This window comes from Scyliorhinus canicula, chromosome 6 (genome assembly GCF_902713615.1).
Source record: "Scyliorhinus canicula chromosome 6, sScyCan1.1, whole genome shotgun sequence".
Classification (NCBI taxonomy): Eukaryota; Metazoa; Chordata; class Chondrichthyes; order Carcharhiniformes; family Scyliorhinidae; genus Scyliorhinus; species Scyliorhinus canicula.
Genome location: NC_052151.1, coordinates 91,967,597 through 92,079,286, shown reverse-complemented (window position 1 = coordinate 92,079,286; position 111,690 = coordinate 91,967,597). Strand labels below are relative to the sequence as shown.

The following is a 111,690-nucleotide window of genomic DNA, read 5'->3' as shown; positions in this document are numbered from 1 at the left end:
GGGAATATAATGTGAGCAAATGTTACATTGTACATTTTGGCAGGAAGAATAAAAAATCTTATTAACTAAATGGTGTGAGATCACAAAAAGGTTAGTGTACAGGTACAGCAAATAATTTGGAAAACTTTTTAAAATATAAATTTTAAGTACCCAATTCTTTCTTTCCAATTAAGGGGCAACTTAGTGTGGTCAATCCGCCTGTCCTGTACATCTTAGGGGTGAGACCCACGTAGACACAGTAAGAATGAGCAAACTCCAGACAGACAGTGATTCGGGGTCAGGATCGAACCCCGGTCCTCAGTGCCGTAGGCAGCAGTGCTAACCACTGCGCCACCATGCCACCCTGCAATCTATTGTGAAGGGAATTGATTCCAAAAGTGGGGAGGTTATGATTCAGTTATACAGCGCATTGGTGTGACCACAACTGGAATATTGTGTGCGGTATTGGTCTCCTTCTTTAAGGAAAGATGTTAATGTATTAGGAAGTAGTTCAGAAAAGGTTTGCTAGATAATGCCAGGAATGGGCAGGTTGTGTTCTGAGAAAGTTAGAGAGGTTCGATGTATCCATTTGAGTTTAGAAGAATAAGAAGCAACTTGATCAAAACCTTTAAGATCCTATGGGGTATTGGCAAGATGGATGTGGAGAGGACGTTTCCTCTTGACAGAGAATCTAGAACTAGATTTCACTGTTTAAAAATAAAGCATTGCTCATTAAAGACAGAGATGGGAATTTTCTTTTCTCTCTCGGAGGGTCGCGAGTCTCTGGAACTCTCTTTCTCAAAAGGCAGTGGATGCAGAATCTTTGAATATTTTTAAGGCTGAACCAAATAGACTCTTGATTTTCAAGGGGGTGAAAGGTTATCAGGAGAAGGGGGGAATTTCAGGTGGAAGTTACAATCGGATCAGCCATGATCTTACTGAGTGGTGAAGGATGAGAGGGGATCTTATTGAAACTGACAAGATACTGCAAGGCCTGGATAGAGTGGACATGGAGAGGATGTTTCCACTTGTAGGAAAACTAGAACCAGAGGACACAATCTCAGACTAAAGGGACAATCCTTTTGAACAGAGATGAGGAGGAATTTCTTCAGCCAGAGGGTGGTGAATCTGTGGAACTCTTTGCCGTAGAAGGCTGTGGAGGCCAGGTCACTGAGTGTCTTTAAGACAGAGATAGATAGGTTTTTGATTAATAAGGGGATCAGGGGTTCTGGGTAGAAGGCAGGAGAATGGGGATGGGAAAATATCAGCCATGATTGAATGGCTGAGCAGAATCGATGGGCCAAGTGGCCTAATTCTGCTCCTATGTCTTATGGTCTTATGGTATGTTCAAATGTAATTTTAATTAGCATCTTCAGAAACAGGTTTCAAAACCAAACAGTTGTAATGGTTTACAACGCTTTGAAATATATACATTGTATGATTGCAATTAAGTTGCAAATACTATATTCAAATATTTATTATTTTGCACATTGATACACAGATTTATTGTTCAGTTCTCTATATTCCCTTTTTGGTAGTCAATATATAAAAGTTGTCAACCTTAGCTCAGTAATAGGTTTAGCTGGGGCTGGTTTAGCACAGTGGGATAAACAGCTGGCTTGTAAGGCAGAACAAGGCAGCAGCATGGAGATTCTGCAGACCTTGAAAAATGGTGGATGGGAACAAGATCTAGAGTGTTGTATTCTAGTCCTGTGACAATGATTGAGTCGGCGCCCCAAAGAACATCTAGTTCTAGGCTAGTCAAATTTAATATTGTATAACAAACAGTGGGTTGGAAACTAATAGTAACAAACTGGAATGATCACAAACACAACTAACCATGCCGACTTCTCCTACAGACTTCCCCTAGGTTAGTGTCCCATGTCCCCTGCCACCTAGTGGTCAGAGGTCAAACATATTTACATGTACAATTGCTTATGCATATCACTACATCCCCTTTCCTTGAGATTTTGATCAAAACATATATACATCATTTCAATATATATGATATGCATAGCACAATAATTTATATCATGTATAGTTATATTGTCCAACTACAGATTCAATCTTTCAGGTTTCTTTCTATGCCTTGTTGATCGTCTTAACTTTGGTAGATCTGATGAATCTGCTTGACAGTCTTGCATTTCTGTAGGTGCAACTGGTATGGCCACATCACTGTTCGGAACCCCAGACTATACAATGATATTAGATTCGTCCTCTGGTTGTGTTGGTTTTGAAGAATGTAAGTTTTCATGCACATCATCCGCTTGCAGTTGAGCAATGGATTGTTTAACTTTCCTTAGTACCTGTCCTTGCTTTGTGATTACAGTGCAGGATTGGAACTATTTTCTGTATAATTGTTGCACATTTTGACCAGCCATCAGGATCATCCACTCTCACTATATCATTCAGATTTAAAGGTTTCAGAGCTCTGGTTGACTTGTCATTGTACCTCTTCTGCTTCTTCTTTTGAGATTGCTGTTTGCTATGGCATGGCCGAGTTGTTTGTAGCTTTCAATTCATCAACAGTTCTGATGGCGGCAAACCACAACTTAAAGGAGATGCGGCACAGGTGCACAGTGGTTAGCAATGTTGCTTTACAGCACCAGGGTCCCAAATTTGATTCCTGCTTGGGTCACTGTCTGTGCCGAGTCTGCACGTACTCCCTGTGTCTGCGTGGGTTTCCTCTCGGTGCTCCGGTTTCCTCCCACAAGTCCTGAAAGATGTGCTTGTTATGTGAATTGGACATTCTGAATTCTCCCTCAGTGTACCTGGACAGGTGCCGGACTGTGGCGACTATGCGATTTTCAGAGTAATTTCATTGCAGTTTTGCATGTAAGCCTACTTGTGACAATAATAAAATTTGTTATTATTATAAAAAAGATGCTCGATAGCTGAGCAATGCGAGATATGGCTCATCTTGACAGTTCATAGATTTCTTTCAGTAGAATTTTGACTAGCTGCATACTTTTTCCGCTTTGCCATTAGAATGAGGATACAATTGACGATGCTACATGTCTGAAGTCATAATGCTGTGCAAATGCTTTCCATTCTTCACAATTGAAACACGGTCCATTAGCGCTCATAACGACGTGAGGGGTGCCATGATGCGCAAACATGGCTTTCATGTGCATAATAACACAATTATGCTGACGAGCTTGACAACTGTGCTACTTCAGGATAGTTTGAATAGTAGTCCACTATTAGCAAATATTCTTTGCCTTCAAGGTAGAAAAAGTCTATCCCAACCTTTTGCCAAGGAACTGACACAATTTTGCCCATCTCCATCGGTTCCTTTATTTGTCGACATTGAAATCGTTGACAAGTGGTACATTTTTCCACCATTGTCTGTATATCTTTATTTATTCCTGGCCAATATACAGTATCTCGCGCTCTTCTCTTGCATATCTCGATTCCAAGGTGGCCCTCTTGAATCTTTTGCAGTATTTCTTTGTGCAGAGACTGTGGAATTACGATTCTCTCTTGTCTTAGTAACAAACCATTTGCTACACTTAGGTCTGATATTATATGATGATACTTGGAACATGAACCTTTCAGCCATCCATTGTTGAGATTGTGTATCACCATTTGGGCAGCACGGTAGCATAGTGGTTAGCATAAATGCTTCACAGCTCCAGGGTCCCAGGTTCAGTTCCCGGCTGGGTCACTGTCTGTGTGGAGTCTGCACGTCCTCCCCGTGTGTGCGTGGGTTTCCTCCGGGTGCTCCGGTTTCCTCCCACAGTCCAAAGATGTGCAGGTTTGGTAGATTGGCCATGCTAAATTGCCCGTAGTGTCCTAAAAAGTAAGGTTAAGTTTGGGTTACGGGTACAGGGTGGATACGTGGGTTTGAGTAGGGTAATCATTGCTCGGCACAACATCGAGGGCCGAAGGGCCTGTTCTGTGCTGTACTGTTCTATGTTCTGTGTTCTATGTTCTATTTGCAATACTTCATCTTTCTCTGCTCCTTCAACAATCAGTTTTGACATTGGTAGTGTTTGTATGGTCATATCCACATGAACTTGCACATCTTTTCCCATGGAATTGTCATCTAGTGTAGCTGTGGACAGCACATCTGCTACTACAATGTGCTTGCCTGGTATACAGATCAATTCAAAGTCATACCTCTGAAGTTTCATCATCATCTGTTGAATGTGAGGTGACATCTCAGTAAGGCTTTTCTTGACTATGACCACCAATGGTCTATGATTTGCCTCTCCAATGAAAGTAGGTAGTCCATATATGTAACTGTGATTTTGCTAATCCTGTTGACTATCCCCAGACATTCTTTTTCTATTTGAGCACAATGACATGCAGATTCTGTCATCGATCTGGAAGCATATGCTACTGGTTTCCAATCACTCCCATTTTCTTGCTGCAGCAAAACTGCACCTAGACCATCTTTCGATGCATCTGTTGAAATCTTAGCATTTTGTTGTTGGACTGAATAATGTTAGAACTGGAGTTGTCGCTAAAGCTGATTTAAATATGATCCACTCTTGTTCACGTTTGTCTGTCCAAGTGAAGTTATTCACTTTTTTAAGGACTTCTCTGAGACATGCTGTCTTGCTGAGAGATTTTGAACACATTCACTAATGAAATTAATCATTACTCGTACTCTTAGTATTCCCTTTTTGTCTGTTGGTCGAGCATATTCATAATGGCTTGTATTTTCATGTCATCAGGCTTTATTCCTTGAGCAGCCAATCAGTCTTCTCGGAACATTATTTCCTTCACACCAAACTGACATTTGGCCTTGTTAAGATGTAGCCCATTTTTCTTGACATTTTGTAATACTTTTATTCGCCTTTCATTGTGTTCCTCTTGGGTGGAACTCCAAATGATGATGTCATCGACATATACCCGAACACCCTGAATGCCTTCAACAATGTGTTCCATTGCTCTGTGAAAAATTTCTGACACTGAGATTATACCAAAGGGCATATGAAGAAAGCAATATCTACCAATTGGAATATTGAACATACAATACTTGGTACTTTCTTCATCTAACTTGAGCTGCCAGAACCCTTATGAAGCACCAAATTTGCTGAAATATGTCGTCCCGACATCTCACTTGTGATCTCCTCGTGCTTACGTATGAGATAGTGTTCCCTTTTTATAATTGTATTTCGATCTTTAGGATCCATGCATATCCTCAGATCATTATAAAATTTCAAGATCAGAAAAAACAAATGGAGAGGGCATTCAGCAGAGTGCATACATACATCTGCCAAGGCGTGTTAACTCTACATCATTAAAATTATGCATTTCTTCCTTGAGGCTTTTCCCTGCCTGGTTGACGTCTTGTAACTACAAAGCTGAAAAAAAATTAATTTGTAGAAAGTTTCCTTCTCGCTGAAGAGGCCTCAGACTAATCCATATCCTCTGCTCGCATGTTGACAGCTATGACAAATTCCACACAGCAGCTGGGAAAATTCACACCAATCTCAAAAAATCACCAACTTTCTAAACCAGTCACGGGTAACCGAGGTTAGTGATTGGTGAGTGAGTGGCCCTCCTTCATCTCAGTGGCCTGCAAGGTCGAAATCGGGCTCCTTGACCAATCATGACCCCATGAATAAGATTAAATTCATTTAATATGCACATAATATTTCATAAGGAGTTATAGAGAATTCATATATTAATAGATCCGTCATCAAACTCTTTTTTTTAAATTTAGAGTACCCAATTATTTTTTCCAATTAAGGGGCAATTTAGAGTGGCCAATCTACCTATCCTGCACATCTTTGGGTTGTGGGGGTGAAACCCACGCAGACACGGGGAGAATGTACAAACTCCACACAGACAGTGACCCAGGGCCGGGATTTGAACCCAGGTCCTCAGCGCCATAGGCAGCAATGCTGACCACTGTACCACCGTGCTGCCCACCGTCATCAAACTCAAATGGCAAAAGCAAAATAAATATTTACACTTTGGACATAGAGGGAGCACATGGCTCTCCAGTCAATCGCGTGTGCAATCAGAATGCACCTCGCTTCACTTGCTCTTGCTTTCCATGCATATCATTTTAGTCATACAGGTAGGAAAAAATACCACGTGGATGGAAATCGGTGGGATATGGCAACCCTGCACATGGGCAACAGTCATCAAAATGTCTTGTGGGCCGCACTCAGAACCCAGATAGGCCGCATGTGGCCACAGGTTTCCGACCACTGTTCTAAATAAAACAATCCATGTTTGGTTTAGAAGTCAATACGCTCTCTTTCACAATGTTAATAGGTCCTTCAAAAGAAAATTAGAATTTGGATCCATGGCGCAATTCTCCGGCTAACGGCCCCAGAGAATCAACGCCCCATATCTTTGCTCAAACAAGTAATCATCTCTTCCTTTTCATTTAAATCTGTGTAGTTTTTGAGATATAATGTTAACAGATTAACAAATGGATGAAAACATTACCTCCATCCATCTTCAGTGGCAGAGGTAATTATCAAGAAGATTATTGATCTCATGTTTCCATTACATGCACCTATTTTCTATTTGTCTCATCTTGTCTTTATTCTTCTCCCTGAGCATGGAAGGTTTAACTGGCCTCGGGTGCAAAAACATATTTCCTAATTCTTTTTCCTACAAAAGTGGATAATTTCAATGTTCTAAACCGGAGCACCAGGATGAACCCCACGCAGACACAGGGAGAATGTAATAATAATAGCTTATTGTCACAAGTAGGTTTCAATGAAGTTACTGTGAAAAGCCCCTAGTCGCCACATTCCGGCGCCTATTCGGGGAGGCCGGTATGGGAATTGAACCTGCACTGCTGACATTGTTCTGCATTACAAGCTGGCTGTTTAGCCCACTGTGCTAAACCAGCCCCTGCGTAAACTCAAATGTGTAAACTCCTCTCAGTCACCCAAGGCCAGAATTGAACCCGGGTCTCTGGTACAGTGCGGCACCACTGCAAGGCAGCAGTGCTAACCACTGTGCCACCCTGATTAATTGTCTCATTCTATTCCCACATTCTCCCTTATCAAATCACTGTCTCTGCCTCTAATGGGCCTGCATTTACTTTTAGTAATCCCTTTCTCTTGACATATGTACAGAAACATTTATTATCTGTTGTAATGTTATTCGATTATGCAGATGTTGAATCTTGATGTGGTAGTGCTAACAAGGAATATTAGACTTTGTTTTACAACAAAATTATTTATTACTAACACTACTCTAAAGGATTCTATAATGTCTAAGATTAGTACAGTTGGACCAAATGGTCTCACATTAACCTACACTAAGATACTACTACAGGGCTACTCTAATATGCGACTGCTATCAACACTTTCCTAACACCTTGTCCTGGAACAAATGGTGCGTCCAGATCATGTGCCTGCATACTGACACCACCTGCTGGTCGGATGCTAGAAATAAAACAGTAAAACATATAATTTATAATACACATACAGATGATGATGAACTACATGTATTATTTACGGATAATAATAATTGCTTATTGTCACAAGTAGGCTTCAATGAAGTTACTGTGAAAAGCCCCTAGTCGCCACATTCCGGCGTCTGTTTAGGGAGGCTGGTATGGGAATTGAACCCATGCTGCTGGCCTTGTTCTGCATTACAAGCCAGCTATTTATAAGTTAAATACCCATTTTGTTAAGGATAAGATCCTGGCATGGATAGAGACTTGGCTGACTGGCAGAAGGCAGAGAGTCGGGACAAAGGAGTCTTTTTCAGGATGGAAGCCGGTGACTAGTGGTGTGCCTCAGGGGTCTGTGCTGGTACCACAACTTTTCACAATATGCATTAATGATCTGGAAGAAGGTACTGAAGGCACTATTGCTAAGTTTGCAGATGATACAAAGATCTGTAGAGGGACAGGTAGTATTGAGGATGCAAGGGGGCTGCAGAAGGACTTGGACAAGCTAGGAGAGTGGGCAATGAAGTGGCAAATTAATTACAATGAGGAAAAGTGTGAGGTTATGCACTGTGAAGGAAGAACTTAGGCATAAACTATTTTCTAAATGGGGAAATGCATCCGAAATCAGAAGCACAAAGACACTGGGGAGTCCTTGTTCAAGATTCTCTTAAGGTTAATGTGCAGGTTCAGTCGGCAGTTAAGAAGGCAAATGCAATGTTAGCATTCATGTCAAGAAGGCTAGAATACAAGACCAGTGATGTACTTCTGAGGCTGTATCAGACCCCATTTGGAGTATGGTAAGCAGTTTTGGGCCCCGTATCTATGGAAGGATGTGCTGGCCTTGGAAAAGGTCCAGAGGAGGTTCACAAGAATGATCCCTAGAATGAAGAACTTGTTGTATGAGGAACATTTGAGGATTCTGGGTCTGTACTCGTTGGAGTTTAGAAGGATGAGAGAGGATCTTATTGAAATTTACAAGATACTGCGAGGCCTGGATAGAGTGGACATGGTGAGGATGTTTCCACTTGTAGGAAAAACTAGAACCAGAGGACACCATCTCAGACTAAAGGGACGATCCTTTAAAACAGAGATGATGAGGAATTTCTTCAGCCAGAGGGTGGTGAATCTGTGGAACTCTTTGCCGCAGAAGGCTGTGGAGGCCAAATCACCGAGTGCCTTTAAGACAGAGATAGATAGGTTCTTGATTAATAAAAGGATCACGGGTTATTGGGGAGAAGGCAAGAGAATGGGGATGAGAAAATATCAGCTATGATTGAATGGCGGAGCAGACGCGATAGGCTTAGTGGCCTAATTCTGCTCCTGTGTCTTATGGTCTTATGGTTTAGCCCACTGTGCTAAACCAGCCCAAATGATAGGCTACCTATCATCACATATGTTTTAAAGCCTCTTGCTAGTCGACTCATATTCTCTTCATCTATTTTTTGGTACTCCTTTTCTGAATTCTAAAATGCTCACAAGTCCTCATCTTATCTCTAATGTTTCTGCCAATCACTTTAAATCTGTACCTTCGTCACTGACCTCTCTGCGAAAGTAAATACATTTTTCCCATCTACTCTATCCAGGCCCCTCACAATGTCACATCTCAACCAAATTTCTCCTCAACCTCCTTTGTTTTCAGGGAGAACAACTCCAACCGATCCAAACTTTTCTTATAGCTGCATTTTTCCCCATTCTGGCAACGTCCTCATGAATCTTCTCTGTACCCTGTCCAATGCAATTACATATTTTCTGTAATTAGGCGACCAGAACTGCACACAGAACTCAAATTGTGGCCTAACTAATGATTTCTACAATTCCAAACTTCAGTTAATAAAGGAAAGGATTTCATATACCTCCTTAACCACCTTATCAATCTATCCTGCCAGCTTCAGTGATCTGTGCACATTCACTCAAAGGTCCCTCACTTCCTCTACATCTCAGTGTCATCCCCAAATGCATCACCTCAGCAGACATCTCTGGGTTGAATTCCATTTGCCACTTCTCTGCCCACCTGACAGTCCATTGATACCTTCCTGCAATCGACAGCTACCCTCTTCACTATCAACCACAGTCAATTTTTGTGTTGTCTTCAAACTTCTTGATCATAAACTACCAGACATCCAAATCGTTAATACTACAAAAAGCAGAGGACCTAGTACAGAGCCTTGTGGAATCCCACTGGAAACAGCCTTCCATTCACAAAAATACCCGTCATGTTGCTCTGTTTACTTGCGATAAATATGGCGGTCAATATGGTCACCATCCTTAATCCTAATTGACTGTGTAGTTGATAGCAAAGAGGGTAGCTGTCGATTATGTTATGTTTGCTTTCAGAATCGCCAGGTATCTCTCAATACCGCCACAATGTTCAAACCGAATACTGATCAAAGAGCTAATACACCAGTTAGTTAGTTCAAAGTCAATACTATTTATTTATTTTTTTTAATAAACAATTTTATTGAGGTAGTTTTTGGCTTTATAAACAGTTACAGACATCATCAGAAAGGAAGCAAAAAAAGGCAAAAATGTGCAAACATCCACGTACTTTCAATACTTCCACCGTAACATATTGCACAAGCCCGCTCCCCTCCCACCGGTACTACCCGCCATATTTTCCCTCCTACTCTACTCTAACCCCCCCCCCCCTGCTGACGCTCACTCTCCCGCAAATAAGTCAATAAATGGTTGCCACCTCCGGGTGAACCCCTGCACAGAACCCCTCAAGGCGAACTTGATTTTTTCCATCCCCAGGAAACTCGACATGTCCGCAAGCCACCACTCCGTCTTCGGGGGCTTTGAGTCCCTCCACGCCAATAATATTCGTCGCCGGGCTATCAGGGAAGCAAAGGCCAGCACATCGGCCTCTTTCTCCCCCTGGACGCCCGGGTCTTCCGAAACCCCAAAAATTGCCACCCCTGGGCTCATCACCACCCTTGTTTTTAGCACCTGGGACATGACCCCCGCAAATCCCTCCCAGTACCCCCTCAGCTCAGGGCATGCCCAAAACATGTGAACATGGTTCGCTGGTCCTCCCGCGCACCTAGCGCATTTGTCCTCTATCCCGAAAAATTTGCTCATCCGAGCCACCGTCATATGGGCCCGGTGAACGACCTTAAATTGGATCAGCCCGAGCCTAGCACATGTCACGGTCGAGTTTACCCTACTCAGGGCCTCTGCCCACAGCCCATCCTCCATTTCCCCGCCTAGCTCCTCCTCCCATTTAAGTTTCAGTTCCTCTGTCTGGGACCCTTCCTCCCTCATGAGCACCTTATAAATACCCGAGACTCTACCCTCCCCTTCATCCCTCCCAGAGACTATTCTGTCTAGGATCCCCATTGGCGGGAGGCGCGGGAAAGATGGGACCTGTCTACGAACAAAGTCCCGCAACTGTAGGTATCTAAAATCATTTCCCCTTACCACACCAAATTTCTCCTCCAAGCTCCTCAAACTCACGAAGCTCCCTTCCAGGAACATATCACCCACCCTTCCCGCCCCTGCTCGCCGCCATACTCGGAACCCCCCATCCATACTGCCGGGGGCAAACCGATGGTTGTCGCAGATTGGCGCCCAGACAGACGCCCCCATCTCCCCCACATGCCTCCTCCACTGGCCCCATATCCGCAGGGTCGCCACCACTACCGGGCTGGTGGTGTACTTGGCCGGCGGCAGCGGTAGAGGAGCCGTGACCAGGGCTTCCAAACTGGAGCCCCTGCACGAAGCCGCCTCCACCCGCTCCCAAATAGACCCCGTACCCACCATCCACTTCCTTATCATAGCGATGTTGGCCGCCCAGTAATAATTGACCAGACTCGGCAAAGCCAGCCCTCCCTCGCTGCGGTTCCTCTCCAACATCGCCTTCTTTACCCGCGGAGACTTTCCCGCCCAGACAAAGCTCATGATCAGCCCGTTAACTCTTTTGAAGAAGGACTGTGGGATAAAGATCGGGAGGCACTGAAAAATAAACAAAAATCGAGGGAGGATTGTCATCTTTACAGTCTGCACCCTCCCTGCCAGCGACAGCGGGAGTGCATCCCATCTCCGAAACTCTCCCTTCATTTGCTCCACCACCCTGGCCAAATTTAACTTATGCAGCCTGCCCCAGTCTCGTGCCACCTGGATTCCCAAATACCGGAAATTTTCCTCAACCAGCCTAAACGGTAGCCCTCTCAATCTGTTCTCCTGGCCCCTTGCCTGGACCACAAACATTTCACTCTTGACCGTATTTAATTTGTATCCTGAGAACTGGCCGAACTCCCTCAGCATTCCCAGTATAGTTCCCATCCCGGCCACTGGGTCCGACACGTACAGGAGCAGGTCGTCTGCATAAAGAGAAACCCTGTGTTCAACCCCGCCCCTCACCATCCCCTTCCAACCCTCTGCGGCTCTCAGCGCCATCGCCAGCGGCTCTATGGCCAGCGCAAACAGCAGCGGGGAGAGCGGGCAGCCCTGCCTGGTCCCTCGGTACAACCTAAAGTACTCCGACACTTCTCTGTTGGTCCTGACGCTGGCCCTCGGGGCCTGATATAATAATTTGATCCAATCCACCAATCCCTCCCCGAACCCAAACCGTCCGAGCACCTCCCATAGATAGTCCCACTCTACCCGATCAAAGGCCTTCTCGGCGTCCATTGCCACCACTACCTCCACCTCTCTACCCGCCGGGGGCATCATTATCACGTTGAGCAATCTCCTCAGATTGGCCGCCAGCTGCCGACCTTTCACGAACCCAGTTTGATCCTCCCCAATCACCTCCGGTACACAGTCTTCCATTCTCCCCGCCAGTACCTTTGCCAGGAGCTTGGCGTCTACATTAATCAGGGAGATTGGCCTGTAGGACCCGCACACCTCCGGGTCTTTACCCCGCTTCAATATCAGAGATATGGTGGCTTGTGACATTGTCGGCGGCAGGGTCCCTCTGTCCCTTGCCTCATTGAAAACCCTCGCCAAGACCGGGCCCACCAGCTCAGAGAACTTCCTATAAAACTCTACTGGGTATCCATCCGGCCCCGGGGACTTCCCCGACTGCATGGCCTTTAGGCCCCCCAATACCTCCTCTACTCTAATCGGGGCGCCCAGCTCTTCCACTTGCCCCCCCCCAACTGTTGGGAATGTTAACCCGTCCAGAAACCTTTTCACCCCCTCCGGTTCTTCCGGCGGCTCCGAAGTATACAGCTTACGATAGAAGTCCCGGAATACCCTATTCAATTCTGCCGGATCCTCCACTTTGCGCCCCCCTCGTCCCTCACTCTACCTATTTCCCTGGCCGCCTCCCTCCTCCTGAGTTGCTACGCTAACAGTCTGCTAGCCTTTTCCCCATACTCGTACACCACTCCCCTCGCCTTCCTAAGCTGTTCCACGGCCCTGCTCGTGGATAGTGCCCCCAGTTCCGCCTGTAGCCTCCGCCTTTCCCTGAGTAAAACCTCCCCCGGGGACTCCGCGTGCTCTTCATCTATCCGGCCCATTTCCCTGACCAATCTATCCATCTCTGCCCGGTCTGCCTTGGCTTTGTGGGCCCCAATTGAAATCAGCTCCCCCCGAACTACTGCCTTTAGCGCCTCCCACACGGTCGCCGCTGAGACCTCCCCAGTGTCATTCACCTGCAGGTAATTTTTTATACATTTCCGAAGCCTCTCGCAGATCCCCTCCTCCGACAGCAGTCCCACATCTAGCCTCCATTGCGGGCGTTGATAACTCGCTCCCCCGAACTGCAGGTCCACCCAATGCGGGGCATGGTCTGAAATGGTAATTGCTGAGTATTCCGTGTTCTTTACCTCCCCCATACAGTCCCTGCTTATTACAAAGAAATCTATCCTGGAATATACTTTATGGACGTGCGAGTAAAACGAGTAGCCCCTTCCTGTTGGCTGTCCCTCTCTCCAGGGGTCCACTGCACCCATTTGCCCCATAAACCCTTTCAGCTCCCTTGCCATTGCTGAGAGTCTACCCGTTCTGGGACACGACCGATCCAAAGTCGGGTCAAGGACCATGTTAAAGTCCCCTCCCATTATTAGCTTGCGAGAATCCAAGTCCGGGATCTTCCCCAGCACTCTTTTAATAAAGTCCACGTCATCCCAGTTCGGGGCATATATATTCACCAGCACCACCCTTCTCCCCTCCAGTCTGCCCCGTACCATCAGGTATCTGCCCCCCCTGTCTGCAGATATGCCCTCTGCCTCAAATTGCACGCGCTTGTTGATCATGATTGCCACCCCTCTGGACTTCGAGTCCAAGTCCGAGTGGAAGACCTGGCTAATCCAGCCCTTCCTTAGCCTGGTCTGGTCTGACACTTTCAGATGTGTCTCCTGCAACATAATTACGTCCGCCCTCAGGGCCCGCAAGTGCGCGAACACCCGCGCCCTCTTAACCGGCCCATTCAGTCCCTTGACGTTCCAGGTGATCAGCCTGGTCGGGGGGCACATCCCACCCCCCCCCACCCCGCCGGTCAGCCATAGCCTTTCTACTGGCTGTTACTTCCCCCCCCATCTGACTTCCTTGACTAGCCAATCTGCTAGCCCGGTGACTCAACACTCCGGCGCCTTCCTGTCCCATTCCCCTTGTTCCCCCGTCCTCCTCCCCCCCCCCACTGGGGCAAGCCGGTTCCAGTGTCTTCCACGAGCTGCACATAAAGCCCAAACAGAAAAAAAAAACATAAAAAGGGAAAAAAACACAGAAAAAAGAGAAAAAGCACATAAATGTCCATGAACAAAGGAAAGAGTCTCAAATGTTCCGCTTGGCCTCTTTGGCCCAGCAAACCGTTGAGCAGCGGTCCAGGCAAATTCGGCGTTCCTTCCCACAAAAATCCTCGGGCCCTAACTCGCGTCCTTGGGGCCTCCTTTCGGGACCAGCCCCAGGTCCCTCACAAAATCCATCGCTTCTTCGGGCTCGGAGAAGTAGTGGTGTTGACCCTGGTGCGTGACCCATAGCGGGCTGGGAACAGCAGACCAAACTTCACGTGCTTCTTGAACAGCACCTCCTTGACATTCTTAAAGGCTGCTCGCCGCCGAGCCACCTCCTGGCTTAGATCCTGATAAATGCGGAGAACACTGTTGTTCCACGTGCTGCTCCTGGCGCTCTTTGCCCACTGCAGCACCCGCTCCTTGTCCATGAACCTGTGGAACCTAATCACCATCGGGTGGGGGGGTCCGCCCGGCCGCCCCTGCCTTGCCTGCACTCTGTGTGCCCCCTCCAGCTCCAACGGTCGTGGAAAGGCTTCGGCTCCCATCAGCTGCTTCAGCAGGTCTGCTACAAACGCTGCAGCATCAGCTCCTTCCGCCCCCTCCGGGAGGCCGACCATCCTCAGATTGTTCCTGCGGATTCTATTCTCCAGCTCCTCCACTCTGTCCAGCAGTCTTCTCTGCCGCTCTTTCAGGCCGTCCACTTCTACCGCTGCAACCGTTTGCGCATCCGCCTGCTCCTCCACCGCCTCTCCCAGCTCCTTAACTTTAACATCCTGGGCGTCCATCCTCTGGTTCAGCTGATCCACCGCTTCCTCTGGTTCAGCTGATCCACCGCTTCCTCTGGTTCAGCTGATCCACGTCAATACTATTTATTTACACACACAGTAAGATCTACTCATGCACAACAACACTACAAAATAAACTATCTCTAATGCTAACGCCTATACTTAACTTCGGGTGCCCTCTTAGTCAGAGGAACAATGGCCATTGTTCGGATCTGAGGCTGTTGGGTTCGAAGAGGTACAGGAGAACAGCTAAGGTCGTCCGTCTGGTAGCGAGCGTTGACCTTGAACTTACTTGCTTCTGGTGATGCTGGTGGATGGGTCTCTCTGCTTGAGAGCCAAATCCAAGAGAGCAAATCTCTCGTGGAGGTTCCTTCTATACTTGGAGGGGCTTTGTGTGCTTTTAGGCGGGCCTTAAACTTGGCCCCAATTAATTGGGCAGCTTCTCGATCATTGTTATCAATCTTAACCAATAAAGGGGTGGGTTCCCTGATGGCTGGGCATGTCTTAGGTGGCCGTTGGCCTTGCTGTGTTTGTGTCTTTCAGTTGGGGTACTGGTGCCGGGATGTCTGTGACAGTATTAACTACCTGAGTGTTAGTCCTTTGTTCCTCGGAGATGGGCCATCAATATGCTAATCGACCCAGAGTTTTGATTCCGTCTGGTAACTGCTTCCCAAATATACATTCAGGCTCTGTGGCTGCTTGTTGTTTAGTATTGTCCACATTTCCCTAGAGTCTCTGTGAACGTCCATTTTGTATTCTGAAAGTGGCCATCCCAGATGGCTACCCTCCCTCCTTGTGATCCTCAACGCAAAGCGGAAAGGATCATATTACTGCATCTTCTTTGTTCTCTGCCTAAGTCGAGCACCCGCAATCAAGAACAGGCTCTACTCTACTCTGTCATATGGATGGTAACTTTACCTAAATTGTTTTATATGCACACATTATTATAAAATTCTACGGGGCGCTTTGACATTCAGGCATGCATTACAATTAAAACAATTGAAACCTCCAACTATTCTTATATAAACTCTCCTTAGTCAATTACAAGAATTTACAACAGTATAAACTATACAGTAGCAGCAATACATGTCTCTTTAGCTTGGCGGTCAAGCAGAGTTTTACATCTTTTTATTAGAACAAACAAACAAAAAAAAGTTGATGCACCTTAATTCACTTAAAGAGAGTGGGGGGTTTGCTGAAGTCTGAAAATAGGGGGTCTGAAGGTATATACCGGAGTGTGGGAGGCTTTCCTTCGCCATTTCCTAAGTCTCAGTGCCTGGATGACATTGCAGAGTATTGCAATGACTAGCAGTGCTTCTACAATGTATGACAGGGAATACCAGGTGATAAACCTGTCACGCCAGGTTGGTGTATCAGTTGCTGTCTCTGGGTGTGGTGTGTGGCGGGGATGGGAAACATTGACGGCCTGTGGGGTAGGAGTTAGGGGGTTGTGTCCGTGCACAACTGTAGGGATCCCGCGAAGATTCAAATGTAGACTATGCTGTCTGTCTTCATGTTCTCTTCTTCCTTCCATGGTCTTCCTGTGGCTTCGGTGGTTCTGCATTTCTGTGGACACAAGCATAATATGTTATTATCTTGCTTAAGATCTCGTATATCTGTCTGTCTGTCTATCCTTTATTATAAATTATCCATTATAATTGGTCACCATCTGTGACTCCCTCATTTTCTTTTTACACCAAATATTTTGGGGACAAGACATCCGAGAAGAAAATACTGTTGCAGCGCAAGCAGTCTCGCAGCCTGTGTGGTCGATGCGGTGAGTGTACCATCCCAGTGTTCGAGGATGTAAATAGCATATGGAGAGCAACCTAAGGGTCGCTGGAAAACAAACAAAAGAGTTTTGAACCAAAAGTTCCGAATGGGGTGCGTATGGGCCGCGGCGGGTAAGAATGGGTGGAATCCCCGGGTAGGACAGTGACCAATGCCGTATGTGCACTACCCGAGCGTAGCTGACCAGATGGGGGTCCTCAGGCAGGGCGGGGACCAGTACCGTTACTCCACTGCCTGAGTGACCAGACAAGAACGGAAAGAATTTGTGTTCGCCATGGATGTTGCCTCTTGAGATTACCTTCGAATCAGAAGAGTAGCTATGAATGGGTGTCTGCCAACAAACCTCTTCCTTTTAACTGCCAGTGGGTGTTAAAAGAGTGGTGGTGTGGGACCATACATAAAATTTAGGTGAACAAACAACATTTAACATTTACAGTAACAAACATTTAAAGTAACAAACTAACACAACAAAATCGTGCAGGTTCCATCAGAAAGGACACCGTAAATCGCCATCGGTTCCTTTTTACCATCATCTGGACACCTCATTGCTCGAGAGTGAACAGAGTCGCAAAGGGATTCGTTTGGTGGGAGTCAGACTCTAAGTCATCATCTTCTCCCGGTTGCCATACTCGTGACTGGAGTAGTTGTGCCAAAGCTGCGTGGGGCGAATTGAGGTCCATCCCATCATTCCGGATGTGTCTGTACGAATTGTCTTGGTGCCAATGTTTCGTGTCGAGGTTGGAGGTAGTGGGGGCAATCAATAATCGTTGGGCGGTGGGTCTGGATCGGGGGCTTTAATATACGTGATTTCAAAGGAGTCGCTGGAATCCTGTTCGGAGATGCTGGGAGTGGGGCCTGGTGCAGGGGTGTAATCGTGTCATGGTGCCATGGGGCTGTCGCTATCGCTGTCACTGTCGCTGCTGGTCGAAGGAAGGGAGAGGCGGAGTCGTGCCTCCTGGGGTGGAGGCGAAGTAGTGTCTGAGGATGGGCTGGACTGGTTGGGGGAGGGTAGGAATAGGTCATCCGTGGGCGGGGCGTGTTCATCTGCTTCTGTAAGTGAGATGTGGTGTGAGTGGTTCTGTGTGCCATAAGCCTTAAGCTGGTTTATGTGAAACTATCCAGACTTGCCATTGAGATAGGTGATCTTATACATGGAGGGGCTGACTTTATCTGAGATGGAGTCGGGTCCTGCAAATTTGGGGGAGAGGAATGAACTAGGGTTGTATAAGGCTAGCATGACCTGCTTCCCTACTATACATTCTGTGGCATGTACTGTCTTGTCAAAGCAAACTTTACTTTGCTTCTTGCATGCCCCAAGCCTAACAGCTGTGGAGAGCTGGGCTGCTTTTACATTCTCCATAATCTGTTGTGCTGCTTTCTCATAGGTGAGGGCAGTGACTGCGGGGCTGGCCAAATCAAGTCCTAACAAGTGTTCTGTCCCCTTCATGGGTCGTCCCGTCATGAGGGTGTGGGGGGGGGGCAGCATGGTGGCACAGTGGGTTAGCCCTGCTGCCTCACGGAACCAAGGTCCCAGGTTCGATCCCGGCTCTGGTTCACTGTCCGTGTGGAGTTTGCACATTCTCCCCGTGTCTGTGTGGGTTTCGCCCTCTCAACCCAAAGATGTGCAGGGTACGTCAATTGGCCACATTAAATTGCCCCTTAATTGGAGAAAATGTATTGGGTATTCTGAATTTATAAAATAAAAATGAGAGTGTGGGGGTTGTATCCTGTTGACGTGGATACCATGTTCCTTATGAACATTAGTGCAAAGGGGAGAACTGTGTCCTTGGTGCTATTGTGCTGTTGCACCATTGTCCTTTGGGTTGCTTTGAGAGTCCTATTCATTCTTTCTACTATTCCGCTTGATTGGGGGTGGTATGCAATGTGGAATTTTTGTCTGATTCCGAAAATTGTGAGGACGTTTTTCATCACTCGTCCTGTAAAATGTGAGCCTTGGTCTGGCTCTGTGCTGCGTGGAAGTCCCCATCTTGTAAAAATGTGCTGGGTGAGGATCTTGGCTGTTGCTTTAGCCATGTTCGTTCTGGACGGAAAAACTTCCACCCATTTTGTGAAGATGTCGATGACCACCAACACATACTTAAAACCATTCTTGCAGTGGGGGTAGGGATCCTATATAATGAATCCGCAAATTCGTCCAGGGGCCATTAACAGGCAGGTGTGACTAAGCTGACCTTTCCTTGCGTATCTGTCCAGATTGTTTTGGACTCAGATTAAACAGTTTTCAATGTAGTGCGTAACATTGGATTTCAAATCGGGCCACCAGCAGAGAGGTCTGAGGTGGGCGAGGGTTGCTTCTATGCCTTGATGTCCATGGTTGGCATGGAATTGACAGATAATTTGGTTTCTGTCCTAGGTGGGCACTACATAAATACCTTCTTTTAAAATTATACCGTCATGTGCAGTCAATGTGTTCTTGTATTTATCGTAGGGGGCTGGGAAGTTGCCTTTTAAAACTTCCCTGAGCTTCTCGTCTTCTTTTTGGACCTGTGCTAAATCCTGAATTTTTGTGAGACCTGAACCGCGTATACTGGGGCACTCTCGGGAGGATTCCAAAAGTGTAAGGCGTCTGCCTTAACTTTAAAAGGGGTGGGGGGGGGGGGGTTGGGAAGAACGATGATGGCTACGAACTTTAATAATGCCATATTTCCCGATCTTTAGCTGTCCTTAGAATATTCTGGAGTAATGGGGCTGAGGGTAGGGGTTTTCCATCTGCAGAAACGAATCCTCTAGCTTCCCACAGGTGTAGAAATTCCATTAAACTATTACAGACATATAGACTGTCGGAATATATGTCGTCTGGGGTCGGGAACGAGTCGGGGTGCTCTACAATATACGCTACGGCTGCTAATTCTGCTGCCTGTGAGCCTAGATGTCCAGGAAATTTCAAGGATATCTCCTCTAACGCGTGTCCCTGCGCGTTCTCAGGGCAGCACGGTAGCATTGTGGATAGCACAAATGCTTCACAGCTCCAGGGTCCCAGGTTCGATTCCGGCTTGGGTCACTGTCTGTGCGGAGTCTACACATCCTCCCCGTGTGGGTGGAGGTGCGTGGGTTTCCTCCGGGTGCTCCGGTTTCCTCCCACAGTCCAAAGATGTGCAGGTTAGGTGGATTGGCCATGATAAATTGCCCATAGTGTCCAAAATTGCCCTTAGTGTTGGGTAGCGTTACTGGGTTAAGGGGATAGGGTGGAGGTGTTGACCTTGGGTAGGGTGCTCTCTCCAAGAGCCGGTGCAGACTCAATGGGCCGAATGGCCTCCTTCTGCACTGTAAATTCTATTAAATATATACCACAACCGGTAATCCGTTTACCGTTCAAAACTGTGGAGGAGCCATCCACATAAATCCTAAGGGACGCACCTGTGTCTGTGGGCTGGGGTCTCTGGGGTGTCGTTCCTGGTTTCGGGGAGCTGACTTTGGTACAAAGTTGTGTTTGGTGGAGATGATTTCACATTCATGTGGGGTGCCTGCATAGTGCAAATTGTCTGCGAGGAAAGTGTGTGTTTTTGTCCTCTTCACTGTTATGTCCCGTTCTTTAGTCTACCATCTACGAGAAGTTGGGTTGGGGTGTGCTCTGTTAAAATGGTGATGGGTTTGAGTCCTGTTATGTCGGCAAAGTATTGAACTGCCCAAAAAACTGCGAGCAGGTGCCTTTTGCAGGCAGAAAATCCTTGCTCGACTCGTGAGTCGAACGCTACAGGGCCTAAACAATCGTGTCTTTCTTGGAGGAGCACGGCCAAAAGGGTTTGGTCAGTGGTTGCAACCTCACTTGCGTATGGGGAGAGTGGATCTGGGACCTGTAATGCGGGGACTGTGCTGAGGGCTCTTTTTAATGCATCCACGGCATCCATGTGCTGTGGAAGCCATTCCCATGGGGCTTGATTCTTTAGGAGTTCGGAGAGGGGCGCTGTCTTTGTGGGAAAACTGTTGATGTGATTCCTACAGTAGCCAACCAGTCCTAGAAATGACCAGAAGGCTGTGACATTATGGGGCAGGAGTAATTTGACAATGGAGTCGATGCGTTTCTGCTCAATCCCGCGTTTGCCATGAGTGATGACTGTTCCTAAATAAACTACTTTTTCTTGTAGAATTTGGTCCTTTTTGGGCTTCACTTTACATCCAATTTGTTGAAGGAGTCCTAATAATTCGTTGAGAAGCAAAATGTGCTCTTTCTTAGTGTCTGTCTGTAGAAGCAAGTCGTCTACATACTGGGCAAGGCAATTGGGTCTGGAAAATTTAGCTAATCCATTCGCCAGCTGTCGGTGGAAAATGGAGGGGAAGTTGTGGAAGCCTTGTGGAAGGCACGTCCACATGTATTGCTGTTCCTGGAAGGTGAAAGCAAATTTATATTGGCAGGCTTTATCCAATGGAATGGACCAAAAGCCATTACTAAAATCCAAAACAAAAAACATTTTTGACTGGAGTCCCTGTTTCGCCTTGTCCCGGGACTCGTGGCTATGATGGGGGCTGCTACTGGGGTTGATGTGTTAGGCAGGTTGGTTCGACGTTGACTGCAACTGGATGCAGGGAAGCTAGAAACAAACATCTAACACCGGAGATGATCCAACACTGTTTTATTTAACTATGAACTGCTGTACATGTTCAGCTGTGGGTTGACACTCTACTAATCCTACTGACGACCTCTTACTGGCTCTACCAGACTTACTAGCTACCACATGGCAATAATGTCCACTGACTTGTGCACTCTGACTATCTCAATGTCTGGGTCCTGAAAAGAGCGGGAGTTTTAATGCCCTGTGGGCTTTATAGTGGTGGTGTCTTGTCTGGTGATTGGTTGTTTTGTGTTGTGTGTTCATTGGTCATCCTTTGTGTCAATCACTGCCTGTCTGCATCTCATTATATACATGAGTGGATATTATGACATCTCCCCTTTTTTAAATAACTTATGGAACGTGAAGTTATATACATGCCTGACTATGTACAAGTGGTGAGTTAACTAACATATGTACATGGGAAGGTGTCTATCATGCAGATACAGAGCAAACTGAACAAAATTTACAAAAGTAAAGTCTATAGATTCATTCTTTGAGGCGGGCAACGAATTCTGGTCGATCGCCGCAGAGGTGGAGCAGGAGACGCTGGCACTTAGACAGGCGGGATTGCTGGCATTGCGGCGGTGTCGTGGAGATGGTGTGGATTCGCTGGACCAGATTCAGGAGCTTGCAGGCGCGAGCACCGAGCAGGGACGCCCTGTCAGGCTGAACGATCTCGAATCGTAAAGTTACCTTTAATTCCTTGTGAGATACCCCTAGTCGACATGATCCATTGGTAGCTATGGCATTGCCATTGTAGTCAAGGAGTTGGCATACTTGTGGAAGAATGCTGGGTCGGTCACGGATGCTGTCGAGATCTGACTGCGACATGAGGTTCGCAGACGCGCCGGTTTCCAGTTTAAATCGGATGCGAGCCTGGTTGACTGTGAAGCTAGCACACCACTCATCATCGGGATCCACACTGAGGATCGAAAGGCGGGTTGCCAGTGCAGTGGAGACCAGCTCGCGTGTGGTTATGATGCCCACCCGATATGGAGACTCGAGGCAATCAGCATTGGGATCCGTTGGGCTGTTGGGATCAGCATCCTGCATGTCTTGTACCGAGCGAATACTTCTACGCCGTATCTGGGACGGCTGGCTGATAATCGGCGGAGCGGACCTGCAGCAGGCTTCCCAGGCTTCCCACACTGTAGGCATCGCCGTCCTTTGGCTGGACATTGCCGCTTTAAATGGGCGGAGCCACAATTCGGACACGTCATAACGCCGATGTCAGCACGTTCCGTGCGCCAATGTGCATGCACAGTGCGGTCGGCTGACGTACGCACCTGCGCATTAGAGTTTTCGGCCTCGTCGTCCACCCAGTCATGGCGAGCATGTGTAGTGACCCAGGAAAAGCACGTGAAATGGCCACTCTCCTCAATACTCAGGCCTTGCATTTTTTCAATGGCCTGCAGTCGTTCTGCCTCGTGGGAGGCCAGTTTTGCAGTTTCCGCCGCCCTGATGTGGGAGTAACGATTCTTGGCATGCTCATGGACTACGCACGTCTCGATAGCGACAGAGAGAGTTAGCTGTTTGATGTTGAGGAGCTGCTGCCACAGGGAATGGAGTGGACCCCGAAAACAATCTGATCCCGGATCATGGAATCAGCCGTCGAGCCGTAATTACATGACTGCGTCAGGATGCGGAGCTGGGTCAGGAAGGACTGAAAAGGTTCATGCTTACCCTGAAGCATCTGTTGGAAGATGTACCGTTCAAAGCTCTCATTCACTTCAATGTCGCAGTGACTGTCGAATTTTAGCAGGACTGTTTTGAAGTTCGTCTTGTCTTCACCGTCGGCAAACGTAAGCGAGTTGTAGATATGGATGGTGTGAACTCCCGCGGTCGAGAGAAATAGCGCGATCTTCCTTGCATCCGATGCTGCCTCGTGGTCGGAGGCCTCGATATACAGGAGGAACTTTTGCTTGAAGATCTTTCAATTGGCGGCGAGGTTGCCGGAGATCCGGAGCTGCGGAGGAGGCTGGATGTTTTCCATGTCGCTGGATGGCCGCTTGCTGCCCATTGCAGATTCACTCGAGGTAGGTTCGGCAGGATTAATAACACTCTGGTACCATGATGTGTTATGCAGGTTGGTTCGACATTGACTGCAACTGGATGCAGGGAAGCTAGTCTGGGTCTCGAAAAGAACGGGAGTCTTAATGCCCTGTAAGTTTTATAGTGGTGGTGTCTTTTCTGGTGATTGGTTGTTCTGTGTTGTGTTTTCATTGGTCATCCTATGTGTCAATCACTGCCTGTCTGCATCTCATTATATACGTGAGTGGATATTATGACAGGAGTTACTTTGTTTCCTGCTCGATAATCAATGGTCAGTTGCCATGATCCATTGGGTTTCCTGACGGGCCCAATTGGTGCATTGTTTGTTGACGCTACTGAACGGAGTACGCCTTGGTCAAGCAAACTCTGGATAACCTTTGAGATTTCTCCCTCTGCTTCTTGGGGAAAACCGCACTGCTTTTGGGGTTTGGGGTCAGGACTGTAATGTTCACTAAGCCAACGATCTTACCACAGTCGTACTTGTGCTGAGCTAAAGCTGCTTTGTGTCGCTGCAAAACGTCCCTAACTTCTCTGTCCTGACTAATGGCTTGAGGGTCGAACAGAAGTCTCCTACTGCGCTAATTCTGTTTTCGTAGTCTCCAACTGTGAGCGTGGCGGGGGCTTGTGCTGCCTATGCCGTTCTCCACACACATTTGTTTGCGGGGTCGAACGATAGATTGTGGGAGTTCATAAAATCTATACCTAAAATGTGTTCGGCTGTCTGGGGTAAATCAACTAGAACTACGGAGTGTTTGGTTTTAATGTTCCCTATCTGAATCGCTACAGGGGCTGTGATGTGTCCCTCCTGCAAGTGCCCTGTAAAACCGCTGAGAGTAATGGTGTCTGTGGTGGGCCATGTGTCTCGTTGAAACATTGTGGAGGAATTTATCATGGTACTGGACCCTCCTGTGTCCCAAAGAAATTCTAAGGGGTGTGTCTGCCACTACCGTCTCCCGGACTTGTCCGAAAGGGTGTCACAGACGCAGACCCAAGTTGGGGAGTCTGAATACCGTCAATCAGTGCCGTTCATGTCTGCATTCTTGGAACGGGCGCTAATACTATGAATTGGCTTGGCCTTTTTCTTATTCAGGGTGTTTAGCTGCTGGTTTCGCTGCTGTTTCTGGGCGCATTGGACTCTCGTGCGTAGTGTCCTACTTGTCCACAATTGTAACATTCGTGGGATTTAGGCCGCTGTGGGCTATTTCTTCCCTCATTTACCCATGCGGGGTTTTGGTGCATTGTAACTGGATGCATGTTAGCATCTGCCTGCTCTTCCTCTGCTTTACCGTAAGCTGATTTTCCCTGCATGGACTGTTCCCAAGCTCGGGACAATCTCTTTAGTCCCCATTTCTCATTGTGGGCCTCGTCTGAGGAGTCGTAATTTGCGCAAGCTCTCTGTCCTGCTTCTGTCGCATGAGAGACTAGGATACAAGTCCATTTGGCCGTATTGTCTGGGGTCAAATGGGCGCGGGCTAACTCTCCAAATACCGCTGTGAAATGAATCCACAAGTGTCCAGCAAACGCTGTGGGGTACTCTGTCTTTTTTTGCCTACATTTGTTTAGGCCTTCTACGGGGTCTCCTTTGTTGTAGCCGATTGCGTCTAGGATCGCTGCATGCATTTCTTGGAGGGTGCCTTCTCCTTCTGTGGGTCGGAAAGGGCTGCTGCGACTGAAGGGTCGAGGCTCAAAACTGTGAGCTTCACTTGCTCCTTTTCATCCAGGCCATACATGGTCGCCTGTTGTTTGACTCTTGCAAAATAATGGTGTGGGTCCGCTGTGAGTAGGAACGGTGTTATCTTATCGCATGCGTCCCTTAATTGAGTGACGGTCAATAGGGTGGTGTACAGAAATCGGTGTACAGAAAATTGGTGTGCCAATCGGGGTCTCTGTCTGTTGTGGCCCTGTGCTGTGTGGTGACAGGATTCATAGGGTTGTGCTCTACCTGTGCAGTCGGGGGTGGGGGTGCTTTCCTTTTCTGTGGTTTGTCCTGCGTACATGTGCCATGTACATACCTATGGGCAGTCTCATTTAACTCCTGCCAATCGGGGCCATTTTCTTGGTTTAATTGGGGTCCAAGCGTGCTCTGGAATCCATTTTGTACAGAAAGCAAAGATTGCAGGTCTGCAATTTGCTTCCGGCATTTAGCATGGTCTACCGAGCTCTGCCTTTGTCCTGTCGTGGAAGTGTGAAGTGCTCGTAGGGCTGCTTTTAAATCGTTACATTGTTTCTTTAATTGCTTGACTTGGTGTTCTGTCTCTTCTCTTACCAACACCGCGTGTCTTGATAGGCCTTATCACATTGCGACTTAAAGCTGCTTAAATGGGCGAGACATGATTGGTGTTCCATTTGACATCCGCCATCTCCTTGTCCTTCGCCGCTAACTGCTCTCTCAGTTCCTTGCTTGCTTTCTCGTACTCACTCACGTCTCCCTCACTATTCTTATCTCTCACTTCAATCTCTCTGCGGAGCGTCCTCACGACCTCCTCTGTGCCTCGCAATTGTGCCAAGCAGGACACGATTGCCATCGGCTTGCGAGCTTTCCCTAAGCTCTTCTTATGGATCTCTGTCAGGTTCTCCCACCAAGTATGCCCTACACTTCCGGGACCTGTTTAATCGTTCGCACAAAATTCACTCCAAAGGGGCCATCCTTTCCCTTTGAGATATTTTCTAATCTCCTCTTCCCATAAGGGACACTGTCCTACTCTACTGGTCGCTGCGACCTCGAATTCCTGGGGGTTCATAAGGCATTCCATTGCCTTCATTGCCATTTCTACTGTTATCTATGGGTTTCTACCGAATCTGGAACAGGGGGAATAAAGTGGTGATGTAAACACGGGTATGGCTTACGCTATTTTCCGGCCTACAAAACTCCCGACAGTTTTACGCAACACAATCTCTCATGTTTAACTTATACCCCTGTTAGTATGCATACAAATAACACACTTACGAATTTTGGAGGTTTGATCGATGTTGGTCTTATGCTTGTGATTTTTCTTTTTCCAATTGGATTCTAATTCAAATTTGGGTTCTCTCAGAGTGACAAAGCCACTTCCAGGTCGAGCCCCGTCAGATGTCGCCAGTCATGTTGCTCTGTTTACTTGCTATAAATATAGCAGTCAATATGGTCGCTTTCCTGAATCCTAATTATGTTTGCTTTCAGAGTCGCCAGGTATCTCTCGATACCGCCATAAGGTTCAAACCGAATACCGATCAAAGAGCCAATACACCAGTTAGTTAGGTCAAAGTCAATACTATTTATTTACACACAAAGTAAGACTACTCATGCACAACAGTACTACAAACTAAACTATCTCTAACGCTAACGCCTATACTTAACTTCGGGTGCCCACTTAGTCAGAGGAAGAATGGCCATTGTTCGGATCTGAGGCTGTTGGGTTTGAAGAGACAACAGGAATACACTAAGGTCGTCCGTCTGGTAGCGAGCATTGACCTTGAACTTACTTGCTTCTGGTGATGCTGGTGGATGGGTCTCTCCGCCTGAGAACCAAATCCAAGAGAGCGATTCTCTCGTGGGGGTTCCTTCTTATACTTGGAGGGGCTTTGCATGATTTTAGGCGGGCCTTAAACTTGGCCCCAATTAATTGGGCAGCTTCTCGATCATTGTTATTGATCTTAACCAATAATGGGGTGGGTGCCTTGATGGCTGGACGTGTCTTAGGTGGCCGTTGGCCTTGCTGTGTTTGTGTCTTTCGGGTGGGGTATTGGCGCCGGCATGTCGGCGACAGTATCAACTATCCGAGTGTTAGTTCTTTGTTCCTCGGAGATGGGCCATCAATATGCTAATCGACCCAGAGTTTCGATTCCGTCTGGTAACTGCTTCCCAAATATACATTCAGGCTCTGTGCCGGCTTGTTGTTTAGTATTGTCCACATTTCCCTCAAGTCTCTGTGAGCGTCCATTTTGTGTTCTGAAAGTGGACATCCCAGATGGCTGCAGTCATCAGTTACCATTTGTTTCCTGTCACTTTTCCATGCATGTTGGAACCTGCAGTTATGAATAATGATGGTAGAGGCTCCAAATACTTTAACATGGTTGACCAGGAATCTCTCGCGCATTTACTGCCTACCGTTGGCATATGTTGGAAGGATTTGCAGATTGATACTGTTTTTGTTATGAATGTACCTTTCTTGACCATCAAGTCTTGGAGTGGCACATAACCAACGCCTCTGGTTCAGAAGCAGGAACACTACCCACTGAACAACAAAACCTTAATGATCCAATATCATGATCATATTAGCTCTTCGGTAGCACAGTTTTCAGCTCTTCGGAAGCACAGTTTAGTAATGTCTAACTTCTTTGAATTTAAAAACTCCAAAAGTGCCCTACAGGTATGCTACTGAGCTCCTGAGGGAGACATATACATTTCTACTCAACATTTAATCTACACTATGCTATTTATTGCAGGACTGGTTGGCTCAAATGATGATCCGACTAACATATGTTGTGCGGCCTAAGACACCTTTCATAGTAGAATTAGCTAAACCCGAAGAAAACATCTATGTCATGGCTAAAGATCGTGAAGGGCTGGATTCAAGTTTTTTTAAAAATCTATTGTTGGGATGTGGGCATCGCTGGCTGGGTCAGCATTTGTTGCCCATCCCTAATTGCCCTTGAACAGAGTGCTTGCTAGGCTATTTCATTAGGGAGCAGTTAAGAGTCAACCACATCGCTATGTGGGTCTGGAGTCACATGGATGCCAGACCAGGTAAGGAAGGCAGATTTCCTTCTCTGAAGGATATTAGTGAACCAGATCAGTTATTACAACAATCTCGGCAATGGTTTCATGGTCATCATTTTAATCCCAGATTTTTATTGAATTCGAATGTCACCATCTGCCATGGTGGGATTCAAACCCGGGACCCAAGACCATTACCCTGGGTCCCTGGGTTACTAGCCCAGTGACAATACCAAAACACCACCGCCTCCTCAGAGGAATATAAAGTGACTTTCAAGATCTGGCAGGGTTGGCAGTTAATTTTTGCCTGCCAGAAATAAGTAACAAGGCCAACAGCGTGATGCAGATACCAAAGAAGCTTAACGACTAAAAAAGATAATGAACAACCTCAGCATTATCTGATCAGAGAACATAAAGTAAATAATAAAGTAACAAATTCAACTAACACCACTGCAAATCATTATAAAGCAGAAAGTTATCAACAAGCATAATCGTTCCCCATAATGAGGTCAAAATATGTCTAAATTCATGACAGCTTTGGTTATACAGGACATTGGTGAGACCACATCTGGAGTACTGTGTACAATATTGGGTCTCCTCATTTAAGGAAAAATGCAAATGCATTAGAAGCAGTTCAAAGGTTTACTAGAATAATATATGGAATGTCAAGGTTGTCTATGAAGAAAGGTTAGGCAAGCTAGCCTTCTATTTGCTGGAGTTTAGAAGGGTAAGAGGTGACGTTTGAAGACCTTGAGACATTCTGACAAGGTTGATGTGGAAAGGATGTTTCCTCTTCAGGGAGAGTCTAGAACTAGGGCTAACTGTTTAAAAACGTAAGACAGATGAGAATTACTTTTCTCTCAAAGGATCGAGAGTTGAAGTAGTCTTTGAAGGCAGATATAGATAGATTCTTGAACAGCAAGGTGGTGAAAGGTTATTGTGGTTAAGGAGAATGTGGAGTCGAGGTTACAATCAGATTAGCCATGATCTTATTAAATGACAGAGCAGAATTAAGGGACCAAATAGCCTGCTCATGATGTTTGTTCATATGCAAAGCCTAGCAAGAAATGCCAACGCTTTGCTTCACTTTTAATTCAGACTGTCAGTAAGAAGCGAGCAGCGATACTCCCCAAAAACATGGCAGCATGGAATCATACAGCATACACCCGTCAGACCACCGTGCATCTTTGAAAGGGCTGTTCAATTAACGCTGTTCTCTATAGACCAGCAAACTTTTCCTTCCTGGGTATTTATCAAATTTCCTTTTAAAAGTTACTATTGACTGTGTATCCATCACATTTTCAAACAGTGTATTTCAGATATGCATATCTGATTTTAAAAAAATGATTTTTCAGCTGCACTGCTTTTCTTTATATGTAGTTATGTAAAGCCTTCCTAATTTTCCTTTTCAAAATACACTTTGATATAACTTAGAAATATTGATGCTCTCATCTGTTTGAATTTCATAATTGCAGTCAAATATAGTAAAAAAAATAAAGAAAAACAGATGAGCTGAAAGCAGTGCATTGTTAATATTTGAAAACAAGTAATAATAATCTTTATTATTGTCACAAGTAGGCTCACATTAATACTACAATGAAGTTACTGTGAAAAGCCAATAGCCGCCACATTCCAGCGCCTGTTCGGGTACACTGGGGGAGAATTCAGAATGTCCAATTTACCTAACATCACGTCTTTTGAGATTTCAGGAGGAAACTGGAGCAGCCGGAGGAAACACACACATTCACAGGGGAGAATGTGCAGACTCCGCACAGACAGTGACCCAAGCCGGGAATCGAACCTGGGACCCTGTAGATCACTGAACAGCTTTCATTTACTTGGGCAAGACTATGCTGTTTAGCATTTTGCTTGCATGTACTTCTTTTGTTTCTATGAATCCCTTAATTGATTTGGCTTAATGACTAATCATATTTACAAAGTCAACTAGTGTGAACTACTTTCTCTCCACTGAAATGACCAAAGGATTAAGTGTCCCGGTTTTTTGCAAATTATTACAAAATCAAGCTCATTCTTCGAACTGAGTTATGGCAGTTTAGTGAGGTTGGGATTAAAATGTGCCAGTTTCAGCTAGGATGAGATGAAATATATGATCTAAATTATGATCGAGCAGGTGTTGATGGACCTGGGAGGTGTGAATAGTGGGATGGGGGATCGATACTGAATAAGGTGTTTGCAAGTGGAAGCGATGGGGATATTCTGGGGAAGGAGGCTGTCGACGGTAACAAAAGTATGGGGTAGGTTTGTGCGGGTGGGCGGGTCCAGGGGCAACGGTGATGGAAAATAAGAGCGGGGGGGGGGGGGGAAGACCCCCTAGTCACAATGGTGACGTGCGTCGCGAGGGGGTTAGGGGGATCAGTGAAGAGAGCAAGAGATTCTATACATTTGAAGGGTTTAAAAGCCAATGTGGTGGTGCTGCAGGAGAGCCATCACAGGGTGAAGGATTAGATGAGACTTAGGAAGGGGTGGGTGCTTCATTCTGGGTTTGATAGTAGGGTTTGGGGGGGTGGCATATCAGGGGGCAAGTACGTGATCGTTGAAGGGGAGACTGGTGGCACTGGTAAGCGTATATTCCCCAATGGGGATGATGCGGGTTCATGAAGAGAATGTTGGGTGCCATTCCGGATCTGGATACCCATGAGTTGATAGTGGGAGGGGGAGCGGGGGGGATTGGAATGCAGTATTGGGACCGAGAGTGGATAGGTCCCAGCCACGCTTGCTGACCCTGCCGGAGGGGTAGGGCGGCATAAGAGAGATGGGGGTGTGTGGTTGTAACCCTGGAGATTTTTACACCCGAGGGACCGGGAGTATGCGCTTTTCTCCCCGGAGCACAATGCGCTCTCAATGACTTTTTTGTGGTGGGAAAGGCGCTTTTGGCCGAAGTTTAGAGGGCAGAGTATGCAGCCGTTGTGGTTTTGTACCACGCTCCACATTGGCTAGATATGGTATTGGAGATGGGGGCAGCCCAGAAGCTGGAATGGAGGATGGGTATGGTTGTTGAGAGACAGGAGCTTCTTTGACAAGATAAGGAAGGTGATTGCACAGGGGACGGCTCGCTGTCAGTCGTTTGGGAGGTTCTGAAGGCAGTGGTAAGGGGGAGGTGATCTTGTTGAAGGCCAAGGTGGACAGGGAGGATGGAGGAATGCCACCGACTGGTAGAAGAGATTTTGGAGGTGGATGGGAGGTACACAGGGAACTCAGGGCTTCTGGCAGAGGGAGCTGCAGTTGAGGTTTGACCTATTGTCCACGAGGCAGGCAGTGCATCAGTTGAGAAGGGTGAAGGGGGCTGTTAACGAGTATGTAGCAAAGGCAGGGCATATGCTGGCTGCAGTGAGGGGATAGTTCAGGTACGAGACAAGACAGGGCTCTGGAACAGATTAATAAGGTACTTGAGGAATTCTATGGGGACTTGTATAAATCGGAGCCACCAGAGGATGAATTGGAGATGAGGGAGTTTCTGGGTGGGTTAGAGGTGGAGAAGGCAAGGCTGGTGGAGCTGATGGGGGTGGAGGAGGTGAAGGTGGCAATCGGGAGGAAACAGGTAGGGAAAGCGGTGGGGCCAGATGGGGTTCCGGCCGAATTTTATAAAAGGTTAAAGGTAGGCTGGCGCCATTGATGGTTGGAATGTTTCAGGGCGTGATGGACAGGGGTGTCTTGTCGCAAATAATGGGGCAGGCCTCCATCTTGTTGCTTAAGAAGGACAAAGATCCGCTGGCGTGGATGTGCAGGCCCATATCTCTGGTGAATGTGGACACCAAGATATTGGCAAAGGTGCCGGCATTAAGGATGGTGGGGTGCCTTCCAAAGGTGATTAAGGAAGATGAGGCAGGGTCTTAAAGGGAAGACAGTTGTCCTTGAATGTGAGGAGGCTGTTAACTGTGGTGCTTTCTCCGGCAGAGGGAAGGGTGACAGAGGTGATGGTGGCGTTCGATGTGGAGAAGGTATTTCTTTGGGTGGAGTGGAGTTATTTGATGGCGGTGTTGGGTCGAAGTTTGTGGCATGGATGCAGCTTCTGCACAACAGATGGCTAGCATACGCTCAAATAATATGAATTCAGGGTACTTTACATTGCACCAGTGTACGAGGCAGAGATACTTCATGTCCCCCCTTCTGTTTGCAATGGCTATCTTGCCCTTGCGATGAGGAGCTGGGGGTTGAGGAAGGGGATAGTGAGGTGGAGGAGGGGTGGGGGTTGGAGTGTAGGGTATCCTTATATGCAGTCGACTTGTATATTTTGGAGCCGAGTTCTTTGGTGGGTATCATAATGGGGTTGCTTCAGAGATTTGGGATTTTTCGGGGTACAAATTACTTTAGGGTGAGTACTTTATGGTCTCCTCTCTGGCAGTGGGAGGGCTGCCATTTCATCTGGCAGCATCTCCCTTTAGATATTTGGGAGTGCAGGTGGCCCAGGAGGGCATGTCTCCGGAAATTCAATTTCACTAGCTTCGTAGGGAGGGCGAAGGCCGACTTGTTGAGATGGGATAACTTTTCACTATCATTGGCGGGCCGGGTACAGGCAATAAAAGATGAATATTTTACCACGATTCTTGATTCTGTTTCAGGCCTGCCAGTCTTTTTGCCCAACGTATTTTTTAAGGGGATGGACAGACTGGTTTAGGAGCTGATATTGCAGAGGGGACGGCGGGCAGGTGTGCTGGACCTCCCAAATTTGATGTATTACTATTGGGCAGTGAATGCAGAGAAGATTCAGGGATGCAATATGGAGATGTGGGCTTTGTGCGCAAGGATGGAGGTGAGCTCTTGTATAGGAAGTCAAGGTTGCGGGTAGTGGCAACGGCGCCGCTCCCAATGGCTCCAGGGACGTATTCAGTGAGTCCTGTGGTGGTGGCTATGCTGAAGATCTGGCAGTTTAGGCAGCATTTTGGGTTGGAAGCTGGGTCGGGGTGCGGGGGGAAATGCCGATTTGGGGGTAGTCATGGGTTTGAGCCAGGGAGGATGGATGCAAGGTTCCGGGGATGGGAAGATACGGGTTCAAAAAAATGAAGGATCTGTTTCTGGGAGGGCGATTTGCAAATTTGGAGGAGCTGGGCAAGAAGTTTAGACTGGCGCAGGATGATGGTTTTAGGTAAATGCAGAACTTTGCAAGGAACCTCTTCCCGAACATCCCCATAGCATCTGCCTCATCGTTGTTGGAGGCGGGTAGGATAGGGGCGTTGTCTGACAGTTTATGGGAGGATTTTGGAGGAGGATAGGGTGTCCATGGAGAGGGTTAAGGCAAAGTTGGGGGCAGGGCTGGAGGAGGTGGGGGGGAGATTGTGGTGTGAGGTGCTGCGGAAGGTATTCGCCTTGGCTTTGTGTGCGAGGCTGGGGCTGATACAGTTGAAGGTAGTGTACAAGGCACACCTTACAAAGTCGAGGATGAGCTGGCTGTTTGAGGGGGTGGAGGAGGTCTGTGAGCAATGTGGTTGAGGCTCTGCGAAACATGGGCATATGATTTTTGCCTGCCAGAAGCTAGGAAGATTTTGGAGGATAGTGTTCAGCATCGCGGGGGAACTACATGTGGAGGTGGAGCTTGTTCCCTACAAGCCATATCCAGGGTGCCAGACCAACTGGAGCTGCAGGCGGGTGCGGGGGGCAGATGTTTTGCCTCGCTGATTGCTCACAGGCAGGTCCTGTGGGGATGGAGATAGCTTCTCCACCCTGTGCCTCGCCATGGCAGGGGGACCTGCTGGAGTTTTTGGCCCTGGAAAGTGACATTTTCTCTAAAGTGGGGGGGGGGGGGGGGGGGGGGGGGGGAGAGGAAGGGAGTGATGGGTTCTACACTAGTTGGGGTTTGTTCATTTTATATTTTGGGGAGTTGGTTACGGTTGACTGCTGAGGGAGGGATGTGAGGATGTTGGTCAGGGAGTTGTAAAAAGTTTGAAAATTTGTGGAATAAAAATACTTAAAAACATGTGATTATGCCTTTTACACAAGAAAACATTATTGCTCGTAGTCCAAGCCATGCCATTGTGTTCAACAGCTCAGTTGTCTTGCAGTTTTTGCGTATAATTATTTTAATCTTCTCCAGCCTTGTTTTAGTGCGCAAAGAGTGGCATCAGTGGGCTGCACTGTACAAAAAATTACTAAGTAGGAAAAGCATATGATACACAGATCAAATAATACTGAAATAGCTGTAGTAAAATTATTTTAATAGTTATCATAAATATGTAGGAAAACATAGAAATTGTATTCTGGTATTCTGATGCGCAAATTTACATTATGCAAAAATGAGTATATATTGTATACCCATCTTGCTAAACATTGATACTCCACTAAACTAAATTTTAGTGAAAGCAATATAATCACCTTTTGTGTTTCATTCACAAAACAAAGTTTGTTGTGCAGATAATTTATTAAAATGTTTCAAATTTGGTTGGTATAAGCAAACAAGGATACAAACTAAATTGATTTCGGATTTTATTTTCTTCTGAATAATTTGATCAGATGTTCCAATTTGAGAAAAAAATTCAACGAGAGGAATCTAATTTATTCAACTTTTAAAGTGCCATTTCAATTCCTTGCAGTGCACTAAAATATCAGATTGTTCACTTGATACTAGGACTATATGCCTGCATACTCTAATCCAGAGGCAGTACATAATTTTCTATTTAATTTTTCTCTGATTCAAAAGGAGATAATCAATACTGGTCTGCAATTCCAAGTATATTATCAGCTCTACGGTATATTATATGATAAGCTAGCCAAGTAGTTTCCGTATCTAACTTTACAAAATATCAATAGAATTGGAAATCATGTCAACACTCATGGACGATATTGTACTAATCCCAGATGCACCTTCCTGTAAAATTTCCAGATGGCTGGATTTTATGCAGCATACAGTGGCAGAAATATGTTGGCTGGGACTAGTTAATTGAGAGGCCTCACATCAGGCCTACTCCTGCTCCTAAGTCAGTCTCCAGGTGGTGAGAAAAACTCCCCAATCAAGTCAGAAGGTGGAAGGGACTGACTCAGGATCCTTGGCCAGCATTAGTGGGTTGTCTGGTACGCTGCCCTTACCTGTGCCCTGCCCTGCCCCATTCCATCCTGCGACTCCTATCCCACCTTTATTCACCTGTGGGCTGGGGTCACATGAGTGTGGGCTTCTATCAGAATGTGGGACTTCTGCCACTGGGCACCTCAATTATGGGGAAGGTCCAACGGCAGTGGGCACTGTAGTAATTGCTGTAAATATCATTATTATGCCATGCAATAATGTATTATCTGACATAGGAACAGTAAATAGGCCATTCATACCCCCACAGCGGTTGGTTCCCTGAGACCCCCATCAGCCTGACAAAATCCCGGCCACATCAGGAACCGGAAGACTTGACTGATTTTTCTCTTCCTAAATTACACTGTGCCAGATAAGAATAACTTACCATGAATGTCAGGGATGTAATTTTTAGGACTTTCCCAGTCTATTTAACAGATTAGTACTCCATGTTGATGACCCACCAACTCATCACAGAAACACTGCATGTTTATTGAAATAAATATTGTAATTGTTCAGAAATAGTGAAGAACGCCCATTCAGAATGTTGTAACAGGACACATTTTATGCCTTTACACCTGGCACAGGCCAAGTTGTGCAAGACCTTTCAGGACTGAACAACACAGGCTACCTTTTACATGCCTTCCAGGTTTATAACTATGCACTTGATTATTTTAGTATTATACAAAATTAAATTAATGCTGAGGCTCTTTGTATTCCAATAGGGGTTTAACAACCCTTAATGTCACTATATGATATTTTACATTGCAATGGAAAGACGGGGCACATTGGTGGATGCTAGTCCTTTCGTAGCATCCAATTGGTTATACTCCTCTATCAGAGATGACAAAGAGTTATTAGCTTCTGTGAAACAGCTTTGTTCCATTCCATCCACATGAAGGTAATGGTGAATGTGAGCCTGAAATGACAAAATTAGTTTGACTCATTATTCAAACAATTAATTAAAACATTTTGTGATTGATAACAATGTCCCATCAATACATTGACAAATTGCATTGAAAAAAATGCAATAACGTGTACAAGAAATGTTAATGGCATGATTAATGAACGTATTTCATTTTGCCCATTAAATGGCAAGAGCTCCCCAAGGACAATATTCAATCGCCTTTTGTTTATACACTAGATGTTCTCCAGTTGCATTTTGTAGTAAATGCTGTATTCAATAATGTATTATCTGACATAGGAGCAGTAAAATCGGCCACTCAGCTCCTTGAGCATATCCTACGGTAACTCAGCAAATATGCTTGGATGGTTACTGAGGGGTAGGGGGTGAGGGGGGAGCATGTTCAAGGATGGATCGTTTTTTTTATCTCCAGCATTGTCTCAGAAGAACTAAAAATGCATGATTGATCTGAAGGCAGCTGCACCTGTTCACCCAAGTGAGATATGGATATGACATGATTGATCGTCTAGAATACTACAGGAAGTCACAATAACAAAAAAGTAAAGTTCTGGATCTTACTTGCACATGAATTTAAATCTATAAAACCAAATTACAAATAAACAAGTAGGAAAACTACTGGAGATATTTGAAAACAACCAAGAAAGAATCTATCAATAAAAACAAACCATTGAAATAGGATTGCATGGGATATACAGCCATTTAGTTCAACCAGTCCGTGTCAGTGATCCTGCTCCAGTCGAGTCTCAGAGTCAGAGTCAGAGAGAAGGCCTTTCAGTCCATCGAATCTGCGCCAGTCAAAATCAACCACCTAACTATTCTAAACCCATTTCCCATCACTTGGTCCATATACTTTGGATTGCAAAGGCACATCTAAATACTTCTTAGTGTGAGGAGGCAGTGAGTTCCACACTCCCACCACCCTCTGGGTAAAAGTTTTTCCTCACACCCTGGTATTTGATCCCTGCACCAAGGAGAAAAGCTTATTCCTGTCAACTCTATCCAGGTCCCTCATAATTTTATACATCTCAATGGTGTCCTCCACCCTTAGTCTCTTCTGCTCCAAGAAAAACAACCCAAGTGCATCTAATCTCTCTTCATAACTACAACTCTCCAGCCCAGGCATCAACCTGGTAATACTCCTTTGGACCCTTTCAAGTGCTATCACATACCTCCTATCTTGTGGATTCCAGAACTACACACAATATTCCAGCTGTGGCCGAACCAATGTTTTATGCAGTTCCAGCATAACCTTCCTGCTCTTAAACTACGCCTCGGCTAGTAAAGGCAAGTATACCATATGCCTTCTTAACCACTGGATCTACCTGCTCTGCTACCTTAAGGAACGGGTGTACATGCACACCAAGGTCCCTCTGATCCTCGGTGCTTCCCAGGGTCCTGCCATTTATCATGTGTTCCCTTGCCTTGTTAGTCCTGCCCAAGTGCATCACCTCATACTTATCTGTATTGAATTCCATTTGCCACTGCTCAGACCATCTATATCCTTGTGTAATCAAAGGCTAGTCTCCTCAATATTTATCACCCACCAATTTTCATATCATCCACAAACTTGATGATCAACCCTCCTACATTCATATCCAAGTCATTTCTATGAACCTCAAACAGCAAGAGCCCCAATTCTGATTCCTGCGGGACCCACTGCACACAGGCTTCCAGTCAGAAAAACACCCCTCGACCCGAGGGACCCCACTTCTTATTTTTTTATTCGTTCATGGGACATGGCTATCGCTGGCTGTTCCAGTATTTATTGTCCATCCCTAATTGCCCTTGAAAGGCAGTTAAGAGCAAACCACATTGCTGTGGGTCTGCAGTCACAGAGAGGCCAGACCAAGTAAGGATGGTAGATTTCCTTCCCTAAAGGATATTAGTGAACCAGATGGGTTTTTACGACAATCAACAATGGTTTCATGGTCATCATTAGACTTTTAATTCCAAATTTTTATTGAATTCAAATTTCACCATCTACTACGTCAAATGCATTTCTCTCACCTACACACCTGGTCATCTCTTCAAAAAATTCAATCAAGTTGGTCAGACATGAAATCCCCTGAACAAAACCATGTTGACTGTTCTTGATTGATCTCCGCCTCTTCAAATGTAGATTAATTCTGTCTCTCAGAATTGCTTCCAATAGTTTCCCCATCAATGAGGATAGACTGACTGACCTGTAGTTTCCTGGTTTACCTTTTCCTTCCTTCTTGAATATTGGTACCATATTAGCTATCCTTCAGTCCACCAGCACCTCTCCTGTGGCCAGAGAGGAATTGAAAATTATTGCCAACGCCCCTGCTATTTCCTCCCTTGCCTCGCTCAACAGCCTGGGATACATTTCATCTGGCCCGGGAGACTTGTCAACTGTTAAGTCTACCAGATCACTGGAGAGGTGGTGGCGTAGTGGTATTGTCACTGGGCTAGTAAACCATGAAACCAGGGTCATGCTCTGGGGACCCAGGTTCGAATCTCACCACTGCAGATGGTCAAATTTGAATTCAATAAAAATCTGGAATGAAAAGTCTAATGATGACCTGAAACCATTACCAATTGTTGTAAAAACAATTTCCTTCCATTAGAGAAGGAAATCTGCTCTCGCCTACATGTGACCCAAACCGGCTTTTAACTGCCCTCTCATTGGCAATTAGGGATGGGCAATAAATGCTGGCCCCTTTAATTTTATTCCAGTCCTTCTCCCCGATTTCTATACTGTCGCTCTCCCATCTTTTCTCATCTAAATGCATCATTGCAATTCTCTATTCCAAACTCGGGGGCAAGTTCAGGCGGTTTTATTCATTTTATCATTTTCATTTATTTTATTCATTTTATTTATTTATTTATTTTAAAAGTTCGGCGGTGGGGGGTTTATTTGATAAAATTTTACAGGGAAAAAAAAAATGCAGAACTTTGGACAGATGGAGACTCCATACTTTCCGACACCGGAAGGCTTCACCTTCATCCAACAGGTTCCATTGGAGGAGCGTGTACGAGGGCCAAAGGGACCCAAAACCATTTCCTCCATTTTTGTCAGCAGCAACAAGATAAGAGAAAAGGCTGGGTCGCGCAGGTCAGCCGGGTCGCAAAGTTCGGCTGGCGTGGGTCCCGAAGGTTGGCCAGTTGGTAAAAATGGGTCCCAGGAAAAAAGGTTTGAAAAACACTGCTCTATTCCCCTCACTCATATGTTTGTCTCGTTTGCCCTTATGCATCGATATTATTTCACTTCAAACCCTCTTTTTGGTGACCAGCTTTATTTGATGCATTCAAGGGACCTGGGCTTTGCTGGATAGGCCAGCATTCATTGCCCATCCCTAATTGCCCTCGAGAAGGTGACGATGAGCTGCCTTCTTGAGGTGTTCCATTCCATGTGGTGTAGGTACACCCACTGTGATGTTGAGTTCCAGGATTTTGACCCAGCAACAGTGAAGAAATGGCGATATAGTTTCAAGTCAAGATGGTGTGTGGCCAAGATGGTGAAGGGAACCTCTAGGTGGTTCTGTTTCCATATGTTTGCCACATTCCACATTCAAAATTCTGAAGACAAGTCATATTGGACTCAAAATCTCTACTTTTTTTTTCTCTCCACAGATGCTATCAGACCTGCTGAGTACTTACAGCACTTTATGTTTTGATTCCACATTCTCACCAGTTTTAGGATAAAGAAGTTTCTTCTGAATTCCCTACTGGGTCTCTTGGTGACTATTTTATATTGATGGCTTCTAATTTTTGTTCTTCCTCACAAGGAGAAACATTCTCTGTATCCATTCTATCAAAATCTTTTGTAATTTTAAATACCTCCACTAGGTCATCCCCAAACTTCTTTTTCATGAGAAGAAAGACCAAGTCGGTCAATCCTTTCTCGAGATGTGTACAGCACACATTTGAGATTATTCTTGTAAATATTCTCTGCACCCTCTCCTCCTCCAAGTCCTCTTTATAATATGACTGCACATAGTAGCTCAAGGTTCAATACATGTTTAGTATAACGTCCCCACTTTTCAATTATATCCTTCAGGAAGTACAGCCTAGTGTTTGGTTTGCTTTTTAAAAAATTATGTTCCTGACCTCTGGCACAGCTTTTACTGATTGAAATATTTGTACTCCAAACTTCTTGTTCTAGAATTCCCACAGAAGGAGGTCATTCAGGCCATCGAATCTGTACCGACCTTCCAGAGGAGCACTCTGCCCATGCCCCACCCTATCTCTGTAACCCGGTAACCCCACCTAAGGGGCAATTTAGCATGGCCAATCCACCTAACCTGCACATCTTTGGACTGTGGGATGAAACGGGAGCACCTGAAGTAAACCCACGCAGTCACGGGGAGAACATGCAAACTCTACAGACAGTAACGCAAGGCTGGGTCCCTGGTGCTGTAAATTGAGATATCGGAATTATTCAGAATTTACCTTTTTCTTGTAAAGTTTTACAAATCGATCCTTTAGATCTGTGAAGGTAGATTTAACACAGGTATTATTGGCTAGTGCCAATAAGGAGTGAGTGTGACCCACTGGCGGTATTGAACAGAGGCTGGTTTTCCAACCATCCTGATTCCATGAGATAAACTGGAGAGAAGGTTTCAACCTGTAGGGAAATAAGAGAGAGTGTTATGCTCTCATTGATTGATTAAGAATGTGATTTGTAACTGCAGCTTTCACAGAGGTCAAAATGTAATCGTGCAACGAATGCAATAAAATATAAAAAAAGCTACTTAGTCATTGTTGTGGTAAAATTTAAGAAAATCTTAAGAGTTTGGTCAATTATTAAGCTAAAATGTCTAGGAGAAAAGATGCAGCGAGCCACCCAAATGTTCATTAATTTGATAGGACTAGAAAATCCAACCCCGAGTAGCTAACCTCAGAGATAGATGGCCTTAACATCCCAGGAAATTAGTCACAAATTGATCACTTCTGTACTCTCCAGAAACCCCCGTTCAAAGTGAATACCGGATGCGAATGGATCATGCATATATTGGTGCAAGTCTCGTTTACCCACTAATAGTCTGCAGATCTTAATCGTCAGTGTTTTTGTAAGAAAAAGTGCATTATTAATATGTCGATACAAAATTTCCTTTTTATCAAGGTGAAAAGTTTGATCACGTGGCACGGTAGCACAGTGGTTAGCACAGTTGCTTCACAGCTCCAGGGTCCCAGGTTCGATTCCCGGCTTGGGTAACTGTCTGTGTGGAGTTTGCACTTTCTCCCCGTGTCTGCGTGGGTTTCCTCTGGGTGCTCCGGTTTCCTCCCACGGTCCAAAGATGCGCAGGTTAGGTGGATTGGCCATTATAAATTGCCCTCGGTGTACAAAAAGATTGGGTGGGGTTACTGGGATCAGGTAGAGAGGTGTGGGCTTAGGTAGGGTAATCTTTCAAAGGGCTGGTGCAGATTAGATGGGCCGAATGGCCTCCTTCTGCACCGTAAATTCTATGATTCTATGATCATGAATCTGTATTTCAAAATCCTCTCTCATCTCTTCCCATTGGGAATAACGGGTGGTTTTGCAAAGTACTGGGGTGTTCAATCACCATGGGCCAGTAAAGGGTCAAAGCTTTCAGAAAGGTGAAAACTGGCACCACTTTAGAGAAAAAAAATAAACTTCTGCTAATCGCAATCTGTACAATTTACTCATTAACCATGACTCCAGTAGAAAGTAAAATGTAATTTAAAAAACAGTATAAGACAGCTTTAAACATATGAAAGAGTAGGTATCCATTCTGTGAACAGAATTGCTAATCTCGTATGAAATCCTGCCTTAATTTTTATAATTGGCAACTACTAAAAGAAAAGTGTTTTGACTAAAGCTGAATTTCTCTCCCAAGTACGAAACTTCCAAATGAACAGGAACTACACTAATTTAACATAAAAGAACAGCATGCGTGCGCAGACACACACTTGATTCAAACCTCTCAATGTTTCTTCTGAGATCAGAAATCTGAACATTTCCCCGAACCATCAGTGCACAGGCTAGGTACAGGTTACGTTTTGGGTCAGCATGCATCAACTGGTGATCCTTACTAAAAGCGTCGGTGAACATCTGATCCAACCTGTTTAAATGAAGAACCAAAGAGTGGATGGCTAGGATAGTTCACTATATGTAGTATGTTTCAAACCCAACAAATATAAATACATCTTTTAAATTAGAAGTTGTATTAAACTTGGAGGAGGGGATTCTAATCAGCAGTACTATAAAGCATCACAAAATCAGTACTGCTAGTTAATGTGCAATGACAAGAAAAAGTACATTACTGACCTGCAGATAGATTTTTTTTTTTTAATTAGTAGGTTTTATTAGGAATCTCTATTCCAAAATCATCTGTCATCTGTCTCCTCCCAACTAAAAGTGCCATTTCATTTGGACCACTACAAACTAATTCAGAATGGTTAACCAACAGAAACCATTTTGCCTATTGTTCCTGTACTGGCTCTCCACAAGAGCAATTCACTTAGTGCCATTTGCCTGTCTTTTCCCAACAGCCCTGCAATTTTTTTCCTCTTCACACAATGATCCAATTCTCTTTTGAAGCCATGATTAAACCTTCCTCCATCACATTCCCAGGCAATGCATTACAGAACCTAACCACTCACAGGGTAAAAGATGCTTCCTCATTTGCCATTGCATCTTTGGTCAAGGAAGCATCTTAAGAAGATATCTTTCAGTTTTTAATTCCAATAATGGGAACAGGTTTTCCCTATCAACTCTGTCTAGACACTCATGATTTTCTAATTAAAGTAGATTCTATTAAATCTCCTCTGAACCTTCTCTTTTCCAAGGAGAACAGGCCCAGCTTCTCCAGTCTATCAATGGAACTGAAGCTCCTCATCCCTGGAGTAATTCTCATGAATCTTTCCTGTACCGTCGCTAATACTTTCGCATCCTCCCTAATACTTTTGCATCCTCCCTAAAGTGTGGCACCCAGAACTAGATGCATATCCAGTTGAGGCAGTGTTTTATCCTGGCTTATTGGAACTTACTTGGTTTTGTACTCCATGACCCGATTTATAAAGCCCAGGATTCAGGTTGCTTTTATTAACTGTGCTCTCAACCTTCCATGCATCATTCAATGATTTGTCTATATACCCCCAGCTCCTTCTGCTCCTGCACCCCATCTAGAATTGTATCCTCTATTTTCAACTACATTTTCCCATTCTTCCTAATAAGATGACCCACTTCACTGCATTAGATTCCATGTGCCACTTGTCCTCCCATTCCACCAGCCTGTCAATATCCTTTTGAATTTCAGCACAATCTTCTTCACAGCAATCACTATCAATGCTGGACTTGAGGCCAGATAACAAGGAATAAACCATGTCTTGGAAGCAAGGGCTGAAAGAAGGGGCATAAAGTAGAATTAAATTATTTACAATGAAGGAGACATGTGAAGGTAACAAAAAAGGTTTTGATTGTCTGGGCTCCCTTGGTTTAATCAGCGGAGCTTGACAAGAATCAAGGTGTTAGGATTACAGAATTCTGAGTAATGGCATTGGTATCCTGAATGAATTGCAATTTATGGACCGAGGGAAGCTCGCACAGCGAATAGATATATTGAGCCATAGGCTGGAACTCAGTAGCGTGGAGTGGGGAACAGTGTTTGAAGGTGGAAAAGTGCTTCTCTTTTTAAAAAAATTTAGAATACCCAATTCATTTTTTCCAATTAAGGGGCAATTTAGCGTGGCCAATTCACATCTTGCACATTTTTGGGTTGTGGGGGCGAAAGCCACACAAACACGGGGAGAATGTGCAAACTCCACACGGACAGTGACCCAGAGCCGGGGTCGAACTTGGGACCTCGGCGCCGTGAGGCTGCAGTGCTAACCCACTGCGCCACCGTGCTACCCCGGAAAAGTGCTTCTTAATGACAGACCCAAAGTGAAGAAGAACATTTATTCCAGATCGAGAGGGGTCAGTTGAGAAGGCTGACTGTGTGAAAAATAAATGCTCAGGAGCTGACTATAGTTAAAAAAAGGAAGATTTTAGCTTTGTATGCAAGTTTGGAAAACCTTTCATTCATTTGTTTGAGACATGTTGTCAGGTTTCTAAATGGAGATGGAAATAAAATCAAAACGAGGTGTAAAGGTAAAGTTATACGTTCTCAGCAATATGTGTTTTTGGATTATGTCACTAACTAATAGCTCAGGATTACTGCTGCTAATTGCAGTACCTGTTCTACAACCCATCTTGAATCAGCTAATTCAACACAAACGAGTGTTCAAAACAATTATTCTTAGCTCATCATTAGTGCAATTACCTAATCATCACCGAGGACTTCAAGGTCCCTTTTCATTAGACTAATGGATGGAAGAAGTCTCTGTATTTTAAAGAATTCAAAATCTCTGTAAGTCCTCCCAAAGATCTTTTCCCTTCTGTTCATTTGATCCCATCTCTCAATACCACCCATCAGCTCTTCCTTTTCATTTTGATTCAGTTTTTGCATATATGCAGATTGACCTTAATCATACAGAAGAAAATGATTTTGCAGCAATATGATTTTTTTCACTAAACTACTGGTAAAAGCTCTACCTTCTTGTGGGGATGTTTACATCAGCCAGGGTGTATAAAGGAGTTAGACTAGAAACAAGGTAATGAAGCCGTGGAAATGGAACCAGGTTCATGGTGATCTCATTAAGATCCATATTGAGGGATCCTTCAAACCTGGCGGAACTGCGAATGAAATAAACAAGATAAATAAACAAATACAATTAACAATCGACACAAATTAGGGTTAGTTCAAAAGTTGTTCAAAAAACAGCTTGTTTCATTAGAAAAAATTACATTGCATCAACTACTAGCACACAACCATGGAATTAAACAAACTACAATGAGTAAATCATTCAATGGTCAAATTTACTATCCGTATTACTTATGCAAGATGAATTGTACCTCTGTAACTATGTGAAACGTTGAACAGTAAATCTCACCTATATAAACAGAAGTACTAGATCTAACAAATACTAGTGGGAGTTCCCATTTTGCAATTAAATGTTATGGGCTCCATAAATGGTTTTCTATAAACTATTACATTCATGATGTTAAAAATCAAAGAGAAATATTTCTGACCCATGTTGGGGGAGGAATACAAAGTACAGGGAATGTAGAGAGAGAAACAAAGGCAGTTTCAAGTATTTGGTCAGTAAATTACCCAATGGGGACGCAGCAGATTGCTGTGATTCTTTAATATATATGCAGGAGCGAATTAAATTTTACAGCATGTTTGTAAACCCACAAAGATTCAAAGTCTACTGATTTTTGGAGAACACTAGATAAACACTGTTCAATAAACATAATTCTTCATTTCCAAAATGATTAATTGATCAATGTTTGCGACTGCATTTCCAAGAAAACATTAAATAACAAATTTGTTGAGGGACGATTTTCTGTGGAGTTTTGAAGCACTCTACAGAATACAAGTTGGTTGCAATAAGAAGCTTTTTGTCCTGCAGATGAGTGCACTGATCGGTTGGCAAGTGAACTCTAATCAATAGAGGCATTGACATGGAGAATGCACCAGGGGGCAGTTAACAGCCAAACTTTAAATTCAAACCAGGCAAGTAGACTCTGGATTGGTCAATGGATTGCCCTGGGAAATAAGCCAGGGAGTGGCTGTCCCAAAAGCTTTTCTTTAGTTGTAAAAGGCACAATGTATGGGCATGCTCCTCTGACTGCAACTAGCACTTTTATAATGTACAATATCACAGCACAGCAGTCAGTGGTGCAGGCCACTGGCTTTACAACAAAGAGGTCAGCCATTGTGTCCACTGTGTTACTGCTCGCTGTTCAATAGAACTTCTGAAGCAGTCTCTTGGAGTCAAAGACGATTTTCATCCACGCTAAAAAGGAGTTCTCAGGTGACCGAGGAGTCCAATGTCTAACCTACAGTGTCTGTCATAGGTGGGGCAGACAGTGGTTGGAAGAGCTGATGGGTGGGGTGCCTTAATTGCCAAGAGATTATTTTGTTGTCAATGCTTGGTTTCACTTCGCTCTTGCCGATGAAACTAAAGGTGTTATGACCCTCTGGGCTAGTGCGCCATTTATCTGAAAACCATCCCACTTGGGTATGACCCAATCACCGCCTGTTTCCGGGCAGAATACGGCCTTCCTGCCAATTCATTGGTCACCAATCAACCAACCAATCGAACCAAATCCTTCCGATCGCTCATGGGTGCCAAAAGGTTTGACCTCTTTCTGATGGCTAGCAGAGTGTACTCGTTTGTAACTTTTGAGTTCCCCACTTCTTCTGCTCGACTTAAAAGATACATGTCCATTAAGCATCCATGGATCAAAATGGTAATAGTAAAAATAACGAAATTGGAAATAAGGGAATCATCAAGAAGGGCCCTTGAGTTCAGCTCCTTGCCAGATGCTTTTCGTCTCAATTCAGGTGCTCATGGGCCAGGGATTCCCAGGTGTTGGTGGGGATGTTGTACTTTTCCAAGGAGGCTTGGAGGCTGTCCTTGAAGCATTTCCTCTTCCCTCCTTTGACTCACTTGCAATGTCGAAGCTCCGACTAGAGCATTTGTTTTGGAATCTCGAGTCAGGCATGCAGCTGATGTGGCTCACCCAGCAGAGCTGATCCAAGCATAGTCAATGCTTTGATTCTAGAGATGTTGGCCTGAGCGAGAACACCAACATTGGTGCACCTACCCTGCCAATGGATTTTGCAAAGCAAGCGCTGGTGTTACGTCTCCAGGGTTTTGTCTGCTGTACGTAGTAGCCCATGTCTCTTGAGCCATATAGGAGATCAGTTATCACTACTGCTCTGTAGACCATAAATCCGGTGCTAGGTCTGAGGTCCTAGTGTTCAAACACTCTCTTCCTCAAGCAACTGAAGGCTGCATTGGCACACTGAAGTCAGTGTTGAACCTTGACATTGATGTCTGCCCTTGTTGACAATAGGCTCTCAAAGTGGTCCACTTTGTTCAAGGCAAGAAGTCTTACAACACCAGGTTAAAATCCAACAGGTTTGTTTCAAACACGAGCTTTCGGAGCACTGCTCCTTCCTCTTTCCACATCATCACTTTGTTCAAGGCCTTGTTGTGGATTTTGATAAGGGGGTGGGTGCTGTGAGGAGGGGCAGGTTGGTAGAGGACATTTGTCTTATTGATATTTAGTGTAAGGTCCATGCTCACGTACATCTGGCTGAACGTGTTGACGTTGGTTTGCAACTCTGCCTCGGAGTGTGCAAAGGCACAAGCATCGTCTACATAGTTCAATTGCAGCATGGACAATCTTAGATTTGACTTACAGGCGGTGGAGGTTGACCAGATTCCAGTTTGTTCTGTGGTTTAGCTCCATTCCAGCGGGGTGCTGGCTGAGGATGAGATGCAGCATGGACGATCGAGAAGAGCATTGGTGCAATGGTTATGCCTAGCTTGACCACATTCCAAAGTGAAACGGTGGATTGGTTGATCAAGGTCAGAGCTTGCATGACATCGTGGAGCAGGTGGGGGATGGTGACAAACCTTTGGGGGAAAGCTGAAACAGAGCGGGATGTTTTATTATCCCTTGTAGTTGACAGTGAGGTCAAAGAAGGCCATGTACAAAGATTGGTGCTCTTCCCTGCATTTCTCCTGTAGTTGCTGCACAGTGAAGATCATGTCCATTGTGCCCTTTAGTAGGTAGAATCTGCATTGCGATTCTGGGAGCCACAGAGAGAAGGCAATTAAGGAGGACTCTTGCAACGACCTTCCCCGTGACCAACAGCAAGGAAATTCCTCTGCAGTTACTGCAGTCAGACTTGCCACCATTCTCAAAGATGGTTGCAATTGTGCTGTCTCAGAGATCTCCTGACATGTATGCCATAATACGGGAAATTAGGTCATGTATTCGTACCAGTAGTGCGTCTCTTGTCATGTTTTAGGGCTTTGGTAGGGATTCAATTTGCTCCTGATGTCATGCTGTTCTTCAGCTGTCGATGGCCTTTTCTACCGAGATGTTAGCGGGTAGCATGTGTGGGATGGAGTAGAGAACACTTGCATTGAAGACAGAGATTCTGTTAAGGAGATCCGTTCTCCTTCCAGCGAGTGATCACTGTCTCTCTGTTCTTGATGAGCTCTTCTGTTCTTGGCCAGCAGCGGGGTGGGGCCTTGGTGCTTAAGCCATAGGTGGTCTTGACTGTGCGTCATGGTTGTCGGCTAATTGCTGGGTTTCCTATGCTTTCTGCACTCATCATGTGTTATTTAGGTTGTGAGTATTTTGCCGAACATCAGTCTTCAGCCATTCAGGGCTGCCTTGTTGCTCTTGTGTTGGGTTGTTGTTTCAGGTTCAGAAAACCTCGTTCTTGTGGTTCATCAGCTCCTGGATCTCCTGGCTGTTCTTGGTGTTTCCTGATCGAGTGACCAAGCGTCTCTTTGCAGGTGCTAATTATGGAAGACTTGAGGGCAGACCAAACACTGTGGACAATCTGCGTCTCTGGGCCAGCGGGAGTTGTCAGGCTTGCAGTGACCGCTGGCTGAATAGGGCTGTCTTACCAGCGTCTTTGAATGCCTTAGCGTTAATTTTCCTGTTTCTTATGCTGTAGCTGCTTTGCGGCTGCATTGATGTTGATCACAGATTGCATTAGATGGTGGTCTGTCCAGCAACTGTCGGCTCCTGTCCTTGCGGACGATGACGTAGTTAAGCAGTTGGCAGTGCTTGGAGATCAGTTCCCTGTTGGGACCCATCCCACAGGTTGTATGAGGCTGGAGTAAAGTTCCTCTTTGGACTAGTCTGTAGCTTCCAGTAATTTCCTTTGATTGCCACCTTGATGTGGTGGAGAGACTTGAATGTTTTGTTGATCCCAAGAGCAATGCCGTTGGAGAGTCTGAAAACTCCTGGCACGGTCATCCATGATGGCAAGGTCGGAGGGGAAGAAGTAAAGCGCAATCCAAAACAAGTCCTCAACAGCGGATCAGACAAAAGATACTCGTATGGTATCAACAGCTGCGATGGCAGATGAAGGCTGCAGCAATAAGTAGGGAGATCCCCAGTCGTCGAGGTTCCCTTGTCACTGGAACAACCCTCTGTCAAGAACCATAGGCGGGATTCTCCCGTACCTGGCAGGGCGGGGGGACCCGGCGGGACGGAGTGGCGTGAATCCTCCGCACCTTCAGGGGCTAGGCCGGCGCTGGAGTGGTTTGGGCCCTGCCGGCCGGCGTAGAAGGCCTTTGGCGCCACGCCAGCCGGGGCCGAAGGGACTCCGCCGGCCGGCGTGGGTCCGCGCATGCGCGGGAACGTCAGCGGCTGCTGACATCATCCCCGCGCATGCACAGGGGGGTTTACCTACGCACGGCCATCGCGGAGGCTGACACAGCCGACGCGTAGGAAAAGAGTGCCCCCATGGCACAGGCCCACCTGCGGATCGGTGGGCCCCGATCGCGGGCCAGGCCACCACGGGGACACACCCCGGGGCAGATCTCTCCCCCCCCCCCCCCCCCCCCCCCCCCCCAAAGGACCCCGGAGCCCTCCCACTCCACCAGGTCCCGCCGGTAAGGGACCTAGTCTAATCTACGCCGGCAGGACTGGCAAAGAACCAGTGGGACTTCGGCCCATCGCGGGCCAGAGAATCGCCGGTTGTGGGGGGGGGGGGGGGGGGGGGGGGGGGCCTGCGAGCGGCTGCCGACCAGCGCGATTCCCGCCCCTGCTGAATCTCTGGTGCCGGTGCGGCAGGGGGGGTCAGAGAATCCCGCCCCATGTGTCTGATGTGCAATGACATATCCATGTTAGAAGATGTCCCGCACCAGGCATCTACCTAGAAGAAACCAAAACACTGCCCAACAGACAAGTCCTACGTTGATTGGCAAGAGGTGACGGGGACAAGATTCAGTCCTCTCGCTCTTGGGAGTAGGAATAAGCGAGCATTTCAGCAGCTTCCTTCATGACTGAGCAGCCCGTTTCAGGATTCACTCTGCTCACCTGCATGGGGAAAGGGCTGGAAAAGATACCCTAAAAATAGTCTGTTCCATCTTCAACCTGGCTGGAAAATCACATCCAGCAGGCTCACCTACTTGCAGTCAGAAGATCAAAGTTAAACTAAATTTCAGAACCCGGAATATACGAATACCAGCAATCTATAGTCCAAGGACCAAGCCCATCTCCCTGGGATACCTGCCAAGTGTGCGATCGAAGATACGACTCATCAGACACGCAAGGACCCACAGAACCCAATGACCAGTAACACAAAGTTTCTACGGTGGACAACCAGACTTGTTAGCGAGTTATCAGTGCAGAAGGAGCTTCTAGTGTGGGGATGTATGTGCTGAGGACTATAGGGCACTGGTTCTGGGCTTGAGTGAGCTGAAGGATCATGAAGCATTTGTTATTCCATAAGGAGAGTCTCGGAGATGGCTAGCTGCTTTGTTTATAAGGGTGAAACCAACCCTTCGGAGATGGCGATCATCTGCGATTTATCTTTCCAGAAAATGTAATTGCCACCTTGTTTCTTGACCTGGTCAGGTCTCGCTTAAAGTGGCAACGTCAATGTCAAAACATCGGAGCTCCTGGACAACGATAGCATTTTGTCATTGCTGTCTGTTGCTGTTGGGATTCTTCATCAGGGTCCTGAACTTTATTTTAAGGGGTGGAAAATGCCTGTGCGACGTGGAGTGGTCGATGCCCTCCAGCTACCACATGTGCTTGATGAAGCAAGGCCTTGGTCCAGTGGTAAGGAGATCCAAGACCGACTGGAAACCTGGCTCGCTGTATGGACCTAGGACATGCATATTCCTACTGTCCTCCTTTCTCCTTCCTACATGACCTCTCTCCCTGGGTTTCATAAAATGCAGTGATGGCTTCATGAGCTTACGAGTTTGGCACTGGCCTCTTGCTGTTAATGGATGTTTTGCACCTCTCTCGTTATGAATGGCCCCACTGTTGCTTTCTCGCTGCTAATGGCCCTTTGCTCCTCTCTCACTCTTCTACGTGGTGTTTACTGCCTCCAGGTCCTATTTTCATCAACTGCTCAATAGAACACGGCTACTCTAAGATAGATTCAATTGAATGTGATTACTCGGAGTCTACTTGAGCCTTATCCTTGAATCTTTCATTATTCTTCCATTTCAAATACCCAATTCAAATTTAAATTATTAAGTTTCCACCTCAGAAGTTATTTATTAGTAAGGCAGTCAATGATATAAGGATATTCCAGAGTCTAGTCTATTTGCTATCAATTCAACCACTGAAAGCAACTAATTACCTGTTCAAAATCATTCACAATGTTGAAGAATGGAGGAACTTCTTTTAAATCTCTCCTTTTGGTTCCGGTAACGAAAACCTCAATTTTGCAAATCTTTCTTCATAACTAAAACCTTTTATTTCTAGTAATATGCTCGTGAATCATTTTGATCCTTTCCAAGTTTTAATATCCTTCTTAAAGCAGGATTCTCAGAATACACAATTCTTCAACTGCAGCATAACTAATCTTGAGCAAAGGTCAACACCACTTACATAGATATGAATAATGTAATTGACTTGGAAGATAATAGGAGCAGGAAAGGGCCACCCAACCTGCTCCACCATTCAATCAAATCACGGCTGAATTTCTACATCAACTCTAATTTGCTATCCTATGTTTGCTTTTATAGTCAATGCCACTATGTATAAAACCCAGAATCCCATTTACCCTTTTGCTGACTTTTCTACCTCCACCTCCTAGTTTATAGACAATGTAACTGCACTGTCCGATCTCGCTGCTCCTCTGCCATAAGAGTTTTACCATTTATAGTACCCTTCCGTTCATTGTTCCTTTCCCCAAAATACTTCACATTCCTCTGCAATGAACTTTATTCTACATGTCTGCCTACTCGGAGGTCATATGCAAAATATCATGCAATTTACCAGTTTGTCCTCTCCTTAATTTGGGATCAGAAAGTGTCATCAGTACCACACAAGAGCCAGCAACAAGCATCTTCTAAAAGAGAGAATGTAACTATCTCTCCTTGACCTTGAATGGCATTGCTATGGCTGAATCTCCAAACTTCAACAGCAGTACCTTCCAAACCTGCAACCTCCACCACCTAGAAGAATAAGGGCAGCAGATGCATAAAAACACCACCATAAGAACATAAGAACTAGGAGCAGGAGTAGGCCATCTAGCCCTTCGAGCTTGCTCCGCCATTCAATGAGATCATGGCTGATCTTTTGTGGACTCAGCTCCACTTTCCAACCCGAACACCATAACCCTTAATCCCTTTATTCTTCAAAAAACTATCTATCTTTATCTTAAAAACATTTAATGAAGGAACTTCAACTGCTTCACTGGGCAAGGAATTCCATAGATTCACAACCCTTGGGTGAAGAAGTTCCTCCTAAACTCAGTCCTAAATCTACTTCCCCTTATTTTGAGGCTACGGCCCCTAGTTCTGCTTTCACCCGCCAGTGGAAACAACCTGCCCGTATCTATCCTATCTATTCCCATCATAATTTTATGTTTCTATAAGATCCCCCCTCATCCTTCTAAATTCCAACGAGTGCAATCCCAGTCTACTCAACCTCTCCTCGTAATCCAACCCCTTCAGGTCTGGGATTAACCTATTGAATCTCCTCTACACACCCTCCAGCGCCAGTACGTCCTTTCTCAGGTAAGGAGACCAAAACTGAACATAATACTTGCTGAACACCCCTTGCACATGCCCCTACAATTGATCAGAAACTATTGGACCAGCCATATTGCGACTACAAGAGCAAATCACAGATTAGGAACTCTGGGAGAGTACAGAGGGTTATGGGCCAAATGCAGGTAAGTGGGACTAACTTAGTGATAGAAACTGAGTGACATGGATAAGCTGGGCCAAAGGGTCTGTTTTCATGCTGTAAACATCTACGACTCTATGAACTCACCTTCTTGACTCCCCAAAATCTGGCCACCATCTACAAGGCCTAAGTCACAAATGTGAAATACTCTTCAATTATATGCATCTTAAAGAAGCTCGATACCATCCAAGATAAAGCTGCCCACTTCGATAACCATTCACCACCTTAAAAATTCACGCTCTCCACCACCAACATAGTGGCAGCACACAAACCAAGTTCCCAATTCCCCAAGTTTCTTTCAGCAGCACCTTCCAAACATGCAACCTCCACCACCTATGGGAACAAGGGCAGCAGATGCATAGAAACATCACCACCTGCAGATGCCCATACAAGCCAAACACCATTCTGACTTGGAACTATATTACTGTTCCTTCATTGTCAAAACCGGGAACTCCCTCCCTAACAACACCATATGGACTATAATGGTTAAAGGCAGCAGCTCGCCACCACCTTCTGAAGAACAAATAGGGATGTGCAACAAATGCTGGCCTTGTGAAATCACAAACAGATCCTAGATCCTTCCATTGTTATGGCTATATATATAGCCTTTACCATAATGTGCCTTAATATTTCTAATAAATGGACTGCTGTGAACACTTCCTGGGTTCAATGGCATTAATGGCATCCATAAATGGAATCATGGACGGGCCATGTGATTTGAGGGGGCATGGGAAGAGGGTAGATGGCTGAGGACATGTGAGGTTATGAGGCCTAGCGGCCTAATGCTTTTAAATAAAACATGATGAAGTCAGAGAACCAAATCTGGCCTTCTAACAAGCCTGTATAGGCACTATCCTGTCCCTGTGGCCCCCAAGGACCTGCTTCTGGGTAGGTGCGCCCTACTTAATCCAAGCCCTGCTCCCCCAGAGTGAAAGCTGGGTCCAACAGTTCCTTTGAACTGAGTGGGGGAGGGGGGGGGGGGGGGGGAGGGTCTGGTAAATTTGGTATTTGGTAAAAAAGTTGGTAAATTTCCTGAATCTGCTGTTCACTTCAGTAGCGAAAATCTGCCCCTAGTATCCAGCATTGACTTTCCTACATTCCCCATGGGTTGCCAAGTATGTTGTCAAATATTCATGACACCCATTTCATCCCCACTCTCAAGTACAAGGCGGTCTCTTCAGCTGCATGTGGTTCCTTACTTGTTTGATTATTATCTTTATTTAGAAAAGCCCTTATTTCCCTTTATCTTGCATTTCAGTCACCATATACATCCTTAGTCCACCTATCTCCATTTTAATTTCCTCTCCCTACTTTTTATACTTGTCAGTTGTATTAGTGCCCTTACATTGACCATTTGCCTCTTTTGTAAATCTCAATTTTGGTTTTTTTTATTCAGACGCCCCAACACATGAAAAAAGTGTCAGACTGGAAAAGAGCACTGATGGAGGCAGCCCGTTTTATGGTAAGAATGCCTTATGCATCAGGATACACGTAGCTATTGCAAGGTTCCTTCCAGTTGATTCCATTATTTCTGCCATTTTTTAATTTGTTCTTGGGATTTAGGCGTCGCTCTCTGGGTCAGCATTTGTTGCCCTCCTTAAGTGGAGTGGCTTGCCAGGCCATTTCAGAAGGGGGCAATTAAGAGACAACCACATCACTGTGTGGGTCTGTAGGCCAGATCGGGTAAGGTTGGCAGGTTTCGAGAAGAACACTGTGAACCAGATGGGCTTTTATGACAATCGGCAATGGTTTTCTGGTCAACATTAGACTTTTAATTCCAGATTTTTATTGAATTCAAATTTCTCCATCTGCCATAGTGGCATTTGAACTTGGGACCCTAGAGAGGTACCCTGAGGCTGTAGATTACTAGTTGACTGACAGTCTGTGTCTCTCACGCCCTCCCACAATCCAAAGAAGTGCACGTTAGGTAGATTGCCATGCGAAATTGCCCCTTAGTTTCCAAATGTGTAGTTAGGTGGAGTTCTAGGGTTAAGGGGCTTGGGTGGTGGGTAAGCCTAGGTAGGGTGCTCTTTCAGGGGGTTGGCGCAGACTCGATGCTTGAATGGCCTCTTTCTGCACTGTAGGGATTCTATGGTTCTATGCGCCAATGACTTTGGGTATTTTTCAAAGAATTATTGGTTAATTCAATTCTGTTTCAACTCCGGGTCCGGAATTGACTGTGTCCTAGCCCAGGGTGTTGTAACACTATTCACCATGTAATCTCTTGAGAGTTGGAAAAAAAAAGAAAATAAACCTGGCCAATTTTGCCAAACAAAATCTACAACATTTCTTCCTCACCCCATTGCAGTCAAAATTAGCTCAGGAGAATAATAATCTTTTTTAGTGTCACAAGTAGGCTTACGTTAACATTGCCGGGAATCAAACCCGGGTCCCTGGCGTGTGAAGCAACGGTGCTAACCACTGTGCTACCATGCTGCCCTTGTGTCTTCCTGGAATACTATAATGATTAATAATAAATGTTCACTCACCTGGTCAAATTGAGCAGCAAGTTGGCTACAATATTGTTCAGAGCATCAAATGGTTTTTCCTGCCGTTTGACTTCATTCTGACCAGAAATCAGTGTACTTTGCAGTTTTATTTCAGATGCTAATTTACGAGAATTGGCCATCTGATTGATTTTGTTGACAATGTCAATCAATGACTGGTTTTAAGAAAGAAAAGATAAAGTTGAAGGAATCTGAATTGTAACATTTAGTTCCATATACAAAAAATAGTTACATGTGTGACAGATACAGGCCTAAATCTTTGTGGGGAGGCAATAAGGAAGTGGGGGTAGCGTTATGGTAATTGGGAAAAAGGCAGGCTATCCGAAAGCTCTGTTGAATTTAACAGAAAGTGCTGATTTAAAAAATATATTCTCTATTTCTTGGCCAGAAGTCAGTCAGATTGTGTTGAACAAGAATGGAGAGATTTGGAGACTGGTTTGAACATAATGGTGGCTGTGGTAAGGGGGAAATCGGCCACTTGAAAGAATGGAAGCAGGTTAGCTGAGTGAAGGCCAGCTGAGGTGTGTCAGAGAAAGCACCCCTGCTCCTCCTGGCCCACAAAGTCCTGTAAAGGCACTTACCTACAGCTTTGACAAAGAGTCATCGGACTCGAAACGTTAGCTCCTTTCTCTCCCTACAGATGCTGCCAGACCTGCTGAGATTTTCCAGCATTTTCTCTTTCGTTTCAGATTCCAGCATCCACAGTAAATTTGCTTTTACCTACAGGTCTGGCCTTTCTCACCTCCCTTCAGTTACCAGGTTTCCTCAAGTCCTGGGAATAACAAAATCTGGCAATTTTAAACTAAATATGTAACATCATTGGAAGTGAGTAGATGTGGCCTTTATTGGTCCTCTAGTTGCCAGGATATAATTGCTGTCAGAACAGCAATTTTGGTATTAGACTCAAATATAGCCTCTTCTTGTTTAATTAATGTAGGAGTCACTGACAAAACTGTCATTTTTTGCCCATCCCTTATTGTGTGGCTTAGCAGCCTACTTGAGAGGACAGTTAAAAGTCACCCTTCTATGAAACCAACATACTACAGATGCTGAAAATCAGAAATGAAAACAGAAAAGTCTGAACTCTGAACCATATGGACTGGAATTGTTAACTCGGTTTCTCTCTCCACAGATTTTGCCAGACTTGCTGAATTTTTCTCGCATTTGCTGTTTTCCTACTTAAAAGATACTGGGCGGGACTCTCCCGTACCCGGCGGGGCCCCGGCGGGACGCAGTGGTGTGAACCACTCCGGCGTTGGGCCGCCCCAAAGCTGCGGAATCCTCCGCACCTTCAGGGGCTAGGCCGGTGCCGGAGTGGTTTGCGCCCCGCCGTCCGGCGTGGAAGGCCTTTGTCGCCGCGCCAGCCGGGGCCAAAGGGACTCCGCCGGCCAGCGCATGCGTAGGTGTCAGTGGCTGATGATGTCATCCCCGCGCATGCGCGGGGGGGGTCACCTTTGCGCCGGCCATCGCATAGGCTTCCATAGGAAAAGAGTGCCACCACGGCATAGGCCCACCCAAGGAACAGGCCCACCTACGGAACAGACCCACGCACGGATCGGTGGGCCCCGATCACAGGCCAGGCCACCGTGGGGCACCCCCCGGGGCCAGATCGGCCTGCGCCCCCCCCCCAGGAATCATGTGCTCGCCCGTGCTGCCAGGTCCCGCTGGTAAGGGCCCTAGTCCAATTTGCGCCGGCGGGACCTGCATAGAACCTACGGGACTTTCGGCCCATCGCAGGCTGCAGAATCGCCAGAGGGGCCGCTGTGAGCGGCCGCCGACCGGCGCAATTCCCGCCCCTGCCAATTCTCCGGCGCCGGAGAATTGGCGGCCGGCGGGATTCATGCCACCCCCCGGCGATTCTCCAACCCGGCCGGGGTTGGGAATCCCGCCCACTATTTAAATGTAAATTGTTTGTAAATCCTTGAAAGATATATTCAAACGATTCTTATGCTTACCTGGTTTTCAATAGGTAAAACACAATCTGCATGCTCAGTCAGCTCTTTCATGGCAAGAACACTGTTGTAAGGTGAAGTGATCACATCATCCTCAGCAGAAGGGTAGACGGAAGTAACAAATCTGTAGACTTCTGGAAATTCATCCTCTAAAAGGTTCAGCACAAAGGTACCCAGACCAGAACCAGTCCCTAAAAATCAATTTCTGTTAAAACTCATATCTCAAGTTAAATTAGAAATCAAATTTATGTTACTGATTCTCAAAACGAATTATCCAAGATTCAATTGAGGAAATAGATAGCTAACTTTGATTTATGTTAGCAGACAGGTTGGGAGAGAGAAGTTAGAGAGAGAAAAGGAAGGTTTTCTCATTGGATCGGAGCCAGGGCTTCAGCTTTTCATCATATGTATTAATGACTTAGATGAAGACAAAGAGCATTATGGATCCAATTCTTCAGGTAAGCAAGTTATGTCGACGGAAGAAATAAATTACAACTGGTCATAGAAAGGCGAGTCTGCAAAAAATATGGCAGATGCAGTTTAACATGGGAAAGTAAGAGGTCATTCGCTTTGGGGCTAAGACAGACAAATCTGAATATTTCCTTCATGGTGAGGGATTATGAGTTGGGAAGGATCAAATAGATTTGGATGCCCATGTACACGAATCATCAAAGCTAGTGCAAATATACAAAACACAATCAAAAAAGGATAGTACAATGCTATCATTTCTCAAGAGTTGAAACAAAACCTTGCTGAGTGGCCATCTGGAGAACTGAATTCAATTTTGGACACTGAACCTCAGGAAAGCAAATTAGGAAAGGCACAAGGAAGATTCACCAGGTGTAAAGGGTTCAATCACGAGAACAGGTGGCATACATGACTTATATTCCGTGGAGTTTAGAAGGTTGAGGGGTGATACAATCAAGATATTTAAATTTCTAAAAGGTGTTCAATAGATAAGATACAGGTAAATTAATTTCTCTGGTGGCATCTAGAGCAAGAGGGGACTATGTTAAAATTAGAAATAAGCCATTCAAGAGTGAAAACAAGCAATTTTTCATGTAAAGGATGGTGGAAATCTGGAATTTGCTTCCCCAAATGCCTGTGGATTCTGCATTAATTGATATATTCAATATGGAGATAAATACATTTTTTGATGGGAAAGGGTATTAAGGTGTGCAGAACAAGGGTAATTTAATGAAATTAGATCTACAGATTAGCCATGATCTAACCAAACGGTGGAACAGATTGGAGGGCTGAATAGCCTTCTCTTGCTCTTATGTCCCAGCAAATACTTGTATTTGTTGCAGAGTGTAAAAATTGTCATTCAATTATATATTCAGAGCAAATAAGAGACAGTGACATATTGGTAATGTCATTGGACTAGTAACCTGGAGCTCCAGGCTCATGCTCTGGGGACAGAGGTTCAAATCCCACCATGGCAGCTGGTGGAATTCAAATAAAATCTGGAATTGAAAGCTGGTCTCAAGAAAAGTGACCATGAAACGATCATCGATTGTCATAAAAAACCCATCTGGTTCACTTATGTCCTGTAGGAAGGAAGTCAGCTGTCGTTACCTTGTCTTGCCCAAATGTGACTTCAGACCCACAATAATGTGGTTGACTCTTAACTGTCCTCTGAATTGGCCTAGCAAGCCGTTCATTTCAAGGGCAATTAGGGATGGGTAACAAATGAAATGAAAATCACTTATTGTCACAAGTAGGCTTCAAATGAAGTTATTGTGAAAAGCCCCTAGTTGCCACATTCCGGCACCTGTTCGGGGAGGCTGGTATGGGAATTGAACCGTGCTGCTGGCCTGCTTTCAAAGCCAGCTATTTAGCCCTGTGCTAAACCAGCCCGAAATGTTGGCCTTGCTAGCGATGCCCACATCCCTCTAGCCATTTGATATTTATATTTTTAGTAAATTCAGATTGTTAAAATTAGTAATTTAGCTCTAGTTTATAAATCAATGAAAAATAGGAATAGCAGTCATTGAGGAAGGCTTTCTGAAGAGTTATTACTCACCTCCACCCATTGAGTGAATTAAAAAAAAACACTGCAAAGAATCACAGTGCTCAGCTGTTTTTCGGAATACATCTAGAATTTGGTCACGGTATTGACAACCATACTGTTTATGCCCAACCGCCCTGTGGAAAAAAGAAATCAGAAAGTATACATGAACTACTAGAAATTTACATTACCCCCAGCAGGATCAGACGGGAGGGGCGTGAAATTGCATGGACAGAATTATCTCCAGGGAAGGTAGTGGCTAGGCACTATAGTTTTTCTAGAGACAATCTGGATCAGTGATTTAACTCAAGATGATTCATTTAATTCAGATTGTTCCCAGATCAATAATTTAGACTCCCAGGTGTTTTAAGAAGGTTAAAAATCTGTTTCCTTTTGACTTATTTCTGTCACCAAGAGCAAATAAAATGTCTAAGTTTTCAAAGTCTACTTGCTTATAAAATATTCGACCATTAAATACAAAAAAAATTTGTTGTTACTTGTTAGTGTTGTTAGTAGTTTGTTTAAGTTATTGAAACACCTCCTGATCACAGAGAATGTTGACAAAGGGAAAACAAATCAATTAGCACATTGTACATACCATATCAAAATCATAAAATACAGCCCTATATTTTTGCCCAAATACAAATTTAAAGTAAGTAAATTAGCATTTGTGGACTTTGACAGGGAGCAACAATAGTTTAAAAAAAAAAAAAATTTAGAGTACCCAATACATTTTTTCCAATTAAGGGGCAATTTAGTGTGTTCAATCCACCTACCCTGCACATCTTTGGGTTGTGGGGGCGAAACCCACGCAAACACGGGGAGAATGTGCAAACTCCACACGGACAGTGACCCAGAGCCGGGATTGAACCTGGGACCTCGGCGCTGTGAGGCTGCAGGGCTAACCCACTGCGCCACCGTGCTGCCCCGGAGCAACAATAGTTAAGTCAGTATCAATCCTTCTGTGAATGCAAAATACTGCAGATATTGGAAATCAAAAATAAAAACTCAAAATACCAGTAATACACAGAAGGTCTGGCAGCAACTGTAGAAACAAACCAAAACACCGTCAATATTCCAGGCTGGTGATCTTTCATCAGAAGAAAAGATTTCCAACCATTTACTCGGATTCCCTCTCCATAGATGCTGGCAGATCTGCTGTATGGTTCCAGCATTTTCTGTTTTTAGTTTAGTCATTTTCAACACTGAGACAAGGTGAGAAGTAATTTAAAAAGGCAAACATTTTTTGATATATCTAGTTGGAAAAGTTTATGAATGTTGTGCTGAGCTTCATCTCGTGCAGCTCAGACCAAATTGAGAATTACGACATACAATCTCATCTGGGACAGACATGCATTATGGTGAGAGGGAAAACAACAAAAATGAATCAGTGTGTAAACACTACAAGTTACAAGAAAAGAAAAGATCAGACAAGGTCCAGACTAGAGAGAAGGTTGGCAGGGAGAACCTCGTTAAAATACTAAATAGTGCACATGAAATTAATAAGAATATTATTACTACTTAAGCTAGGTCAGAACAAGAGAACAAACATATATGAATTAAATAAGTAAAAACTAAATTTAATAGAAATATTCATTAAAAAATTTCTAACTCAAAGGATTTACCATGTAATTAGTACAGACAAAAGACATTAGGAGCATGCAAAGTGTAGTTTGATGTTAGGTTGGAAAGGATGGTATCTGATACATCCTTACTCATAATCTTTACTCATCCTTGTTTTTTTTCCCTTATATTTGCCAGCCTTACCAATTATTTCCAGAACCAGATACGTCTGTTATAAGTTGTTTACTGTCAAAAACATCCCTCAGTGGACCCTGGAGTAGTTCATTAACAACACCTTCTTCCATATCAATGAGTACTGCCTAGAAGACAAAAGACTTACAGGAAATTTGATTTCCACCATTATCCAACCATGATTTGAATTGGTTGAATGAGATTAAATTTAGAATATATTAGGGACAGCATGGTGGCGCAGTAGGTTAGCCCTGTTGCCTCGTGGCGCCGAGGTCCCAGGATCGATCCAGGCTCTGGGTCACTGTCCGTGTGGAGTTTGCACAATCTATCCGTGTTTGCGTGGGTTTCGCCCCCACAATCCGAAGATGTGCAGGCTAGGTAGATTGGTCATTATAAATTGCCCCTTAATTGGAAAAAATGAATTTGGTACTCTAAATTTATATTTGAAAAAATGTAGATGATATTAAATATCATGACAAATAGAGGTTAAATTTGAATTGCAAAACAAAGCTCCTACTAGTTCAAAATAGAATCATCAGCAGAATGTCTACAAGTGTCCGTTCATCTCATCCTACGCGCAACTGTAGAAAAATCCCTTCACAAAACGAATCCTACAAATAGAAATACTAACAGCCTAATAGGCACTTATTACACAGTTAAATTGCTGATATATTGTGATGCACTATCAATTGCACTAAAGACTCAGATTGGTACAACTGTGGCTTTATTAGTCAGATGCGTGGCCTCCTACTGCAGCTGGCAGAATGGCTGATCAGGAGGAGTCATGCCTACTTACACGGCTCCTTGTGGGCGGAGCTAGCATCAGGGGCTACCGGCGAACCTGTAGTGTACGTCCGACTGTACATCCCCTAATACAGGTGCACACAGTTAACACAGTGGATCACCACATTCACCCCCTGTTTAAAATGAGTCCGGCGGGGGTGGCGTGGAACTATATACAGAGTAATTTACAGAGGGGAGGGGGAGAAAAATGTGTCCATCTTGTAGTCTGGTGCCCGTCAGAGGTTACGCCTGTCCGGTGGTTTGACGGTTCGCTGGGAGCGACGTAGCGGTGGTGGCGAAGTTGGTGCTGGCGGTGTCGGCGACGTCGGTGTTGGCCAGTAGTTGGATGACTCCGGGAGCGTGCCGAAGTCTTCCTCGTCCTGTAGCGTGGGCAGGGGAAGGAGGGATGGACCTTGTAGAGCTAATGCTGGGAGCGCCGGGGGAGGGAGGGTGGCGCATGGGTGGGGAAGTGTGTGTGAGTGGAACCTGAGGGAGCCAGGTCCCTGAGTGAGACCGTATCCTGGCTGTAGTACAAGACCATCCTGTGTTTCTCCCCAGTTTTAACCACTACCACTTGGGCTCTCCAGGGGCTATTGCTGGCCTCGATTATACCCTCCCGAAGCAGCCACCGGACTTCGGACCTGATAAAGGCCTTGCCCTGGGCGCTGTACCGTCTGCTCCTGGTTGCGACGGGCTTGCAATCCGCAGTTAGATTGGCAAAGAGGGAGAGGGGGTCAAGCTTGAGGATCGTGAGGCCGCAAATGGTGAGTGGGGGTAGGGGCCCGCTGAATTTGAGGGTGACAGTGGGATCCGGAGGCCAGGGACATCCGTTAGTTGGCGGGGTGGACCGCGAGGGAGCAGCGCCTTACCGTGCCCGGGTGGATGAAGCTTTCGGTGCTCCCCAAGTCCAGTAGGCAAGAGGTCGCGTGGCCGTTGATTTCCGCTGTCGTCGATGGCCAGGTTGTGAGGACGGAACTGGTCCAGTGTCATAGAGGCAAGCAGCGGGTGGTCGTCCGAGGATTCAGATGTGGAGCATCGGCGACCCGGATCCAGCGTTCCAGTCCCGTGGGGAAGACCAAATAGTGGTGATGGCGGCGTCCGGAGGACCTGTGGAGGAGAAGATGGCGGCGCCCACGCAGCGCACGTTGTAGGGGCGGGGCAAGATGGCGGCGTCCACTGAGCGCACGTTGCGGGCGCGGGGCAAGATGGCGGCGCCCACTGGTCGCACGTGGCCCCGGGAGCAGAGGATGGCGGCGCCCATTGTGCGATCAGCTGGGGGAAGTGAGCGGATTGCGCGGGCCTGGCACACCGCCGCAAAGTGGCCCTTCTTACCGCAGGATTTGCAAGTGGCGGTGCGGGCTGGGCAGCGCTGGCGGGGTTGCTTCTGCTGGTCGCAAAACAGTGGGGACCCCCGGGGCGCGTGGTGTGGCGGATGGCGCAGGCATATTGAGCAGGAGTGGCCCCAGCCCGGGGGGGTCGTTTGCGGGGTCCAAGAGGAGTAGGAGGGGAGGGCCGCGCGGTGAGCGTGGTAGGATTGGACGTTGTGTGATGCGACCGTCATGGAGAGCGCTAAAGCTTTCGTCTCCGCTAGGTTGAGCGTGGCCCCTACCAGCAGTTGTTGTCGGATGGGGTCCGACGCAATCCCCATCACGAATGCATCTCGCATGAGGAGATTGGAATGTTCCGTGGCCGTGACGGCTTGACAGTCACAGTCCCGTATGAGTGGGATAAGAGCACGCCAGAAGTCTTCGATCGACTCACCAGGTAGTTGTACGCGAGTGCCGAGAACGTGCCTAGCAAAGAGTGTGTTCGTCTTCTGAACGTAGTTCTCTTTAAGGAGAGCCATAGCCTCTGTGTAATTCGGGGCATCCTGGATTAGCGGGAACACGCTGGAGCTCAACCTGGAGTAAAGCACTTGGATCTTCTGAGCTTCCGTCGGTGCGGGGGTCGCAGCATTGATATAGGCCTCAAAGTAAGCCAGCCAGTGATTAAAGTCCTTTCTGGCGTCTGGCGAGTGCGGATCCAGCTGCAGGCGATGTCCATTATGTGGAAAATCTGACTGTAATAAATTGATGCACTATCAATTGCACGAAAGACTCAGATTGGTACAACCGTGGCTTTATTACAGGCAGATGCGTGGCCTCCTACTGCAGCTGGCAGAATGGCTGATCAGGAGGAATCATGCCTATTTATATGGCTCCTTGAGGGCAGAGCTAGCCGGCAGGGGCTACCGGCGAACCTGTAGTGTAGGTCCGACTATACATCCCCCTAATACAGGTGCACACAGTTAACACAGTGGATCACCACATATTGTACACTATAATGGATTCAAAAACTTTACCCGAGCTTTAAGAGATCGAATTGTTCCTTTAGAAAGATTTATATCATCTCCATTAGTAGATCTGCAAAATAATGGATGAGTTTTGAATAAATCACTCGAAAGAAAATTATATCACAAAGCACAACATTTCGACATTTGTGATATAAAATATTAATTTTGATGCATCACTGGCTTGGCTGGCATTTATTGCCCATCACTAGTTTCCCTTGAGGTGGTGGTGGTCTGCCCCCTCGAACCGCTGCAGTCCCTGAGGTGCGGCTATTTCAGAGGGCATTTAAGAGTCAACTGTGGGTCTGGTGTTACATGTACACCAGACAAGGACAGCAGTTTTCCTTCCCTAAACAACAATAGTGAACCAGATGGGCTATAGTTTCATGGCCATTATTAGACGTTTTAAATTCCAGATGTTTTATTAATCAAATTCAAAATCCGTGGTGGGATTTCACTCTGGATTCCGAGAACATTACCCAGGGTTGCAGGATTACCATCCCAGCGACAATGCCACTGCGCCATTGGCTCTCTTTTTTACAACCATTCGGCGGTATTTTAAATCTCCATAGCAAGAAAATGTGGCAACTTAATATTTTTAATTTTTTGAGAGCTTTATGTAAAATTGCACGGCTTACCTTGTATCCACATTTCTAAAGAAGTTACTGAGTGCTTCATCATAGATTCCTTTCTAAATTAAAAACAAAATGTAATTTTTCTACATAAACCATTGCACATTGATACTTACAGCAAAGTCCAACCTATTATAAAATCTAACAAACTTCTTTAAAGTACTGAAAAAAGTAAACAAACGTTGATCAATAAAGAACATTTATATTAAGAGAGAGGTAAGCAAGATCAGGAATAGTATGCTGCCTAATTTGTTGAAAACTGTTCAGAGGAAAGTGGGACAAGTCAGTATTTAATTTTACTAACTTAAAACTATCAAATCATGCCAGCACTTCAAAGCTTTCAGTACTTTGCATGAACAGTATTATTTGCTCATATTTTCACCCTTCTCTATGAACGTTGCCAGGTTACACTCGGGTATGGTTCCATGGGTTCCAGGTATCCTCCGATACTTCACTCAAGTGAAGTTAATTTCTATTTCTAAAATGTAGTATTTATAAGCATTCCTGCTTATTTACCTTATTCACATTTGCATGTTCCCGTAAGACCAAGTCCCAAAATCTGCAGCCAACTTGATTGCCACACTGACCAACTAAAAAAAAGTGAAAATACAAGATTACCATTTGCAAAATCATAAAACACCAATAAAGAGCTTTTTTTAATTCCCAAAGCAATTTTTGCTTATGGAACTTACTCTGAAGTATGGATGGAGGGGGAGAGAAGCAAAGAGAAAAGATCAACTGGTTCCTTAGACTCATCTTCAATTAACATATTACTTTTAGTGAATTTTATAATTATATTACATTAGTTGCAGCATGAAGTTGACCAAAGTTGGAATGCTCACATTCTTCAACTTCAAGACCTATCCAAGTGCAGGTACTGTGAGCATGTGCCTGCAACTGTATCTGAAGCGACATATAGCAGTCTGGTGGTAAACCTTGTAGCTTCACTGGATATGCACAGTGGCATTTGACAAGACATGATCCAAACTAGGAACTGTTTTAGAATTTGTGAATTAAGCCAAAATCTACTCGTACTGCGTCATTGGTCACACACCAATGTTGTCCACCAAAACATAACAAATAAAAACAGCAATACACTTCAGGCTATACTGATTACTTTGCAGATCATGCCTAATGCACATCGTGCAGAGGTCAGCCACTTATTCCAGAAAGAATAAGTTGAACCAAAATAAGCAGCAATATGAATGGTTAATAGAAGGCAACTGCATGATCTTGTAAAAATAAAATGACCTGGATCACTGAGGTGTATTCCAACTGCTTGCCTCTTTTACAAGCCCACTACTCACCTGGGTGACCTTGCAATGAACTCATGCAGTTTCCATTAGTTTAAGTGAATTTCTGGAATCAAGTCAGCAGCAATGATCCTCATACTGAACCTTGGGACACGCTACTCAGGACTTCTCCCCCACACTTGGACACAAACACACTGTTGTTGGCTAACCTTCTAATTTCTTAACTATAGACTATATTTTGCCTGCATCCCCAAAGCTTTGAGCTTAATAGTAAATTTCCATGCAAAACTTTATTAGCTGCCACTTGGAAGTTTAAGTGAACAATGTTGTAGAGTTTCTCAGTTGACTTGGATCGTCACTTCATGGAATTCAAACTGACAGAATCCTATCCTTTTAAATCCATGATGCCTGCTGAATAGTTCATCCTCAAGATGACTCCTCTCAATTGATTTTGTTATTTTACATGTAATTAAAGTAGCTGTCAAGCTTGTTTTTTTCCTGCTATTTTTGAACATGGGTACCACATTAGACTATTTCCAATCTATTTTAACAGTATTCATTAATTTTTTCATAATGGTCATCGGTGCACTTTTTCTCTCAGCAGTCTGGGCGGCACAGTAGCTTCACAGCTCCAGGGTCCCAGGTTCAATTCCCGGCTTGGGTCACTGTCTATGCAGAGTCTGCACATCCTCCCCGCGTCTGCGTGGGTTTCTTCCGGGTGCTCCGGTTTCCTCCCACAGTCCAAAGATGTGCAGGTTAGATGAATTGGCCATGCTAAATTGCCATTAGTGTCCAAAAAGGTTAGGCTGGGTTACGGGGATAGGGTGGAGGTATGGGCTTATGCAGGATGATCTTTCCAAGGGCTGGTGCAGACTCGATGGTCCTCCTCTGGCACTGTAAATTCTATAAATAGCATCTATCCCTTTCATTAGGTTCAATATTTTGGCCCAGGTTTCACAGTCATTGCAAAAGTGGCAGCAATTACCAGTGCCATTGATGAAAGCAGTCAAAGTGCCCACTACAATCGTAGAACTTTTGTGCCATGGGTTTCACTTTTCCTAACTTTAGTTTGAATCTCATGTGCATTCAAGGGGATCTTCAGGCATCCAGCAACAATGATATCAGCAATAGAAAAAATAGCCAATCACATTGAAGTATTCACAGAGCACAAATCAAGTACAATGCACAGATCATGCTTTACTTTCAATTAAATTTTACATATCGTGAAATTAATGATTCTAACGTACTTTGGATTAAGTTAAAAATATCATAAAATTATATTTTAAAAATTGGTAATATTTTACCATAATGGAGAAATTTGACATTCCACAAATATAACATTTGTCAAGGTTTTTTTTTCAGCAATAATGATGAAGTTAGCACAGTAGCATTTATTTTACTTTTAATTTATTTTAATTTTTAATCTAAAAGCCCAGTTGCACCTCACAAATGAAGCGTAACTTTTTGGTTTATGTAGCGAGACTAATGGTTGATGTTAGTCAACCACATAATATAATAATCTTTAATAGTGTCACAAGTCAGCTTACATTAACACTGCAATGAAGTTACTGTGAAAATCACCTAGTCACCTCTCCGGCGCCTGTTCGGGTACACAGAGGGGGAATCCAGAATGTCCAATTCACCAAACAAGCAAGTCTTTTGGGAGGAAATCGGAGCATCCGGAGGAAACCCACGCAGACACGTGCAGAGCCCGCAGTGACCCAAGCTGAAAATCGAACTTGGGACCCCGCCCAGTGCTAACCACTGTGCTACCGTGCCACCCACCATTCACCTTGATTTATTGGTCACGTAGAGCAGATTTGCAAGGTCGAGTGTGCCCAGGCTGGTCCAGTGCAATCCATTTCTACTGCAACTGACACACACACGTGTTTTTGGCGGGCAGACGTTACACTCCCTCACACATTGACCTCTCACATCCCGAAATGCTGCACACAACAGCAACGGTATGAATGAAGAAGGTTCTGCTCAGTTCAATGATCCCTAATCGATTGTAGTCTGGGGGAACTTAGGGATAGGCAATAAATGTTGGCCCAGCCAGCGATACCCCAAACCGCCTATATTATTTATAAAAAATAAACAAAAATCAGCCTGTTGTGGGGGGTGGCGAGCAGAATTTCCGCCTGCCTTTAAACGGTGCATGAGGCAGAGTGCAGAAGTTGCAATCAGTTTAGGAGAATTGAGGAAGAACACCAACAGCTTCACCCTCACCACTGGCGCCAGTCAACGGCCAATATTTTAGTCGCCGGGGCAACTGGTCCCTTTTTTGTTGGTGCCCCAGGAAAGGGGCCACTTCCGGAGAGATGTCGGACACTGGCCTTACGGACCTCCGATCCCGACAGTGAATGAGTAATTGAACGTCACTGCTTTACCTTGCACCAAAACAGACTGGGTCATCTTGGAAGGGGCTTCTTCTGTGCGGTTGCTATGGTTCCCCGCGGGGAGGGGGTGGGGCCTATTTGCCGCCGGGGCGGCGGGTTCCACGCGCCCTTTTTCCGAGGAGACGTCGCTTGCGTCTGACATCACGTTTCCCGGGCGACGGGATGCCTGTGGGGGCGTGGCCGGTGTGTGACGTCACCACCGCCGCGATTGCCGGCGAGTGCGAGTCTGGGGCACGAGCCGTGTATCTGCAACCCGAGGTGGGCTCCATCCTCACAACTCTGCTCACGCCTTCATTCACTTTTATTCCAACTGCAATACATTGCCGCTCAATACTCAATAATTCGTGCCCCTATTAAAGTGATGCCGAACCGGGTAAAGCCGAGTCTTCGCTCCCTTTCCCATTGTGGTTTATTGCCACGGTGGCAATGATGCCATGTCTTTGATTTTTTTGATTGCCTTCTCCCAGGTGGCGGGGATTTTTTGACCGCAACCTTTGTTTTGTTCCAAGCAGCTGTGATTCCCACGGTTGTAAAGTCGCTCCTACCAACCGAATGGCGGATCGGAGGTAAGTAAGTGGCTGTGGTTGCAAACAGTTGATAAACTGAAGGTAACGTGAGGTGGCAGCAATTTATTAAAACAAATAGATTGTATTCAATTCTCCTGATTCCGTTGGCAGGTGGTGGGGAGATTGGATCCAACAGAACATCTCGACGATGAAAGCCAAGGTATGGCGCTTTTAAACAAAATTCAGATTTCCTACAAAGTCGAATAGAATGGTACCGGGATTCGTGAGCTTACTTTAGGATTTTTAACAAATTAAATTTGCTAGTGGTTTTGTTCAGGATTCTAACACATTCCACTAGTGTGTGCCGTTATAGCCCATGTAGACCCACATTGAGAAATATCAGCTCAGCTGGGTCGTACGGTTGGCTCCCTGTGCAAGTCCTGGCTGATAGACATATGTAGGAATTGCCCGGGACATTCCGCAAATGTCTCCGACTCTGAACTTGTAGCGGTGCTTGGGCTAAATACCGCGACATCGCTGGATGCTGACCCAGGAAGGACAGTTTAAAAGCTGGATAACTCCATCACCAAACTAGCCTCCGCCCCTACCCCCCCCCCCCCCCCCCGAGTTGACCCCCTTCCCACCGAGTTGACCCCCAAACACCAGAAGACCCAACCACCCAAAGATTCCTCACCACTTTACCACCCCCATCCTACACCATCTGACGATCGCCTGTGACCACCTGACCATCAACCTTAAGCACCTCTCCTACCGACCCAATCACTCATTCACCCACTTATCTGATCACTTATTCATTCGGTAACCCACACTTATCCCCTGATTCTAATCCACTCATTCGATTTACACAAGCATTGTTGTGCGACCATTTCTCTTGTCAGAAAAACCCCTTCTCATCAGCTTGGGAAGATACAAGAAAATGCTCACTGTGAATTGTAATCCTTTTTTATCGACCATCGACCTTTACCACCATTTCCATCAACCCAATCACTCATTCACCCACTCCTCTGCTGTCATACATTCTTAACCCACACTTATTCACAGACTAGACATTTTAAAACCTACCTGAATATGGCTCTACTGCTGAAAAAAAAACAGGGGCAAGTTCTCCCCTTCCCCTGACTAGTCCACTCTTTCGATTCAGACAAGCATTGTTATACGATCATTTCTATTGTCTGAACACCCCTTCTCGATCAGGTTGGGAAGTTACAAGAAAATACTCACTGTCAATTGTAACCCTATTTTATTTGGGTATTAATCTTCAAGATCAATCGCACAAAATATGATACGGACTCATAGATGAGCTCTAGGTATTGATGTGTTGGGTATGCTGGGTCTGCGAGGACTGCGTTTACCAGAGCAGTGAGAGAGGCAGGCTACCAACACTTGTGGAAGTACAACTCTATTTTGTTTAACTATGAGCTGTTAAACATACTTGCACTGTGGGTCGACACTATGTTAGGTTGACTGAAGACCTATGGCTAACCTGACCAGACTATACTGCTAGCACATGGTAGATGTTCGTGCTACTGACTGCGGGCTCTGTCTGTCTTAGAGGCTGCATCCCGAATGAGTGGGAAAACTAGAACAAAGAACAAAGAAAATTACAGCACAGGAACAGGCCCATCGGCCCTGCCAGCCTACGCCGATCCAGATCCTTTATCTAAACCTGTCCCCTATTTTCCAAGGTCTACTTCCCTCTGTCCCCTGCCTGTTCATATATCTGTCTAGATGCATCTTAAATGATGCTATCATGCCCGCCTCTACCACCTCCGCTGGCAAAGTGTTCAAGGCACCTTCCACCCTCTGCGTAAAAGACTTTCCATGCACATCTCCCTTAAACTTTTCCCCTCTCACCTTGAAATCGTGACCCTTGTAATTGATACTCCCACTCTTGGAAAAAGCTTGTTGCTATCCACCCTGTCTATACCTCTTATAATTTTGTAAACCTCAATCAGGTCCCCCCTCAACCTCCGTCTTTCCAACAAAAACAATCCTAATCTACTCAACCTTTCTTCATAGCTAGCACCCTCCATACCAGGCAACATCCTGGTGAACCTCCTCTGCACCCTCTCTAAAGCATCCACATCCTTCTGGTAATGTGGCGACCAGAACTGCACGCAGTATTCCAAATGTGGCCTAACCAAAGTCCTATTCAACTGTAACATGACCTGCCGACTCTTGTACTCAATACCCCGCCCGATGAAGGCAAGCATTCTGTATGCCTTCTTGACCACTCTATCAACCTGCGTTGCCACCTTCAGGGTATAATGGACCTGAACTCCCAGATCTCTCTGTCCATCAATTTTCCCCAGGACTCTTCCATTGACCATATAGTCCGCTCTTGAATTAGATCTTCCAAAATGCATCACCTCACATTTGCCTGGATCGAACTCCATCTTCCATTTCTCTGCCCAACTCTCCAATCTATCTATATTTTGCTGTATTCTCTGTCAGTCCTCCTCGCTATCTGCAACTCCACCAATCTTAGTATCATCTGCAAACTTGCTAATCAGACCACCTATACCTTCCTCCAGATAATTTATGTATATCACAAACAACAGTGGTCCGAGCACGGATCCCTGTGGAACAGCACTAGTCACCTTTCTCCATTTTGAGACACTCCCTTCCACCACTACTATCTGTCTCGTGTTGCCCAGCCAGTTCTTTATCCATCTAGCTAGTACACCCTGAACCCCATACAACTTCACTTTTTCCATCAACCTGCCATGGGAAACTTTATCAAACGCCTTACTATCCATGTATATGACATCTACAGCCCTTCCCTCATCAATTAACTTTGTCAATTCCTCAAATAATTCTTTTTTTTAAAAATAATTTTTATTCAAATTTTCACATTTTCACAAAAAAGAAAACAATAACAGAAAATTCTAAGAACAAAAAGAACAGAACAGCTGCTGCTGCTGACCTTTTGTTTTTACCGTTTTGCCAGGAGATCTAGGAATGGTTGCCATCTCCTGAAAAACTCCTGCACTGACCCCCTTAGGGCAAATTTCACCCTCTCCAATTTAATAAACCCCGCCATACCGTTGACCCAGACGTCCATGCTTGGGGGCCTCGCATCCTTCCACTGAAGAAGAATCCTCCGCCGGGCTACTAGGGACGCAAAGGCCAGAACACCGGCCTCTTTCGCCTCCTGCACTCCCGGCAGCCCCAAATATTGCGAGTCCCCAACCTGGATTGACCCTGGATCCTACCACCCTCGATACCCTCCTTGCTACACCCTTCCAAATTTCCCCCAGCGCTGGGCATGCCCAGAACATGTGGACATGGTTTGCTGGGCTCCCTGAGCACCTAACACACCTGGCCTCGGTCCAAAAAAATGGCTCATCCTTGTCCCGGTCATATGAGCCCTATGCAATACCTTAAACTGTATGAGGCTAAGCCTCGCACACAACGAGGAGGAGTTCATCCTTTCTAGGTTATCCGCCCACGTCCCCTCCTCAATCTCCTTACCCAGCTCCTCCTCCCATTTATCTTTCAGCTCCTCCACCGACGCCTCGTCTACGTCCTGCATCACCTAGTACACTTCCGAGATCCTCCCCTCTCCAACCCATACTTCCGAGAGCACCCTGTCCTGAACCCCACGCGGCGGCAGCAGAGGGAGCCCCGTCACCTGCTGCCTGACAAACGCCCTTACTTGCATGTACCTATAGCTGTTCCCCGGGGGAAGCCCAAACTTCCCCTCTAGCTCACCCAGGCTCGCAAACTTCCCGTCTATAAGCAGGTCCCCCAGTCTCCTGACACCTGCCCTGTGCCAACTCAGGAAACCGCCATCAATTCTCCCCGGAACAAACCGGTGGTTCCCCCGTATCGGGGACCCCATCGAGGCCTCCACCTCCCCCCGTGCCGCCTCCATTGCCCCCAAATTTTGAGGGTAGCTGCCACCACCGGGCTCGTGTTAGGTTGACTGAAGACCTATGGCTAACCTGACCAGACTGCTAGCACATGGTAGATGTTCGTGCTACTGACTGCGGGCTCTGTCTGTCTTAGTGGCGCCGTTACCAGCACTTCCAGGCTCGTGCCCACACAGGATGTCATCTCCATTCTCTTCCATGCTACCCTCTCCCCGTCCATTACCCACTTACTCACCATCGCTGTGTTGGCAGCCCAATAATACCACAGAGGTTGGGCAACGCCAGCCCCCCCCCACCCCATCCCTGCCCTGCTCCAAGAACACCTATCTCACCCTTGGAGTCCCGTGTGCCCACACAAACCCCGTAATGCTCCTGTTAACCCGCCTGAAAAAGGCCTTCGGGATAAGGATGGGGAGGCACTGGAACAGGAACAGAAACCTCGGGAGCATCGGCATCTTGACTGACTGCACCCTACCCGCCAAAGACAGCGGCAGCATGTCCCACCTCTTAAACTCCTCCTCCATTTGCTCCACCAGCCTTGTGAGGTTTAGCTTATGAAAGGCCCCCCCAGCTCCTGGCCACCTGAACCCCCAAGTACCTGAAGCTCCTCTCCGCCCTTTTCAGTGGGAGCCTCCCAATCCCTGCCTCCTGGTCCCCCGGGTGTACCACAAACAGCTCGCTTTCCCAAAGTTAAGCTTATACCCTGAGAAATCCCCAAATTCCCGGAGAATCCCCATCACCACCGGCATTCCCCCCACCGGGTCCGCCACATACAACAATAGGTGTCAGCATAGAGCGACACTCGGTGCTCCTCCCCACCCCGGACCAGCCCCCTCCAATCCCCCGACTCCCTCAGCGCCATAGCCAGGGGTTCAATTGCCAGCGCAAAAAGTAGGGGGGACAGGGGACACCCCTGCCTTGTCCCTCGGTATAGTCGAAGATACTCCGACCTCCTGTTATTCGTGGCAACACTTGCCATAGGGGCCTCATACACCAGCCTCACCCAACTGACAAACCCCTCCCCAAACCCGAACCTTTCCAGCACCTCCCACTCGACCCTATCAAAGGCCTTCTCCGCATCTAGCGCCACCACTATCTCCGCCTCCCCTTCCACCGTCGGCATCATAATAATGTTCAAGAGCTTCCGTATATTAGTGTTCAGCTGCTTCCCCCTCACAAAACTTGTTTGATCCTCGTGGATAACCTGCAGCACACAATCTTCTATCCTCGTGGCTAAGATCTTTGCCAACAACTTGGCGTCCACATTCAGGAGTGAGATCGGCCTGTATGACCCACATTGCAGGGGATTCTGGTCTCGCTTAAAGATCAAGGAGATCAGTGCCCAAGACATCGTCAGGGTGAAAGCCCCCTCCCTCGCCTCGTTGAAGGTCCTAACCAACAGGGGGCCCAGCAGGTCTGCATACGCCTTGTAAAATTCAACCGGGAACCCATCTAGCCCCGGCACCTTCCCCGACTGCATGTTCCCTATCCATTTAACCAGCTCCTCAAGCTCAACTGGCGCCCCCAGACCATCCACCCGTCCCTCCTCCACCCTTGGGAATCTCAGCCGGTCCAAAAAGTGCCCCACTCCCCCCTTCCCCGCCGGAGGTTTTGACCGATATAGTCTCTCATAAAAGTCCCTGAAGATCCCATTAATGTCTACCCGCCACCGCACCACATTTCCTCCCCGGTCCTTAACTCCACCAATCTCCGTAGCCGCGTCCCGCTTACGGAGCTGGTGTGCCAGCATCCTACTCGCCTTCTCCCCATACTCGTACATCGCACCCTGAGCCTTTCTCTATTGAGCCTCCGCCTTTCTGGTGGTCAACAAGTCGAACTCAGCCCGAAGGCTGCGCCGCTCCCTCAGCAATCCCTCCTCCGGAGCCTCCGCGTACCTCCTGTCCACCCTCACCATCTCCCCCACCAATCTCTCCCTTTCTCTCTGCTCCCCTCTCTCCCTGTGGGCCCCAATGAAGATCAACTCCCCCCGAACCACCACCTTCAGCGCCTCCCAGACCGTCCCCACTTGGACCTCCCCATTATCGTTGGCCTCCAGGTACCTCTCGATGAATCCTCGAACCCACACCCTCACATCCTCGTCTGCCAGCAGCCCCACGCCACAACAGGCGCTGGTCCCTCTCCTCCCCCAGCTCGAGGTCCACCCAATGCGGGGCATGGTCAGAAATGGCTATCGCCGAGTACTCAGCGTCTACTACCCCAGCAATCAGCGCCCTACTCAAAGCAAAGAAATCAATCCGGGAGTAGGCCTTATGCACATGGGAGAAGTATGAAAATTCCCTGGCCCTCGGCCTCGCGAACCTCCAAGGATCCACCCCTCCCATCTGGTCCATAAACCCCCTCAGCACCTTAGCCGCAGCAGGCCTCCTACCCGTCCTGGAACTGGATCGATCCAGCGGAGGATCCAGCATCGTGTTGAAATCCCCCCCCCCCCCCCATTATCAGGCCCCCCACCTCCAAATCTGGAATCCAGCCCAACATGCGCCGAATGAAACCCGCATCATCCCAATTCGGGGCATATACATTGACCAGCACCACCCGCTTCCCTTGTAGCTTGCCGCTCACCATCACGTACCTCCCACCGCTGTCTGCCACCACACTCGACGCCTCAAACGACACCCTCTTCCCCTCCAGGATTGCCACCCCCTGGTTTTTTGCATCCAGCCCCGAATGAAACACTTGGCCCACCCACCCCTCCCTCAACCTAACCTGATCCGCCACCTTCAGGTGCGTCTCCTGAAGCATAGCCACGTCCGCCTTCAGCCCCCTCAGGTGCGCGAACACGCGGGACCGTTTGACCGGCCCATTTAGTCCCCTCCCATTCTGGGTGATCAGCCGGATCGGAGGGCCACCTGCCCCCCTCCCCCGACGACTAGCCATCACCATTCCGTAATCCGCCACGTGCCCGCGCCCCCCGCTCAGCCCATTCCCCACAGCGACAGACCGCCATCCCGACCCCCTCTGCACGCTCCAGCTCCTTCTTGGCCATTCCAGCAGCAACCCGGTATCCCACCCCCCAAAGCTAGGACCCCCCCCTAGCTGCGTAACTTCGGTCATTGCACTTCCGTAAGTCAGCCGACTTCTGCTGACCCCGGCTGCTCCCGCCACCCCAATTACCCTCCCCAGTGTCCCCCAACCATTTCCCCAATGCCGACCCCGCCCCCTGCTTCTCCAGCGGGGGAGAGAAGCCCTCCCATCCCAAGCCCCGCCCCCGACCCAAAACGCAGGAAGACAGGCACATGACCCAACAGGGCCGCAAACCCCACCCAAACCTGCAACCAGTGAAATATTAAATATCCCAACATGATATGATAAAACACCCAAGTAAACAGATAACATTCCCGAAAAGCAGAAAAGAAAAGGCAAAACAGCAAAAAAAAACATCGTCCAATAGAACCAAAAAGAGCGAAAGGATATCAAGGAGGACAAAGCCTCCGGGCTGCGTACAACGTTCCCCAGCCCCCAGTCCTCAGTTCAAGTCCAGCTTCTCTGCCTGGACAAAAGTCCAGGCCTCCTCCGGGGAGTCAGAATAAAGTTGGCGCTCTTTATAAGTGACCCAAAGGCGTGCCGGCTGTAACAGGCCAAACGTGACCCCCTTGTGGAGCACTGCCTTCGCCCGGTTAAACCCAGCCCTTCTCTTCGACATCTCCGCACTCCAGTCCTGGTAGATCCTGATCTCCGTATTCTCCCACTTACTACTCCTCTCCCTCTTCGCCCAACGAAGCACACACTCACGGTCGACCAAGCGTTGAAATCGGACCAGCAACGCCCTGGGTGGCTTGTTCGGCCCGGGCTTCCGCAGCCGCACCCGATGGGCACTCTCCAGCTCCAGGGGTCCCCGGAACGACCCCGCGCCCAACAGCGAGTTCAGCATCAGGACCACGTAGGCCCCCAAATCCAAACCTTCCAGCCCCTCCGGGAGGCCTAAAATCCGCAGATTCTTCTGGCGAGAACGGTTCTCCATCTCCTCCACCCTTGCCAACCATTTCTTGTGAAGCGCCTCGTGCGACTCCACCTTCACCGCCAGGCCGAGGGGTTCGTCCTCGTTCTCCGAAGCCTTCTGCTGCAGCTCCCGAATCTCCGCAGCCTGAGCCGTCTGAGTCGCCCCGAGCCTGTCCAGCGATGCCCTCAACGGCTCCAGGATCCCAGCTTTTAGTTTCTGGAAGGAGCGCAGCAGCAGCTCCTGCTACTCCCTCGCCCACTACTGCCATGCTGCCAGTTCCCTGCCCGCCGCCATCTTGTCCTTTTTGCCTCGCACCTTCTTCTGCTGCAAAGTTGATTTTCTGGTCGCTCCACTTCTAGTCCAGCCCATCCACCGGCCGCCAAGCACAGAGGCTGCGTTCCCATCCGGGGAAAAATCAAATCAGCGCCTTTGCGGGCCCTTAAAAGAGCCCTTGGTGAGTTCTTTTCCCAGTTGTTCCCTCTGCTGCTAGAATTCAGCTTTCAGAAAGGCCCTCAGGTCAGCTTGAAGCCTTCAAATTAGCCCTTCCCCCGCCTGCATGCTGGAAGAGGCTTTTGCCTCTGCTGTAGCTCCAGCCAAATCTTTCACTGCTTCTGCGGGTCTGGTAACCAAGAAACATACCATTCCTGGGGGAAAGTACTTCTCCAACATTCACCTATGCTTTTTCATAAAAATTCCACCCCATATTGCTTAAAAAAGAGCTCTTTTCTGTAACCTTGGGCAGGAGCTGCCTTTTGTGTGCACTTACTCCATGGTGCGCACCGGAAGTCTCCCTTCTTCAAAGAATTCTAGTAGATTTGTAAGACATGACCTTCCCTGCACAAAACCATGCTGCCTATCACTGATAAGTCTATTTTCTTCCAAATGTGAATAGATCCTATCCCTCAGTATCTTCTCCAACAATTTGCCCACCACTGACGTCAAGCTCACAGGTCTATAATTCCCTGGATTATCCCTGCTACCCTTCTTAAACAAAGGGACAACATTAGCAATTCTCCAGTCCTCCGGGGCCTCACCCTTGCTCAAGGATGCTGCAAAGATATCTGTTAAGGCCCCAGCTATTTTGACCCTCGCTTCCCTCAGTAACCTGGGACAGATCCCATCCGGTCCTGGGGACTTGTCCACCTGAATGTCTTTTAGAATACCCAAAACTTCCCCCTTCCTTTTGACGACTTGACCTAGAGTATTTAAACATACATCCCTAGCGTCAACATCCGTCATGTCCCTCTCCTTGGTGAATACCAATGCAAAGTACTCATTAAGAATCTCACCCATTTCCTCTGACTCCACGCATAAATTCCCTCTTTTGTCTTTGAGTGGGCCGATCCTTTCTCTAGTTACCCTCTTGCTCCTTATATACGAATAAAAGGCTTTGGGATTTTCCTTAACCCTGTTAGCCAAAGATATTTCATGACCCCTTTTAGCCCTCTTTATTGCGCGTTTGAGATTCATCCTACCTTCCCGATATTCCTCCAAAGCTTCATTAGTTTTGAGTTGCCTCGATCTTATGTATGCTTCATTTTTCATTTTAGCTAGTCTCACAATTCCACCCGTCATCCATGATTCCCTAATCTTGCCATTTTTATCCCTCATTTTCACAGGGATATGTCTGTCCTGCACTCTAATTAACTTTTCCTTAAAAGACTCCCACATTTCAAATGTGGATTTGCCCTTAAGCAGCTGCTCCCAGTCCACATTCCCTAGCTCCTGCCGAATTTTGTTATACTCGGCCTTTTCCCAATTTAGCACTCTTCCTTTAGGACCACTCTCGTCTTTGTCCATGAGTATTCTAAAACTTGCGGAATTGTGATCGCTATTCCCAAAGTAATCACCGACTGAAACTTCAACCACCTGGCCGGGATCATTCCCCAATACCAGGTCCAGTATGGCCCCTTCCCGAGTTGGACTATTTACATACTGCTCTAAAAAACTCCCCTGGATGCTCCTTACAAACTCTGCTCCATCTACGCCTCCAACACCACACAAGTCCCATTCAATGTTGGGGAAGTTAAAATCTCCCATCACAATCACCCTATTGCTCCTACATTTTTCTATAATTTGTCTGCATATTTGTACCTCTACTTCATGCTCGCTTTTGGAAGGCCTGTAGTAAAGTCCCAACAATGTTACTGCACCCTTCCTATTTCTTAGCTCTACCCATATTGCCTCAGTGCTCGAATCCTCCATAGTGTCCTCCTTAATCACAGCTGTGATATCATCTCTGACTAGTAATGCAATTCCTCTACCACTTCTACCTCCCTCTCTATCCCTCCTGAAGCATCTATACCCTGGGATAATCAGTTGCCAGTCCTGCCCTTCCCTCAACCGAGTCTCAGTAATACCAATAACATCATATTCCCAGGTACTAATCCAAGCCCTAAGTTCATCTGTCGGACCTGCAACACTTCTCGCATTAAAACAAATGCACCTCAGGCCACCTGTTCCTTTGCGTTCATCATCTCTTCCCTGTCTACTCTTCCTCTTAGTCACATTGAGTTTATTATCTAGTACCTTACTGGCTTTAGTTGCTGCCTCTTTACTGACCTCTAACTTCCTAATCTGGTTCCCATCCTCCTGCCACATTAGTTTAAAACCTCCCCAGCAGTGTTAGCAAAAGCACCCCCTAGGACATTGGTTCCAGCCTGCCCAGGTGTAGACCATCTGGTTTGTAATGGTCCCGCTGCCCCCAGAACCGGTTACAATGTCCCAAAAATCTGAACCCCTCCCTCCTGCACCATCTCTCAAGCCACGTATTCATTCTGACTATTCTTGAATTTCTACTCTGACTGTCTCGTAGCACTGGTAGCAATCCTGAGATTACTACCTTTGAGTTCCTACTTTTTAAATTATCTCCTAACTCCCTAAATTCTGATTGTAGGACCTCATCCCGTTTTTTACCTATATCGTTGGTGCCTATATGCACCACGACAACTGGCTTTTCACCCTCCCCCTTCAGTATGTCCTGTAGCCGATCTGAGACATCACTGACCCGTGCACCCGGGAGGCAACATACCATTCGGGAGTCTCGTTTTCGACCACAGAAACGCCTGTCTACTCCCCTTACGATTGACTAGTGCCCTGCGGCTTTATAGTGGCCGTGTCCTGTCTGGTGATGGGCTGCTGTGTTCTGTGTGTTGATTGGTCTTTCAGTGTGTCAGTCAGTGTGTGTCTATGCACCATGATATACATGTGTGTATATTATGACAGGTATTACCTGCACTCATGAAGAAAGCTGGTCGGGTTACGATCACTCAATGTGGATGTCATCTTCTCTGAGCACCGAGCTCAGGGCATCTCCTGTTATGGTTGCTCCTTGGGGTTCCCAGGTTGTCACTGACGATGCATTCCATGGTTCCTTCATTAATCCAGGTGCTGCTAGAACTGAGTCATGATACACAGACACACACACACACACACGTGGCCTGAGATACATTGCCCTATCAACACCATCATTCCTCCGAAACTCATCTCCAAACTCCGTGGCCTTGGCCTCGGCTCCTCCCTCTGCGACTGGATCCTGAACTTTCTAACCCACAGGCCACAATCAATAAAGATGGGCAACAACACCACCTCCACGATCATCCTCAACATTGGTGCCCCACAAGGCTGTGTCCTCAGCCCGCTTCTATACTCCTTATACGCCTATGACTGTGTGGCCAAATTTCCCTCCAACTCGATTTTCAAATTTGCTGATTACACCACCGTAGTGGGTCGGATTTCAAACAATGACGAGACAGAGTATAGGAATGAGATAGAGAATCTGGTGAACTGGTGCAACGTCAATGATCTCTCCCTCAATGTCAACAAAACGAAGGAGATTGTCATCGATTTCAGGAAGTGTAGTGGAGAACATGCCCCTGTCTACATCAATGGGAACGAAGTAGAAAGGGTCGAGAGCTTCAGGCTTTTATGTGTACAGATCACCAACAGCCTGTCCTGGTCCCCCCATGCTGACACTATAGTTAAGAAAGCCCACCAATGACTACTTTCTCAGAAGACTAAGGAAATTTGGCATGTCAGCTACGACCCTCACCAACTTCTACAGATGCACCATAGAAAGCATTCTTTCTGGTTGTATCACAGCTTGGTATGGAGCCTGCTCTGCCCAAGACCTCAAGAAACTACAAAAGCTTGTGAATGTAGCCCAGTCCATCATGCAAACCAGCCTCCCATCCATTGACTTTATCTATAATTCCCGCTGCCTCAGAAAGGCAGCCAGCATAATTAAGGACGCCACGCACCCCGGACATAGGCTCTTCCACCTTCTTCTGTCAGGAAAACAATACCGAAGTTTAAGATCACGTACCAACCGTCTCAAGAACAGCTTCTTCCCTACTGCCATCAGACATTTGAGTGGACCTACCTCGTATTAAGTTGATCTTTTCTTTACACCTTGCTATAACTGTAACATTATATTCTGCAGTCTCTCCTTCCTTCCCTATGTACGGTATGCATTGTTTGTACAGCATGCAAGATACAATACTCTTCACTATACTAATACATGTGACAATAATAAATCAAATCAAATCAAGAGTTAAAACTAATTAATAGAAATGAACAGATTATTCCTGTTCAGCCAGGGTGATTCAATCAAGATCCATTGTCTTTGAAACATTCTTGGCTGACCAGCTATTAGTCCATTATAGAGTCTGACAGCCTCTTTGTTCATCGTTCGTCCCGCTGTAAAGTTGATCACTACTGTCTCAAAGTTACATATTCATAGCATGGTCCTTTGTCCTTTTGTGTAAAATGTGATAACTACTGTAAATGGTTAATCACAAAGGTCCATATAACGATAATTTATGTGATCTATTGGCCTTTCCATGTCCAACTCGGGACCTGGCGAGGCCGCACGCAGATCTACCCAGCACACGGGACCTAACAGCTTCACCTCAGAGACATTTAGCACTGGTTCCACCAGCGTTGCCTAGACATACCATCACTTGGGAGGTCTCCCAGGTGATTGGGGGCCCCTGGTGGTTTAACACTGGGCAGGGTGGTAACCTGACACCACTGATTCCACCTGGATGCTGCCCTGGCAAGTGCCAGGCTGCCCAGGTGGCATCATGCCAGTGCTGGGAATCCGGCCTAAGGCTGCCATATCCTTTTTTTAAATTATTCATTTTACAGGATGTGGTCGTCCCTCGTTAGACCGGTATTTATTGCCCATCCCTAGTTGCCCTTCAGAAGGTGGAGATGGGCTGCCTTCTTGAACCGCTGCAGTCCTTGACGTGTAGGCATAGCCACTGTGCTGTTAGGGAGGGAGTTCCTGGATGTTACCCCAGCCGCAGTGAAGGAATGGGGATATATTTCCAAGTCAAGCGTTGACTGACTTGGAGGGGAACCTTCTGGTGGTGGGGTTCCAAGGTATCTGCTGCTCTTGTCCTTCTGAATGGGTGTGGGTTTGGAAGGTGCTGTCTGAGGAACCTTGGTGAGTTACTGCAGTGCATCTTGTAGATTGTGCACATGGCTGCCACTGTTCGTCGGTGCTGGAGGGTTTGAATATTTGTGGAACAGGAAACAATAAAGCGGGTTGCTTTGTCCTGTGTTAAGCTCCTGGAGTGTTGTTGGAGCTACACTCATCCAGGCAAGTGATGAGTATTCCATTACACTCCTGACTTGTAGAAGGTGGACAGGATTTGGCATGGTAAGAGCGTGAGTTACTCGCCGTAGGGTTTCGAGCCTTTGACCTGCCCTTGTAGCCACAGTATTAATATGGCTAGTCCAGTTCTGTTTCTGATAAATGGTAACCCCCAGGGTGGGAGATTCAGCGATGGTAATGCCATTGAATGTGATGGGGCGATGGTTAGATCCCCTCTTGTCGGAGATGGTCATTGCCTGGCACTTATGTGGCACAAATTAAACTTGCCACTTGTCAGCCCAAGCCTGGATATTGTCCAGGGCTTGCTGCATTTGGTCATGGACTGCTTCATTGTCTGAGGAGAGGTGAATGGTGCTGAACATTGTGCAGTCATCCACAAACATCACCACTTCTGACCTTCTTCTGGTGGAAGGGAGGTCATTGATGAAGCAGCTGAAGATGGTTGGGCCTCGGAACACTACCCTGAGGAAATCCTGCAGTGATATCCTGGTGGCGAGATGATTGACCTCCAACCACCACAACCATATACCATATGCTAGGTATAACTCCAACCAGCGGAGAGTTTTCCCCTGACTCCCATTGACTCCAGTTTACTTAAGGCTCTTGATGCCACACTCGGTCAAATGCTGCCTTGATGTCAAGGGCAGTCACTCTCTCCTCACCTCTGGCATTCAGCTCTTTTGTCCATGTGTGAACCAAGGCTGTAATGAGGCCAGGAGCTGAGTGATCCTGGCGGAACCAAACTGAGCGTCCATAAGCAGGTTATTGCTGAGTAAGTGACGCTTGATACCACTGTTGATGACTCCTTTGACTCTGTCTACACTTCCTCCTGCCTTGGGAAAGTGACCCCTCCCACCCGGGCTATTCTCTTTTCAGCACGGTAGCATTGTGGATAGCACAATTGTTTCACAGCTCCAGGGTCCCAGGTTCGATTCCGGCTTGGGTCACTATCTGTGCAGAGTCTGCACATCCTCCCCGTGTGTGCGTGGGTTTCCTCCAGGTGCTCCAGTTTCCTCCTGCAGTTCAATGATATGCAGGTTAGGTGGATTGGCCATGATAAATTGCCCTTAATGTCCAAAATTGTCCTTAGTGTTGGGTGGGGTTACTGGGTTATGGGGATAGGGTGGAGGTGTTGACCTTGGGTAGGGTGCTCTTTCCAGGAGCCGGTGCAGACTCGATGGGCCGAATGGCCTCCTTCTGCACTGTAAATTCTATGATAAAAAACCTCTTCCGTCGGCAGGCGATACAAAAGTTTCAGAACACGCACTAACAGACTCAAATATAGCTTCTTCCCTGCTGCTACCAGACTCTTGAATGACCCTCTTATGGATTGAACTGGACTCTTCCCACATTTTCTCTACTACACTCCAGCCTATGTATTTACATTGTGTATGTTCTATATTTTTTTATGTGTGGCACAATCTGTCTGGTCTTTACGCAGAACAATACTTTTCACAGTACCTCAGTACAAGTGACAATAAATCAAATTCAATCTAATCCAAATCCAATCACTCGTTGTAGAAATAGTTTAAAATCAACATCCTTTGTCCTTTCAAATAAAAACTGTCTTACATCCATTGCAAATGTAGAATTTCATGTGTCCCTAGACTGTAATGTAGACACTAGAGACATCTATATGGATTTCTCTAAAGAAAAATCATAGCTCTAATGTTATTATATGAATGAGAAAACTTGCATAAATTTTGGCTTTTTGATGGCATTGCCATCTTGTTCGCCACATTCCAATGTCTACTGTTTAATCCTGAAATGATTTCACATTTGTGTGTAATAAAATTAAGGCTATATCCTTTTTATTAATCATTTTAATTTGCAGTCTGCGAAAGCTGTGGAGTTTTTGACGCATGATCTGGCTGAGTTCACTGAGGTTATCCAACATGATACTGTAACTGCCATTGCAGCCACAGCTTTAGCATTCAAAGAGAAACTAAATGTGAGTGTATACCCTTTTATAACTTACACCATATATCAAGTTCGTGAATGCATATCTGTTAATAAATTGACCTTTTTTTGTAAGAGAGTATAAGCATGTTCAGGGAAAAGTATTAAGTTCCTCTATAGAAACTTGTTTTGCTTAACAACATTGCATGAACATATACCACAATAACATGCATCTGTGCATTTATATTTAAAATTATCCCTTGTATTTGCTCTTTGAATTACCACAATTTTAGATGTGCTGTAATTTCAGTAGGTAAACTAATCAGGCTATGCTAAGAGCAAATACAGTGGATCCTGGAAATCTGAAATAAAAACAAAAATGTTGGAAATGCTCAGCAGGTCTGGCAGCATCTGTGGAGAGAGCAATACAAGCCCTCCGACTCCCACAGCTACCTCGACCACAGCTCCTCACAACCTGTTTCCTGTAAGGACTCTATCTCATTCTCCCAGTTTCTCTGCCTCCTGCGCAGCAGTTCTCATGGTGCCACTTTTGAAAATAGCGCTTCTGATATGCATGCCTTTTCCCTTAACCAAGGTTTCCACGCCCTGTGGTTAACAGGTCACTAAATCGAGTTTGACCCATTTCCCCGCACCTCTGCTCTCACCCCTTCCCCTCTCACCCGGAACCAGGATAGGGTCCCCTTTGTCCTCATTTTCCACTCTACTAGCCTCTGCATTCAAAGGATCATTCTCTGCCATAACCGCCAACTCCAGCATTGTGATACCATGAAACATATCTTCCCCTCATCACACCTTTCGGAATTCCGCAGAGACTATTCATACGATAGTCCACTCCTCCATCACCTTCACCTCCTCATCCCCTTCCCATGGAACCTTCCCTTGAAACCTCTCTCCTCACCATTCAAGGCTGCAAGCACTCCTTTTGAGTAAGGCAACATTTCACTTGCAGTTCCTTTTGCTGATCCCAATGCGGTCTCCTCTACATTGGGGAGACTAACCACAGCTTGAGTGATTGCTTTACGAAGCACTTTTGCTCAGCCTGCAAGAATGACCCCAACCCTTCTGTCACTTGTTATTTCAACTCAGAACCTTACTCTCGGACCTACATGTCCATCCTTGGCAAGCTAAAATGCTCTAGTGAAGCCCAACACAAACGGGAGGAACTGCACCTCATCTTCCTATTAGGCACGTTACAGCCCTCGGGACCGAACAGTGAGTTCAACAACTTTAGTTCTGACCATTCTCCTCCAGCTTAACCCTACCCCCTTTTTTTATATCCAAAATATTGTTTGTCCCACTGCAATCCCCCTCACCCTTTGGGCCATCTGTCACTTGTTCTTTAGTTTTGCTTTCACTGAGCACTGACCGTTGTTGTCTCAATAACGCATTCTAATATCTTAAAGTTATGCCACTATCAGCACCTTCTACAGCCCTGCACACTAATATTAATGCTTCCTCTATCTCGTGACCTACACATCTTTGTTGCAATCTCTCTTAGCTCCCATCAATCACTGCCTTTCTACTCTGCTCCAGCTGCTCCACGCCCTGTTGTACAATATATAAATCACCATAATTCTCTTTAGCTCTGCAGAAGAGTCATATGGACTGGAAATGTTAACTGTGTTTCTTTCTTCACAGATGCTGCCAGACATGCTGAATTTTTCTAGCACTTCCTATTTTGATTTCATTTAATAATGAGAATGTGGCACAGTGAACAATGATTTCCAATAACAAAGGATGAAATGTCATTTATGTTTCAGTAGATATGTTCCAGCAACAATGCAACTGCAAATTTTTGAATTTAAGAATTATATGTGGAACTATATTTAATCTGATTCCAAAAAAGGTATACACCATCTTTCAGTTATCAAGTTCACTGATTTCCCTGAGCTAATATGATCTAAAGTCTCATTGTAAGCTGCTGTCATTTTCTCCCCCTACTCCCAAGCTCCAGTAGAACAAGAGCCAAATATTACCATGGTACTCACAAACTGTGGAACTATACAGGATTTATTTTGGTGCTTTTCTTCTCTTCTAGGTTGAGGAGCACACTGAAGAAGATCAGGCATTCAGCAAGGGGCTTTCAAGCTTGCTTGGAGCTATCTCTGAAGTGTTTACACCTACGGTAAAAGAATCCATCACAACTGATATTAAAACAATAAAGGATTTTGAGATGAGAAATAGTCAGTCATACGATGGTTTTAAGGTACACAACATTATCATATGATGAACAGAGGTTGAGTAGAAGGACAAGTTATTTAAGAAATAGTTACCTTTCTTTTAATATTTTTTATTTCACAGGTCCGGCTCTGTAACCTTCAGGCTAATCCTGCAACATACTCCAGCACAGCAGATGGTAAGATCTAACAAAATAGTATAATCAACATTTGGAGAGTTGGAAACAATATTTCTTCCGAAGCATTTTCAAACTGTAACTTGTACATCATTCCTCTCTATGTATGGGATTATTTTACATAGTGACTCAAAAATACCCAAAGTGTGTGTTCATCTGTACTGAACAGTTCAACACATAATGACTGGAAAGCTACAATTTGTTTCACTCAGTAAACTGATATTTCTTGTAACTGAAATAAGATCGAAAGCTGACATTTCAATCTTGTGCTAGTGTGTTTCAACCTTTGATACAAATGTCACATTCTAACTGCAGTCAAAGATGTAGCATTGACACTATTTCACCATGGTCCAGTTGGGAGCCATATTTTTAATTGTCTTCTCAAATAATTTGCATGCAAAGATGGGTGCTCCGATCTGATTATTTTTAAATGATCCAAAATAGTTACCAAGGTGATCAGTTCTTGTCAATCACCTTGAAATTAAGAGGCTTTAATTATCATTAGAAGAATAAGAGATTAGTTTACTGAAACATATCCTGAGGGGACTTGACAGAGTGGATCCCGGGAGGATGTTATTTTTTTCTGGGAGAGATTGGAATTAGGGTGACATCGTTTTTTTAAAAAAGGGTCCTGTTTAAGATGTAACTGAGGAGAATGTTTTTTTTCCAGAGAGTTGTTAGTAAGTGAAATTCTCTTCCCTAGAGAGCAGTGCAGGCAGGGTCATTGAATATTTTTAAGGCTGAGTTAGGTTCTTGATTAAAGTCAAAGGTTATAGCGGGTAGACAGAAAGTAGAGATCAGCCATGATCTTATCAAATGTCTGTGCAGGCTGAGGGGTCAAATAACCAACCTACTCCTGTTGCTGATTTGTATGTTCTTCTCATTGTGAAATCCTCCAACCCATTAGCAAGGATACAGCAGCTGTCCAGAATTTTGAAAAGTCACCTTTCCTGTCCAGCTTAACAGCAGCAGCTTTTTACATCACTGCCAAAGTCTACTCCTTCCTCATTGGTGAAGGAGAAAACACGCCCATTCTTTCTGAGATGATCATTTTAAGGCTGTTGGAAAGTTGTCATGAACCAAATGGCCTCCTTTCAATGCTGTTTTGACTCTCCTAGAGACATATTTCTGCCCTAACAAGAACCAACCATTGTCAATGGTTTTGAATAATGCATCCATTGTAATAGGAAAACAAAGTGCAGAATGGGTTGTTCCCTGTGGCCTGTCCATTTATTGCCATTTTCACTGTTTCTAATTACAGCGCAAGGCAATGTTTTAGATAAGTCACCTGACTTGCCCACTTAATATTTGACTACTATGTTGAACCCACTGGTTTCAGCCTCCCTACATATCCTTCAGCTTTACTTGTTTTTTGAAAGCACATAGTGAGAAAATTATAATTTTTTATTCTTCTATGGGATGTGGGCATCGCTGGCTGGGCTTGCATTTATTGCCCATCCCCAATTACCCTTGAAGAGGCATTTAAGAGTCAACTATGCATTTAAGAGCCAATCACATTTCTGTGGATCTGGAGTCACATATAGGTCAGACCAGTTAAGGACAGCAGATTTCCTTCCGTAAAGAACATTAATGAACCAGATATTTGTTTTTTCTGACAATGGTTTCATGGTCATCATTAGACTTTTAATTCAATTTTTATTCAATTTGTATTTCACCACCAGTAGTGGTGGGATTTGAACTTGGGTCCACAGAGGATTATCCTAGATCTCTGGAATAGTAGTCCAGTGGCAGTACCACTATTCCACTTCCTCAATGCTTCTGACTTTGATACTGTGATATGCATTGGTCAAATACTAGTGCATCACCTTGGCCTAACCTTGAGGGAACATTTGTTTGTAATTCAGAATATCCAAACATGTTTCCTGCAAGTTAAATATTGATACCCTATTTTCAGAGATTATTTGGATTAACTCACTTTTTTTCTCATTCTATGTAAATCTTTGTATGTCTGCAGATCAATATAACATCTGGCTGTTGACCTTCAGCTTGGAATGTCAGAAGCGTGCAATATCGGATCTCTTGGTCAATAGTCCACGAATAAGAGATCTTTACTCAAAACTGGTATATTTAACAAAAAATGATTTAGCAAAATAGAATACTTAGCTAAATTGCATGAACTATACATATGCAAAGACAAATTTCATTTTCAGCTACTTACCAGAAGCTACTTTGTATCACTCTGGGGGAAAAAAATGAATTGTGGAGCAAAAACAATTTCTTCAAATTGCGACAAAAAATATTCTAATTCAGTTTGAATGAACAATTTCAGCTTCAGAATATTGTTGCTGTGAATTTATAACATTGTGGTTGAGTCAAGGGGCTGAAATATTATATTCTTTTGAGAATCAACCTTGCAACCTCACTTCTGTGAAAGAATTGAGCCGCGCTAATTTAAACAAACTTGTTAATTTATATAACTCATGAGAAACATTGTTTTATTGATACCCTTTTATCACATTTGTGCTTCAACTTTACTGTGTATTATGCATTCTGAACATTCAATGTTGTTTGATTTGGTTATTTTTATTTTATATATTTTGACAGGTTCCTTCTGAAGTTACCCATGCTGACTTTTGGTGCCGGTATTTCTACAGAGTCCATCAGCTTCATCAGGTCAGGGCTGCAATATTTTAATTTACGGGATGTGGGCGTCGCTGGTTAGGCCGGCATTTATTGCCCATCCCTAGCTGGCCTTCAGACGATTGACATTTTCTGGACAAGGCAGTAAAGATGGGTAGTATGGTTACCAGCATTAATTTCAGCATCCCTGGGTAGTGATGGTGGGATGGAGGAGTGAAAGTAAACAGCTGCTGTGAATGCTCCTGTTTTGGATGGCAGGTGAGGAGTAGGTCATGCCTGGCTGTGGCACCCTCTTGAGATCAAATGCCTAGTTGCCCCAGAGAAACACTCGTTGTAAGGTTAATTATTGGAAGACTATTATCATTCATGAAAATGTGCTGCACCATGATTCACCTTTTGCAAGGGCGAGAAAGGATAAGACCAGAACATCAGAGGCCAAGTTTGACAGAAAATGGGATTGAGGGTGGGATTGCTGTGAAATTCTCTTGTTGATGAGACTCGGGGGAGCAGTTCTAACTAAATATTCTCCTGATATTGTGCTTTTGTAGGTAAATACATTTGTAATATGTCTAGACAATCTCAGCAGGTCTGACAGCATCTGTGGAGGGAAAAGGCAGCTAACATTTTGAGTCTGGATGACTTTTTGTCAAAGCTTTGACCTGCTGAGATTGTCCAGTATTTTCTGTTTTTGTTTCAGATTCCAGCATCTGCAGTAATTTGCTTTTATCTTCATGTAATATAGCTATGTAATTTCCAGACAAGTGATGCTGATTATCTTTCTTAGTAGAATAGTACTGTCAAATGGGCTTGAGCAGAAGTAAACTTATTACACTAGCAAAGTGGTATCAAAATGTTTTCTCTTCGGTAATTCCACAATCTCTTATTATCAGCAGGTTCATAAGAAATAGGAACCAGATGCTCTGGTTTCTTCCCACTATGCCCGAAAGCCGTACTGTTGGGTAATTTAGACATTCTGAATTCTCTCTCTCTCTCTCTGTACCCGAACAGGTGCTGGAACGTGGCGACTAGGTGCTTTTCACAGTAACTTAATCATTATGTAGGCGACAACCACAAAGGCCACAGTCGAGCGGCTTCGCCAAACGTTCAGCACACACGGTATTTCAGAAGTGCTTGTTTCAGATAACGGCGTAGACTTTACCAGCGCAGATGTTTGGCTCATTCATGCACTTGAGCAAAATTTGCCACGTGTGCACCCGTCCGTACCACCTGGCCTCGATCAGATTGGCCGAGCGAGCGGTCCAAACATTTAAATAGGCTATGAAGAAACTGACCTCGTGATCCCCAGAGACACGTTTAGCCAGGTTATTTTTTTGCTATCTGATCACACCACATGCTGTGACGGGGGAACTACCCATGGGACGCTGCCTCCACATCTCCACACTCAGTTGAGTCTGCTGCTCCCAGACATTGGTGGGAAGGTTCGTTGTGGCTAGGACAGATCCGAGGCAGACACAGCCAAGCATATGCCCTACACAACCTTTCGCCGGGTGACTTGGTGCACGTCTGGAACTTTCTGGACCACTTGGATCCTGTGCCAGATCGGGCCGGTATCGTATAAGGCATGAGCGCAAGGCCGTGAGTCAAACAGGCACATGAACCACCTCTGCAGTCGTGTCCCCAATCTACCGGACTGTCTCCGGGATGCCCTGGCCCTGTGTGGCCCGCCTTCTTCACTGCCATTACTGCCCCCGGCCCCATTGGCAAGGAACCCCAAGACGCCGAGATGGCAGCTGTGGACCTTTCGGACTCCGATTCGGAGAAGGAAGCTCTGCCACGAGCGGAGACTGATGACCCAGTTCCCGATGATGAGCCGGCAACACTGACCCCACTCTGGCATTTTGCATGAAAACGTCGATTCCCTGCCTGGCTTACAGCACCGGATCCTGCACTAACAAAGCCAGAGTGCTAACCCTGGCTGAAGAGGACAAAGGGGCCTTCGTGCCAGTCCACCGATGTGGATGCCACTCAGGACTTGGTTGGGAGGGGGTGAGGAGTGTTTCAACCCCCATGGAGGTCACTGGGTATGGATCATCAAGTTCCCTGTCACCTCAAGCAAGTACAAACCTCTCCGGTAACGGGACGGGGCTTCCCCTTTAACTTAGGGAACCTGTGCAGTATGAAAAATCCTGACCTGGATGAAGGTCGGGGTGGGAGAACCCTTCGGGGAGTGGTGTAGTTCAATGTACGTGATAATAAATCTTTATTTTTTGCATCCTACCCTTTGTTCTTTGTCATCACTATGTGTGGATTCTACACTCTGTAACCCTTAATTCCTCTACTGATTATCAATCTCAGCCTTGAAAATGTTGAAAGACTTGGTCTTCATGAACAAGGACCACCCCCAAAGTCTCTTTATTGACTCTGGCTGATACTTCTAGTAAATTTGTCAAACATGATTTCTCCTTCACTAATTCTGCTTTATCAGATTTTGACTTTCCATAATTCTATTCTCTCATAATTTTCCAGTAACAACAGTTCGGCGTACTGGCAGATTCCTGCATTTTGCCTCCTTCCCGTTTTGAACAAGAGTTTTGGCTGTTTTGAAAATTTTTGTCACAGTTCCAAATCCAAGGATTTGGAAGATGACTACCAATGCATCCATGATCTCTCTAGCTACCTCCGTTAAGATGCTGGGACGAAAACCATCAGGTCCAGAGAACTTGTCAGCCATTAAAGCCATTAGTTTGCCTAAAGTTAATTATCTGTTGATCGTATGTCATTCCTCCCCTGTATTTTTTTTACTATTTCTGGGGTGCTTAAAGTATCCTATACAGCAAAGACCGATTCAAAATATTTATTTGCCTCCTCTGCCATTTCTTTCTTCCTCATAATTACTTCCCCAGTTTAATTCTCTAAGGGGTAAATGCTTTTTTTCAGTTCTCTTCCTTTTACTGTGCTTAAAAATCTCTTGTCAGTTTTTATGTTTCTTTCTAGCTTGCCCTCATAGTTTACTCTCTGCTTCCTGATTATATGTTTTAGTCCATCTTTGCTGCATTCTATGTCTGTCCCACTCTTCTGGCCTTCCACTGACCTTTGCCATCATACAAGTTTCCATTTTCAACTTCATACCATCCTTAACTTCCTTCATAATCCATGGTAGGTTATTTCTCGCCTTAGAACCTTTCCACCTCATTGGGGTGTATTTTTGCTGGGAGTCATGAATTATCTCCCTAAATGTCTGCCACTGCCCATCTATTGTCTTACCTACTAATGTATATGATCAGCCCATCCTGACCAATTCCATCCTCCTGCCTTCTTAATTCCTGTTTTAAGTACTGTGTGTAACTTGCAACAAAAAGTTTATATATAAACATGGAAACATGGAACAGTCATGTAATAACAAAAATAAACAAACAAATTCAGGGAAGAAGTGGACGGGATATTAAAAGAAGAATATTAAAATTAAATCAGAATTACACACCAATTCCCTATATTACTTTATTACTTCTTACAATTCTTGTTTAGGAGGAAGCTAGGAGAAGAGCTTTAAAAGAAAGAGCAGAACAAAGCACACACTCGGAGGACCTTAAATGGGAAGATGACGAAGGTATAGGACTGCACTGTGAACCCCTTACTCATCACAGATTTATTTACGTGAATCTTGTATACTAGAATTGTACAATGAACTAAGGAATTCAAAATTGTTAACTTGTTTGTTTCGTCTTTTTGTTCTCAGATGAGTTGGAAGGCACAACTTCTACACCCAACAATCTAAATAAAGTAACTAACAACTGGCATAGTCGAACACATGAACAACCAGGATACAAAGTGCAAGAAACTGGCTTGGGAGTCACCGTGACAAGTCTTTCTGAAAACGTGTCAAATGAAATGCAGCCACTTGCATTGCTTTCTGTTGAGGACAATAAAGGAATCCAGTATAAATCCACGGCAGGAGAAACTACCCAAATGTTGGAATCACTTTTAGAAATCGAGAAGCATGAAAATAAAAGTGTTTTGAAAGAAGAATTGTGTTACAAACTATTTGCAGATGAAGGCACAAGGATTGGTGAGAACACTCCAGGCTCTGAAGAGTACTCCGTATCCACTCTTGAGCTGAGACATCATGATAGTATCCATTTACAGCCTGACATTGCTCAAAATGCAACAGTAGAATCAAATACTAACATTGATGAGCCTGCTTTTATGGGTAGAAATGGTGAGTATTTTACTTCAAATTATATATTAAATGTAACTTTCTCATATAGTGTGATTTTAAAAAAATGTTCTTAGTATTTTGCGGCCAATCTTACCCCTCCTGAAATTTTCAGCTCCTTGTTTCAGTACAGCTTGATGGGCACCAGTCAGCCTCTGGTACCTAGCACAAATGACCATTCTTCAAACTTACTCCTTGTCATTGTTTGGCAGTTGGGCTTCACAGTAAATTCTAGCATGTATTCAGCACGTTTCTTACAAGCTTACTTGTAGTACCTGGACTGCAATCAGGAGCGGAAACTATATTTTCCTTTCTCTAACTCGAGACAGCTCAGACCAGTTATACCTTAACGCTACTGCAAACTGGCTGAAATCATCAAACTTGGTGCAAACAGTAATTTGAAATTAAGATCAGTCTATATTCACCGCCTTGGTTTATTGTTTCTTGTGTTTAAAAATCTCTTAAGATGAATCATCTGGCTCAGCAGTTCCAGAATCTATTTAGATAAAACGTTTTGCATTTACTCAGACTTCCTGTTTAGTTGGGTGGAATAGTGAGCTGTGAGGAGGATTTAGAGATGCTTCAGGGGATTTGGACAGGCTGAGTGTGGGCATATCTATGCATGGCAGCTGCAGTATAATGTGGATAAATGTGAGGTTATCCACTTCGGTAGCAAAAATAGGAAAGCAGATTATTTCAATGGGTGTAAATTGAGAGAGGTGGATACTTAATCAGACCTCGGTGTCATCGTGCATCAGTCGCTGAAAGTGAGTGCTTCGGTACAACAGGCAGTAAAGAAGGCAACTGGTACGTCGGCCTTCATAAATAAGAGGATTTGAGTATAGGAATGAAGATGATTTACTGCAATTGTATAGCGCACTGGTGAGGCCACACCTGGAGTCTTGTGTGCAGTTTTGGTGTCCTTATTGTTATGGAGGGAGTGCAGCAAAGATTAACCAAACTGATTCTTGGGATGGCAGGACTGTCATTTGAGGAGAGACTGAATCAGTTAAGATTATATTCATTGGAGTTTAGAAAAGTGAGGGGATCTAATAGAAACTTGTAAAAATTCTCACAGGATTACATTCAGAAAGAACGTTTTTGGTGGCGGGAGAGTCCAGGACAGGGGTCATAGTTTGAAGTGAGGAGAAAAGTCTTCACCCAGAGAGTGGTGAATGAGTGGAATTCACTAACACAGAAAGTAGTTGAGCCCAAAATATTGTGTAATTTCAAGAAGGAATTAGATATAACTCTTGGGGCTAAAGGGATCAAGGGGTATGGGGAGAAGGCTGGATCAAGGTGCTGATCTTGATGTTCAGCCATAATCATAATGAATGGCGGTGCAGGCTCGAAGGCCCCAATGGCCTCTTCCTGCTTCTATTTTCAATGTTTCTATGTTATGTCACACCTTTTCTGTCGTGCCATTCTATCACTTTACTTTTAAAATTCTCATTTTAGAGAAATATATACATTAGTAGTAATTAAGCCCCACAATATGAGCCTCCCAGTTGGGTTGTGCTGTGGCATGAAACTGTTGTTAACCGTTAACCTATAATTGGTTACAGTTTATTATGGGATACATATTATTAATTCTTGGGATGCAGGCATTATTGGTGAGGACAACATTTAATGCCCATCCTTAAAGGCCCTTGAGGATGTGTTGGTAAGCCGTCTTCTTGAACTGTTGCAGTCTATCTGGTAAATGTACATCCACAGTGCTATCAGAAAGAACGTTCCAGGATTTTGACCCAGCAGCAGTGAAGGGAAAGCAATATACTTCCAAGTTAAGATTGTATATAATGTGGAAGGGGATTTGCTGATGGTGGTGTTCCCATGCACTGTTGCCTTTGTTAAGGTTGCAGGTTTGGAAGCTGCGTTCGAAGAATCCTTGGCTAGTTAGAGTGAATCTTATGAATGGTCCATACTCCTGCCACTTTGGAGGAAGGGGATGTTCAAGGTGGTAGATAGGTTGCTGTTAGGATCCCAGTTGGTGATCAGAAAAGTGCAAGCCTCACTTGCTGAATATGAAGTCTATATCTGAAATCATTTTTTGAAAGCTGTTCCAGCTGTGGAGTTAATCAGCAGTTTACTTTGAACCTGTTAAGGTCTCTGACAAAACGCAGATACAATTAATACCAAGTCTTCAAAATCTAAAATGCTTTCAGTAGTGATCCAGCAGATTTATACTGCTGTGATACTGTTTTGTTCACTAATTAAGATATTTTGTGGAAAATAACCAGTATTTAAAATGGTTTTATCTTGCATTGCTGAAGCAGCGGTATGCCAGTTATTCACTTGACCTTGATATAATGCGACTTCTGAGTTAATCACTGTGACCGTGTACTAACCTCGCCTATTACAGCCCATCAGATTGTAATAACTTGACTCCAATAGCTTTTTGATCTTCCTAAATTTGAAACTGTATTTGTTTTACTTTCTTTGGCTGAAAATTAATTGTAGATTTTTTTAAAAAAGCAAATCATTGCTTGGGATTGTCGGGATTTTCCAGCCCTCCCCGCCGGAACGGAGTCTTCTGGTCCCGCCAAAGATGATCCCCTGCGGCGGGTTCCCCGGTGTCATGCCCAGCGAGCAACGCAAATAGCCATTTAAAATTAAATGAAATGAAAATCGCTTATTGTCACAAGTAGGCTTCAAATGAAGTTACTGTGAAAAGCCCCCAGTCGCCACGTTCCGGCGCCTGTTCGGGGAGGCTGGTACGGGAATTGAACCGTGCTGCTGGGCTGCCTTGGTCTGCTATCAAAGCCAGTGATTTAGCCCTGTGCTAAACCAGCCCCATTTACATCCAAGGGACTAGAAGATCTCGCCGGAGACCAATGGAAACTCCCTCTGCCACTGGAAAACACACTGCGGGGCGAGGTGGAAAATCCCGGCCTGGAAATCTAAATATTGATGTGAACGCATAATTAAACCATTGAAAAAGGGGTCAAGTAGACCTTGGTGATTTTAAGGTAAATCAGCTCTGGCACTGCCACGTCCTCAAAACACCCACAAATCAGGCGCAGTACAGATTAGGAACTGACCGTTTCACGTTGCACTTACCCGCTGTCATTTAAAATCTGTATAGTTTGGGAGACATTTTGTTCACAGTTTGTAGCAATTCAATTTTTTAAGAAGTGCTTATATTGACTACATGGCCTTCTGAAATCTCAAGGGATATTAGTAACATACTTCTTTCAAAATGGACATCTTTCTAACAGTTCTGTTTCAGCCAAGGGCACAGAAATTTCTGCAACAGGTTGAAGCAGCATGTGGAGCAGCAGATAGGTGCAACATGCCTGCACTTCTCTGTGGAACAATGCATAAGGAAGCGGCAGTTCTCAAAGGACACTGTCTGTGTTTTGACACTTCCTATGACCCACCAATGTTGAGCTGCACTGGGGTTTACACAAATTACAAATTTTCCCAAGTTCAAGGTTTTATTTATTTAGTAATTCATGTGGTATGAACATTGCTAGTAAGGACACCCTGACGGGTTCATACAGTGATATAGTGGGGCTGAGATGATTGACTTCCTACAACCACAACTATCATCATTTTTGCTAGACATGACTCCAATTGGTGGTGTGTGTCCAATACCCCCCTCCCCATCCCTGATTTTCATTGATTTCAATTTTGCTCAGGCTCCTTGATGCCACATTCCACCAAAGTCTGCCTTTACGTCAAGAGCAGACACTCTCACCTAAAATCTCTAGAATTTAGTTACTTCATCCGTGTTTGGACTCGTGCTCCAATAAGGTCTGAAGCTAAGTGGCCCTGGTGCAACCCAAACTCCAAATCAGTTATTGATGAGTTTATTGATGAGTAAATGCCCCTTGATAGCACTGTCAGCAATATCTACAATCTGCTGATTAGCGAGAAGAGGCTGAGGGGACAATAATTGACAGGATGGCTTTGTCCTGATTTTTGTGGACAGGTCAGAACTGGATAATTTTCCACATTCCTGGATAGATACCAGTGTTGTAGCTGTACTAGAATACATTGGGGTGGTTATTTCTGGAACACAAATCTTCTGTACTATCGCTGGAAGGTTGTCGGGACCCACAGACATAGGCCCATCCAGTGCCTTCAACCATTTCTTAATATTACATGAACTGAATTGGCTGAAATCAGGCTTAGGTGATGCTGAGGACCTTCGGAGGAGTCTGAGATGGATCATCCAATCAGTATACCTGGCTAAAGACGGTTGCAGATGCTTCAGTCTGGTCTTTTAGCACTGATATGCAACCTCATTGAGGATGAGATATTTGTGGAGCTCCTTCCTCCAGTTAGTTGTTTAATTGTCCACCACCATGCAGGATTGGATGTGGCAGGATTGCAGAGCTTAGATATGATCCGTTACTTTTGGAATCACTGAGCTCAGTTTGTTGCATGCTCGTCCTTTATTTAGTCCTGTGTTCTAGTTTCACCAGCTTGGTGTCTCATTTTATGCTTTGTAATGTTGCTGGTTTGGTCTCCTGAAATCTTCAATGAGCCAGCATTCATCTCCTGATTTAATGGCCATCATAGAGTGAGGATATGTCAGGCCATGAGGCTACAGTTTGTGATCCTATACAACCCTGCTGCTGCTGGATGCCCAAATTTGAGTTGCTAGTTTTATTCTGAATGTGGTTCATTTAGTACCACGGTAGTGACACACAACACAATAGACTCTACAGTGATCACTCTTACTAATATTGTCAAGGGCAAATGCATCTGTGGCAGGTAGGTTGGTGAGGATGAGGCAAAAACTTTTTTCCCTCTTGTTGATTTATTTACCATTAGCCAAGTCAGGACTCTGCTAGCTCAGTCAATAATAGTGCTACTGAGCCACTCTTAGTGATGGACAATGAAGTCCCCCAACCAGTGCCGTTGTTACCTTCAAAGTTTCTCCTAATTAGTGCTCAACATTGAGGAACATTAAATCATCAGCTGAGGCAGGACAGTAAGTGGTAATCAAAGTTTTTACCAATGGTTGACCTGATGCCATAAGACTTCCTGGGGTGTGGAGTCAATCTTGTAGATTCTCAGAGACATTCCCTTCTGACTGGACTACCATGTTGCCACACATGGTGGGGCATTGGCTGTAAGGTATGAGTGGGTGAGTATGGCTGTGTCAGGCTTTTTCTTGACTAGCCTTGAAAACTCTCTCAATTTTGGCATGTCCTGAGATGGCATGTCTTTAGATGTTAGCGAGGAGGACTTTGCAGGGTCTGTCAATATTTGATCCTTTCATTTTTCTGTCGCTGTTAGATACAACTTGAATGTTTACTCGGCCACCTCCAAGGGTAATTAAGCATCAACCAATCTGACTGTGGTTACATTAGTGGATTTCTATCGCTGAAGGGCTTTAATGAGCTTGTATGACGGTGCTGTCATTTCATATTCCCCTTAGTGAGACTAGCTTTGTAATTCCATATTTATTAATTATTTTAATTTAAATTCCACCAGGTGCCGCAGGGGGGAATTTGAACTTCTGTTCCTGAGCATCAGTTTGGGCCTCTGGATTATTTGTCCGGGAACTGTTACCATTTCCCTCAAACTTGCCATGCACATTTGAATGACGTCCAAGCATTAAGTGACTCAAACCATTCAACTATCAATCTTGCTATCAATCTATCAATCAATCAACTATCAAAGTGCAATCTCTTGCTTCCACTCTGCATCTGTTCAAAGTTAAAATTCACGGCACTATTCCGTCTCTTGTTGACTGCAGTTTTATTTTGGTTGATATAGGTTACTCCTTTATTGGTGTAAAATCCAGCTGCTTAATTAATCTAAATCCACCAGTGGCAGAAGCATGAATTTTCATCATTGTGGCTTATATTAACGAAATACAGTGTGACCAACAGGAGGAAAAACTTGCGTGAACAAGTTCGCGGACAGGGGGGATAAAAGTAGCTCAGGTAATTTATAGCTGAAGACCGGGATTTTGAAAGCTGAATCTGTCCATAACTTGGCACCGCAAGTTTAGAGAATTAAGGTTGGAGTAACATTCCAGTTACAATGGTTGTGACAATAGGTTCGAACAGTGATAATGGGTTCAAACATTCCATAATACTGAAAAGTATTTGGAACTTCTTCCCAATGATTAATTAATTGTTTTTATGGACTCTGGTGTCATGATTATTTTTGTTGTAGGAAACACTTCAAATTATGTTGAAAACTGGGATGAAGATCTTGATCTGGACATGACTGAAGAGGAAATCCAGATGACTTTATCTCGAGCTGAAGCCTCAGGAGAGGTACTAGTTTTGTTCTGTATTGCTTCTCTGCCTTGATGATTACCGATTGCAAGGTGGTGACTATAATGCATTTTTGTTTCTTTTGCAGCTTGTACCTGAAGAGTGGGATGATTGGGCTTGTGATCAGAACTGAACTCTCGACACATCCAGACAATTATCTACAATATTTATTGTGCAAGAGCATAATAACTGCTTACTGTGCCACAAGCAGTTACCATTTTTTGAGTGCTGCATTAATAGAGATAACAAACTGTTTTTGGGCCACAGGGCTATGTTGCTTTGTGGGGCGTTATACATTTGACAATCATTTTTACATTGTGCAGTTTTATGAGGTGATTGAAGATCTGCCTTTGAACATAACTTCGACCAAGTAAGGATTGCTAAATTCAGTGATAAATGCTAATACTGAATAGAATTCTGGCATCCTTGGTCTGATCCACAGTGTGTTAATATCATAGAAGATGTTATATTAGAGGTCTTTTAAAGGTTAAAAGAATAAGACTAAGGATTGCCAAAGATTGAGAGCATTATGTGATCAATAGCCTTAGTGACCCTGTGGAACCCAACAATACTCAAACATTTGAAAGCCCAGTCAGTCATCCGCATGGAAGTAACATCAAACTGTATAAATTGATCTGACCTAGCAAAGAAGGCATTGATTATACAGAAAATTGGCCAATCTGAAGGAAGTTCTCCATGGCTCCCTCGATGATCCCTGTTGCATAAACATTGTGAGCTGTAGTCATTTTCTGTGCCACAGGCAGCAATGCATAGGGTGCGATCCATCGGCTACGTTGCGTTCTCACTCGGGCATGGTGCAACCGGTGGATGTCGGAGAGACATCCTGCAGGTTTCCCAGCAGCCTTCACGCCTGGTGGGATCGGCCAAGGTCAGTCTGAATCACGTTTAAAAGGGACGACCAAACAGCGCAAAACCGACTTTGTCAAACTTACTCGGGATCTACTGGCCTTTCCAGCTAAGTGTTGACGCCGGCGTAAACATCGGAGTGTTTCACGCCAGTGTCAACGGGCCTCCTGGCCCAACAATTCAGCAAACCTCAGGGCGTCAGAGTGCTCCACGCAGCTCCAGCGCCGATAAGCGGCCCTGCACTGCCGGCACGGGTCCCGCATGCGCGTGGCGGCCGTTTTCCACGCCGGCACATGCACGCGGAGGCCGATCGCAGGCCTGGACTTCGTGGAGCCCCCCCCCCCCCCCCCTGGAGTCTGATCCCCCCGACCCCCAACCAGGATGGCCACCGAGGCCGCGGGCCCGAGCTCCCGCCGGGTGGTACCAATTGGAACCACGCCGGCAGATCTGTGGGAATTCGGCCGGCCAACCGGGGAGAATTGCCCCGACCAGCGCCGTGTCGACCGCGTGGGCCCAACTGGCGGCAATTCTCCGGTCGCCGGAGAATCGCGTTCCGGCGTCGAAGTGGCCTGGCGGGAATTTCCCATGTCACCGCCGATCTCTGACCCGGCGCGGGCTCAGAGAAGCCTGGACGAAGTGTGGGCTAAACCAGTGAGAAACTCCTCAGGGCCCAAAAATGTGACTAAGGCCGTGATTCTCCCAAACTGCAACAAATTCCCCCAGCAAGCGTTTTTGGCCGCTTGTTTTCCGGCGCTCTCAGTGCAGTGAAACGCATGGCTATTCAAAGCGACTAACAATGCCGGGAGCGGTGTCTCCCGGCTTTCATCAGCCACGTTGCGCCATAGCGAGCTACTTTTCCGGCGCAACGTGGCCGTTGGATCACGCCCATAGAGACTTACTGGCATTGCATCTGCCTGCACTTCCTGCCCACAACATTTATTTCCTGTTGCGATTAATTTGAGTCACGCTTTTTAGTTTGGCATTGAACACTGATTTTATTTTTCTCCATCTCATTTCCTGTCATCTGAAAATGAGTCCAGTTTTCAAGGGGAGCTTCTTCTATTGCTCAGTGCCTTCGCAGCAGCGCCTTTTTCAGACAGTCTGCTCTGCTCTGGCAACCTGCTGACTAAAGGAGACAGCAGAATGCTTATTTATAATCCATGAGAAGGAATGGCCCCACAGCTTGCAATTGCCAATATCATTTTCACTGGGCCATACAGAGTGTGAGAGATGTTTGAGAATGCAGACTATGTCCTGTTCCATATATAACAATGTACATCAACAAGCTCACTAAATTTTGATCAATTGTTTCCAAAAACGCAAAACATTGGGGGCGATACTCAGATATGGAGACCAAATGTTCGCGCCGTCGTGAACGCCATCGCGTTTCACGATGGTGCGTACAGGGCCCGGGCACGACCTATTCTGGTCCCCACAGGGGGCCAGCATGGCGCTGGTGTGGTTCACGCGGCTCCAGCTTCCTTATGCGGTGCCAAATGCGTGTCGTGCCAGCCCGCACATGCGCAGTTGAGCTGCGCCACCTGCGCATGCGCGGGGGACTTCTTCCGCACGCTGGCCCTGTCCCAAGATAGGGTCGGTGTTCAGGGGCCGGCCGCGCCAGGAAGTAGGCCTGGGGGGTGGGGGGGGGGGGGTGGAGAGAGAGGCCGGCCCGCCGATCAGTGGGCCCCGATTGCGGGCCATACCTCATCGGAACCCCCCCACAGGCCGCCCTGAGCATTCCCGCAGAGTTCCTGCTGGCAGCGACCAGGGGTGAATGGCGCTGGCGGGACTCTGCCGTGTTGGCGCAAATGGCGGCGATTCTCTACTCCTCAGAGAATCGCGCGAGGCTCGGAGAATCGCCCCCATGGTCTTCTACATTTATTGTATTTTGGTAGATGATGAACTCAAGAAAATACCAATTTCTTTTTGTTTGGTTCCACAGCTTAACTACCTTGCCAGCTCCTGTTTGTCTTTATTTGATTGAAGTTTGTTCCAATTTCCAATCAGGTTATTCCCATAAAATAATCACTGAAGCCTTCAGCGGACTTATTCAGTTGGAACTCCCGCAATGTAAAAACAATCTCTGCATTTATATGGCACCTATTCACGTGAGTGTTGCATTTTGTTTGGCGGTGCTGAAAAATTTTATTGTATGCTGTTTTGACACAGTCAGGCCCAGTCAGGTGAGGTGTGGTGTTTAAGGTATTCATCTTTATTTACTGCACCACAGTGAATGTTTTCATTTCTACGGACTACACTGCAATACTTTTTGGGCTCTCCCAGTTTACTGCCAATTTATAGGTAATTTTGTACATTACAGCTGTCAGATTCATTTTGTCCAACATCCAGCTGGCAGTGAAAGATTCTTTTTGTCAGCTTACCCAAAACTGCCTGTAAATTGTTGCAAACTGCTAATAAATTGGATAGGATTCAATCAGGTGCAAGTATGAATACAGTGAACAAAAATGTTAAGTGGTTCCTTTCATTATTAGTACACATAGTCCACATATTGCTCATATTAACTTTTTTATATATATTTTTATTAGTTTTCTTTCATAAATTTAGAATATCCAATTATGTTTTCTCCAATTAAGGGGCAATTTAGTGTGGCCAATCCACCTGCACATCTTTGGGCTGTGGAGGTGAAACTCACGCAGACATGGAGAAAATGTAAAAACGCCACACGGACAGTGACCCAGGGCCGGGATTCGAACCCAGGTCCGCAGTCCCAGTGCTAACCACTGCACCACATGCTGCCCCATTTTTATTAGTTTTATAATTTTTACAGATAATGCAACAAATTTTCAAAACACCACTGGTGCAGTACAGCACAATTATTTCTGCAAACGTAAGAACAGAGAAAGGCAGGATAAATTCATAACAACAGTTCCTCATTACTAGTGCCTTCCCCTGTAGACCGGAAAATGGGGGTGAAAGAGCGTAAGGCTATATAAACATAATAGGATAACATACCAAGATGCACAACTTTATGTACAGCAAGATCACGACCTGCAATGTGTCTCATGGGAAACCTTGCAGGAGCAGGACAGACAAAGCGGAGCCTATAAATTTGAGATTTATTGGCCCACACTCTGGAATTACATAAGAATACATTACATGTTAATTTTATGCCAATTTTGAATCGAAGGATACATGTCACTGATTCAGGGGCAAAGGATATTTTTCCGAGCTTCAAAAGTAAAGATGTTGAACGGTCTTTTTTCATTAATTGCAATAATTCTCTCATCTGGTAGACCCAGAATTGGAACAAAGATAAAATTCCAAATCCCTGCCAAATGACCTCTTAAGCTTGTTAGCCACACCAGACCAATCAGATTGAATCTTGACACAAGTCCATACGTAGTTTATATAATCACCCTCGACTACCAGACACTCTGGGCACATCGGGGAAATAGTAGGATCAAACCTGTGTCTCAAATTCAGCACGCTATGCAAGCAGTGCATTATCTTGAACTGAAACTCCTTCATTCTATTGCATGCTGAAACCTTATTGACATAATCCCAAATGCTAACCCATGTCTCCTCATCAATATTTCTAAGTTTGCAAAGTACCCAATGTATTTACACAGGATCTGGAACATAGGGGGCGGAATTCTCCGACCCCGCTCTGGTTTGGAGACGTGGGGAGGGGGAAATCGCGCGATGCCGGTCCTCCGATTCTCTGGAGACTAGAGAATCACTGCCAGCGGCCGCTCAACGCACCCCCCCCCCTCCCCCCCCCGGCGATTCTCCCCACGCAATGGGCCGAGTGCCCACCGAGTTAGACCGAGTCCCGCCGGCGTTGTTCCCGTGTGGTCCTACCTGGCGGGACCTCGCCGTTCATGCTGCGGGGGGGGGGGGCTCCCAGTGGGGGCCTATGTTCCTCCGCACCTGGCCCCTGTAGGTTTCCGCCATGTTGCATTGGGGCCGGCGCGGAGATGGCAACCCACGCACATGCGCGAACTCGCGCTGGCCGTGGCGCGCATGCGGGAACTCGCGGCGCCCGTCCTGACGCCGTTATCTGCAGCTGGAGCAGTGTGAGTTGCTCCAGTGCCACGCTGGCCCCCTGTGTAGTAGTAATAATAATAATAATCATTTTTGTCACTAGTAGGCTTCAGTGATGTTACTGTGAAAAGCCCCTAGTCGCCACATTCCGACACCTGTTCGGGGAGGCTGGAGCGGGAATTGAACCCGAGCTGCTGGGCTTGTTCTGCATTACAAACCAACTGTCTTCGCCCACTGTGCTAAACCAGCCCCAGTGTGGCACAGGATCGCTGATCCTCGGGGTCAGATGACGCCATCGTAAGACGCTCCGGTCTTTACAACGCGTCAACACTTAGGCCCAGGATCGGAGAATCCCACCTAGGGTATCATAAGCTGATTAGGCTCTGCAGAAATCAGGATTTTTTTCCCCCGGGAAAATGGAAGAGTCGATGCAAAATTGTTTTCTCTTGAGTTGCAGATATTTAAAAAAGGAGTGTCTCAGAATTCAAATTATTGGCATCACTGCTCAAAGTATGAGGAGGAGGCACCACGCCATATCCCCCAGCCTACACATGTCACTGCCTCCAAATATCTAATCCATGATCCATAAGACCTCGTAGGACATTCATGCTGCCCTGGATGGGAGAAAGAGCAGAAGTCAGTTTAGAACTCCCTTCTCATTGACGGGCCATCGTCCACACTTTAATATTTGTAGGATTTTCACACCTAGCAGAACATGACCTAAAGTCCCCGTAAAATAAAGATCTGCAAAGAGTATAACGGCTGGTCTGCTTCAATATTGAGCAAAATGGAGGTGATATCTGATGTGTTGGGTAAGCTAGGTCTGCAAGGACTGCGTTTACTACAGTAGTAAGAGAGACGGGCTTCCAACACTTGAAGAAATGCAACTCGATTTCATGAAAATGAAAAATTTGAAAATCGCTTATTGTCATGAGTAGGCTTCAATGAAGTTACTGTGAAAAGCCCCTAGTTGCCACATTCCGGTGCCTGTCTGGGGAGGCTGGTACGGACTTGACCTCTTAACTATCATACATATTTTAATTGTGGGTTGTAACTATGCTGACTTGACTGGAGACCTGAGGCTAACCTGACCAGACTATCTTACTACCACATGGTGCATGTTCTAGTTGCTGCTCACGGGCTTTGACTGTCTCAGAGGCTGCATCCCACGAGAACGGGAAAACTAGTGCCCTCTGGCTTTATAGTGGTCGTGTCCTGTCTGGTGATTGGCTGCTGTGTTCTGTGTGTTCACTGGTCATCCTGTGTGCCAATCACTGCCTGTCAGTGCACCATCATATACCTGTGTGTATATTATGACAGTATCCTTTCTCACCCAGTCCCTTATTGGATCGGATTTGATTTATTGTTACATGTACCGAGGTACAGTGAAAACTATTATCCTGTTTACAATCCAGACATTGTTCCATACATGAAAAAACAAAGGACATACATAAATACACAATGTAAATACATAGACACAGGCATTGGGTGAAGCATACAGAGTGTAGTGCTACTCAGTAGAGAAGATGTGTGGAGAGATCAGTTCAGTCCATCAGAGGGTCATTTAGGAGTCTGGCAACAGTGGGGAAGGAGCTGTTTTTTAAAAACTTTTTTTTCCAATTAAGGGGCACTTTAGCATGTTCAATCCACCTACCTTGCACATCTTCGGGTTGTGGGGGCGAAACCCATGCAAACGCGGGGAGAATATGCAAATTCCACACGGACAGTGACCCAGAGCCGGGATCGAACATGGGACCTCGGCGCTGTGAGGCAACAGGGCTAACCCACTGCGCCACCGTGCTGCCCTAAGAAGCTTTTTTGAACTTGTTAATGCGTGTTCTCAGAATTTTGTATCTCCTGTCCGATGGAAAATATTGGAAGAGAGAATAACCCGCATGGGAAGGGTCTTTGATTTTGCTGCCCGCTTTCCCAAGGCAGCGGGAGGTGTAGACAGAGTGAATGGATGGGAGGCGGTTTCGCATGATGGACTGGCCGGTGTTCACAAGTCTCTGTAGTTTCTTATGGTCTTGGGCCAAGCAGTTGCCAACCAAGCTGTGATGCAGCCAGATGGGATGCTTTCTACGGTGCATCTGTAAAAATTGGTAAGAGTCATTGTGGACATGCCGAATTTCCTTAGTTTCCTGAGGAAGTATAGCTGCTGTTGTGCTTTGTTGGTTGCAGCATCGACATGGGTGGACCAGGACTGATTGTTGGTGGTGTGCACAGCTCGGAACTTGAAGCTCTCAACCACCTTCACCTCGATACCATTGATGCAGACGGGTGTGTACGACACTTCGCTTCCTGAAGTCAGTGGCCAGCTGCTTAGTTTTGCTGATGTTGAGGGAGAGATTGTTGCCATTACATCATTCCACTAGGTTCTCTATCTCCCTCCTGTACTCTGACTGTTTGAGATCTGACCCACTACGGTCATGTCATCAGCAAACTTATAGTTGGAGTTGGAGCCAAATAAACCTAAGATGCGAGGCTAGTTGGTGCAGTCTAATATTCGGGACTCTCCAGACCCCCTTAGAAGGTGGGAGCTGCAACTTGATTAACTTCAAACAAGGCTACTTCATTCCACGTAAATGAACAGATCATTCTATTGATCTCCTTTAAGACCCTAGCAGACAGTAAGACTGGCACTATCTGCAAGGGGTACAGCAATAGAGGCAAAACTTTAACCTTAATCAATGTAATCCTACCCAGCTCGACATGAGCAGTGAGGACCACAAGTCAGGTCCCACCAAATAAACAAAACCAACTGAGGCAAATTAGTCCTATATAGTTTGAAAAAAAGGGGTAATTACCACACAGATAAGTAAACCCTGATAGGGAACACCTCAGAGGGAAGTGTGCAAGGGGAAGTGGTCTACCTTTCAACACTTCCACCGGCATAGTCTCAGACTTTATAAAGTTAATTTTATAACTGGAGAAGGTACTAAATCGATCTACCATGCCGATAATGACGGAACTGAAATGTCTGGGTTTGGTACGTAAGTGTTAGAAGGTTGGAAACAGATGAAGCCCGTGAGGAATATAAGGAAAGTCAGAAGGAACTTAAACAAGGAGTCAGAAGGGATAATAGGGGTCACGAAAAGTAATCTTGGCAAACAAGATTAAGGAAAATCCCAAGGCTTTTTAATGTGTATATAAAGAGCAAGAAAGTAGCCAGGGAAAGGGGTGGCCCACTCGAGGACAGGGGAGCCAGAGGAAATGGGTGCAATAGTAAATGAGTATTTTGCATCAGTATTCACCAAAGAGAAGGATTTGGTGGATGATGAGTCTGGGGAAGGTTGTGTATAGTCTGTGTCACATTGAGATCAAAAAGGAGGTTTTGGGTGTCTTGAAAACATGTAGATAAGTCCCCAGGGCCTGATGAGATCTACCCCAGAATACTGAGGGAGGCAAGGGAGGAAACTGTTGGGACTACAGGTGAGGTTCCAGAGGACTGGAGAATAGCTAATGTTCCTTTGTTTAAGAAGAGTAGCAAGGATAATCCAGGAAATTACAAGTCTTACATCAGTGGTAGGGAAATTATTGGCGAGGGTTTTCTGGAAGCAAGTGGACATATTAGCAAGCGGCAGCATGGTTTTGTGAGGGAGAGGTTGTGTCTCCCTAAGTGATGAAGATGATTGATGATTGTGGACATGGACTTGTTCCCTCATGGCAGACTGGTACAGAAGGTGAAGTCACACGGGATCAGAGGTGAGCTGGCAAGGTGGATACAGAACTGGCTCAGGCATAGAAGACCAAGGGTAGCTGTGGAATTGTGCTTTTCTGAATGGAGGGCTGTGACTAGTTGTGTTCCACAGAGATAAGTGCTGGGGCCATTGCTGTTTGTAAGTACATATAAATGATTTGGAGGAAAATGTAACTCGTCTGATTAGCAAGTTTGCAGATGACACAAAGTTTGGTGGAATTGAGGATAGCGATGAGGACTGTCGGGATACAGCAGGATGTAGATTCATTGGAGACTTTGGCGCAGAGATGGCAGATGGAGTTTAATCCGGACAAATATGAGCTCATGCATTCTGGAAGGTTCAATACAGGTGGTAAATATACAGCAAATTGCATAACCCTTAAGAGTACCTAATCCACCTAACCTGCACATCTTTGGAATGTGGGAGGAAACCGGAGCACCTGGAGGAAACCCAACCACACACAGGGAGAACGTGCAGACTCCGCACAGACAGTGACTCAAGCCGGGAATCGAACCTGGCACCCTGGAGCTGTGAAGCAATTGTGCTAACCACTATGCTACCGTGCTGCCCGTGCTTGCCTTCATTGGCCGGGGCATTGAGTATAAAAATTGGCAAGTCATGCTAGAATATAGTTGTCAATTCTGGTTGGCACACTACCAGAAGAATATAGAGGCTTTGGAGAGGGTACAGAAGAAGTTTACCAGGATGTTGCCTCGTATGGAGGGCATTAGCTATGAGGAGAGTTTGGATAAACTCAGTTTGTTCTCATTGGAATAACAAAGGTTGAGGGGCGACCTGATAGAAACTACAAAATTATATGGGTCAGGAACAGAGTGGATAGTCAAGTTTTTTTTCCCAGGGCTGAAGAGTCAATTATGAGGGGGCATAAGTTTAAGATGCAAGAAGCAAAGTTTAGAGGAAATGTGCGAGGGAAGCTTTTTAAATAGAGGGTAGTGGATGCCTGGAACCCGTTGCCAGAGGAGGTGAAGCAGGTACGATAGTGACATTTAAGGGGCGCCTTGACAAATGCATGAATAGGATGGGAATAGAGATACACAGACCCTGGCAGTGTAAAGGGGTTTAGGTTAGATGGACAGCATAGTCGGCCCAGGCTTGGAGGGCGAAGGGCCTGTTCCTGTGCTATAATTTTCTTTGTTCTTTGATACAAGCAGCAGCACAACAGCTTAAAGTATGATTTTGTTCTGCTTCCCCCCCACACCCCAAATTTTAAAGGATCTTGCCAAACAGCCAGAGGCCCTATGGCCAATGCAAACAGCAAGAGGGATAAGGGGCAGCCCCGGCCGAGACTTTCTCTGAAAGCAAAAATTCTCAGATTTATGATCACTCATGACCACCACGACCAATGGCCTATGAAGCAACATCTGAACCCACTTAACATATTCCTCACCCAACCCAAATCTCTGCAACATATAAACCAAGTAATTCTGTTGCACGTTATCAAAAGCTTTCTCTACATCTAATGCCCACATTTGAAAAACTTGGATCACATTATTGCTCGAAAATCGACCTTTATGAACCCAGTTTGGTCCCTTCAAATGATCAATGGGAGAATTCCCTCCAAACATGTTGCCAACATTGTAGACAACAATTTCAATCAACGTTCAGAAGTAAAATGAGCTTGTCGGAAGCACACTCGTCTAGTGTCTCCCCTGCCTTCAATATCAGGTAAATATTTGCTTCCCGGAGCATCGGTGGTAACAAACCTGCCTCAAATGAATGACATTACATAGCAATTAATGGGTCTATTAACAGGTCCTTCAATTTCCTGTAAAACTCGCACACTAAACCTTATCTGATTGGAGCTCCACAATGGCCAGAGCCACCTCTCTCTAGGAAATAAGAGCATTAAGGACCAATCATTGATCTTCCAAGGCCATAGGAAGCTCGCGGGAAAAGAAGAAGCACTCCATACATACCAATAAATTTCCAGACTGGCTCAACCTATACAGTTCAGAATAGAAATCCCTAAATGCTCCAATTAATGCCTTTGGTTTTAATTAATCTACAATCCCTAGAATTATGCACAGAGGGGATAGCCCTAAAATCAGTCCCTTTATTAGTCAAAAAAAGCTAAGTATTTACTCAGTTTGTTCCCGAACTCATATAATTTTTGCTTCACAAACTTAAAACTCCTCTCATTTTCCTGGGTCAGTAGGGAATCAAGAGCTGCCCAAGCTGCTTTAACCTCCCTCACCAATTGCCGATTAGAATTCCTCCTGTATTCTTCCTCCACTTCGGCCCATCTAGCCTCCATCTCGCACTGGCTTTCCAGCATTCTGCGTCTTTTGTTGACTGTCTAAGAAATAATCGACCTCAAGCATAAGCCTTGCAGATCTCCCATAAAATAGGGGGGAGTCACATCAGAAAGGGAATTGACTGACTAAAAAATCTTGAACTCTTTCTTAAAATACATAGTAACGGATTTATCCCTAAGCAGAGATGAGTTGAAATGCCATGACCTAGATCGGGGTGGGGGGGAACAAGACCTCGAGTAAAAGCTCAAGGAAGACAGGAGAATGGTCAGAGATCATGATGCTGCCTATAGAACAAGAGGACACTGAATGTAGGACTCCCGTAGGCACACAGAAATAGTCAATTCCAGTATGAATTTGATGAGAAGCTGAGAAAAATGTCGGCCAGATTTTTCGATTTGGGAGGCTGCCGGGATTGAATAGTGTTTCACACTTCTGTTGGGGGGGCGCTATTCGGTAAGCAAGTCAAGACATGCAAATGGTCCACGCACTCTGCTGGTGGGATTTGAGAGCAATTCCCAGCCCAGCGGGTGTTGTAACTACTGGGGCTGGAATTAACGCTAAATAGCCTGAGAGCTGGAGCTGTTTTTAAGCACTCTATTGACCACCCACTCACTGCAGCCACGAAGATGACTCACAGAAGACTTGCCCCCTGAGTTCTGGAGTGCGAAGTGGACCCACAGCTCCATGCCGGTGATGAGCGGTGGGGTACCCTCTTCCCCAGGTCGTAAACTCAAACCTGCCCTCCTGATATCCGTTTGGGAGGTAGTGGCAGAGGCAGCCAGCATTGCCAGCCTCACCAGGAGGAGACAGCTGGTGATCCGGATGAACATAGAACATAGAACAGTACAGCACAGAACAGGCCCTTCGGCCCTCGATGTTGTGCCGAGCCATGATCACCCTACTCAAACCCACGTATCCACCCTATACCCGTAACCCAAACAACCCCCCCTTAACCTTACTTTTTAGGACACTACGGGCAATTTAGCATGGCCAATCCACCTAACCCGCACATCTTTGGACTGTGGGAGGAAACCGGAGCACCCGGAGGAAACCCACGCACACACGGGGAGGACGTGCAGACTCCGCACAGACAGTGACCCAGCCGGGAATCGAACCTGGGACCCTGGAGCTGTGAAGCATTTATGCTAACCACCATGCTACCGTACTGCCCGAAGTGGGGGTTACTGGTGCAGACTCTGCCTTGAGAGGAGCAGAGAACCAAGGAGGGTTCCAAAGGCCACAGTGCAGGTGTCCTTTGTTTAGGGTGAGTTTTGCTGATCCCCTGCTTCCTCTGCAGTGGGGTAGAGCTTCTGCGGTGTGCAAACACCTGGTGGGCCCCTGATTCAGCTTGGCTA

The 111,690-nt window shown here is 45.7% G+C and overlaps 2 protein-coding genes across 8 annotated transcripts; one reads left to right on the top strand and one right to left on the bottom strand.

Annotated features, from left to right (window-relative positions):
• Positions 1–34,354: 34,354 nt before the first annotated feature.
• Positions 34,355–68,339, bottom strand: tube1 (tubulin, epsilon 1). 6 transcript variants are annotated; one of them, XM_038799658.1, is made up of 12 exons: positions 68,205–68,339; positions 65,078–65,151; positions 64,568–64,620; positions 63,942–64,002; positions 60,830–60,945; positions 59,078–59,199; positions 57,055–57,242; positions 55,082–55,254; positions 44,388–44,528; positions 41,773–41,913; positions 40,280–40,454; positions 34,355–35,860 (listed from the first exon to the last, which is right to left on the bottom strand). In XM_038799658.1, the coding sequence occupies exons 1-12, from the start codon at positions 68,227–68,229 to the stop codon at positions 35,702–35,704; spliced, it is 1,428 nt and encodes a 475-aa protein (XP_038655586.1). In that variant the 5' UTR covers positions 68,230–68,339; the 3' UTR covers positions 34,355–35,701. The 6 variants fall into 6 exon arrangements, with proteins under 6 accessions (XP_038655586.1, XP_038655591.1, XP_038655588.1 ...); XM_038799663.1 differs by lacking the exon at positions 68,205–68,339 and adding an exon at positions 68,044–68,176; XM_038799660.1 differs by lacking the exon at positions 68,205–68,339 and adding an exon at positions 67,607–67,986.
• Positions 68,340–68,392: 53 nt separating this feature from the next.
• Positions 68,393–101,964, top strand: LOC119967310 (BSD domain-containing protein 1-like). 2 transcript variants are annotated; one of them, XM_038799656.1, is made up of 11 exons: positions 68,393–68,779; positions 68,891–68,939; positions 84,031–84,147; positions 86,155–86,241; positions 86,418–86,472; positions 88,445–88,551; positions 89,035–89,103; positions 92,557–92,638; positions 92,768–93,247; positions 99,383–99,486; positions 99,575–101,964. In XM_038799656.1, the coding sequence occupies exons 1-11, from the start codon at positions 68,766–68,768 to the stop codon at positions 99,617–99,619; spliced, it is 1,209 nt and encodes a 402-aa protein (XP_038655584.1). In that variant the 5' UTR covers positions 68,393–68,765; the 3' UTR covers positions 99,620–101,964. The 2 variants fall into 2 exon arrangements, with proteins under 2 accessions (XP_038655584.1, XP_038655583.1); XM_038799655.1 differs by having other exon boundaries at positions 86,155–86,322.
• Positions 101,965–111,690: the final 9,726 nt, after the last annotated feature.

Coding starts and splice junctions, on each gene's coding strand:
- tube1 (XM_038799658.1), bottom strand. CDS start 68,229: ATGACCCAGTCTGTTTTGGTGCAAG. Junction 64,003..64,567: donor TTTAGAAATGTGGATACAAG/GTAAGCCGTGCA, acceptor ATTATTTTGCAG/ATCTACTAATGGAGATGATA. Junction 59,200..60,829: donor TCTGGTTCTGGAAATAATTG/GTAAGGCTGGCA, acceptor TTTTTTCCACAG/GGCGGTTGGGCATAAACAGT.
- LOC119967310 (XM_038799655.1), top strand. Junction 86,473..88,444: donor ATACTCCAGCACAGCAGATG/GTAAGATCTAAC, acceptor GTATGTCTGCAG/ATCAATATAACATCTGGCTG. Junction 92,639..92,767: donor TAAATGGGAAGATGACGAAG/GTATAGGACTGC, acceptor TTTTGTTCTCAG/ATGAGTTGGAAGGCACAACT.